Source organism: Castanea sativa, chromosome 5, assembly GCF_040712315.1.
Source record: "Castanea sativa cultivar Marrone di Chiusa Pesio chromosome 5, ASM4071231v1".
Lineage (NCBI taxonomy): Eukaryota > Viridiplantae > Streptophyta > Magnoliopsida > Fagales > Fagaceae > Castanea > Castanea sativa.
The window spans coordinates 3,750,911-3,895,089 of NC_134017.1; the positions used below are offsets into that span (position 1 = coordinate 3,750,911).

Consider the following 144,179-nt stretch of genomic DNA (forward strand, 5'->3'; position numbering starts at 1 on the left):
TAGAGGCAGGGCTACCCATCCTGCCTTGAGTTAGTAATGTGTTTTTAAAATGATAATTAATACAGTCGGGCCTTGCTAAGGACTGAAATAGAAGCTAGTGATGATACACAGGGACATTAGTCATGTAGTAAACTTTTTTTCTTTTATTATTATTATTATTATTTTTGGCCTATGGTTTTAGAGTATCACGCCCTCAAGGTGTTGCATTGCAATTTGCATAGGCACTCTCCTTATTGAGGAGTAATTATCGCTTGTTTTAGATACATGCAGCGAACTCTCTACCAACAAATAGGTCCCATAGCATGGGAGCCTCCTATTGTGAATGGCTGTTACATATACATATATGGGATTGAGGGCCATGTTCAATTGCTCTCAATAACTGAAATTGAGAGTTGAAAAAAGTAACTTTCAATCTCATTAAATAAAAATTAGAAGTAAATAATGAAAAGTTAAAAATGGAAGAAGTAAAAATATTTTGTGAAATGAATGAGAGCAATTGGATCAAGTACTGCAATACCCTAGATTGCTATATATGATATATTTGTATCTTAATCCACATATACGATACATCTGTAACAAGAGATAGCATCTCGTTGAGGAGAGATATAAGTATTATATGAACCAAATGGTTTAGTGGCTATCTTATAGAATAACATTGATGGGCCTAATTGGTAAATGAATTGATTAAATCATTCGCTTTAGGTTGCTCTAAGTTTTTTTATTTTTTATTTTTTTTGTTGGGGAGATTTCAACTTATGGTGTCAATTCATTATAATAGTTTTTTATCATCCGACCAAAATACCAATCGATATTCGGTTGCTCTAAGTTTAATGCATGAAGTTAGGATTTATATTCCATAAACTTCCAATTCATGTACGTATTGCAACATATATTTCAATGACAGAAAATGTTTGGTTTCAAATTTCAAATTCAAATATGCTTGCAGTTATTTTGGTCCAACCCATAATATGGTGATTAAAAAGATACTTCGAAGTGTGTAGTTTTAATTATATGAGTTTTTTAATGAACTAGTCGTGGACCCATGCATGGGAATAAATAATTATTTTTTAGTTTTAGTATTATATATAATTTGTTTTCTAAATTTTGTAAAATAATTTATCTCTCAAAAAATTAAAAAACTACTTTTCATTTATCTATCTCAAAAAATATATCATCATTTTATGGTTTGGATTTGTTTGATTGATATTATTCATTTTTTGGGCGGTTCATATTTTGCTAAATTATGTTATCTTGCATTATATTTTCCTAATTTTTTTCTTATACAACTAAATTATTTAAGTTTCAAATATATTATTCAAAATTTTTATTTTCCTAAAAGAGATTATCATATTTATAATTTTTCTTATTGTAAGGGTAGTTTCAAACTATTGATTGAGTATTGTTTACTAATATGGATACATGAGATTGGAACTGCATATTTCTTGGACATTCCTAAGAGACTATACCATATTATAAATTTAATATATAAAATATTATGTAGAAAAAAGTATACTTTATGTTTGAAATTGAATACTTCACCTATCAAAATGAAAGAAAATAATTTGTATAACAACGTAAAGAGAACATGATCTAACCAAAAAAAAAAAAAAAGACTGCATAGACTTTATTTATTAAGATTTAATTGCCTTTAACCGGATCTTTATATTGCATTTATTTGTTGTTACTATGCTTTTATTGAGCCTCCTCATCCTTTACATCATTAGTTACATTATTATTCTTTTTATTATTTATATTCTACTTTTAAAATTTTGACAATATTAATATATATATATATATATATATATATATATATATATATATATATATATATTGGCTTTGGCTTTAAATCAAACAAGCACATTGAACAATTTGAGCCAAAATCAAACAAGCACATTGAACAAGAAGCACAAATTTATCTTAGGCATTTTTAAGTTTACATATTCATATAATTTAATTTTGATGTTATAACTAAATAATAAATCAATGAAAAATTGAAATTAAAATATAGTCTATACATTTTCATCTTGGACAATTTTAATATTTGATAGACACATTTAGATACATAGCTAAGATTGTATTTTGATATAAATATAAAGGACAAAACTTAGGTACAGTACTTAAGGTGTTGTTCCTTAGGTTCCTCTCTTATGATTCAGTTATGTGACCACTTAATTAAAACATACATTTTCATTCCATGAGAAAAAATCTACATGATATAATCTTAAAAAGGGAACCTAAGAAACAGTACCTAAGTCTTGCTCAAATATAAAATCTCATTTCCAAAATACCTAAGTATTATGTCCAAAAAAAAAAAAAAAAATCAAACAAAAGCTATAAAAGAGAGAAAGAGAGAGACTTATGATGGAAGACTTGTGTTTGAGATGAGTTTGTAGCTAAAGAGCCGAAGTAAATAGTTTGAGAGTTTTGACTTTTAACAACGGACTAAAAGTCGGTATCTATTTTGTGGTTTACAGCTTGCTCTATATTTTGTGGCTTACAACCGAGTAAATGTTGCAGGTATATGTAAGTTTTTTATTTTTTGAGAAACTTGCTGGGTATATGTAAGTGGTTTCCAATTTCCAGTGCACTTTTAATACTTTTCTATATTATATTATATTTTTAAGGGCTATTTTATATCATATATATACATTGATCAATGTACAACTTCAGAAGCCACATAATAGGCACTTCTACTCCACATGTTTGCTTCATATATTTGTATTGATGATAGTGTATGGTTACTTAATTCAAGTAATTAAATGAAGTTTTTTTTTTATTTGATATTATTATTAATTTTTTGAATAGGGTTATTTGTTATATTTATATACTTGTGTGTGTGTATATATATATATATATATATATTTTAACTTAAAATTTTGTTCTATCTAGTTTAGTCTCCATAAATTTTTTTTTTTTTTTTTGACTCCGCCACTAGTTACAGGAAATCACATTATGTAGGTAAATTGGTATATACAATAAAGGAAAATATATTGTTAGCTCCTATGTAACACCATGCCCAAGTCCATGAAACTGGGAAGTGTTGTAACTTTGTTTTCCATGTTGTGAATGTGGTGTTATTTGGGTGAAAGAAATACTAATAATTTGGGGTGACCAGTGTAATGTATTCCTTGTATTATTGTTCCATCAGTTGAAAAGGTAGTCTTTTTTAGCTCCTTTTTCATCAACTTTAGGATTTAATCGAATTTTCAAGTTTCTATAGCAAGGTTTATGCTTTTACAAGCACCTGGGGCCAAAATTAAAGATAAAAATACTCAAGGATAGTGATCTTGAAGTTAATATTGATTCGCTTTTTATAGTGAGTCGGTTAATGAATTGATAAAATCATTTGTTTTGGGTTGATCTAAGATTGATGGGTCAAGTTGGAGTTTATATGTAACAGAATTCCACATCACATTTGTACGGCTACATATATTTGAATGATCCCTATGCAGGTACAATGATTTTAACTTGTTTAAATTTCTAACATAAAAGAAAAGATATTTGGGAATCAAAGATATAAAGAAGCAGTTTGTGAACAAGGAAAAAATCAATTCTCTAGCTAATAGTTTGCCTAGCTTGCTACTAAATGGTCCAATTAGGCCTCATTTTCGTTTGCACTTTCTATAACAGTCTTGGCAATCTTTGACGAAATAGTCAATTGTGTTGGTTTGGATAGTCCGGACATGCCGTCATAAGTACCTGTTTAAACTATACAATAAAAGACAAGAAAAGAGCCAAGGAAGTACTTAGCGTAAAGTATCACAGCCACAGGGATCCCAAGAATAACCCTTTTGATTAGTTTTGCTCAACTTAATTATGTTTCAATGGCTCCTAACTCTTTGAGTTTGCTTACCACATACTTCAACCTATGAGATCTAAACAAAAATGCCTCATTTTTTCAATACAAAATCCTAGTACTACATATTATATATGCAAATGGCATAAGAGGGATGTAATAGGCAATAGTGTGCTGTTAAAAAAAAGAGAGAAAAATCTACTAAGGAGTAAGGATGTCTCATTGTTTAAACAAGAATCATTACCTTTATCTAGCTCTAAACTTAGTTATTGTCACTTCATTTATAGAACAAGAAACTCCTGTGACTGAATCCAATTTTAGTATAGTAGGCATTAGTTATGGAGGGTATGTGACATATCGGATGGCTGAAATTTATCAAGATGAGATGGAGAAGGTTGGGATTATGAGCTCTGGTATGTGTTACACTGATGACCAAAAGGTGGAGCAGTTGAAGAAGATAGGAAGGAATGTGTTTGATCTTATAGTGCTAGAGAAAGCACAAGATATGAGGCTCTTCATGAACTTGTGTATATACAAGAATAGTCCATTTAAATTGATACCAAATTTTTTCCTGATGGGGTTTGTCCAAGTAAGTTTCTTAATTATTGCTTTAGGGGCTAATTTTTAGTTGGAGATTTGAGTTTCTCTCCTTAAATTAATTTCTTTTCAAGCACATATCATTATTCTAAACCCAATTTTTAAATAAGATTATAATTTATAAGAAATTAAGCACCGATATTATCACCAAAGCAATTTAGACTGAAAAGCATGGGAGATCATTTCAGCATATAGAATATTTAAAAGGATCCCAATTGCAACAATAAAAAGAAGATTTGGTTCCGTGAAATGCTGATCATTCCCACCTCATTTTTATTCTAGATTGATTCTCTCTGAAATTTCTCCCATCTGATACCAGATTTGTATGTTAAGCCACACCAAAATGCATATATTATTACCTCCTTTATGTATTTCACTTCCACCTCGTGAGCATATGTGCACTTTTGTATTTCTTTGTATTGTTAATTATTGTTTTGAGCAATGATTATATAATATTCCAACTCTAAATCTCGTGCTTTGTGGCAACACATTACACGCATTATTCTCTCATGCTTGGAATATATATTACACGCAGGATCTTGATGTTAATGAAAAAAGTGACATAGAGATACTACTCTTCTTACAACATAAGTTTACTCGATAGGCATTACAAAGTCCCGTATCAAATTTGAAATACAAAACACAATATTAATTAAGAAATTATTTATTATGTGCTTGATGCAGCATACCGGCACTAGTCAGATTCACTGTCACATTAATTGGTAAGATTTTGTAGTAGAAGTGAACATATCTTTAGCATATATATATATATATATATATATATATATATATTTTAATGAAAAGTGATTTTTCTGGTTTCTTTGACATTATACTCTCATTGAGTCATTGTAAACCTCCCAACCACTCTAGCCAATTTTCAATACCTCAATTTGATTTTTCATTCTTGTCACACTTGCTAATAGCCTAATACACTCCTAACACTCTACTTCCAGCTATGTGTGGTTCAATAAGCCAGGTGTAGTACTTATTTTTAGATACTATCGAAATTTCAATCAATAATGTCAATTTCATAATGATTATTCTTTATTATTAAGTCAAAGCTACAATAGATTGTTGAAAATTTATGCCTTAAGGGGTTCCCTCTTGTAGTTTTATAGTCTCATTTTTTCTAAGCATAATTACACTTTTGCACTATTCAGCAAAAACCAATTTTTTTTTTTGCACAACTTATTATATAATCAAACTAAGTTAATCCAAACACAAGAAAATGGGAAAAATGTACTGGAGCTTCTTGAACTGAAAAATCCACATGATCTACGGACCCCAGTGAATCTATCCATGCATAAGTACACTTTCTTCAAGTGAGCCTGTGATTTTCTACTCTGCCACTTTTTAATTTAATGTGAGTTAATTAGTAGGAATAAAATCATTTGTTTTGGGTCAAGTTGGAGTTTATATGTAACAGAATTTCACATTCGTACTGCTAAATATATTTGAATGATCCCTATGGAGGTACAATGATTTTAACTTATTTAAATTTCTAACATAAAAGAAGAGATATTTTTTTTTGAACTTACAAGAAAAGATATTTGGGAAGCAAAGATATAAAGAAGCAGTTTGTGAACAAGGAAAAATCAATTCTCCAGCTAATAGTTTGCCTAGCTTGCTACTTAATGGTCCAATTAGGCCTCAAATTTGTTTGCACTTGAGATAACATAACAGTCTCCGCAATCTTTGACGAAATTGTCAATTGTGTTGGTTTAGCTAATCCAGACATGCTGTCATAAGTACCTGTTTAAACTATACAATAAAAGACAAGAAAAGAGTCAAGGAAGCACTTAGCGTGAAGTATCACAACCACAGGGATCCCAAGTATAACCCTTTTGATTAGTTTTGCTCAACTTAATTATGTTTCAATGGCTCCTAACTCTCTGAGTTTGCTTATCACATACTTGAACCTATGAGATCTAACCAAAAATGCCTCATTTTTTCAATACAAAATCCTAGTACTACATATTATATATGCAAATGGCATAAGAGGGGTGTAATAGGCAATAGTGTGCTGTTAAAAAAGAGAGAGAAAAATCTACTAAGGATGTCTCATTGTTTAAACAAGAATCATTACCTTTATCTAGCTTCAGACTCAGTTATTGTCACTTCATTTATAGAACAAGAAACTCCTGTGACTGAGTCCAATTTTTTGGAAGGTCCTCTGAAAATGAAAGCAGGTTGTTTAGGAGAAGGAAGAGTTCTTTCACTACTTAGCATGAGATGAACTGCTAACATAGTTGGTCGATCTACTACTTCTTCTTGTACACATAACAACCCAACTTGAATGCATCTCAAGACTTCATCAAAAACACATGACTCCTTTATCGATGAATCAACTATATCCAAAGCTCTATCTTCTCTCCATAGTTCCCAGACCTGTGGTTGGTAGTATTATATAAAAAAAGTTGTACTGTAAATGCAAACGGTAAAAGATTGTTGTTTTCTGTTACTTACATGCCCTATTAAAGTTAGGGAAGGGTGCTGTTGATAAGAATCGCTATTCTTTTTGCCACTTACGATCTCCAATAAGATGACCCCTAAACTAAAGACATTTGATTTTGTTGAAAACTTTCCAAATACTGCATACTCTAGTGACATATAACCACTGTAGGTAACTAGTATCAAAAGTAATCTTAAAGTTTGAATAATGTTTTAATTTATTTGTATGCGTGCAATTCTAGTGTGTCTATGCTTATGCATGTTTTATACTTACTATGTTCCAACAATTCTAGTTGTCTTGTCTTGAGTTTGGCCCTCTTTGAATATACGAGCCATGCCAAAATCTGAAATCTTGGGATACATCTCAGCATCTAGCAGGACATTGCTGGTTTTAAGATCTCTATGGATAATCTTCAATCTTGAGTCTTGATGAAGATACAAAATCCCCCGAGCAATCCCAATAATGATTTCAAAGCGTTTACTCCAATTTAGGAATGAACTTCTTGTATGATCTACAATAAAATTTGTTCAAGTATATTCAAAATGTGATGTAATAGTGCTGAAATACGTGGTTTTAGGTACTTCAAATATATTCTTTTTTGCACATATATAATAAAGGCACATCATGAAGGTTATAGATTTTTAGAAAGAAGACATACCAAAAATAAAAGAGTCTAAACTTTTGTTGGGCATGTATTCATAAATAAGCATCTTTTCTCCCTCCTGAATGCAACAACCTAACAGTTTGACAAGATTCCTGTGTTGAAGTTTCGCAATCGACATAACTTCATTTTTGAATTCTTCTATTCCTTGTCTAGAACTCTTGGACAGCCTTTTTACAGCTATTTGTTGTCCATTAGATAATAGACCCTGAAATCATGACTCAAACTTAAGCTTACTCATGACCGTTATTTTAAAGCAACAAAGCTCTATCCGCTTCTTCAATAACTTTGGTCCTATCTTACAGTAATGGAATATAAAATGATAAAAAATTTGCAAGATATCAACAATGTCTATGAATTGTAATTGTACCTTATATACAGAGCCAAAACCACCTTGCCCAAGTTTGTTGGTAGGAGAAAAATTTTCTGTGGCAGCAACTATGCAGCTTAGATCAAAAATCAGTAAATCTGGATGTGTACCACTGTCCTTGAGCTCATTCCCCTCAAAAGAGCCTTTGGTACTCGTAATATGTAATGATTGATTGTGCACTTTTCTCTTCACTGTCCCTAAACATAATTGAGAGACATTGCTTAATATTACTTTGTAATTGAGCATCTATATAATATAGCTCACATCATGTGGACAAATCTAAATGACTCCTGATATATGGGACATTTTGTCATAGCTGAGCCAAACATATGTATATGAGAACAATACAATGCACAAGTGACTTTATTTACCTTTTTTCTTTTTCTTTTTCTTCTTCATTAGCCAAATATAGGCTAGAAATGATACAGGAAATATTGACACAGCAATAGACACTAATGCTAAAGCCAGCTTCCTCTTCTTGCTAAGTGAACCTTTGGATTTCCTTATATACTTAGCTGAAGGAAAAAAGAAAAGAAAAGAAAGAAAGTATGAAGAAAACATGATTCAGAAATTGAAAAAGAGAGAATGAAACTTATAAGAAAATGCAAGCAAGTGAAGAATGCTACCTAACTCAGTTGCATCTACACGAACATTTAGTTCTGACCCTTCATCTGTAAACTGTAAAGTGTCGATTAATTCACCATACCATGCCAAGCATCCGGTTCCCTTCCCATCAATATTCGTCCTGCTAAAAGCTGTGCAAGAACAATTCGTCAAGCATGCCTGCTCACACTCTGAGCTACTCATACTTGTGCCTATCAAAGCTCCATCAATTGATGAATCGGGAAGTTTCAAACGCTCCAATTTAACAAACCCTTCTCCATTTTTACACATGGACAACCCCGAGTTCTTCCTCACACAACCCTCAGAACCATCCCTGAAAATCCAATCCCTTGGAGACTTAGGCTCATACCCTGGCATACACATGCACTCAAACTTATTAATATTATCAGGATTGCATTTACTATACGGACCACATTGCCCATACTTGTCACACCGGTATTTAGGTACTGACCATTGTTCCTTCCACTGATGAACACCATCATCCCACATAAGATATCGAAGCAATCCAGTGTTGTCCAACACTACTCTTGTCATGATGGAAGGGTCATCATGAGAGTAGTAGGTAGACATTTCATCTTGGTTGTTAACAAAAAAAAACTTCAAACCTGATAAGCTTGTTTCAGTGAATACATTATTCCCTAGCGAATATCTCCAATATGGGGTTGAACCGTTGTACAAAAACGATTGTGGAGAGCCATTAGGATTCATCTTAAGGCTATAGTTTCCAGTTCCAGGGTCATCTTTTGACTTCCAAGATGTTAGGAACATGTTTATCCCAGTCATAAGATTCAAGCCAAACTTCATGTTTGGAAGCTGAGTATCTGTAGGATGGTCAAAGCTTTGCCACAACTCCTTTGTGTTATTGTCCTGGACTAACACCAAGTTTCCTGAATCATGAAGCTGAGCTACTGAGGAGGTTGTCACTTGGTCTTGGACAGAAACATTTGTAGACCAAAGTAGAGGGTTATTACTGTCATGGAGGACAAGATCTCCATGTTGGTTGATTGAGAGAACTCCAGAAGAATCAATAATAGGATGGTTCCTATTTGCAACCCACACAACAGTTTGTGGTGTCACTTTGACATACCAAATGCCAAGATACCTGTAGCTAGACTTGCCAGGGCTGAAGAAGCCTAAGGCAAACTTGTTGTGTTTAGAAATCAAAGATTGGCCATCCTTGATGGATTGGTTTGTTGCTAAGGTGTCAAGGGAAGTGCAAAATTTGAAGAAGAGAATGATTAGAATCAAAGACTCGATCATTTTATTTTCAGCACATCCTTGTTTGTGCAAATGGTTTGTTAACATGGAACATTTTTGATTTTTTGTGGTTGAGACCCTAAAAAAAAAAGGTTTGACTAAGGTTTGTGCACATGGACTGCTGAGAATTCTCTAGTCGTCAATTTTTCAGCGAAGACTTTTGTTGACTATCATAACTATTATTTAAAACATTTTGAATATCATTTCTTTTTAGTTTGGGTAAATTCCAGTAAACTTTTCAAAAATGACCATCTTGGTTCCTAATCTCAATTTGATCCCTAAACGCCGTTAGGGACCGTTACTTTACTCTCAGCCTTTCTTCCCTCTCAGAATGTTTATGTTCAATTCTAATATCTCTTAAGAGTCTTGAGTTCTATTCAAAGTGATTATACAAATATATGCACTTAGCCATATAAAACCTTAAACCCCCAAAAATTTCTGACCACAAAGCATACAAACATATCTATAATCATTCATACTCCAACAAAAACACTATATTAGACCAATTTTCAGACAAAATCCAAATCCAAAAAATACCCACAGATTCACAGATGATCATATCCAAACCTCACCTTTCAAACCCAAATCAAAAATCACCCCAAAAAAAAAAACCCAATCCCTAAACCAACCAAGACCTGAACCAACAAAGGAGGAGGAGAACGATCGGTGGCGTTGCCGGTGTGATTCGTTACCTGTGGTAGTTGCAGAGGTCGTGGGCCTCGTTCCCTTGACGTTTGGCACACAGACCTAGACTCAAACCCAAATCCAAACAGAAGCCTTCAGTGAGGAACCAGCAGCAGCGGTGGTGAGGAAAAGCTTGAAAATTCCTAGACAGCTGTTTTCATGGCACTGATTCGAAGAGAGAAAGAGAGCAAGATGATAGTTTTGCCGTTGTGGGTAAGAGAGAAGAGAGCGTATGAGAGGGAGAGAAGATAGAACGTCTGAGAGAGAGAATAGAAAGCGTTTGAGAAAGAGAGAAGACAAGGGTTTGAGAGGAGAAGCTGAGAATGAGTAACGGGCATAAAGCCGTTTAGGGTCCAATTATATTCAGGGACCAACTTGGTCATTTTGAAAAATTTTGGAGGTTGTTGGTATTAGCCCAGGTTAGTTTATTGAAATTTACTTGTAAGCTTCATTTGGATAGAATTTATTATTGGAAGTTGAAAATTAAAAACTGAAAATATTATAATAAAATAATTTTTAAATGTGTAAATAGTATTATGAAACTTATTTTTAATATTTTTTTAAATAAAGTGTTTGTGGGTCTCATGAATAGTGTGTAAACAGTAACTTTATCTCCCACACAATAATTCTATGTGCATGAACAGTACCAGTTACTGTTCACGCGCCAGAGGAAAAAAAAAACTAAAAACGCAAACTCAAAACGTAGACTTGTAACAGGTACTTTAGAGGGCGTTTGGATATGGCTGAAAACTCACGTGTCTGGCGTTTTAGCCTTTTTTTTTTTTTCAAGCCGTGATTGTTGACTTTTTCTATGAACAGTACCAGTGGTTTTAATTTTTTCATTTTCCTGAACACGCGTTTATCACTGTTCATTGGCCATAAACAGTGATTTTAGGCCAATGAACAGTGATTTTAGACGTGAACAGTAATTTTTCACAATTAAAAATTATTTTGCAACAATATTTTTTAATTTTCAGTTTCAGTTTTTAGCTGTATCTAAACAGACCCTAGTGCAACTTGATCTACTCGCTGATCAGCTCCTATAGCTGGATGCGTCAAACAGGTTGAAGATCGTGGCACACAATTGACACAAGTGCCTAGTTCAACAGACTATCGGTCTTCACTTTATTTGTATGGGGCCACAATGTTTTAGTAACGACAATCATGAGCAAACAAATCCAGACTTGGGGTTTTCACAGGTGGTTCTGTGAAAGCTCCATTCTTTCATTCTTTGGACCATTATATTCTGCTTCGGGCCACATCTTGAATGATGTTGCATAGATCACAATAGACCATTTTAAAAAATTGTAAAACATATTGAGCTTGTACCATTACTCAAAAGTGTTAATAGAGGCAGGGCTACCCATCCTGCCTTGAGTTAGTAATGTGTTTTTAAAATGATGATTGATACAGTCGGGCCTTGCTAAGGACTGAAAGAGAAGCTAGTGACGATACACAGGGACATTAGTCATGTAGTAAACTTTTTTTCTTTTATTATTATTTTTTTTTTGGCCTAAGGTTTTAGTTATATTCCATAAACTTCCAATTCATGTACGTATTGCAACATATATTTCAATGATAGAAAATGTTTGGTTTCAAATTTCAAATTCAAATATGCTTGTAGTTATTTTGGTCCAACCCATAATATGGTGATTAAAAAGATACCTCGAAGTGTGTAGTTTTAATTATATGAGTTTTTTAATGAACTAGTCGCGGACCCATGCGATACATGGGAATAAATAATTATTTTTTAGTTTTAGTATAATATATAATTTGTTCTCTAAATTTTGTAAAATAATTTATCTCTCAAAAAATTAAAAAATTACTTTTCATTTATCTATCTCAAAAAATATATCATCATTTTATGGTTTGGATTTGTTTGATTGATATTATTCATTTTTTGAGTGGTCCATATTTTGCTAAATTATGTTATCTTGCATTATATTTTCCTAATTTTTTTCTTATACTACTAAATTATTTAAGTTTCAAATATATTATTCAAAATTTTTATTTTCCTAAAAGAGATTATCATATTTATAATTTTTCCTATTATAAGGGTAGTTTCAAACTATTGATTGGGTATTGTTTACTAATATGGATACATGAGATTGGAACTGCATATTTCTTGGACATTCCTAAGAGACTATACCATATTATAAATTTAAGATTTAAAATATTATGTAGAAAAAAGTATACTATGTCTGAAATTGAATACTTCACCTATCAAAATGAAAGAAAATAATTTGTATAACAACGTAAAGAGAACATGATCTAACCAAAAAAAAAAAAAAAGATTGCATAGACTTTATTTATTAAGATTTAATTGCCTTTAACCGGATCTTTATATTGCATTTATTATTGTTCCTATGCTCTTATTGAGCCTCCTCATCCTTTACATCATTGGTTACATTATTATTCTTTTTATTATTTATATTTTACTTTTCAAATTTTGAAAATATTAATATATATATTGGCTTTGGCTTTAAACCAAACAAGCACATTGAACAATTTGAACCAGTAATAGCAACCAACCAATTGTCAGGGCTGGTTGAACAAGGAGCACGAATTTATCTTAGGCAGTTTTAAGTTTACGTATTCATATAATTTAATTTTGATGTTATAACTAAATAATAAATCAATGAAAAATTGAAATTAAAATATAGTCTATACATATTCATCTTGGGCAATTTTAATATTTGATAGACACATTCAGATACATAGCCAAGATTGTATTTTGATATAAATATAAAAGACAAAACTTAGGTACAGTACTTAAGGTGTTGTTCCTTAGGTTCCTTTCTTATGATTTAGTCATGTGACTACTTAATTAAAACATACATTTTCATTCCATGAGAAAAAATCCACATGATATAATCTTAAGAAAGGAACCTAAGGAACAGTACCTAAGTCTTACTCAAATATAAAATCTCATTTCCAAAATACCTAAGTATTATGTCAAAAAAAAATCAAACAAAAGCTATAAAAGAGAGATAGAGAGAAGACTTATGATGGAAGACTTGTGTTTGAGATGAGTTTGTAGCTAAAGAGCCGGAGTAAATAGTTTGAGAGTTTTGACTTTTAACAACTGACTAAAAGTCGGTAACTATTTTGTGGTTTACAGCTTGCTCTATATTTTGTGGCTTACAACCGAGTAAATGTTGCAGGTATATGTAAGTTTTTTATTTTTTGAGAAACCTGCTGGGTAGATGTAAGTGGTTTCCAATTTCCAGTGCACTTTTAATACTTTTCTATATTATATTATATTTTTAAGGGCTATTTTATATCATATATATACATTGATCAATATACAACTTCAGAAGCCACATAATAGGCACTTCTACTCCACATGTTTGCTTCATATATTTGTATTGATGATAGTGTATGGTTACTTAATTCAAGTAATTAAATGAAGTTTTTTTTTATTTGATATTATTATTAATTTTTTGAATAGGGTTATTTGTTATATTTATATACTTGTGTGTGTGTATATATATATATATATTTTTTTTTAACTTAAAATTTTGTTCTATCTAGTTTAGTCTCCATAAATTTTTTTTTTGACTCCGCCACTAGTTATAGGAAACTCACATTATGTAGGTAAATTGGTATATACAATAAAGGAAAATATAGTGTTAGCTCCTATGTAACACCATGCCCAAGTCCTTGAAACTGGGAAGCGTTGTAACTTTGTTTTCCATGTTGTGAATGTGGTGTTATTTGGGTGAAGGAAACACTAATAATTTGGGGTGATCAGTGTAATGTATTCCCTGTATTATTGTTCCATCAGTTGAAAATGTAGTCTTTTTTAGCTCCTTTTTCATCAACTTCAGGATTTAATCGAATTTTCAAGTTTCTATAGCAAGGTTTATGCTTTTACAGGCACCTGGGGCCAAAATTAAAGATAGAAATACTCAAGGACAGTGATCTTGAAGTTAATACTGATTTGCTTTTTATAGTGAGTCGGTTAATGAATTGATAAAATCAATTGTTTTGGGTTGATCTAAGATTGATGGGTCAAGTTGGAGTTTATATGTAATAGAATTCCACATCACATTTGTACTGCTACATATATTTGAATGATCCCTATGCAAGTACAATGATTTTAACTCATTGAAATTTGTAACATAAAAGAAAAGATATTTGGGAAGCAAAGATATAAAGAAGCAGTTTGTGAACAAGGAAAAATCAATTCTCTAGCTAATAGTTTGCCTAGCTTGCTACTAAATGGTCCAATTTGGCCTCATCTTCGTTTGCACTTTATATAACAGTCTTGGCAATCTTTGACGAAATAGTCAATTGTGTTGGTTTGGATAGTCCACACATGCTGTCATAAGTACCTGTTTAAACTATACAATAAAAGACAAGAAAAGAGCCAAGGAAGCACTTAGCGTAAAGTATCACAGCCACAAGGATCCCAAGAATAACCTTTTTGATTAGTTTTGCTCAACTTAATTATGTTTCAATGGCTCCTAACTCTCTGAGTTTGCTTACCACATACTTGAACCTATGAGATCTAAACAAAAATGGCTCATTTTTTCAATACAAAATCCTAGTACTACATATTATATATGCAAATGGCATAAGAGGGATGTAATAGGCAATAGTGTGCTGTTAAAAAAAAAGAGAGAAAAATCTACTAAGGAGTAAGGATGTCTCATTGTTTAAACAAGAATCATTACCTTTATCTAGCTCTAAACTTAGTTATTGTCACTTCATTTATAGAACAAGAAACTCCTGTGACTGAATCCAATTTTAGTATAGTAGGCATTAGTTATGGAGGGTATGTGACATATTGGATGGCTGAAATTTATCAAGATGAGGTGGAGAAGGTTGGGATTATGAGCTCTGGTATGTGTTACACTGATGACCAAAAGGAGGAGCAGTTGAAGAAGATAGGAAGGAATGTGTTTGATCTTATAGTGCCAGAGAAAGCACAAGATATGAGGCTCTTCATGAACTTGTCTATATACAAGAATAGTCCATTCAAATTGATACCAAATTTTTTCCTGATGGGGTTTGTCCAAGTAAGTTTCTTAATTATTGCTTTAGGGGCTAATTTTTAGTTGGAGATTTGAGTTTCTCTCCTTAAATTAATTTCTTTTCAAGCACATATCATTATTCTAAACCCAATTTTTAAATAAGATTATAATTTATTAGAAATTAAGCACCGATATTATCACCAAAGCAATTTAGACTGAAAAGCATGGGACTACATGCTCAATACATGTGATGGCTTTTAAAGGAACAAAAATTTCTCCAATTGTTCTTCTTTGATAAGTTATTTCTGATTAGATTGGAGATCATTTCAGCATATAGAATATTTAAAAGGATCCCAATTGCAACAATAAAAAGAAGATTTGGTTCCATGAAATGCTGATCATTCCCACCTCATTTTTATTCTAGATGATTCTCTCTGAAATTTCTCCCATCTGATACCAGATTTGTATGTTAAGCTACACCAAAATGCATATATTTTTACCTCCTTTATGTATTTCACTTCCACCTCGTGAGCATATGTGCACTTTTGTATTTCTTTTTATTGTTAATTATTGTTTTGAGCAATGATTATATGATATATTAATATTCCAACTCTGAATCTCGTGCTTTGTGGCAACACATTACACGCATTATTCTCTCATGCTTGGAATATATATTACACGCAGGATCTTGATGTTAATGAAAAAAGTGACATAGAGATACTACTCTTCTTACAACATAAGTTTACTCGATAGTCATTACAAAGTCGTGTGTCAAATTTGAAATACAAAACACAATATTAATTAAGAAATTATTTATTATGTGCTTGATGCAGCATACCGGCACTAATCAGATTCACTATCACATTAATTTGTGAGATTTTTGTAGTAGAAGTGAACATATCTTTAGCATATATTTTTTTTTATAATGAAAAGTGATTTTTCTTGTTTCTTTGACATTATACTCTCATTGAGTCATTGTAAACCTCCCAACCACTCTAGCCAATTTTCAATACCTCAATTTGATTTTTCATTCTTGTCACACTTGCTGATAGCCTGATACACTCCTAACACTCTACTTCCAGCTATGTGTGGTTCAATAAGCCAGGTGTAGTATTTATTTTTAGATACTATCGAAATTTCAATCAATTACGTCAGTTTCATAATGATTGTTCTTTATTATTAGGTCAAAGCTACAATAGATTGTTGAAAATTTATGCCTTAAGGGGTTCCCTCTTGTAGTTTTATAGTCTCATTTTTTCTAAGCATAATTACACTTTTGCACTATTTAGCAAAAACCAATTTTTTTTTTGCACAACTTATTATATAATCAAACTAAGTTAATCCAAACACAAGAAAATGGGAAAAATGTACTGGGGCTTCTTGAACTGAAAAATCCACATGATCTACGGACCCCAGTGAATCTATCCATGCACAAGTACACTTTCTTCAAGTGAGCCTGTGATTTTCTACTCTGCAACTTTTTAATTTAATGTGAGTTAATTAGTAGGAATAACTTTTATTACAATCCTAAAAACAAACTGGTATATGTATATGTTTGGTGTTTCTGTTTTGTTCTTTTCTTTCTTTTTGGGACGGGAATTAAAATCAATAAATAGAATGCACTCTGAGTTGTGAAATTGAATTAGTTTAGTGGCGTTGAATTTGTCAAACATATAACAATTATTCCTCATATTTTATAGTGGTCTGTCATCTGTGTGTTGTTTTATCAGACAATATGTAAGAAGAATAGGAAGGAGAAATTAGAGCTGGCAGAGCACATGCTATCTCAAAAGGCAGATCCAAACCTTCCCATTCTAACTAAGGTAAACTCGGCTTTAATCTTATTTATTTACATATATAATCATTTTTTTCCTTGGTTACTTGGTCATATTTAATGCTTTAATCACTTCCACTGATTCTGCATATGTTCTGTTTATTTCATTGTTGATCTTATGGGCCAAATGTACATAAAAGTATCAAAGCAAAGGCATCTCATCAACTCACTATTATAGCCTCTTAAAATTAAATGTTAATGTCATACACATGTTACTTGCATATCTTTTATGCTCTTGAAGCATTTTCTTTTTCTCTATATGCTTTGAATATTTGCCATAGATTAACTTTGTTTTCTAAACCCCAATGAATTGGCCTAATGGTTTCCAAACCTCATGTGATTTATGAGGTCCTGGATTGAAGTCTCTTAGCAAGCACTGAAAATAAAAAATCTCTGATTATGAGGCCTCACATAGATACAGTCAAAGCAAACTTACAAAATGTAGGTAACTTAGTATATTCAAAGGGACATAAAATTTTAGCTTCTATGTAACACCATGCATGAGTCCATGAAGCTAAGGAAGAATTGCAACTTTGTTTTCCATGTTCATGTGCTGTTATTTGGGTGAAGAAAACGCTGCTAATTTGGGGTGAGAAGGATAATATCTTTCCAGTATTCCTGGCCCATCAATTGCAAAGGTAATATTTTTTCCTCCTTTTATCAACTTCAGAATTTAAGCTCAATTTTCAAGTTACATGGTTTATGCTTTTACAGGCACTTGGGACCAGAATCAAGGTTAGCAGTACTCAAGGACAGTGGTCATGCAGTTAATATTGATTCGCCTAATATGGTGAATGAATTGATAAAATCATTTGTTTTGGGTTGATCTAAGTGTGATGTGCCAACTTAGAGTTTATATGTGAGAGAATTCCATTTCAAGTTTGTACTGCAACTTATATTTGAATGGTCCACATGGAGTTACCATGATTTTAACTTGTGCAAGTTCGCTATATAAAAGAAAAGACACAGGAAGCAAAGATACAAAGAAGTGGGATATTATTTATAATTTATGCAGTTTGTGACCAAGAAAAAATCAATTATATGGCTAAAAGTTTGCCTAGCTTGCAACTTAATGGTCCAATTAGTCCTCACTTTCATTTACACATGATATAACAGTCTTGGACATCTTTATCGATTATAGCCAATTTTGTTGGTTTAGCTAGTCTAGATATGCTGTGATAAGTACCAATTTAAAGTATACAGTTAAAGACGAGAAGAGTCAAGGAAACACTTGATGTAAAATATCACAGCCATAGGGATCCCAAGTATAACCCTTTTGATTAGTTTTGTTCAACTTAATTATGTTTCAATGGTTCCTAACTCTCTGAGTTTGCTTACCACATATTTGAACCTATGATATCTAAACAAAAATGGCTCATTTTTTCAATACAAAATCCTAGTATTACATATTATATATGCAAATGGCATACCTCAGAGGGGTGTAATAGGCAATAGTGTGCTGTTAAAAAAAAGAGAGAAATATCTACTAAGGATGTCTCATTGTTTAAACTAGAATCATTACCTTTATCTAGCTTCAAACATGGTTATTGTCACTTCATTTATAGTACAAGAAGCTCCTCTTGTGACTGAATCCAATTTTTCAAAAGGTCTTCTAAAAATGAAAGCAGGTTGTTTAGGAAAAGAAAAGGGCTCTTTCACTACTCAGCATGAGATGAACTGCCAACATAGTTGGTCGATCCACTACTTCTTCTTGTACACATAACAGCCCAACTTGAATGCATCTCAAGACTTCATCGGAAACACATGACTCCTTTATTGATGAATCAAATACATCCAAAGCTCTATCTTCTCTCCATAGTTCCTAGACCTGTGTGGTTGGTCGCATTATCTATAAAAAGTTGTACTGTAAATGAAAATGGTAAAAGATTGTTGTTTTTTGTTACTTACATGCCCTATTAACGTTAGGGAAGGATGCTCTTGATAAGAATCACTATTCTTCTTACCACTTACTATCTCCAATAAGATGACACCAAAACTAAAGACATTTGATTTTATTGAAAACTTTCCAAATATTGCATACTCTGGTGACATATAACCACTGCAGGTAAACATTATCCAAGGTAATCTTAAAGTTTTCATAATGCTTTAATTTCTTTGTATATGTGCAGGCGTGCAAGTCTAGTGTGTGTGTGTGTCTACATTTATGAATGTTTTATACTTACTATGTTCCGACAACTTTGGTTGTCTTGTCTTGAGTTTGGCCCTCTTTGAATATACGGGCCATGCCGAAATCTGAAATCTCGGGATTCATCTCAGCATCTAGTAGGACATTGTTGGCTTTAAGATCCCTATGGATAATCTTCAATCTTGAGTCTTGGTGAAGATACAAAATCCCCCGAGCAATCCCAATAATGATTTCAAAGCGTTTACTCCAATCTAAGAATGAACTTCTTGTATGATCTGCAATAAAAGTTTTCTCAAGTATACTCAAATTGTGATGTTGAAATATGTGGTTCTAGGTACTTCAAGTATATTCTTTTTTGCACATATGTAATAAAAGCACATAATATATGAAGGCCATAGATTTTAAGAAAGAATACATACCAAAAATAAAAGAGTCTAAACTTTTGTTGGGCATGTATTCATAAATAAACATCTTTTCTTCCTCCTGAATGCAACAACCTAACAGTTTGACAAGATTCCTGTGTTGAAGTTTCACAATCAACATAACTTCATATTTGAATTCTTCCATTCCTTGTCCAGAACTCTTGGAAAGCCTTTTTACAGCAATTTGTTGTCCATTTGATAATTGGCCCTGAAATCATGACCCAAACTTAAGCTTACTCATGACTATTATTTTAAAGCAACAAAGCTCTATCTGCTTCTATAATAGAGAATGGACAACATTGATCCCTGCTGTGCGCTCTGTAAGAATGACATTGAATCGAGTGCTCATATCTTTTTCCTCTGTTCTGTGGTAAGAGCAATCAGGCACTCTGCTTGCTGGGGTTTTAGAGCTGAAGAAGCTAATCTCAACGACCCCAAAGACATCATCAAGCTTATCTTGGAGCCCCCTAAATCCACCTGCCCTTCAAATGAGCTCTGGTTTGTATCTCTGAACATGGCAGTCACTTTAGATGAGATTTAGCGGTTAAGAAATCATGTTCTATTTAATGGAGGAGAGATCCATTTCCAGACACCCTTACAGAACATCCTCTCTAGAGGCCTTGAGCTATATCAAGAATCTTTGCTCCGAAGGCCTCTCCACACTCTCCTCAGCCTGTCCCAACCTGGTCCCCTTCCCCCCCTGAATTGGATCAAAATTAATTCTGATGCAGCGCTGAACTCCACAACAAATTTGGCAGCTGTAGCTTGAGATCATAGATGTGATGTTGTTAAAGTCTGGTCCAAACATGTCAAAGTTTGTTCGCCTCTCCAAGCTGAAGCTTCAGCCATTCTCTGCGCAGTGGAGCTTGCAATCAAAGAGCAGTGGAACCTCGTCTGTTTTGATGGAGATACCAAGGCCTGTTTTGACCCTTTATCCTCCCCTGATCTTTCCCCTGTCTGGACTATTAATACCATCATCAGTGATATCCATAATCTTGCTCGTTCCTTTTCTTGTTGCAATTTCGTTTGGGTCAGGAGAAGTTGTAATGCAGCAGCTCATGCTACTGCCAAGTTTGCTTCACTTTCTAGTCCTTTTTTGTATTTTAATAAGGGTAATCTTCCTGAAGTCATCGAGTCTGTTTGTAAAAATGATTACCCTGATTGTTCTGTTTCTTGAGTTTCAATATCATTGCAGATTATAAAAAAAAAAAAAAAAAAACTTTGGTCCTACCTTACAGTAATAGAATATAAAACAGATAAAAATGTGCAAGATATCCACAATGTCTATGAATTGTAATTGTACCTTAAATACAGGGCCAAAACCACCTTGCCCAAGTTTGTTGGTAGGAGAAAAATTTTCTGTGGCAGCAACTATGCAGCTTAGATCGCAAATCAGTAAATCCGGATGTGTACCACTGTTCTTGAGCTCATTCCCCTCAGAAGAGCCTTCAGCACTTGCAAAATTTAATGATTGATTGTGCACTGTTCTCTTCACTGTCCCTAAACATAATTGAGAGACATTGCTTAATACAACTTTGTAATTGAGCCTCTATATAATATAGCTCACATCATGTGGAGGACTAATCTAAATGACTCCTGATATATGAAACATTTTGTCATAGCTGAGCCGAACACATGTATATGTGAACAATACAATGCACAAGTGATTTTTATATTTTTATTTGCCTTTTGTTTTTTTCTTCTTCATTAGCCAAATATAGGCTAGTAAGGATACCAGAAACATTGGCACAGTAATAGACATTAATGCTATAGCCAGCTTCCTCTTCTTGCTAAGAGAACCTTTGGATTTCCTTGTATACTTAGCTGAAGGAAAAAAAAAAGTTAGAAAAAGAAGAAAAGAAAGAAAGAATGAAGAAACATGATTCAGAAATTGAAAAAGAGAGAATGAAACTTTCAAGAAAATGCAAGCAAGTGAAGAATGCTACCTAACTCAGTTGCATCCACACGAACATTTAGTTCCGACCCTTCATCTGTAAACTGTAAAATGTCCATTAATCCACCATACCATGCCAAGCATCCAGTTCCCTTCCCATCAATATTCATGCTGGTAAAAGCTGTGTAAGAGCAATTCGTCAAGCATGCCTTCTTGCACTCTGAGCTACTCATACTCATGCCTATCCAGGCTGCATCAAATGATGAATCGGGAAGGTTCAAACGCTCCAATTTAACAAACCCTTCTCCATTTTTACACATAGACAACCCCGAGTTCTTCCTCACACAACCCTCAGAACCATCTCTGAGATACCAATCCCTTGGAGACTTAGGCTAATACCCTGGCAGACACATGCACTCAAACATATTAATATTATCAGGATTGCATTTACTATACGAACCACATTGCCCATACTTGTCACACAGGTATTTAGGTGTTGCCCATTGTTCCTTCCACTGATGAACACCATCATCCCACATAAGTTTCTGAAGCAATCTAGTGTTGTCCAACACTACTCTTGTCATGATGGAAGGATCATCAACAAAGTAGGTGCAAGATATCTCATCTTGATTGTTAACAAAATTGGACTTTTCAACTGATGAGGCTGTTGCATTGGACACATTATACCATGGCCAAGGAGGAGTTCTCCAATATGGGGTTGAACCGTTGTACAAAAACACTTGTGGAGAGCCATTAGGATTCATCTTATAGCTATAGATTCCAGTTCCAGGGTCATCTTTTGACTTCCAAGATGTTAGGAACATGTTAATCCCAGTTCTAAGATACAAGCCAAGCTTCATGTTTGGAAGCAAAGTATCTGTCGGATGGTCAAAGCTTTGCCACAACACCTTTTTGTTATTGTCCTGGACTAATACCAAGTTTCCTGAATCATGAAGCTGAGCTACCGAGGCAGTTGTTACTTGGTCTTGGACAGAAACATTTGTAGACCAAAGTAGACGGTTATTACTGTCATGGAGGACAAGATCTCCATATTGGTTGATTGAGAGAACTCTAGAGGAATCATTAAGAGGATCGTTCCTATTTGCAATCCACACAACAGTTTGTTGTGTCACTTTGACATACCAAATGCCAAGATACTTGTGGCTAGAGTTGCCAGGGCTGAAGAAGCCTAAGGCATAATTGTTGTCTTTGGAAATCAAAGATTGGCCATCCTTGATGGATTGGTTTGTTGTTAAGTTGTCAAGGGAAGTGCAAAATTTGAAGAAGAGAATGATTAGAATCAAAGACTTGATCATTTTTTTTAGCACATCCTTTGTTTGTGCAAATGGCCTTTAAAATCAAACAAATTATTATTATTATTATTTTATTTTAGTGGTTGAGACCAAAAATAAAAAAGGGTTAGATTAACGATTGTGCGTGTGGACTGAGAATTCTCTAGGAATTAGGACCATAACAATGATTGCTTTAGAGCACTCAGTGGGTGCATAATAAAAAAAGTTGTAAAATTTATACAATATTGCTCAAAACTCACTGGCATCAGATTGTGCATCGCTGTGTAAATATGTAAGCTACCTACAGTAACATGTAAACGCTATAGCTTGTATTTTAATTTTTTATCATATTTTCTCTCCCCTCTCTCATCATATTCTTTCTCTTCTTCCTCTAACTCTATTCTCACTAGCTCCTCTTGAATCCCAACATCTCTACAAATTCATCAAAATCATCCTAAATTTAGATCTAATCTCACTAAACCCATATCTTAACGTGTCTAGTGGCAATTGGTCGCTGGACACAAGCTATTCTCTTACAAAATTGGTCATTTGAAAGTTCCTTTCTTTGGATCCATAAAGAAGTTATGAAGTCCGAACCATCATGTTCTGCTTTGGCCCATATCTTAAATCGGCCAAATTTGCCATCTAACATCATTTTTGAAACATATTCGGTTAATTAGAATCGTTTTTAAACTTATTAGCAAACTAAAATTTTGAGTGTTTTAGACTCGAGTTTATTGTAGCAACTGGAGTTTCATATGCTTGTAAAATTGATGTGGAAAATTATCCACGTGGAAATCGAGTCTCCAAAGAAACAATGCAACATTAACAAAAACAAGGAAGCACCAAACCAACCTAGAGAGATCATCAATAACAGAAACACAAAGCAAGAGATTAGAAACAAAAACCACGAAAATAGAAACATGAAGTAACAAACCCAGAGAGATAAAAAAAAGAAAAAAGAAAAAAAGAAACATGAAGCAACAAACCCAGAGAGATAAAAAATAAAACAAAAACCACAATGAAGGCAACCTCAAACCTCCCTTACCCAAACCCCATGAACCCAGATCTCCCTAACCCAAACCCCTCAGCTTAGATTGAACCCAAGCGGTGAAGCTCTAGTTGAAAGTTTTCCTCTAATTCCTTCATTGTTTTTCCTTCTTCTTCTTTGAATTGAATAAATCAGATTTGTTATTTGTGTAAATCAGGAACTCGAGTTCACATGGATTTTAATCTATCTCAGCTCTGCCAGCACATGGAACTCGAGTTGCTACAGTGAACTCAAGTCTAAGAGACTCGAGATGTTAGTTTGCTAGTAAGTTTGGAAATGATGCTAACTAAAAAATATGTTTGAAGATGGGTGTTATATGGAAAATTTGGCCTCCTAAACGATGTTGCACAGATCACAACAAATCATGTTAACAATGGTAAAAAATAAGTTATAAAACATATTGTGTTTGCAGTAACATTTCTCAAAAGGAGTTATAAAAGTAGGGCTACCCATCCTACCGTGAGTTGGTAATGTGTTGTTAATATGGTGATTGATTTTGGGCTAGCATTAGCTAATTCAATCAGGCCTTGCTAAGGATTGAAAGAGAAGCCAGTGGTGAGACACCGCCATACTGGGAAATTAATTATGTAGTATTCTTTTGTTCTTCTTCTTTCTGCTAAAGTTCTTAGGGTATCATGTTCTCAAGATGTTGTACAGGCAGGTACTCTCCTTGCTGAGGAGGAATAATTATCACTTGTTTTGGGTACATGCTCTCTTACACTTAATGGGTCCTAAAGATGTGTGAGAGCCACCTATTGTGATAGAGTGCTATAGGTATGGGGATTAAGATGGTATTGCATTATGTGAAATTCCTCTCAATTGTAGAAATTGAGAATTGAAAAATTAAAAAAAAAAGACAACTTTCAATCTTAACTGTGAGGGACGAAGTCTAAATGTAGTAAATGTACCATAGCCTAACTGGTCCATCAGGGCCAAGTACAAAAGAAGGCCCAAACCCAGCATAGTGGGCCCAAATCAAGGTGGGTTCTAGGAGCACCTCCAGAGCATGAATTATGAGAGAAGAAGGACAAGGTCATCACAAAATTTCGAGGAGTACCATTTTAAAAAGGGGGAGGGGGGGGGGGGGAGAAGCCTCTCCACTGAAGATTGCTTGAGGAGCGTTCTACCTTTGGACAATGAGTTGTCTCTCTTCGTACAAACACACCTACCTCCAAGAGCATAAGTAGGGGCAACAAAGGACCAGGGGAACAAACTAGAAGGAGAAAAACCTCGGAGGGACAACCATCACCTTTGTATTAAATGCGCCCTAACTACTAGTAGTGTCACATTTATGGCTAAATGACACACTAAAATGGTGTCAAACAACCAGCCTTCAATCCATCTTTACCTCAAAAGAAGGGGGAAAGGAAGGATGTGACAAGTATTTTTACCAGATCCATGCCTACCCTACAAGTGGACAATAGGGAAGGGACCTTCATGAGTATAAATAGGAATAGACCCCCTGTGCACTGGGGATCATGAAAAATTGTGTTTGAGAGAAAGAAAAGAGTCAAGTAGTGCAATAGAGTCTTTGTGATTCTACAACCCTATTGAGTACACTCCTTGGGTATGTTGAGGACCTTTTATATGGTATAAAAGTAGTTTTGTTCATTTCCTTCTGTCAAAGTCTCTTGCTGTAATTCATTTGAGATTCCTTGTACATTCGTGAGTTAGTTCTTAATCCACCTCTACAAATTAATTGATTCGATTTAAGCCTTAATCCATAGAGAAATGGGTTTTACCTATACATCAACCATTGAATAAAAATAGTTTGAAGAATTAAAAAACTTTTATGAGATGATCGAGAGCAAATGCATTAGGTGCAATATCCTAGGTCGCTATATATAATACGTTTTTATCAAAATCCACATATATGATATAATTGTAACAGGAGATAACATCTTGTTGTGGAGAGACATATGTACCATATGAACCAAACAGTTCTATGGTTGTAATGTAGTAAACATTGATGGGCCTAATTGGTGAATGAACTGATAAAATCATTTGCTGTAGATTGCTATAAGTTTGATGCATGAAGTTAGGATTCATATTCCATATTCTTCCAATTCATGTATGCAACATATATTTGAATTACAGAAAAAAAATTGGCTTCAAACATGTTTGGAATTATCTTGCTCTAATCTATGATGTGGTGATTAAATAAATTATTCATTTTTGTTAGAAGATTATTTTAATGAGTCATGTGATTTGTTTAAATAATGCACAAAGATAGTCCTATTAATCGCCATGTAATGACTTAGAAAATATAAATCCAAACATGTTTGAATGTTTGAAGCCAAAATAATTACATAAAGTTGACCCATTTTATTTATTTATTGATAGATACAATAGAATTCAACCTATGACATCGGTTCCATAATAATTACTCTTTTATTATAAATTTTTTTGACTCGGCCGAGTTGAACTGGCGGACGATTCAGGTAAAGACCACTCTTTATTATAATTTATTAGGCCAATAAACCAATTAATTTTTGGTATAGGTGAGCCTCAAACCCTATATCTCTCATTTGACAAGAAAAGATTTTACCAGTTGAGTTAACTAGAACCTACATTTGACCCAATTTATAAAGACCTGGGAATAAGTGTTACCTAATTGAGTCAAGCATTAAAATAATAAGTTGCAATACCCTCATATGCTTGAGTGTCTAAATTATTATTATTATTTTTCTATTTCTTAAAAAATAGTTTAGATGCCCGAGTTTAGATGTACAATAAGGTGAACATACTATTTTAGTAGCAATAAATTTGGTACATGTTATTTATAACTTGTACAAATTTGGTTCCTACCGTCAAGTCACCAACGGAAATTGACTACAAGTGAAGATAACAGGGACTAAATTAATTGCTACCAAAACGTAGGGATCAAATTGAGAGTAATTCCAAAATATAAGGATTAAAATGATATTTTTGCCAAAGTAAACCATATGGGATTTGAGTTCCATCCACTCTAGGGTGAAAGTTAGGGGAAATTTGGCATGTAACATGATTTTTGAAACATATTTGTTAGTCAACATGTTTTCAAAATTTATTAGCAAACTAGCATCTCAAGCCTTAGAGGCTTGAGTTCAATGATAAAAAAGAGGACAGTTCGGTTGAACTCAAAGTTTTAAATTTGAATCCTTAAAAAAACAAAGATAGTTTTCAGGATGTTATTGATTAGTATTAAAGAGTACAAGTCTTCACATGTTGAGTCCAGTTGGGTTGTGGCACAACCTATCACTTGACTTAACCACGTTAGGCGAGGGATGAAGGAACCTCTATCGACATGAGGAGATCTCAAGATCTTCACTAGATCTTAGCGGAGAAATCAATGAACCTGAACAATGCACTTTACTTTATATATATATATATATATATATATATATATATATATATATATATATATATATATTAATTTTTTGGTTTTCACGTCTCATGTGAATGTGATCCATAAGGTCTTAGATTTAAGTCTCTTTTAGTGAATGCTACCCAAAAAAAATCTCTGACTATGAGGCCTCACATAGACTTAGTTACAGACAACTCACATTATGCAAGTAAATTGGTATATAACAAGGATAATAAAATGTTAGCTCCTATGTAACACCATGCACAAGTTTATGAAACTGGGGAAGCGTTGTAACTTTGTTCTCCATGTTGTGAATGTGGTGTTTTTTGAGTGAAGGAAACACTAAAAATTTGGGGTGACAAGGATAATGTATTCCCAGTATTCTTGTTCCATCAGTTGAAAAGGTAGTCTTTTTTAGCTCATTTTTTATCAACTTCAGGATTTAATCCAATTTTCAAGTTGCTATAGCAAGGTTTATGCTTTTATTGGCACTTGGGACCAAAATCAAAGATAGAAATACTCAAGGACAGTGATCTTGTAGTTAATACTTAATATTGATTCGCTTATTACAGTGAGTAGGTTAATGAATTGATAAAATCATTTGTTTGGGTTAATCTAAGTTTGATGGGTCAAGTTGGAGTTTATATGTGACAGAATTCCACTTATATTTGAATGATCCCTATTGAGGTACAATGATTTTAACTTGTTTAAATTTCTTTCATTAAAGAAAAGACATTTAGGAAGCAAAGATACAAAGAAACAGTTTGTGAACAAGGAAAAATCAATTCTCTAGCTAATAGTTTGCCTAGCTTGCTGCTTAATGGTCCAATTAAGCCTCATTTTTGTTTGCACTTGACATAACAGTCTCGGTCATCTTTGACGATATAGGCAATTGTGTTGGTTTAGCTACTCCAGACATGCTGTCATAAGTACCTGTTTAAAATATACAATAAAAGACATGATAAGAGTCAAGGAAGCACTTAGTGTAAAGTATCATAGCCATAGGGATCCCAAGTATAATCCTATTGATTAGTTTTGTTCAACTTAATTATGTCTCAATGGTTCCTAACTCTGAGTTTTCCTACCACATACTTGAATCTATGAGATCTAAACAAAAATGCCTCATTTTTCAATAAAAAATCCTAGTACAAAATATTATATATGCAAATGGCATAACTTAGGGGTGCAATAAAATTAGCAATAGGTGTGCTATTAAAACAAAGAGAGAGAAATCTACTAAGGATGTGTCACTATTTAAACTAGAATCTTTACCTTTATCTAGCTTCAAACTTAGTTATTGTCACTTCATTTATAGAACAAGAAGCTCCTCTTATGACTAAGTCCAATTTTAGGTCTTCTAAAAATGAAAGCAGGTTTTTTAGGAAAAGGAAGAGTTCTTTCACTACTCAGCATGAGATGGACTACCAACATAGTTGGTCGATCCACTACTTCTTCTTGTACACATAACAACCCAACTTGAATGCATCTCAAGACTTCATTGGAAACACATGACTCCTTTATCGATGAATCAACTATATCCAAAGCTATATCTTCTCTTCGTAGTTCCCAAACCTGTGTGGTTTGTAGCATTATCTATAAAGAGCTGTATTGTGAATGCAAATGGTAAAAGATTATAGCTTTCTATTACTTACACGCCCTATCAAAGTTAGGGAAGGATGCTCTTGATAAGAATCACTATTCTTCTTGCCACTTACAATCTCCAATAATATGACACCAAAACTAAAGACATTTGATTTTGTTAAGAACTCTCCAAATATTGCATACTTTGGTGACATATAACCATTGAAGATAAACAATATCAAAGGTAATCTTAACATTTGCATAATGCTTTATAACTTTGTATGTGTTCAAGCATGTGAGTCTAAGTGTGTGTGTGTGTAAGTTTGCACGTGTGCTATATTTACTACGTTACGACAACTTTGGTTGTCTTATCATGAGTTTGGTCCTCTTTGAATATACGAGCCATATCAAAATCTGAAATCTTGGGATTCATCTTGGCATCTAGTAGGAAGTTGCTGGTTTTAAGATCCCTATGGATAATTTTCAGTCTTGAGTCTTGATGAAGGTACAGAATTCCCCGAGGAATCCCAAGGATGATTTCAAAGCATTTCTTCCAATCTAGGAATGAGCTTCTTGTATGATCTACAATAAAAGCTCGCTCAAGTAAACTAAATGTGATGTAATAGTGTTGAAATATGTGGTTTTTACCTTCTAGAAACTTCAAATATAATTTTTTTTTTCTTTTGCACATATATAACAAAAGGATATAAGAGCACTTGCAGCAGTGGAGCTAAATGGCTATATAGCTATTTTAACACCACCAAAACACAAAAAATCCTCTTGCAGCATTGGAGGTATAGCTAAAATTTTTAGCTTAATTGCTACAGTGCTCATGTATCTATACATGAGCACTGTAGCTGAGAGCTAAAAGAAAAAATTAATTTTTTATTCGACTCCCAATTAAAATAATAGAGGCAAATTATTTGTTTTCAATTCTTTTATTCACGCCTCTCTCTCTCTCTCTCTCTCTCACAGTCACTCTCGTCTCTTCTCCATCTGAAGCTCTCAAGCTCACTCTCTCAAGCTCACAGCCACCGGCCCTTTTCATCTTCAACATCACCGACCCACCAGCTGAGACCTATCGCCGATCAACTCTCTCAAAACTCTCTCAAGCTCACCGCCACCGGCCCTTGTCATCTTCAACGTCACCGACCCACTAGTTGAGACCCACCGCCGATCAACCCTCTTAACCTTAGACCCACGCTGTCTCAAGCTCTCAAACTCTCTCAACGTCACCGACCCACTCTCTCAAACTCTCACCTCTTTTTCACCACCGTCCCAAGCTGCCGGTCAGGTCAGACCCACCTCTCTATTTCACTTCAGGTCAGTTGTTCTTTCAGTTTATTATTTTAGATGCAATAATTTTTTTGTTGTTCATCTTGTTTGTGTTGTGATGATTGTGTTTGAATACAATTGTTGTTGTTGGCAGTTTGGAAATTTTCTCTGTGTAGGGAACTTTGCATTTCTTTTTTTGGCTTTTGATTCAAAGCATCCATGAATGGACAAAATGAATTTGTCTTGGAATGTATTGAGATTTTTCTATTTGCAGGAATTTGGGAATTTTATGTGCAGGGAACTTTACATTTTTTTTTGGCTTTTGATTCAGTCCCTCTATCAATGGACAGAGTGTATTTGTATTGGAATGTATTGGGATTTTTCTGTTTGCAGGAATTTGGGAATTTTCTGTGTGTAGGGAACTTTACATTTTTTTTGGGTCTAATTTTATGGAGTTGGTGGCGGCGGCGGTGGTGGAAGAATCAGTGGTGGCGGTGGCGGTGGGTGGCGGTAGCGATTGTGGTGGCTATGGAAGAGTTAGCGGCAATGGCGGCGGTTGCGGGCGGTTGCGGTTGTTGTTTATTGTAATGAATATATTATTTTATTATAGTGGATATATTATTTTATTGTAGTGGATATATTATTTTATTGTAGTGGATATATTATTTTATTGTGATGCTTATATTATTTTATTGTGTTAAAAGTTAAAATAGATCCGCAGCATGTTTTGTAAAGTGACTAGGTAAAATAGATAAAGTAACTTTTTATGGAGCTAAAAAGTTAAATTTTTAGCTCCATTGCTATGGATGCTCTAAAACATGAAGGCCATAGATCTTTATATAGAAGACATACCAAAAATAAAAGAGTCTAAACTTTTGTTGGGCATGTATTCATAAATGAGTATCCTTTCTTCCTCTTGAACGTAATAACCAAACAGTTTGACAAGATTCTTGTGTTGAAGTTTTGCATGTATTCATAAATGAGTATCGTTTCTTCCTCTTGAACGCAACAACCTAACAGTTTGACAAGATTCTTGTGTTGAAGTTTTGCAATCAACATAACTTCATTTTTGAATTCTTCTATTCCTTGTCTAGAACTCTTGGACAGCCTTTTTACAGCTATATGTTGTCCATTAGATAATTGGCCCTGCAATCATGACCCAAACTTAAGCTTACTCATGAATATTATTTTAAAGCAACAAAGCGCTATCGGTTTCTTCAAAAACTTTGGCCATAGCTTATAGTAATGGAATTTGAATCAGATAAAAATGCGCAAGATAACAACAATGTCAATGAATTGTAATTGTACCTTAAATTCAGAGCCAAAACCTCCTTGCCCAAGTTTGTTGGTAGGAGAGAAATTTTCAGTGGCAGCAACTATGCAGCTTAGATCGAAAATCGGTAAATTCGGACGTGTACCACTGTCCTCGAGCTCATGCCCCTCGAAAGAGCCTTTGGTACTCGCAAAATTTAATGATTGATTGTAAACTTCTCTCTTCACTGTCCCAAAAAATATTTGAGAGATATTGCTTAATATAACTTTTTAATTCAGGATCTATATGATATAGTTCACATCATGTGGAGGACTAATCTAAATGACCCCTGATATATGAGACGTTTTGTCATAGCTGAGCCGAACACATGTATTTGTGAAGAATACAACGCACAAGTGACTTTATTTACCTTTTGTTTTCTTCTTCTTCGCTAGCCAAATATAGGCTAGTAAGGATACCAGAAACATTGGCACAACAATAGACACTAATGCAATAGCCAGCTTCCTCTTCTTGCTAAGAGAACGTTTGGATTTGCTTATATACTTAGCTGAAGGGAAAAAAAAAAGTAAAAAAAAAAAAAAAAAGAGAGAAGGAAAGTATGAAGAAAACATGATTCAGAAATTGAAAAAGAGAGAATGAAACTTATAAGAAAATGCAAGCAAGTGAAGAATGCTACCTAACTCAGTTGCATCCACACGAACATTTAGTTCCGACCCTTCATCTGTAAACTGTAAAATGTCCATTAATATAACATACCATGCCAAGCATCCGGTTCCCTTCCCATCAATGTTCATGCTGGTAAAAGCAGCGCAAGAGCAATTCGTCTAGCATGCCTGCTCGCACTCTGAGCTACTCATACTCGTGCCTATCAAAGCTACATCAATTGATGAATCGGGAAGTTTCAAATGCTCCAATTTAACAATCCCTTCTCCATTTTTACACATGGACAACCCGGAGTTCTTCCTCACACAACCCTCAGAACCATCTCTGAGATACCAATCCCTTGGAGACTTAGGCTCATACCCTGGCAGACACATGCACTCAAACTTATTCATATTATCAGGATTGCATTTACTATTCGGACCACATTGCCCATACTTGTCACACCGGTATTTAGGTGCTGACCATTGTTCCTTCCACTGATGAACACCATCATCCCACGTAAGAAACTGAACCAATCCAGTGTTGTCCAACACTACTCTTGTCATGATGGAAGGGTCATCATCAGAGTAGTAGAAAGATATTTCATCTTGGTTGTTAACAAAAAAAGACTTTTGACCTGATAAGCTTGTTACAGTGAATACATTATTCCCTGGCGAAAAAGGATTTCTCAAATATGGGGTTGAACCGTTGTACGAAAACACTTGTGGAGAGCCATTAAGATTCATCTTATGGCTATAGTTTCCAGTTCCAGGATCATCTTTTGACTTCCAAGATGTTAGGAACGTGTTTATCCTAGTCTTAAGATTCAAGCCAAGCTTCATCTTTGGAAGCAAAGTATCTGTAGGATGGTCAAAGCTCTGCCACAGCACATTTTTGTTATTGTCCTGGACTAATACCAAGTTTCCTGAATCAAGAAGCTAAGCTTCCGAGGAGGTTGTCACTTGGTCTTGGATAGAAATATTTGTAGACCAAAGTGGAAGGCTATTACTGTCATGGAGGACAAGGTCTCCATCTTGGTTGATTGAGAGAACTCCAGAGGAATCATTAATGGGGTCGTTCCTATTTGCAACCCACACATTGTTTTTGGTGTCGCTTTGACATACCAAATACCAATATACTTGAAGCTAGAGTTGCCAGGGCTGAAGAAGCCTAAGGCAAAATTGTTGCGTTTGGAAATCAAAGATTGGCCATCTTTGATGGATTGGTTTGTTGTTAAGGTGTCAAGGGACGTGCAAAATTTGAAGAAGAGAACGATTAGAATCAAAGACTTGAACATGTTTTTTTTCAGCACATCCTTGTTTGTGCAAAAGGTTTCTTAACATGGAACATTTTTTATTTTTTATTTTATTTTTTGTGGTTGAGACCCCCAAAAAAAAGGTTTGACTAAGGATTGTGCATATGGATTGAGAATTCTCTGGTCGCCATTTCTTTTTAGCGTGCGTTTGCGTAGGGGCAAGTGTGCTTTTGGGTGTGTTTGCGTTGTTGGTTGGTTCTCATACCACTATTTATGACTTAGCCAAACTTATTGAGACGCAAATTTCTAGGTAAATTTAGGTCTTCAAATACTTTTTATACATTTAAAAATTATTTTGTTATAGTATTTTTAGTAATAAGTTTTCAGTTTTCAGCAAATTAGTGGTATTCAAATAGACCCTTAGTATACGTTTGCGTTTTTGGTTGGGTCTCACGGCACTATTCATGACCCAATCAAACTCAGCAAAACACAAATTTCTAGGTAAATTTGAGTCCCACAGTACTATTCACACATTTAAAAATTATTTTGCTACATTGTTTTCAATAATAAATTTTTAATTTTCAGTAAATAAACGATATCCAAACAGACTTTTAGTTTTACTTTTAGTGCAACTTGATGAACTCACTGATCAGCTCCTACAGCTGGATGCATCAAACAGGTTGAATATTGTGGCACAAAAGGGCCTAGTTCAACAGACCATCGGTCTTGGCTTTATTTGTATGGGGCACAATGTTTTACTAACAACGGTCGTGTTAGGAAATCAAAGATTGGCCATCCTTAATAGTTTGGTTTGTTGTTAATGTGTCAAGGGAAGTGCAAAATTTGAAGAAGAGAATGATTAGAATTTAGAATCAAAGATTTAATCATTTTTTTTCCAGGAAATCCTAGTTTGTGCAAATGGTCTTAAAACTCAAAAAAATTATTATTTTTAATTTTTAATTTTTGTGGTTGAGACCAAAAAAAAAAAAACTAAAGGTTGTGCGTGTGGACTGAGAATTCTTTAGGAATTGGGAGTCAATTTTTCAGCGAAGGCTTTTGATGACTAAAACAATGATCTAGATCAGATTTTCGTAAAAGAAGAAACTGCAATTTTTTTCCCTATCCTTTCATTTTTCTTTTGCTCCAAATGTGATGAATAAATTAAAGTCTTAGGGCAAAGTAGAATTCAACTTAAGCAATCTATATGTTAAACTCTAGAGTCTATACTTTATTTTTCAGTTTTAGTTGTCTTTGTGATTCTCAAAAAAAAAAAAAAAAGCTTCAGATGTCTTTGTGACATCTCTCACTCAATCTTTTTCTCTCCGGAATTATCTAGAGCTTCCCTGCATAGTTTAATCTCAGCCACAAAGTTTTAACTTGTCTAGAATGTTGGTGAAAGAGATATTTTTACTATTAGTCAAAGACAATAAAAGAATGTGCTAGAGAATTCAAAGTCGGTGAGTTAACTGACTTTAAGCATGCATAAATATGTAGAATTCGTTAAGGGCCAATTACACCAATAATAATGTGACTTAAATAAGCGCCCTCTCAACATGTTTAATATAAACGCATGTCAATAAAAAAAAAAAAAAAAACCATAACATAAAAACAAAAAAGAATCTTATAGAGTTGAAAAAAAAATTACATCTCAGCAAAGAAGCAATTAACACTTAAATTTCTGAAATTCTAAACTTTGTTTTATCAACATAGTACAGCTTAAAACAATGAACCATAGAATAATGGAGAACTTTGTTCTCTTTTTGTTTTAATAGTAGAAAAGGGAACGGAATAGCATAGTAGCAGAATTAAAACCTTCTAGGTTGTGTTCCTTGCAATCCTCCAAAACCAAAGGAAACCCACAAAAAAAAAAAAAAAAAAAAAATCAAGCAATAGTGAACTAATCGAAATAAAAGAAAAATTAGAAAAATCCATATGGAAAAAGACAGAAAAAAAACAAGGATTTACCGAGATTCAAAGTTAGGAATTGAGGCAACGCGGTAATGGCAGAGTTTACAAACAAATAGAGAGACAAACAGATATAATTTGGGAAAAAAAAGAATTTTGAAAAGAATTGGGAGAATCACCTGACATGATAAACCAATCAAAATGTCATCCTGATTATATGGGTTAGTTGACAATTGAAGATTTGGGTGATTTTCTAAGGTGAGGTTAGATGGTAAGAAAAAAATTGTGCATGAAGATATCAGTTGTAATTCCACCATCATTGATTTAGCTCTTAGATTTTCTTAGAAATTCCACCATCATTGATTTATGTAAGGAATTACAATGTTCTTCATTGTGGTGGGGGAACATCTTTGACTTACCTCTTAAATTGTTGTTGTAATTCTTAGATATACTGAATTACAACAACGATGAAGTTGAATTATAACAACAATATACTGCATCTCCCCACCACATTGTTGAATTTCTTCATAAAGTTAAGACAACTTTATTTCTTCATCGTTGTCCCTTCCCATGGTTTTCCAGATAGAGAGAAAGGTAAGAGATAAAGAAAAAGCGTTTATCGGGGAGGGAAAGAGAGGGCATACTATCGGGTATAAGCAACTAAAATTTTAAGAAATTTTTTTTTTTATTTTTTTTCATTTAGCCTTAATTTTTTTTTTTACTGTAAAGATAGAAATATATTAATCAAAAGGAAAACAAAAGAAAACAAGGAGGCTTGGCCCAGGAGCTTTTCAACCAAAGAAACGGCCCAGAGCTAAACCATGGGCCCATAACTCCAGGACCTGCTAAGACTTAAAGACAAAAAACAAGGCCATGTATATTACACAATGGCCATGCATACAACGTAAAAATATAAATCATCCTCCTCGGGGGAGAGTCTTTGCAAGTCTCTGGTAGTCTTCCAGTAAGGATTCTGCCTGCTTAAAAATCTCGCACGGGTGGGTTTGAACAATTTTGTTAGTGGTGATGTTTGCAAAACAATATAAAAAAATAACATCTCAAGTTTTTAAGACTCGAGTTTCATGATAGAACTTGAGTCTTAAATGCTCGAATTCCTGAGTCGGCAAACAAAAATTATCTATGTAGAACTTGAGTTTATAATACTCGAGTTCCACCATTCCAGATCGTCCTCCTTCTTCCTCCGCACTTCTTCTTTCTCATCTGCTTCTACAGATTTTTCCTCTATTCTTCGTCTTCCTTCTCTGCTTCTTTGGATTTGCGTTCTCCAGATCTCTATTTTTCTTCTTTAGATCTGCGCTTTCTAGATCATGTTCTCTATTGTTCTTCTTCCTCCCGTTCTAGTTCTTCTTCCTTCAGACTTGGTTCTTCAGTTCTGGTTCTTCTTCTTCCTCTTCGTTCTTCAGATACTTCTATAGAACTCGAGTGTGAGAAACTCAAGTTCTGTGTGGATAAATTGTTCCACCTTAGCACTAGAACTTGAGTCCAAATTGTTCCACTTCACAGACTCAAGATGTTAGTTTCCTAAATGGTTTCAAAACTATGTTTACTAACAAAATAGTCTCTAAAAATTATGCTAGTTGGCAAATATCTCCAAAATTTTAACTTAACTAAAAAAAGAAAGTATTGAGGTGTAAAATTGTGGGAGGTTCAAAGCCGACGTGACAAGTTTTCATGAATTCAAAAAAAAGAAAAAAGTCAAAAGCTTTAGTTATATAGTATTTATAGATTACTCAAAAGGAGTTATTGAATTAGGGTTACCCATCCTGCCTTAAGTTGGTTATTTATTGTTAAAATGATGATTAATCTTGGGCTAGCATTAGCCAGGTCTTGCAAAGCATTGAAATAGAAGTTAGTGGTGAGATATTGCCGCACTGGGACATTAGTCATGTAGTATACTTTTGTTCTTGTTCTTGTTCTTTTTTTTTTTTCTTTTTTCTTTTTTTTTTATTTAAGTTTTTAAGGTATCATGCACTCAAGGTGTTCTACAGGCACTCTCCTTGCTAAGGAGGAATAATTATCACTTGTTTTTGATACATGCTCTCTTACACTAAATGGGTCCCAAAGTTGTGTGAGAGCCGCCCATTGTGAAAGGCTACTAAATATATGGGGATTGAGAGGGTATTTACTATGTGCAATTGCTCTCAATGGTAGAAATCGAGAGTTGTAAAAAGTATTCTTCAATCTCAACTGTGAGGGGCAAAGTCCATATCCTACATAGTGGGCCCAAAATAAGGTGGGTTCTAGCAGCACCTCTGAAGCATGAATTATGAGGGAAAATGGACAATGTCATCACAAAATTCCGAGGAGTACGATTTAAGAAAGAGGAGGGGGTGGGGGTGGGGGGGAGAAACCTCTTCTTGGAAGATTGCCCAAGGAGTGTTCTACCTTCAGACAACTAGTTGTCTCACCTTTTACGAACCCACCTAGCTCTCAAAGCATAAGTAGGGGGCAACAAAGGATTAGAGAATAGACCAAAATGAGGAAAACCTCAGAGAAGATAGCCATCACTTCTGCATTAAATGCACCTAACAACTAGCAGTGGTGCATTTATAGCTAAATGACACACTAGAATAGTGTCAAACAACCTACCTTTCACCTATCTTTACCTCAAAAGAAGGGGGAAAGGAAGGATTGGACAAGTATCTTCACCAAGTCCATGCCCACCCTGCAAGTGGATGGTGGGGGAGGGAACCTTCATGAGTATAAATAGGAACGAATCCCCCGTGCATTGGGGATCCAAAAAAATTGTGTTTAAGGGAAAGAAAAAGAGTCAAGTAATGAAATAGTCATTGTAAATTTATATCCTTATTGAGTACACTGCTCCTTAGGCAAGACCTTTTATGTGGTATAAAAGCAGTTTGAGATTCCTTATACATTTGTGAGTTAGTTCTTAATTCACCTCTACAAATTAATTGATTCGGTTTAAGCCCTATTCCATTGAGAAACTGTTTTTATCCATACATCAACCATTGAATACAAATTGTCAGAAGAAGTAAAAAAAATTATGAGATGAACAAGAGCAATTACATCAAGTTAAATATCCTAGGTTGCTATATATAATGTCTGTATCTCAATCCACATATATGATATATTTGTAACAGGAGATAGCATCTCATTGAGGAGAGGCGTATGTACCATATGTACCAAACAGTTCAATGGTTGTCATATTGTAAACATTGACGGGCCTAATTGGTGAATGAGTTGATAAAATCATTTGTTGTAGGTTGCTATAAATTTGATGTATGAAGTTAGGATTTATATTCCATATACTTCCAATTATAACATATATTTGAATTACAAAAAAAAAAAAAAAAAAAAAAAAAAAATTGACCCCAAACCTGTTTGGATTTATCTTGCTCCAACCCATGATGTAGTGATTTAAAAAATCATTCATTTTAGTTAGATGACTATTTTAATGAGTCATGTGATTTTTTTAAATAATGCACGAAGTCTTATCAATCACCACGTAATGACTTGGAAAAGATAGATCCAAACATGTTTGAATGTTTGAATCCAAACTTGTTCTTTGAATGACCCGTGGTGGTAATATGGTTTTAATTTTTCAAGTTTGGGTTGTAGGAAAAGACATTAGGCCTGGTTTGAAGGAGACCTGAAGAAAAGAATAAGATGACATTAGGCAGCAACGACACTAAGAAGTGGGATATTTTAATGTACTGGGAACTTGGTGCATTTTTTGAATTAGAAAAAAATCACGGCCTGACTAATGGTTCAGTTATGCTTCATTTTAGAATATTATACTCAGTGTTTTGTTGTTGTTGTTGTTAATAAATAATTCAATAGTTACAATAGGGATGGAGCTAGCATTTTGAACCGTGGATGCCTTAGAAATATAAAAAAAAAAAAAAAAAGTCAATTAGTTGAGTTACAAAACTTCTAGCCAATTGTATTATTGAAGCCAAAATAAAGTAAAAATAAAAATAAAGTATAAGATTAGGTGAAGTTAGTTTATGTTAATGACATGCTAAAAAAATTACATAGAGTTGACCTATTTTATTTATTTGTTGATAGATACAAAAGAATTCAACTTGACGTTGGTTCTATAATGATTGCTATTTATTATCATTTATCAAGCCAATACACCAATTAATTTTTGGTGTAGCCGAGGTTCGAACCTTAAATCTCTCATTTGACAAGAAAATTTTTTATTAGTTGAGTTAACTGAATCCCACATTTGGCCCAATTTATAAAGACCATCAATGGGAATAAGTATTACCTAATTGAGTCAAGCATTAAAATAATAAGTTGCAATTACCTCAAATGCTTGAGTGTTTAAATTATTATTATTATTATTATTATTCTTTAAAAAATAGTTTAGATGCATGAGTTTAGATATACATTAAGGTGAAAATACCATTTTGGTTCCTAATTCATTTTGGTAGCAATCAATTTAGTACATTTTATTTTTAACTTACAAGAATTTGGTTCCTACTATCAAGTCACTAACAGAAATTGACTACAAATGAAAATAACATGAACTAAATTGATTGCTACCAAAATGAATAGATCAAATTGATAATAACTCCAAAATCTAAGGACTTTGCCAAAGTAAGCAGTATGACATTTAAGTTCCGTTCACTCCAGGGTCAAAGTTGTCTTGTGTGCTCAATAGGAGGAATTTGAACCACATTTATATCAAAATTTATCCCATCGTTTGAATGTCTTGGTTCGGGTATGTATGGAAGCCTAAAATTGGATGTGATGTACCAAATGATAAGAATGCCTCTGAGATTCAATCATAAACCACTTTGCCTCGGTTGGATTGTTTTTTATACGGATTTAGTTAGCTTGATTATTGATCCATTAGCCAAATTGAATCTTGGGGACCTTATCCTTCTATAACAGTGACTGTTGATGTCATCTGGAGATTTGAAAAATTAGTGTTGTTTGGCTAACATGGATTAAGTTTTTCATTTATTCCCTAATGGTTTGGTTGAACTGCTAAGAGACTTGTATCTCAACTAAGACCTCATAGTATTCTAACAAAGAGGTCTAGGTTCCAATCCCCCACCCCCATCATCCCCCACCCCCCTAAAAAAGAGAGGATAGTTTGGTTGAACTCAAAGTTTTAAATTTGAATCATCAAAAATACAAAGATAGTTCTTAGGATGTTATTGATTAGTATTAATGAGTATGAGCGTTCACATGTTGAGTCAAATTGGGTTGTGGGGGATGAAGGAACCCTCTATCAACATGAGGAGATGTCAAGATCTTCCCTTGATCTTAGAAGAGATATCAATAAACCTGAACAATTCACTTTACTTTTTATTTTTATTATTTGGTTTTCACGTCTCATGTGATTTAAAAGGTGTTGGATGGAATGGAATGAAATGCATTAATCAAGGGAATAGAATGGAATGAAATGTATTAAGCAAGGGAAATGAATGAGATGAAATTTTTTTTGACAAGTGAATCGCTCATTCATTAATATGTAATCGATCATGATGCAAAGCATCTACAGCTGGTGTGGGCTCATTTTCCATCCAATGTAGATCGTCCACTATATTCCTAGCAAATCTAGCTAAAGAATGAGCCACCATGTTTCCTTCCCTTTTTACACAACTAAAAGCAACAAATTGCCTACCTGAAATATAATGTCTAATGTCATCCACTATATGACCATACAAGGAATTATTTATTGTAGAACTTGCTATAGCTCTCATGATATTTGAATTATCTCCCTCAATCACCATATTTGAGAACTCGGCTTCCATAGAAAATTCCAAAGCTTTACGACATCCCAATGCTTTTGCTTCGTCGCTGTTGTGCACATATTCTCCCTTAGCCGACATACCGGCCATCACCTCACCTGCAGAATTTCTAATTATCGCACCAACACCAGAGCATTTTAAGTCCGAGAAGACTGCTGCATCAAAATTCAATTTATAGGCATCCTGCGAAGGGGGCTGCCAATAGCTGCTACTTCTTGGTGCTGCATTGGACAACACCATATTTGCTTGAGCTTTCTTGTATTCTTCCAACAGTTTAGTTGCTTTATTGTTCAACTACCGCGGGTCCTTCATTTGTCCTCCATGCACAACCACCTTCCTCTCATTCCATATGAGCCAAGCTTGAACAAGGAAGAGCTCCATCTCTGTTGTAGTAACTTGTCCTCCAAAATTTCAAAGAGCTGCAAAAAATCAAATTGGTTAGTTTGAAGCTTCTGCAACACGTTGAGACTCCCTACCCAAACATCTTGGGTTGCTCCACATCCCTATATGGCATGAACAGCATCCTCGGGTTCACTCTTATAGCAGTGGCATAAATTTTCTGGAACAATTTTGTGCTTTGCTAAATTCACTCGTGTGGGAAGGATATCATGGCAAGCCCTCCAGCCAATTTTTTTTTTTTATTTTCCCAGGTATCTTTAGCTTCCATAAAGTTCTCCACATCTACTGCCTTCCACTCCTATTTGATGATTTGACCCAATTATTTTTCCTTAGAACTTGTCTTGCTAAATGGTACCCAGACCGAACAGTATACTGTCCTCTCTTGTTATGCAGCCATAACATTGAATCCTCCACAACCCTTCGGCTCAAGGGAATTCTGCAAATAGCCTTAGCCTCATCTCGGTTGAATTTTGCCATAATGATGTCTCTTCTCCACCTGTGAAGGTCCCAGTCAATAATATCCAATACTCTCCAGCCCTCCTCAATATCATGCACCGGATGTAGAATTTTATTAGAAGGGTAGTTTGGAATCCACTTATCTTTGGTGACCTCAATGGACTCTCCGTTCCCTACTCTCCAACAGCACCCACTCTTCAAAACTGGTAAGGCTGTCATCATACTTTTCCAAACAAAAGAGCTGTTAGGTGAGTCAATTTCATGAAGAAAATTGCACTGAGGGAAATATCTAACCTTGAAACATTTAAATAGTAGAGACTCATGATTTTTCAGCAACTTCCAACCTTGCTTGGCTAACATAGCAAGATTAAAATACCTCAAATCTCTAAAACTCATTCCCCCTTCCTTCTTTGGTTGAGTTAAACTATCCCAACTCTTCCAATGAATCTTCTTTTCATTGCCTACTTGCCCCCACCGAAATTTAGCACACAAGGAATTTTGTTCATCACACAATTTCACTGGTAATTGAAACACTCCCATGGTATAAGTGGGGATAGCTTGGGCAATTGCCTTGATAAGCACTTCCTTCCCCAATCCTGCAATTTTTTCCAAACTCTATCCTTCAAAAAAGAATAAGTTTGGTATTTTGCTAAACCCACCAATGTTGGTAGACCCAAATAAGACTCAAAGCGCTTCGCCTCTTTCACTCCCAAAAGTGACACAATCTCATCTCTTTGGCTGCCTTGGGCATTGCTACTAAAGTATACCGATGAGTTCTCCATATTGATACACTGGCCTGAAGCATTAGCATAAGTTTGTAGCACTTCATTAATCACCTCCACCTCCCCAGTATTAGCTCGACAAAAGAGAAAGGAATCATCTCCAAACATTAAATTTGATATTTTTGGCGCCCCTCTACAAATAAATACACCCTTAATCTGCCTATCCATCTTAGCCATGGATAGTAATGAAGTAAAACCCTCAGCACATAGTAGGAACAAGTATGGTGATAATATATCACCCTAACGAATTCCCCTAGAAGGGTTGATATTGCCATACGGCTTCCCATTGATGAGAATGGAAAAAGAAGGTGCGGTGATACAAACCATCACCCAATTAATCCAAGTTACTGGAAAACCCAACTTTACCATAATACCCTACAAGAAATGCCACTTAACTCGGAAATATGCCTTACTAATGTCAAGCTTCAATGCAAAAGATCCTTTTTTGCCTTTTTTCAGAGAGTGCATGGTATGTAAAGTTTCATAGGCCACCAATACATTGTCTGTGATGAGTCTTCCTGGGACAAAAGCATTTTGTGTAGGGGTTATAATACTTGGGAGGATATGTTTCAACCTGTTAGTCAAAACTTTGGAAATAATCTTGTAAATAACATTACATAAGCTAATAGGATGGAAATCAAACATTTTCACAGGTGACTTTATTTTGGGGATCAACACAATATGGGTATGATTTATAGTAGGAACCATGATACCAAAATTAAAATAATCCAACACAGCATTAACTACACTATCACCCATTACATGCCAAAATTTTTGGAAAAAAAGTGCATTCATACCATCAGGTCCAGGTGCCTTGGTTGGTCCCATTTGGAACAATGCAACCTTCATCTCTTCAGCAGTAAAATCACTAGTCAAAGTCTGTTGCATTTCTGGGGTCAGCTTGTGGGGCACAATATTGAGATAGTCATCAGTCTGAGTACAGGTACCTCCATTGAACAAGTTATTAAAGTAATCAGCCGCCATGTTAGCTATTTCTTCCTCCTCCTCCAACCATGCACCAACAAAGTTCTTTATTCCTTGTATATGATTTCTCCTTCTACGTTGTGAGGCCTTTGAGTGGAAAAATTTTGTGTTCTTGTCTCCATGTTTCAGCCAAGCCACTCTAAATCTCTGTGCCCAAAAAATCTCCTGTTTTAGTAATAAATCATCCAATGTCTTGCTTACTCCCAAATATTAAGCTCTCGACACTTCAGTAGTCTCCTCCATATTCAACACTTCTAATCTTTTTGGAAGCTGTTTTATCTCATCTGTATTCGGATATGTTTTAGCTGAACCCCAAGCCCTTAACACCTCACTACATGTCTTTATTTTATGTTGAATCATCTCCAACCCTTGACCTTCAATCTCACCAGTAACCCATGCATTCGACACTACCTCTTCACATTCCTTCCAAAGCAACCAATTTTCCTTAAACTTGATCCTTTTCTACCCTTCCTCGACTTCAGGTGCTCTATTTGAAGAACAATAGGAAGATGATCAGACTCATGAGGGGGAAGATAAGTTACAGAACTTAACTGGAACTTGTCACGCCAATCCTTCATTGCAACAGCTTTGTCTAGCCTGAGTTTTGTGTTTGCATCCCCCAGTCTATTATTGTTTGAAGTATATGGATAGCCTTTAAACCCCAAATCCTCCTACTGGCAATGCTCCAAGGCAGCCCCAAAAGAATCAATTTGGCTCATTTGAGGTGGTCTTTTATTGAGCTTTTCTATAAATTGAATTATTGCATTGAAGTCATTGATGCATATCCAAGGTCCCCCCACAAGAGTTTTAAGGTGCTCTAATAATTCCTAGGACTTATATCGCATATTCACTTTTGGCCAACCATAGAAACATGTCAGCCACCATCCATCTTCTTCCGTCACTTTCACTAGGATATGATTAGCTGTGAAATTAATCAAATCTATCACTACCCCTTCCTTCCAAATTAAAGCCAACCCGCCATCCATATCAGGTTTTTTGACAATGATTTTATTCGGGTAAGGCAACTCACCATACAACCTATTAAACCCTTCTTTGTCCAATCTTGTTTCCATCAAACACATAGTGGGAGCTTGTTCCCTCACAATTTTGCGAAGGCTTCGACCTGTTCAAGGGTTCCCAAGCCCTTAGCAGTTTCAGCTTAAGAGTTTCGTTGCTCTCGGCAAGGGTGACCATCCACCCTCATCGATACATCTGTAGAATTTGAAGATAATTTCTCACACTTCACTTTCTGGCCTTCCACCTCTACACGTGAAAGGGATAAGTTAGAATTCAGCTCACTAACTCTTTTCCCTAGTATTGGACCCTCCAATGCTTTAGTGAAACTTCCTAGCCCATAGTCCATCTGCATAATTCTAGTCCAAGTAAATTTTTTTTTAGGTCCAGGATGACCACTCAGTCCAGCTACGTGTTCTGCTTATGTCATCTCAGAATTTGATTCTAAGTTGCCCACTTCTGTAACTACAGCAGTATCTTCTAATCCTTTTTCCTCGTGACACATCATCTGATTACTCGGTTCTATCTCAAAATTTGACTTTAAATTGCCTGCTTCCGTAACTACAACAGTAGGAGTAGATTTCCATTTATCCTCAGCCTCTATAGATATCGTATTGTCATCAACATATTCAACTTCTTTTTTCTAGTACACATCATCTGACTACTCAGTTCTATCCTTTGATTCTCAGCCTGATCATCACGCTGAAAGAAATCCTCTCCCATATTTTCAAGCATCCATGCATCAGCCTCCTTTTCTGTCGCTTCCTTCTATGGTGGTTATCTTTGTCGTCCTCCTGCAACCTTTAACCAGTCTCCATATTGGTACTCTATTTACACTCCATTTTTCTCCACAGCATAGTGACTAGAGCAATAGCGTAAATCATGTCCAAGCAGGCCACAATAATGACAGAATATAGGTAACCTCTCATACTTAAATGTCAACCATGTGCACACACCATCAGAGTCTGCAACAAAACCTCCACTCCTCAGAGGCTTCGAGATAGGCAATGCAACCCAGACCCTTATAAAAAAATTATGCATGTCTTCTCTTCGACGCCTTTCAACATCTTCCACAATACCCAGCCTATTCCTGACTTTAGTCGCTACTTTAGAAGAAAGCATATCAAACAGAGCTCCCCAAATCTGAACCCACAGAGAAGCACACTCTAATTTCACATTACTTGCAGTCATCCCCTTATGCCATCTCTTGAGCATCAGTAATTGATTATCAAAGCACCATGGTCCCCTTTTCAATACATGACTAAGATCAAAATCCTTCTGAAACTTGAAATGAAATAGATTCGTTCCCATCTCTATAGTCTGCAAATCGGACTGCAACCCCCATACTCTTCTCATCGTAGACAATGCAGCCCTTTTATTAAAAGCCTTGCAAGTCAAAAATTTGCCAATTAAACTTAGATTACAACTCTCGATCTTAGGCAACCTGGCCTCCTCAGGTATCGTAATAGTTTCTTCCTCCTTCGTAGTAAGTTTCATGTTCCCCAAACTATTAATCACATCCTCCTCCATAATAACAGAATGGACGATCTCCGCCAAAAGAGATAGAAAAAAATCAGACCCTTAAGGTTTCACCTAAGGGAGGGATATACTCGCTTAGAAACGAGAGAGAAAACTCCTACTTGAGGAGAGAAAATTTACACCGTATCGTGTATTGAAAGATACAGAAACACTTAATAAAATTTATATGAATGGGATGAAATTAAGTAACCTTGTTTGGATATTTTAAAATAAAGGAATGGAAAAGAATGAAAATGAATGGAATGTAAGCAACCTTGTTTGGGAGTAACATAGAGGAAAAATAATGGAATTATTTTATGACAATATTACTATTAGACTCCTATTTTAAAATAAAATAAAATAAAAGGTTAAATATATAAGGGTATTTTGAGATTTTTAATAAAAAATTCATTAAGTCCTCGTTTGGGAGGAAGGAAGGGAATGGAATGGAAATGACTGAAAAGAATAATTTTAGAATATTCTTCCATTTCCTTGGGATTTTTAATGGAGGGAATGAAAAGTTCATTCATTTGTTTGAGAGTTTAAGTGAGAGGAAATGGAATGAGTAGGAGGGAACACTCATTCTTCTTTATTCTCTTAAAACCTTAAATTTTCATTCCCCTTGAAATTGAAAGGAATTGGAGGGAATGAAATTAGATTTAATGAATTTTTTACTAAAACTCCCAAAATACCCCTGTATATTCAACCTTTTATTTTAAAATAAGGGTTTAATAGTAATATTGTCATAAAATGATTTCATTCATTTCCGTCTATGTTATTCCCAAACGAAATTACTTACATTCCATTAATTTTCATTCTTTTCCATTTCTTTATTTAAAACATCCAAATAAGATTACTTAATTCCATTCCATTCATTTTTTTTCCATTCCTTTCCTTACTTAAATACATTCCATTCTTTTCCATTCCTTTATGATTATTCCATTCCATTCCCTTATGAACTCTCAAATGAAGCCTAAATTTAATTTCATTCATTTACATTCCATTCCCTCCCCCTAACTGAGGGCTAACTGAACATTGAAAAAAAACTTTGCCTATGAGGTCTCACGTAGACTCAATCACAGATAATGGCGGAGCTAAAGGGGGAACCACCCCTAGCTCTTTGGGATTCTTATTTACAGTGCTATTATTATTATTATAGATTATCATAAAACTACTTGCATATATACTTAGTAGGCCACCTTGGATTTTGAAGAAAATTTTATTCTCTTGATTTGGGCCTAGAATTTTAATTCAGAACAACCCAAAAACAATATGATACTAGAAACCCAAAAAATAATCTAGCCCGTTGCTCATAACCCCTCCAAATAAATATAAACAACAAAACAACTTTCACAAAACCCAAATCAACAATATTATTTGAACAAAAAATCCTTTATAAATTTGGACTTTGGAGTACTCTTATAAATACAAAAACAAAAACAAAAACAAAGAAAATAACAGCTCTATGGTTTAGTAAGTCATAGCTTGCAATGGTATAACTCTCTCTTTCAATTTCTCTTCTTTCTCTTTTTCTTTGTGTTTGTGTATGAGATGAGTTTGTAGCCAAAGAGCCAGAGTAAACAGTTTGAGAGTTTTGACTTTTGACAATTGACTAAAAGCTAGTAACTATTTTATGGCTTACATCTTGCCCTCTATTTTGTGGTTTACAATCGAGTAAATGTTGCAGGGTGTGGGGGCTCTTTTTTATTGTTGGACCTTAACCCCTTTTGCTGCACTATGGCCTGTTAGTCTAAGGTAAGAGAGTTAGGACTGGCCTTGCTAAGACTATGCTTCAGGCTAGCTTGTGCACACCTTGTGATCAGATGCATTCTGACATGAGTGCTGTGGGCTGGACATAAGGTGTGGTCACAGCAGGAGTGATTGTTACAAGTATTACGGAAGGAATACACTACAGTAGGATAACTATAATAATAAAATGTGCTCAATAAAGCTTGTATTCTGACGTGAGTGCTGTGGGCTGGACACAAGGTGTGGTCACAGCAGGAGTGACTGTTACAAGTATTACGGAAGGAATACACTACAGCAGGATAACTATAATAATAAAATGTGCTAAATAAAGCTAACATCGTGAATAAAGTTAACAAGGTTATAGCAGAATAATTCAACAAGCAGAAATAACACTACATCAGAAAAAAGTAGATAACTTGGTAACTTCTATTCAAGCAGTAGGAAGATCGCTTCAGTAAGCATGATGAAAATAACTTGTCTGTTGGATTATGGGCTAAGTTGTTCAATAGAAACGAACTCAAGAAGGGAACCAATCTCCAACACGGGTGACCTTAACAAAGATTTCTGCCATAGAAATTACTCATTCTGGAGAAAGGGCCTAAGTGGTTTAATCTTCGATTCACAACCTTTAGAGAGTGGGCATGTCAAGAGGGAGAGAAAAGGAGGTCAATCAATGCATGCCTCTATTCCTACCACACTACTTTCTTTTTCATTTTACTTGGTTTTTTTTATTTTTATTTTTTATCTTTTCTTTTTCTCTCCGTGTTTTCTCCTCCTTATTCTTTCCTACCTCTTGCTTCCTCTTCTCTTTTAGTGTTCATGGCTACCCCCTTTATACCGTTTGCCATTATAGAATTTACCCCTTTTGTCCCTCAACCATTTTTGGTTTCTTGTGGGTGTGGACACAAGGGGTCTTGGAGTCATCACCTAGTTTTTTTGCAATGGTTTAGGAACCATATATATAGCGCCCTTTCGAAGAAGGAGCTTTGATCTTACTACTAGAGTATAGATTCGGCGTTTAGGTGTACTCTTGGGAAGGTGTTAGGCACCTAAGATCGCCCAACCCTAAGGTTGATCTCTCATCATTGTGTCTTATACCTTAACCTTGTTAAAAACATGTTCACTACTTGTTTTCTAACTCACACACACGCTAACATGCATCTAGCATGCAACATGGCATCATTCATCCCAAAACAAAATACTCATCTATCCATAAAGCAAAAAGAAGCCAAACCACACACATATACAAACCCTAACATTCATCTAGCATGTGAAAAACATATCATACTTCTGAAGGCAGGGGAGCAGCCCAAACATGGTAACAAGCATAAACATCAATATGGCAACAAGCAAATCATGTCATAGATTAACAGCAAGGCATCAATTCATACATATATATCAAGGGAGGATTAAATAACCAATATGTATGTTCATGTGAAAGCATGACTTACCTCACTTACCTTTCAGCAACACAGCACATATGTGAATGAATGGCATGGTATTTAAACAAGACATGAACATAAAACCCTAATCTAAGCATGTTAAAGACAAACAAGCATATAAGATAGAGACTCTGATAAGTATAAACATAAGAAAAGGGTTTAAATAGAAGTAAAACATGTGAAACAAGCAAACCAAATAACGTAAGAAATCTGAATTATGGTTTCTAGGCAAGTACCTGCATACGCAGGATTTAACCTACGTACGCATGCTTATGACATGCATGCGTGGGACTTGTTCAAAATCCTAACCCAAAAACCCAAAATAGAAAACAGAGCACAAACAAAAAAAATCCTAATTCTAACAACTGTGCATGCTCAGAGCAACAAATAAGCATAAAAAAAGCTAAACAAACATGTAAAAACATAAACTAAGCAAAGAAACAAGATTAAAACACAAAATAAAAAGAAAAAAAGAAAAGAAAGGGTTGAAGCTTGATACCTCAAAAAGGAGTTCCCAAGCTTTGATTTTGACCGTTTCCTTCAATCAAATCTATCATAAGTCATTAAACAAGCGATTAGTAATCTTAAACTAAAAGGATTGGGGCCAAAAGAGGTCCCAATCAAATAAATTTGACTTGAGGGTATTTTGTGAAAAACTCTCTTTTGATTTACTATTTTCTAGTGAATCTTAGGTTTTTCTCGTGAGATTTCTGTGTTTTGAAAATGTACCATGTAAGGTTTTTAATAGTGAAAAAATTGTGGTTTGGAATGGCGCCTAGACAATGTGAGATTCATTCCAAACCTCAGCCATTATTGCAGAAAACTTGCATTTTTCATGCTTCTGAAACCCTAGTTGCGTATGTAGGAATGTAATTGTGTATGCATGCTTTGGCCTACATACATAGGGCACTGCCCATGTACGTGGGCCGAGGGCCTCTTTGGTCATTTTATTTTCAAAATATATTTTTGCTCATTTAAAAGGTTATATTTTCTATTTTAACACTTCTCAAGTCAATTTGATATTTGATTAGTATCTAAACTGACCTTAGGCCTTAGAGTTTGAGCATCATTAGGGAATGTGGGCCTAAGTCGTAAGGAGTACAATGTGCAGTATTTACAGTGGGCATCTCTCTAAGACTACCCACTAAGCTGGTTATCCAGTCACTACCTCTACCCAGAGTGTGTTGGTTGCACCACTCTCTATTTCTAGACAAAATTACTTGTCTTGTTTCTTACCTTTCTTTGTTACTGTTTTTACCTTAATGGATAAGGATTAAGTTACCTCAACACCTACTTCTATGGCATGCATTAAGTGGTCCCAACTCACACTTACTTCTTTTGGGTGAAATGCTATCCCAACAAGACATTCCCCCAAAGAAGCTTAGGCGGGAACCCTAGAATAGACCCCCCCTTTCTCCCCATTGCCAAACCACACCCTCTGAATATCTTGACCCATGCCCACCTCCTATGTATTGGTTAGGTACAAGTAGGTGGTGCCTTGATCCTTTGTGTGAGTTTCGCTTCGTTTGTGTTTGTCTCCTTCTGCCCTTTACGCCATTTCTACTGCTCTTGCATTGTCTCATTCTTCTGTGTGCACTGGTTTGTGCTTATACATTGTGGGGTGAAGGATATGTGGGCTTTTGGGCCTATGTTTTCTTTCTGTTATCCTTTCCTGGGTTGGGTATTGTATAGGCGAAGGCCTTTGTCTCCATAGCCTACTAGGCCCACGTTTTTGTCTCTCTTCTTCATAGTTATGGGCCTTTTAGCCATTAATCTTGCCATACTGCTTCATTGTGTTTGCTACCTCTTTGTTTGGGGCTCCTTAACTGCCTTGCCTTGCTTTTACTTCTTATAACCTCCGTGGGCTTACTAGCTAATGTTCTTGCCGTCTTAGCCCATTGAGCTATTAATTCTCTCCTTTGGGCTTCCTCTGCTCATTTACTACATCTTTACCTCTTATCACTCTTATGGGCTTGTTGGTCATTATTCCTACCATGTTAGCCCATTAATTTTACCACTTTATTCCTTGGGCTTCTTTGGCTCATTTACTTCTTCTTTACCTCTCATTATCCTAAAGAGGCTTAGGCGGAAACCCTAGAATATACCCCCCTTTTTTTCCCACCGTCAAACCACACCCTCTGAATATCTTGACCCATCGCCCACCTCCAATGTATTGGCTAGGTACAAGTAGGTGGTGCCATGGTTCTCTAAGCGAGTTCCACTTCGTTTGTGTTTGTCTCCTTTTGCCCTTCACGCCATTTCTGCTACTCTTGCGTTGTCTCATTTTGCTGTGTGTACTAGTTTGTGCTTATCCATTGTGGCGTGAAGGATGTGTGGGCTTTTGGGCCTATGTTTTCTTCCTTTGATCCCTTCTTGGGTTGGGTATTGTCTAGGCAAAGGCCTTTGTCTCCATAGCCTACTAGGCCCACGTTTTTGTCTCTCTTCTTCATGGTCGTGGGCCGTTTAGCCATTAATCTTGCCATGCTGCTTCATTGTGTTTGCTGCTTCTTTATTTAGGCCTCCCTAACTGGCTTGTCTTGCTTTTACTTCTTATTACCTTTGTGGGCTTACTAGCTGGTGTTCCTGCCGTGTTAGCCCATTGACCCATTAATTCTCTCATTTGGGCTTCTTCGGCTCATTTACTATATTTTTACCTTTTATCACTTTTATGAGCTTGTTGGCTATTGTTCCAACCATGTTAGCCCATTGAGTTTACCACTTTATTCCTTGGGCCTCTTTAGCCAATTTACTTCTTCTTTACCTCTCATTGTCCCCATGTGCTTACCACTTCATTCCTTCGGCTTCCTCAGCCCACTTACTACTTTCTTTTACCTCTTGTTACTTTTATGGGCTTGCTGGCCATCATTCCTGCCATGTCAGTCTACTAGGCTTATTACCTCTTTTTTTTTTTACCATTTTGCCCATCGTCTTCCTTTCATTTCCCTTATTGTTGGGCTTCTTTTGCTATTGGGCCTCTTATCAATAATGGGCATCAACACAGAGTATAAGTTTTTATTTTATTTTTTATTTTTTGAGAAACCTAGGTATATGTAAGTGGTTTCCAATTTCCAATACACTTTTAATACTTTTCTTTATTATATTATTATTTTAAGGGCTGTTTTATATCATATATTTACATTGATCTATGTAAAACTTCAGGAGCCACATAATAGGCACTTCTACTCCACATGTTTGCTTCATATATTTGTATTGATGATAGTTAATGGTTACTTAATTCAAGTAATTAAATTAAGTTTTTTTATTTGATATTATTATTAATTTTTTGAATAGGGTTATTTGTTATATTTATATACTTGTGTTCGATAAATAAATAAATAAATAAATATATATATATATATGTGTGTGTGTGTATATATATATTCTAACTTAAAATTTTGTTCTATCTAGTTTAGCCTTCATAAAAAAAAATTCTGAATCTACCATTGGTCACAGGCAACTCACATTATGTAGGTAAATTGGTATATATGAAGGAAAATATAATGTTCGCTCCTATGCAACATCATACCCGAGTCCATGAAACTGGGGAAGCGCTGTAACTTTGTCTACCATGTTGTGAATGTGGTGTTATTTGAGTGAAGGAAACACTAATAATTCGGGGTGACCAGTAGTATTCCCTGTCATGCCCCAAACCCAAAAGAGTCCAAAGTATGAAAAATACATCCCAAAGGTACTTGTAGATTTTTCCTTTTTGGCAAATCAAACTATAGGAGATCTTTATTTATTTATTTTTTTTCCACAGATAAAAATATATGAACATACTAAAATCTCTACATTACAAGTCAGAGCTTTATAACATATTTATGAATAATAACTAAAAATCATGTCCCTCCACATAATACATGAATATATTACAAAACTCCAATTGGATTACACAAAATCACAATCTTATCAAGAATAAGGACCTCAACATTGAGTCTAGGCCTACCATGCTAAAGGCTAACAAACCTCAAGCGACTAACCTCCAATACAATTAATTAAGGTCTCGTTGCACATAGCAAGATCGAGTCATCAACCATTTACAACAAAAGTCTCCAAATTTAATATAGCACTCCAATCATCACCAATGACGTAAGCTTTATACCCAAGGTATAACTAATTAATCTGAAAAAATGTTAGAGGGTGAGATGAGTCAAAACCCAGTAAGTAGCATAATTCATAGGGGTGGGGAAAATGCAAGTTTCATGATGATGAACAATTACAAAGCATGGTTTAATTTGGAAAATTTCTAACTGAATACTGCAAGATCATTTTCAATAATAATATGACAAGAATGAAAAATAATGAACACAAAGTTTCGAAAAATAATACCATGAAACTATACACTAATTTGTGAGCACTAACTATATAATTTCCAAAGCCATAAAATCTAATATACGATAAGTTATCACAAATATACCACACTACCAAATAGACAAGTTAGGGATCCATCCATTCATAACTAACATGATATTGTTCCCTCTAATATGCAGTCTCTTGGCCCTATTGGCAACAGCCTCACCCAAAACCTCAAGGTTTTTCTCTCCCCCCATAAGCAGGGAGAACGCGTCACATAGGACCTCTTTTACATGTGGTCTTTTGGCCCCATGGGTAGCAGTCTCACCCATACACAATCAAGGAACCTCTCTCCCCCATGGGCAATAGGGAAGAACGTGTCATCTAAAGTGAAAGGGCATTAACATGGATCTAATTCCGTTGTCACAAAGACTACGAAAACCAAATCGGGTGATCACCGAAAAATCACACATGACATAGTGTTAAAACCACATAAAGCTCACATGTTACATTACTTTCAAATACATAGTTTATATCTAGATAATTTCAGAAAAATCTTAAATAATTTAACTTCTACAAAGTTCGTAAAGTTTTCAACTTCATTCTTGTCAAGAGATTTTTTATCAATTTCCCACATAACAAAACAAAATAAGCATCTTTAAATTTTCTAACATACCATAAAATCACTGATTTCCTTATCAAAGATCAAATAAAAAATGCTCATATTTTCCATGTCAACAATTCATGCATTTCCCCAAATGCAATATCAAATATGATACACTTTTCATACATAATAATATATGATAGGGTCACAACACAAGACTTTAAAAAAAACATATATTCATATATAATTTTGCAAAATGTGTTTGGCCCGAAGGAGATTAACTTTCCAACACAAAGAGCTCAATTTTCCAAGCGCCAAAGGAGATTAACTAAAACCTAAACAATATCAAGCAAACCTATCATAATAAGCGTAAAGCTTGAAATTGTATTTAGTTACAAATTACGAATTGCCAAATAAGCATTTAATTAGGCAAGCCTAGCACTTAATCTCAAAAACAATGTATTCCACTATGAATCAATTTGAAGCCTACGATTCCCCTGAGAATGGATCTCTCTTTTGGGCAAAAAGGCTTTGAAAAAGGATTCGCTTATTCGGGGGTGGGTGAAAGCGCTTGTGGGACCATTTGACATTCATAGCCTTTCAATCTTCTCAACAATTAAGTTACAAGGTATAGACTCCCATAATACTCATAATGATTGAAGGTATTATATCTAACATCAAAACCTCAACAATTTATAAGTATTTCCCACAATATTTACACCACATCAACAAGAGACCAATGATACCAAAATTCATAATATTCTCCAAAACAAACAATTTGAATCTTTGACTAGCTCCAAATAATCAATAAAAATTATATTCACTATTTATTTCACATTAAAAAGCCAAAACTCTCAAATCTTTACCACTTAGATAGTCACCATGGTAAAAACTATAAACCCACTCATCAAATAAATCCACCAAGACAAAGCCCATACATATAAACACATAAATATCATTTCCAAGACTTACAAATCACGAGTATCATTATCAAAATCAAAGCTTAGATAAAAATATAACCTCAACCAAAATATAAAACTCACAAAAAAGATTAGAAATTTTTATCTCAAATAAAAAGGATGAAGATGCTTAGAGGTTTCTAAAGATTTTTCGGTGATATTGCTGAAAAAATGATGGTGAGATGGTGGTTTGGAGTGGAACCTGGTGGGAGAGTGGGAAATGAGTGTAGGTGTTTAAGTGAAGAGAAGAGATAGAAAATGAAAAGAAGAGAGATGGCCCGCCAAAAGAGAGAAGAGATGGTGTGAAAAAGAGTGGTGGGAAGTGGTGGATAGGTGGGGGGCACATGTGAATGCAAATTAAAATCTGACCATGCCCCTTATTTTTTTTTTCTTAAAGCTTAGACGTTACATTCCCAATATTATTGTTCCATCAGATGAAAACTTGAAAAGGTAATCTTTTTTAGCTCCTTTTTTATCAACTTCAGGATTTAATCGAATTTTCAAGTTACTATAGCAAGGTTTATGCTTTTACAGCCACCTGGACCAAAATTAAAGATAGATATACTCAAGGACAGTGATCTTGAAGTTAATATTGATTCGCTTTTTATAGTGAGTCGGTTAATGAATTGATAAAATCATTTGTTTTGGGTTGATCTAAGATTGATGGGTCAAGTTGGAGTTTATATGTAACAGAATTTCACATTCGTACTGCTACATATATTTGAATGATCCCTATGGAGGTACAATGATTTTAACTTGTTTAAATTTCTAATATAAAAGAAGAGATTTTTTTTTTTTGAACTTGCAAGAAAAGATATTTGGGAAGCAAAGATATAAAGAAGCACTTTGTGAACAAGAAAAAATCAATTCTCCAGCTAATAGTTTGCCTAGCTTGCTACTTAATGGTCCAATTAGGCCTCAAATTCGTTTGCACTTGATATAACATAACAGTCTCCGCAATCTTTGACGAAATCGTCAATTGTGTTGGTTTAGCTAGTCCAGACATGCTGTCATAAGTACCTGTTTAAACTATACAATAAAAGACAAGAAAAGAGTCAAGGAAGCACTTAGCGTGAAGTATCACAGCCACAGGGATCCCAAGTATAATCGTTTTGATTAGTTTTGCTCAACTTAATTATGTTTCAATGGCTCCTAACTCTCTGAGTTTGCTTACCACATACTTGAACCTATGAGATCTAAACAAAAATGCCTCATTTTTTCAATACAAAATCCTAGTACTACATATTATATATGCAAATGGCATAAGAGGGGTGTAATAGGCAATAGTGTGCTGTTAAGAAAGAGAGAGAAAAATCTACTAAGGATGTCTCATTGTTTAAACAAGAATCATTACCTTTATCTAGCTTCAGACTCAGTTATTGTCACTTCATTTATAGAACAAGAAACTCCTGTGACTGAGTCCAATTTTTTGGAAGGTCCTCTGAAAATGAAAGCAGGTTGTTTAGGAGAAGGAAGAGTTCTTTCACTACTCAGCATGAGATGAACTGCTAACATAGTTGGTCGATCTACTACTTCTTCTTGTACACATAACAACCCAACTTGAATGCATCTCAAGACTTCATCAAAAACACATGACTCCTTTATCGATGAATCAACTATATCCAAAGCTCTATCTTCTCTCCATAGTTCCCAGACCTGTGGTTGGTAGTATTATATAAAAAAAGTTGTACTGTACATGCAAACGGTAAAAGATTGTTGTTTTCTGTTACTTACATGCCCTATTAAAGTTACGGAAGGGTGCTCCTGATAAGAATCACTATTCTTTTTGCCACTTACGATCTCCAATAAGATGACCCCTAAACTAAAGACATCTGATTTTGTTGAAAACTTTCCAAATACTGCATACTCTGGTGACATATAACCACTGTAGGTAACCAGTATCAAAAGTAATCTTAAAGTTTGAATAATGTTTTAACTTATTTGTATGCGTGCAATTCCAGTGTGTGTCTATGCTTATGCATATTTTATACTTACTATGTTCCGACAACTCTGGCTGTCTTGTCTTGAGTTTGGCCCTCTTTGAATATACGAGCCATGCCAAAATCTGAAATCTTGGGAGTCATCTCAGCATCTAGCAGGACATTGCTGGTTTTAAGATCTCTATGGATAATCTTCAATCTTGAGTCTTGATGAAGATACAAAATCCCCCGAGCAATCCCAATAATGATTTCAAAGCGTTTACTCCAATTTAGGAATGAACTTCTTGTATGATCTACAATAAAATTTGTTCAAGTATACTCAAAATGTGATGTAATAGTGCTGAAATACATGGTTTTAGGTACTTCAAATATATTCTTTTTTGCACATATATAATAAAGGCACATCATGAAGGTTATAGATTTTTAGAAAGAAGACATACCAAAAATAAAAGAGTCTAAACTTTTGTTGGGCATGTATTCATAAATAAGCATCTTTTCTTCCTCCTGAATGCAACAACCTAACAGTTTGACAAGATTCCTGTGTTGAAGTTTCGCAATCAACATAACTTCATTTTTGAATTCTTCTATTCCTTGTCTAGAACTCTTGGACAGCCTTTTTACAGCTATTTGTTGTCCATTAGATAATAGACCCTGAAATCATGACTCAAACTTAAGCTTACTCATGACCGTTATTTTAAAGCAACAAAGCTCTATCCGCTTCTTCAATAACTTTGGTCCTATCTTACAGTAATGGAATATAAAATGATAAAAAATTTGAAAGATATCAACAATGTCTATGAATTGTAATTGTACCTTATATACAGAGCCAAAACCACCTTGCCCAAGTTTGTTGGTAGGAGAAAAATTTTCTGTGGCAGCAACTATGCAGCTTAGATCGAAAATCAGTAAATCTCGATGTGTACCACTATCCTTGAGCTCATTCCCCTCAAAAGAGCTGTTGGTACTCGTAATATGTAATGATTGATTGTGCACTTTTCTCTTCACTGTCCCTAAACATAATTGAGAGACATTGCTTAATATTACTTTGTAATTGAGCATCTATATAATATAGCTCACATCATGTGGACTAATCTAAATGACTCCTGATATATGGGACATTTTGTCATAGCTGAGCCGAACATATGTATATGAGAACAATACAATGCACAAGTGACTTTATTTACCTTTTTTCTTTTTCTTTTTATTTTTCTTCTTCATTAGCCAAATATAGGCTAGAAAGGATACAGGAAACATTGACACAGCAATAGACACTAATACTAAAGCCAGCTTCCTCTTCTTGCTAAGTGAACCTTTGGATTTCCTTATATACTTAGCTGAAGGAAAAAAGAAAAGAAAAGAAAGAAAGTATGAAGAAAACATGATTCAGAAATTGAAAAAGAGAGAATGAAAATTATAAGAAAATGCAAGCAAGTGAAGAATGCTACCTAACTCAGTTGCATCTACACGAACATTTAGTTCTGACCCTTCATCTGTAAACTGTAAAGTGTCGATTAATTCACCATACCATGCGAAGCATCTGGTTCCCTTCCCATCAATATTCGTGCTGCTAAAAGCTGTGCAAGAACAATTTGTCAAGCATGCCTGCTCACACTTTGAGCTACTCATACTTGTGCCTATCAAAGCTCCATCAATTGATGAATCGGGAAGTTTCAAACGCTCCAATTTAACAAACCCTTCTCCATTTTTACACATGGACAACCCCGAGTTCTTCCTCACACAACCCTCAGAACCATCCCTAAAAATCCAATCCCTTGGAGACTTAGGCTCATACCCTGGCAGACACATGCACTCAAACTTATTAATATTATCAGGATTGCATTTACTATACGGACCACATTGCCCATACTTGTCACACCGGTATTTAGGTGCTGACCATTGTTCCTTCCACTGATGAACACCATCATCCGACATAAGATCCCGAAGCAATCCAGTGTTGTCCAACACTACTATTGACATGATGGAAGGGTCATCATTAGAGTAGTAGGCAGATATTTCATCTTGGTTGTTAACAAAAAAGAACTGTTTATATGATAAGCTTATTGCAGCGAATACATTATTCCCTGGCGAATAAGGAGTTCTCCAATATGGGGTTGAACCCTTGTACAAAAACACTTGTGGAGAGCCATTAGGATTTATCTTAAGGCTATAGTTTCCAGTTCCAGGGTCATCTTTTGACTTCCAAGATGTTAGGAATATGTGAATCCCAGTTTGAAGATTCAAACCAAGCTTCATGTTTGGAAGCTGAGTATCTGTAGGATAGTCAAAGCTTTGCCACACATGTTCGTTATTGTCCTGGACTAATACCAAGTTTCCTGAATCAAGAAGCTGAGCTACCGAGGAGGTTGTCACTTGGTCTTGGACAGAAACATTTGTAGACCAAAGTAGAAGGTTATTACTGTCATGGAGGACAAGATCTCCATATTGGTTGATTGAGAGAACTCCAGAAGAATCAATAATAGGATGGTTCCTATTTGCAACCCACACAACAGTTTGTGTTGTCATTTTGACATACCAAATGCCAAGATACCTGTAGCTTGAGTTGCCAGGGCTGAAGAAGCCCAAGGCAAAATAGTTGTGTTTGGAAATCAAAGATTGGCCATCCTTGATGGATTGGTTTGTTGTTAAGGTGTCAAGGGAAGTGCAAAATTTGAAGAAGAGAATGATTAGAATCAAAGACTTGAACATTTTTTTTTTCAGCACATCCTTGTTTGTGCAAATGGTTTCTGAACATGGAACATTTTTTATTTTTATTTTTTGTGGTTGAGACCCCAAGAAAAAAAGGTTTGACTAAGGATTGCGCATATGGACTGAGAGTTCTCCAGTTGTCAATTTTTCAGCGAAGGCTTTTGATGACTATCATTACTGTCATTTAATACATTTTGAATATCATTTATTTTAAGTTTTACTTTTAGTGCAACTTGATGTACTCGCTGATCAGCTCCTATAGCTGGATGCGTCAAACAGGTTGAATATTGTGGCACACTAGCCTAGTTCAACAGACTATCGGTCTTGGCTTTATTTGTATGGGGCCACAATGTTTTAGTAACAACGGTCATGAGCAAACAAAACCTGCAGACTTGGGGTTTTTACAGGACCATTGAATATTGTGGCACACAAGAGCCTAGTTCAACAGACAATCGGTCTAGGCTTTATTTGTATGGGGCCACAATGTTTTAGTAACAACGGTCATGAGCAAGCAAAACCAGACTTGGGGTTTTCACGGGTGGTCCTGTGAAAGTTCCGTTATTTGGACCATCATATTCTACTTTGAACCACATCTTAAATGATGTTGCATAGATCACAATAGTCCATATCAACAATTGTGAAAAAATTGTAAAACATATTGAGTTTGTACCATTACTCAAAAGTGTTATGGAGGCAGGGCTACCCATCCTGCCTTGAGTTAGTAATGTGTTTTTAAAATGATGATTGATACAGTTGGGCCTTGCTAAGGACTGAAATAGAAGCTAGTGGTGATACACAGGGACATTAGTCATGTAGTAAACTTTTTTTCTTTTATTTTTTTTGGCCTAAGGTTTTAGAGTATCACACCCTCAAGTTGTTGCATTGCAATTTGCATAGGCACTCACCTTATTGAGAAGGAGTAATTATCACTTGTTTTAGATACACGCAGCAAGCTCTCTTCCAACAAATGGGTCCCATAGATCATGGGAGCCTCCTATTGTGAATGGCCATTACATATGTGGGATTGAGCGCCATGTTCAATTGCTCTCAATAACTAAAATTGAGAGTTGAAAAAAGCAACTTTCAATCCCATTGAATATAAATTAGAAGTAAATAACGAAAAGTTAAAAATTGAAGAAGTAAAAATATTTTGTGAGATAAATGAGAGCAATTGGATCAAGTGCAATACCCTAGATTGCTATATATGATATATTTGTATCTCAATCCACATATATGATACATTTGTAACAATAGATAGCATCTTGTTGAGGAGAGGCATAAGTACTATATGAACCAAATGGTTTAGTGGCTATCTTGTAGAATAACATTGATGGGCCTAATTGGTAAATGAATTGATAAAATCATTTGCTTTAGGTTGCTCTTAAGTTTTTTTTTTTTTGGAGAGATTTCAACCTATGGCGGCTATTTCTGATGATAGTTTTTTATCATCCGACCAAAATACCAATCGGTTTTTGGTTGCTCTAAGTTTAATGCGTGAAGTTAGGATTTATATTCCATAGACTTCCAATACATGTATGAAAAAAACTGCAACATATATTTGAATGACAGAAAAGGTTTGGTTTCAAAATTTCAAATTCAAATATGCTTGCAGTTATTTTGCTCCAACCCATAATATGGTGATTAAAAGATACTGCGAAGTGTGTAGTTTTAATTATATGACTTTTTTAATGAACTAGTTGCAGACCCATGCAATACGTGAGAATAAATAATTATTTTTTAGAAACCGTATAATATATAATTTGCTCTCTAAATTTTGTGGAAAATAATTTATCTCCCAAAAAATTAAAATTATTTTTCATTTATCTATCTCACAAAATAAATCATCATTTTATGGTTTGAATTTGTTTGATTGATATTATTAATTTTTTAGGCGGTCTATATTTTGCTAAATTATGTTATCTTGCATTATATTTTCCTAATTTTTTTCCTATACAACTAAATTATTTAAGTTTCAAATATATTATTCAAAATTTTCATTCTCCTAAAAGAGATTATCATATTTATAATTTTTCTTATTGTAAGGGTAGTTTCAAACTATTGATTGGGTATTGTTTACTAATATGGATACATGAGATTGGAACTGCATATTTCCCAGATATTTCTAAGAGACCATATTGTAAATTTAATATTTAAAATAATATGTAGAAAAAAAGTATACTTTATGTCTAAAATTGAACACTTCACCTATCAAAATGAAAGAAAATAATTTGTATAACAACGTAAAGAGAACATGATCTAACCAACAAAAAAAAAAAAAGACTACATAGACATTATTTATTAAGATTTAATTGCCTTTAATACGATCTTTATATTGCATTTATTGTTATTATGCTTTTGTTGAGCCTCCTCATCCTCCACATCACTGGCTACATTATTATTCTTTTTATTATTTACTTTCTACTTTTAAAATCTTGACAAAATATATATATATATATATATATATATATATATATATATATATATATATATATATATATATATATATATATAGGCTTTAAACCAAACAAGCACATAGAAGAACGATTTGAACCAGTAACAGCAACCAACCAATTGTCAGGGCTGGCCGAACAAGGAGCACAAATTTATCTTAGGCAGTTTTAAGTTTACATATTCATATAATTTAATTTTGATGTTATAACTAAACAATAAATCAATGAAAAATTAAAAAAAAATATAGCCTATAAATATTCATCTTGGGTAATTTTAATAGTTGATAGACACATTCAAATACATAACCAAGATTGTATTTTGATATAAATATAAACTCTTATTTCCAAAATAACTAAGTATCATGTCAAAAAAAAAATCAAACAAAAGCTGTGAGAGAGAGAGAGACTTGTGATGGAAAACTAAAAAAAAAAAAAAAAAAACCATTGCCAAGTCATATTGACCCAAAATAGTATTATAAAAAAAATGATTTATCAACTAAAGTACAGTTGCAAAAAAGAATAAGTAATATATATAAAGAGAGAGAGAGAGAGAGAGAGAGAGAGAGATCACATTTTTCGGGAGAAATAGAAAATAAAATGAGAAGAAGAAGCATCAGAATAAAAAATACAGTCATGATTAGTCAAATACCAAATTATCCAAGCTATGCCATATAATAGAATAACTTTATATTCTTGTAAATTATCTTTATATGTAATATGATAACATTTAACAACCATAAAAAAGAAAAAGAAAAAAAGATAATAACTTAAAAACATAAAAGCAAATTGCATCAACCCAAAGTAGAATTCTAAAGAACATATAAATTTATCAATCTAAAGTAGAGATACAAAAAACAAAAAATTCACACAAAATAAAACATGAAAGAGAGAGTAATAACCTTTTTCACATGGGAAAATATGTATAGAATGGAAGAGAGAATGACATATTTATAGTAATAGAATGAGGCTAAGTAGAACCAAAATAAAAAGAAGAAGAAGAAAAGAATTTGAAGTAAAAATAAAAATAAAAAGAAGAGAAAAGGGATAGATGAAGAGTGACATTAAGATTGAAAGTTGTGGAGAGATGAAAATATAAAAGGGACATTATGGTTGGAAATAGGTAGATAATGTGGTTGCTAATGTTGCTCACTAGAAGAATAGCAACAATAAATGGTACGCTTAAACTTTTAGATACATACATATATATATATATATAATATATATATATATATATATATATATAGATATAGATTATGTGACTTGTTTAAATGATACACATATATAGTTTTATAAATCGTCTTATAATAAGTTGAAAAAAATAGCTATAAACATATTTGGAGCTAACTTTTGCTCTTTGAATGACCCCACGAAGGTAATATGATTTTAATATTTCAACTTTTGGGTTGCAGGAAAAGACATTATACCTAGTTTGAAGAAGACCTGGGAAAAAAAAAAAACAAAAAAAAACATAAAAACAAGAAGAAGAAGACACTAGGCAGCAAAAACATTAAGAAGTGAGATATTTTTATGTACTTGGAACTTGGTGGATTTTTTTATTTTTTTTTGAATTAATAAGAAATCAATTAGCATGAATAATAGTTTCCCTAGCTAGTTTGCAACTTAATGGTCCAGTTATGCCTCATTTTAGTGTGTGTTTTTGAATTCTAGATGTCTTAGAAACACCATAATGTGCCTACCAATTGAATTACAAGACTCTTAGTTAAGTGTGTTGTCTAAGCCAAATAAAAAAAAGGTAATTTTAGTTTATGTTAATGGCATGCTAAAAAATCACAGAGTTGACCCATTTGATTTATTTTTGACAAATATGATTGAATTTAACCTATGAAGTTTGCTTCACAATGACTGCTTTTCATTGTCATTAATCAGGCCAAGAAACCAATTGATTTTTCGGTGTAGTCGGAGGTTTGAACCTTAAATCTTTTATTCGACAACAAGAGATTTTATCAGCTGAGCTAACTAGAACCCACAGATAAGTAGATAACCCAGTTTATATAGACGTTCAATGGGGATAAGTGTTACCTAATTGAGTCAGCATTAAAACAACTAGTCGTAGACCCACACGTTGCGTGAGAATAAATAATTATTTTATATTGTAATATAATGTATAATTTTTTCTCTTAAATTTTTTGAAGATAATTTATTCTCCCTAAAAATGAAAAATTTTTCTATTCAATCCAATTAGGTCTACTTCGGTCCAATTTGTTCCACTTGATCCCATTTGGTCCACTCGGTCAATTTTGGTCCCCCTTTGGACCATTTTAGACTAATTAGGCCTTAAATTGATTCTTTTTGTAGGTTTTCTTATCAAGTTTAGCTCAAAAATTCATTTTTCTTCATTTTTGGGTGAAAAGTATGAAATTTTATTATATTTGGACTAAACTCTTTAATTTTGAGTTAAAAAAATACAAAGAAAATACTAAAATAAACATTAGAAATATGAGCCCTAAAAATGCAATAAAAATGATAAATATTCAAAAGTCTTATTCGGTTCACATTGGTTCTATTCGGTCCATTCTGTCCTCTTCGGTCCAATTTGGTCATATGCGGTCCTATTTAATCCATTCTGTCCACTAAAGCTCTATTTGGTCCAATTAGGTCCATTCGGTCTTATTTAGTTCAATTCTGTCCATTCAGTCCACATTGGTTCTATTTGGTCCAATTGGTCGTATTCAGTCCATTCTGTCCACTTTGATCCACTTCAGTCGTATTTGGGGCCATTCGGTCAACTTTCATCCTATTCGGTCAATTTTGTTCACTTCAGTTTTATTCGGTCCATTTTGCCTACTTTAGTCCTATTTAGTTCACATTGCTTATATCCGGTCCACTTTGGTCTAGTCTGTCTTATTTGCTCCACTTCGGTCTAGTATGCCTACTTCGGACCTATTCGGTCAAATTTGGTCATGTTCGGTCCATTATGTTGACTTCGGTCCTAATCGGTCCATTTGGTCCACCTTGTTTCTATTCTGTCATATTCTGTCCATTTGGTCCACTTTGTTCCATTTGGTCATATTCCGTCAATTTAGGTCACTTCGATTCATTTTGGTCCACTTCGATATATTTTTGTGCACTTACATAATGGGAAAGAACATGTTTGGTTGAAAGCACCTAATATAAATCCAAATTTATTAAAAAATATATATAAATCTCAAATATCTAAAATATTAAGTATAATATTTATTGTTATTGCATTTTTGTTGAGCCATATTAATGTAGTATTTTAGTTCACTTCGGTATAGCTAAATTTAAGTAAATGTCTTTTTAAACTTAAATGCTATAAATAGACAAATGTAGGTGGTTATTCATTTGTTTTAATGTTATTACTTTTAAATTAATTGCATGAAGTATACATTTAAGAAAAATAAATATATATATACATATATGAATGTATGTATAATTGATGAAGTTCAGATCAACTTATGGCTCAAGCATAAAGACTTATCACCCTAACTATTTTTCTTTAAGAAAACAAGAAATTGATACTCATTATTTAAAATAAGAATTAATCTTACATATAGTTTTTTTAATGTACAGTACATTAGGTTCTCTAATTAAATTCAAGCACATAGATGCATTGAATTTAATTGTCCTTAGAAAAGAAAAGTTATGGCAATACTTCATTAGTTAATGTCATAATGTGTTATTAGGGTCATATTTTTGTATGTTGGCAAATTCGAGTCAGAATGCACTTTTTATGTATTTGAGTCTTAGTAGATAGTTTCTAGAAGATATTCAAGAAAGACTACTAGAAGATATGATCAAACTACCCAAAGTTTTTCTCATTTTAGTGATGCATCTACTGTCTTGATAGATAGCTTGACACCAATTGATCTATTGAGGTAACTTATACCATGATACTAGCTTGATACTAGCTAACCGATTGAGCTTTTAGAATTTGGAATTCTTAGTTTTGTTTATGATGATGTGACAATCTTGGGATTTGTGTAACCATGTATCAAGACTACTTAAATTGGGATTTGTTGAGGCAATTTTAACCATCATAACTTTTTTTTTTATTTTTTAGTGTAAAAATGTGACATCTCATATCTCCTTGACTATCGTTTGAGGAAAGAAATTATTCAAGTAACTAAGAATATAATTAAATATCAATATATTATCTAAATAGATATAAGAAAATCGCAAAATTTGAATAGAGATTGTTTAGATATGTTAAGTAGTCTCATGAGTTCATCACAATTAATATGATTTTGAGGATGTGATATTCATAACAATAATGAAAAATAGAGAAGAGAGATTTAAATTTAAATAATAAACTAAAAAAATAGTATATCAATAAAGAGTTACAATAAAAAAAAAGTGTTCCACTTTGTTTTTGTCATTCACATTCTCTAGTCATAATAAAACCCACATTGTTTGTAGGTTTCAGTGAGCTAAACTTATAAAGTCTTTAATGGTTGAATAAAAGATCTATAATTTAATTTTCGCTAAAAATCGATTAGTATTTTTGTCTGATAATAAAAAGTTATTATCAAAAGTACGCTCCATTTGTTTAAACTATCTCAAAAAAAAAAAAAAAAAAAAAAAAAAACCCACATTCCTCGTTCTAATTGGCCAAACACGCCCTCCCCCATTCTCCACAATCACTGTACTTTCCCCCTTCCCCACTTTCTCTTCACTCTCCAAAACCTCTCTCTCTCTCTCTCTCTCTCTGTTTTTCTCACATACACATAACCGAATGTGACTACCCCTAACGAACCGCCAAATGTCTTCACCCGAACAAGCCCTAGCCTCTCTCCTCTCCCAACTCGCGCTCTCCTTCGATGGCGCCGTCTTGGGCATAGCCTTAGCCTACGCCGCCGTGCGCTCCCTCCTCAAATTCTCCGCCACCTCCTCCTCCCTCAACAAAATCCTCAAAGCTCCCTCCGTCGTCCACGTGTCCGACCTCCGCTCCATCCTCGCCGTCCACGACGACCGAGACTCCTCCTCCTCCTCCCAGCCGTCCGATCATCATCATCATCATCAGAAACTCGTCGTCCTACGTGGCACCGTCGAGGCCAAATCGGCCGTCGATTCTAGTTGGAAAACCTTCAAGCCTAATGTCCTCTTATCTCAAGAGTCCGGTGACAAAGCCGTCATCGTTCAACGAACTCAAACGGTGCGTTTTACTTTCTAATTATTTATTTATTTATCTTCTAGAAGCTTCTGTTTGATTCATAGTCTGTTTGGTTAGTGAGAAAATAGAAGAAAGCAAAGGAAAACGAACTTTTTTTTTTTTTTTTTGGTTTTATTATTGTTATCAATAATTAATTAGTGTTTCTGTTTCTGAAATTTGTGTTTGCTTGCTGAGAAAGTCAATATTCGTGTTTGGGACCTTAGAGTGTTTAGTTTGTTTTACTTTTTTTTAATAAGTAATTAACTTTATTGATATGAAGAATTTACTTCATGTTCATGATGATGAATACAGAGAAACTCAAATTATACAATGAATCAAACGGAAAAGCTCATACAAGTATGAAATTCAAGAATGGAATTACAATGTGTAAAAACCCCTAAGCCCTATTATAAAAAGAAAATGTATAAATTTTTCTATGAAGTTTGCTTAAGATAACATTAGATTCTGAAGATAATAAATTAGGAATTTAGGAAAAGCCAGTTTAGAAGTAGACTAACTTAGTCAAGAAGATAGGGAGAAGAATAGTCAAAAAAGGGAGAGGAAGGATTGGAGGAAGAGTAATGGTAGTGGGGAATAATGTGGAAAGGAAGAACTAAAAAAATGAAGGGGAATAGTGGGAAACAGGTGGCTGATGCGGCACAAGAGGAGCTTAGCTATATTAATTTAGAATCCTCCATTATTATATGTTGAATTGATGTTCTTTTTAGTTATGCTCTTGGGCATGAACATAAGGTCTTGGATTACTCTGCAATTGGTTCTTGTGGGTGGCGTCAGGTTGCCCGTAGTTTTTACCGGTTAGAGGCAAATGGGCTCTTCTATTAAAAAAAAAATGTTCTGTTTGGTTAGTGAGAGAGCAAAGGAAAATAAACATATTGGAAGAGATATAGTGTTTGTTTGGCACCACCTTATAAGCCAACTTTTTGATTTTTTAGCTTCTATGTATAGCTTTTTAAAACTTCACTTTTTCTAAGTAAAAGTAATCAAGTATACTTTAGCATACTTTTAGCAAAAAGCTAAATAAGTTGTTCTCAAAAGGATACATAGAATGGTAATCTGAAACTATGCTAGAATTTAATGTAACAAAGTACACTAGTGCAAGGTCTTAAACAGATATCAGAAACATAATCATTACACACTATAGGATTGAATAGAGTTCTATACTTTTGAACTTGCTTCATCAACTCCACCTCTATCATCAAACATTGTGGAATTGAGAATCTTTGCTTTCACTTGGAACCTTTTAGATGAATAGCAAGCCAAGACACCACCTAATCCCTGCTGCAATGTCTCTGTCACAAGTAAACATTTTGAGAAGCAGGTGCTTCCAAACTCTTCTTGTAGGTTTCTATTTTGTTCCTTCTGAATTCACACAGGACAAAACTTATGTACAGTACCTTAGGTGCTGTTCCTTAGATTTCCCTCTTAAGATTCTACCATGTGACCACTTAACTAAAAAATACACGTTTATCTTATGAGAAAAAAATTCACATGGCAGAATCTTAAGAGGAGAATTTAAGGAACAACACCTAAGTACTATACCTAAGTCTTGCCCTTCTCACTATAATTTACAACCCTACCTCCTCATTCTATCCTCTTTTTCTTGGCTTATTCTGCTTTAAAAATGAAACTGAGTAAAAGAACAGCTCTACCCACTAAAAAGTGAGGCTTTATGAAGCTGTACATAAGCTTCTGGTGAAATAAGCTGAGATTTTAAGTGAACAAAATTACTAGTTGCCAATCTGTCTTCTATAGCCAATTAATGATAATGGCACGTTTTAAAACCAAATTGGTTAACCAAAATTCTTTTTTGATAAGTAAAATCTGGGTAACCAAATTATACTCCATAAACTAAAAACAGGCTTCTTCTTGCTCCTAATTGCATCTTGAGTGGCAGAACGAAAGCTAAACATCCCCACCTACAGAAGGTAGCCAACAACACACTTTGTCAGCACGTTGACTTGTTGGAACTTCAAACAACCTACTTTGGATTAGGATAATCTTCACTGAAGTTGTTGGAGGTTAAGAGCAATGCCCATTGGAATTGTGTTTCTTTTTTGATTTCTTTAAAACTCTTTATTAAAATCTTGAATTTATTAATGATCTATTTGGTTGGTGAGAAAATGGTGGAAAGCAGAGGAAAACAAAGATTTTGGGAGAGAGATTGACTTGTGATTTGAGACTGTGTTAGATGAAAAGGAAATTCCTTTTTTTTTTTTTTTTCCCTTATTTAATTATTTTTATAAAAATTCAAAAATTGTATTAATAATTAGTGCTTCTGTTTCTAAAACTTAACGTGATGCATGTTTGATTGCTAAGAAAGTGTGGCAATATGAAAGGAAACAATTTGATTCAAATGAATTTGTGTTAGGGAGCTCAGAGAGCTGTGTTTTCCTACTTCAGCCTTTTGTGGAATTATTGTTAATATTTTTAAAATTATTAATACTCTGCTTGGTTACTGAGAATGTGGAGAAAAGCAGAGGAAAAGAAACATATTGGGAGAGATATTGTATGGTAGTTTGAAACTATGTTAGATAAAAAGGAACGTTGCTAGTTCTGTTTTACTGCAAATTAATGTGAAAAGAAATGAAAATAAGGGTATCAACATCATCAAGGTATTATCTTCTGTTGCTTATACTTTTCAATTTTTTTGAAAAAATGTAGATTGCCTAAGGTGATTAGCTTTTCTACTTATACTTTGAAAGCAATGTGTTTTTGTGTTCTCCATGATAAGAAATGTCTGTCGGCTGTTTAAAAGAGTAAAAGCTTTGCGTTTTTTATTTTTTTATTTTAATGTTTGTGTCCATTGTCTATAGTTTTGGTACACTAATATTAGCTGGGTTGTGAAAGTACTTTTGTATTGATTATGTGATTTTACTGTATGTGATGAAGTGTTTATACAACGAATGGAAGGGCTTTTTTGGATGGACGTCTGATTTACGTGCAATATTTGCTAGATCCCGGAGAGAACAAGAATCAACCTCAATAAGAGTGGTAAATTCGTAGCTCATCATTTTGTTTATTTTTATTTTTATATGTAACAAAATTTATTGATGAAATAATAGCCCAAGTACACGGGGAATATACATGGGAACAGGAAAATAAACCTTTGAGAGTACCAAGATCAATCAAGTCTAATAATGAACACAGAGAAGAAGAGCCTAAAGCTGGCATCCAATCATAAAAAATTTTAAAGAGAAAAAGCTTAAGATCTAAATTCATATCTCATCTTTGTTAGTTCATGAAAATGTATCATTTTACTATTGAAACTTTGACGTGCATAAAGGCATAGTAGTGTTGAACTGTTTGTTTAATAGCAATTAACTGTTAATTTACTGGTTGTACAATACTTTGTTACAAATGTATGTTTTAAGTTTCCACACACACACACACACACACACACACACACACACACACATATATATAAGGCTTCTAGGTATTTATTTATATTAAATGTATGTGTTATTAATGGGAATGCTATTTCCAAAAACTGATTGGTTGTGATGTAACCCATTTGAATATACTGTTATACTGTTGCAAGATGATCTTTAGGTGTTGGTTTGATATTAGAGATGATTTGTAGTCAGCTAGGTTATCTAATTGGATTGGCCAAGCACTAGAATAGGATCTGCAAGCTTATTCAGGGAATCAGCGCTAGCCTAAGACCCTCAAGAAGGCTTGGCTGGCCAATCCTAGTGGTTTGGAAAAGCCAACTAGCCTCGGATGAAGTTGTTATTTTATTTTGTTTATTTTTGGACGTTGGTGTGTTTTTACATGGTAGTTTCCTGTAATTTCCAAATATATGGGCTTGGCATAACCTCCCATGGCTTTTCTCTAATGTGCATGTATCTGGAGAGGAATTTGCTTTGTTATGGTTGGTTGAATAAAACTTATGGCCTTTCATCTGTTATTCTTTTGCATTTGTGATAATGAAGCCTTGCCTCTTTTATTTGTTTCCTTTTGCAGGTTCCTTTTGTTCTGGTTGATGGTGGTCGGTGGCCACATTCTGATTTTGTTGTTGTGAATATGGATGGCTCAAACCATCCCCTCCCTCTAACAACAGTTTTTCATCAACTGCAGCCTATTACTGCTTCTCCATATACATTCCTTCAGGCACTTTTTGGCCATGAATATCCTGTGAGTTTGGTAAATCAAAATCTAATATTTCTTCACTTGTGCACAATAAAATTGAGTTTATGTTGTATTGAAAAATCAATTTTGGTCTTTCATTTTGCACTTCCATCTATTTTGGGCTTTTGTGATATTGTCATTTTTATTGCAAATGTTTTGACACCATTACCTGTTACTTTTTGGAAGGTTGGTCTGCTTGACGAAGAGAAAATCCTTCCATTAGGAAAGGATATTACTGCTGTTGGCATGTGCAGTTTTAAAAATGGAATTCCTGAGATCAAGTCATGCAAGGATCTTCCTTACTTTTTGTAAGTGAATCATTCTTGAATGAGCTCTGTTGGGTTTTGTGGTTGGGCAAGGAAATCTAGGTGACAATAATGTGATTTTTTTTAGTGCTTCATCTAGGAGTTCTAATAAAATTAAATGAGTTGAATCCAGTTACCTGTTAATTTGAAGGTGGTAAATGAGGATGATGCGTGGTCTGTGAAAATGTCAACTAATCAGTTGGCTATTACCTTGGTTTTAGAACAGGAAACCACTTTGGATACCATTCTTATATGTGTTTTCCATATCTTTAACCACTTTCAGTTTTGAATTTTGTTTTTGTATCAACTGTTCAAGTGATTTGTAGGCATTTTTATACCTGTTCTTTGAGGCGCTGCTTTAAGTGGACTAATTGGTGTCACAATGGTCTTTTGCAGATCTGACTTGACCAAGGATCAGATGATTGTAGATCTTGCCTTCAGGAGTAAAATACTTTTGTGGGTTGGTGTTGCTTTTGGTTCCCTATCAATTGGTATACTTGGCTACGCATTTATGAGGTATGATAGTTTTAGCATGCTATAGTTTTTATTTTTATTTTAAATTAATTAATTAATTAATTATTTATTTATTTTTATGATAAGTGACAAAAATTTTATTCAAAAAAGAAGCAAACCCAAGTACACTAGGAATGTACTATGGGGGCAATACAATCTAGATACCAAAATACAAAGGTCATGCTTTTGATATCTTCTTTCCTGGCTAAAGTTCATTCTTGTCTATCTTCTTGATAAGCCCCTAAAATATACATATCATCGTTCTATTTTACATAGATTTAACGACATTCAAACTAGCATGAAACAGAATCAATACATTTTTCTTTTTCTATGTAATCCAAATGTCTTATCCCTCTTAAGAAGAGCTGTAAATCAGGGATCTTGATCCTCTCCATTTCTCTTTGAAATGGAGTGTCCGTTTTATGGACAAGATCTTTCTGAAATAAATCAAGGGTGTAGGCCATGCCACCTCATTTAAAAGCCAACATTTTAACCCGACAACTTAATTCTAGCAACTTTTAACCATTTAAAAAAAACAAAATAAAAAAAATACGTTTTAAATTAACTCTGCTCTGGGAGGGGAGAGACAAGGTCACAAAGGTATCTAACTCAAATAAAAACAACCAGAGATCTTCATTTCTTTTGGCTCCTATCTGATGCCCAGTCCGTAAGGGTTGGAGGATACCTGCTTGTTCTCCATAAATTTATACAAAATACACATGCCCATTTATTGCATTTTTTATCCCAAGCTTAGAGGGTGATTCTTGAAGTGAAAGTTAGTCGGAATTCATATGAGGGTTGGAGTTATTCATGTGGCTGAAGCTCCACTTGAGAGGAAAATCTTGTTCTGCTACTGCTTTGTTCAATGCATGTTGAAAGTTGTCACCATAAACAACAATGGATTGGTAAAGGGCCTTCAATTATTTAATTTGTGCTACTGCTATCAAATATCAATAATGATCCAAAGATTCTTTCTTTTCCTATAATGAATGGTAAGTCTAATGGGTTCTGAGAGCAATCGTGAAGCCCCTAAGAATTAGAAACAAATTTTTTACCGAATCACCGTTTTGCTTCCCACAGTGATTTATTAGGACCAAGAGAGCAGTTATCTGTTTCTTGTGCTATTGGAAAATAGAAGATTCAGAACTCAGAAGGGTAGAGGAACCAAAAAAAAGGGAAAAAGAAAAAGACCAATCTCATATGCAATCAAACCCAGATTTTCCCGGAAACTTAAAATAAAAACCTTTTTCAGGGAAAGAAGCACATATGCTAAGCTTCAAAGAGCAGCCGCCGCCCTACCATCATCAACAGTCTACCACAGCCACCACCAGCCTCTGCCGATGCCTCTGCCTTCGTTGCTTCCACCCCATATGAACTGGACATCAGATAGTAGCCCAAAGAGATGGAGATCTGAGATCTCGCTGATTTTATTTTAGTTAGACACCCTTGTCTTTTCCCCTCTATCTGGCTGAGGTTTATTTTCTGATAAGTACCCTCTTCTGGCAGAGTTAACAGAGGCTTATATATATGTATAAACGTTAGTTTACTTAACACAGTTAAAGTTGCTCTAGTTAAGTTGTTGGGTTGAGATGTTGGCTTTTAATTGAGGTGGCATGGCCTACTCCCTTGATTTATTTCAGAAAGATCCTGTCCATAAAATGGACAATCTCCATTTCAAAGAGAAATGGAGAGGATTCAGATCTGTAATCAGACTAATGCCTTGTTCAGTTGGTTGTTTCATTCCCGAATGAGAAACAAGGTTAACTATAGAAAGAAAGCATTGATCTGATCATAATCAAAAGTAATTTTTTTTCAATACATGGTTTATAATTGTCTTCAGGAATTGGAATAGATGGAAAGAGTGGAGGCAAAATAGACAGCTCCAGCAACAAAGCCAGGCTGCTAATCCCGATGCTGACACTCAGATTGCATCAGAGGAGGAGACAGGAGATGTTCCAGACGGAGAGTTGTGTGTGATCTGTCTGATGAGGAGAAGGCGATCTGCATTCATTCCATGTGGGCACCTAGTGTGTTGCCAACTGTGTGCTATCTCAGTTGAACGTGAATCCTCACCTAAGTGCCCTGTTTGTAGGCAGGAAATACGGAACTCAGTGAGGATATATGATTCCTGAGGAAAAGAGTTACTGTTTCTTGAATTAGCACACTGTGATGAGGAGATTGTGGAGAGTCACTGTATTTGTCAAAGTGACATGTAATGATTGGTCTCTTTGTTTATGAGGCTAATAGTTCTAAAGGGGTACAGTTAACTTTATTTTTTGGGGTGAAAGTTAGGTTTATAGGAGCATCTAATGTGAATATACCTAGCAAAGTGATGCATATTGCTTTAATTGATTATCAAGACTTGACTTATAAAAAATTCAAATTCTATAACAGGTTGGGAGTTGTAAATTTAATTTCTTTCCTCCTTTCTCTGCAACTTGAAAACTGACTAGAATTATAAAGAATGCTGTTAAAGTGTTGTTTAATATAATTTGTGTGCGATTGGGTCATTGGTTTGATGGAAGAAGCGAATTTGATGAAATCTGGCTTTAAATATCGGTCTAGGGGTATTTCACTGGCCTTTCAAGTGGTCCAAGCCTCATCTTTCAAGCTCTGTGCTCTATAATGGGCATTCTGAATGGCTTTTCAAGCGGTCCAACTGGTTCTAGCGATAGTAATCAAGCTGTATGACCTGAGCAGGTACCATTGGGCCCCTGTAATATACTAATTGTCTACTTTGTATACAGGAAAATGAAAAAAGAAATACTTAAATATGTCAAAAGTTCTAGGGCAAATATGTTATTCTCACTCATTTGTTTTGGTGGAATGGTTGGTGTTACAATTTACAATGGCTGGAGAACACAATGTATACAGGAAAATGAAAAAGAAACACTTAAATATATGTCAAAAAGTTCTATGGCAAATGTGTTATTCTCATTCATTTGTTTTGGTGGGATGGTTGGTATTACAACTAACTTGAGATTTATTTTTTATTACTTAGATTTTAATTTATTTGCTGGCACTTTCACTTATGTGTCATGCTCACCATAATGCACTTAGAAATTCAGCATTTTATTGCAAGTTGGATTCGGGCAGAGGAAAGGTGAAAGCTCAACCCTTAAATTAAAGACATAAAGTAGAGCGCATGCCTTCAGGTACTGAACCTTATTATGCTCGTTCAGAGTACGTACTTAATTCTTAAGCCGAAAGGTCTGGATTCTCAAAAAAAAAGAAAAGAGTACGTACTTCTTGATGGGAATTACAATTTTTATTGAAGAAAAAAGATGGACAACAATTTAAGTACTAAAATTACAGAAGTCAAGGAGTTCTTTCAGAATTCATCTTTTCTGTGTCCTCAAAAGATTTGAACAAGAATATTGCGAGGATAATTTTTTCAGCTAAGTAGCTGCAAAACAAATAAAGCATATTGCAAGAGGCAAAGACTGCCTAATCAGCCTTTTCACATGCTTATATATCTATTTAGCTTAATAATCTTAAAAGTTTACATGGAATATCAGAAAAGAGCAAAATAGAAACCTGTAACTGTTTTAACTGTCAATGTCTTTTGTGTCCGACTTCCACAAAGAACAAAAAAAAACTGGCTGCCCTTTCCACCATAATCCAACACAAGCATCTCTCTCTTCAACTCTCATCTCCCAATTACTATCATACTTCCTCAACAAAGCTCTACCTCCATCAATAGCATCCTCTCTGAAAGCCTCTCCAACAAACCCAACTCCTCTCATTCTCTCACACCACTTCTCGTTCCCTTCATTCATCACTCCCTTGTTGGACAATGCCTTAGCCGCCTCGCCTTCCATCAATTTCCTCTTGTCACATTCTCTCCCCTTGAAAGCTGAGCTCGTTGAGTCCAAAAACCTCCACAAAAACTCCACTCATCGTGGGAACCCCTTTGCAAAATCCCCACAATTGTTGCAGCTGCATTCCATGTTGTTTACACTTAGGATCACACCTTTCGGCTCCATACTCCTTAGCACTCTCAAGAACTCGATTCTTTCATCTGGGTCATTGTGATCCAATCCATGAAGCCTAAACTGTGCGCAAATTATTAAGGTCTCATCAAAGACCGTGTTTATGACTTGCGAATTTAGATATTGGAATGGATAGTCGTCGAGCCGGTTGATCTGCAAGTTAACATTCATGAGCTTGGCAAAATTGAGAAGCCTAGTGGAGATGTTGTCACCTGGAGGTCCTATTGTAAATGACATCTCTTTGTTTTGATCATTTTCAGTAGTTTGTGCTATGATTGTGATACGGACTAATGGAGGTGGCCCTCCTGGCCTGCGACTCAAAGCCTCAAGCAGTATTGGCCATTGAACACCATGTGAGACCCCAATATCAAGAATGTGAAGATTGCCCGAGCGGTTAGGCTCTTGAGCTAGGATTTGGAGGATAGAAGCATTTGCTATGTTGTTAGGAAAGGCGAACCAAGGACTTACCTCATTGAATTTGAGCAACGGTTGTTGGAAGATACGTGAATCTGTGGAAGCAAAAGTAAGAACTATTGGGTCTATTGATGATGTACTACTAGAGGAGGAAGCGGCAGAAGATGGAAAGGAGGATATGTGTTTTGTCATCGCTTCAAAGCCATGCCAAGCGAGGCAGTAATTGGCATCACCCTTTGCATCACGGAGCTCCTTGAGGACATAGAGAAGGTGTTGAATTCGTGACAGGTCGTTCTTTGTGATGGCTTCGGCGCAAGGATTAAGGAGCTGTTCAGCCCATCTGCCTTCCTTCTTGTTGTTGTTGTAACCGTTATGACAGTTATTTCCTGTAGACTTATTAGAACTTCTCTTGTTTCCAACTGATTTCTTGACTGTCACAACTTCTTGATCAACTGCAGCTGCTGCATCTCCACTCTCTGCCTGCAGGGAGATCCTACGGTTGTGATTCTTCCGCTGATGATTTGAAGATGGTTTGGGAAGTGGGTCAGAGGCAGTTTTCTTTTCTTTGATGAATCAGATGGTGATGGATGATTGGTGATACTTGCATAATCACTTTGTGTGGAAGTGGTGATATTGGCAGTGTCGTTGGTGAGATAGGTGAGGGTAGAATTAGTGTCAATTAGAGCTTGGCTCATGTTTTGGCTTTCATCCCACCATCCTGAATTGTAAGAATCATCCATGAAAGCTGGAAAGATTGTACCTGTATTGAGCCAATCCATGATTTGATCTGAGGTGGGGTGGTTTGGTTCTGGTTCTCCTATTGTCATAGTGTTTGACAAAAAAAGAGAATGTTTTTAAGTGAAGGAAGAGAGAGAAAAGATGCTTTTGTTTTGTTTTTTTTGAGGTTTGTTCTTTTTTATGTAGTACAGTTTGATCATTGACCACATTGAAGGGGATTGATAGAGGCTTCAGATTTAAGAATAAAAAAAAAATGAACGAGGTAGTGATGCACTTAGAAAGCGACAATGTAGAGCATCTTCCAAACTGTTCGGGCTATTTTAAGCTCTAAGGGAAAGCAATAAGTAATGTCTCTTCTGTATTTTGAGTAGTTAGATTATTCTTTTGTGTGTCATGGTGGTTAAAAATTTGCAAATAAAGATGGAAGATAGGACGTTCTTTCCTGTTTCATTATTTTATTTTTAAAAACAAGAAGTTGGTACCACTTTGGGCACTTGGAAAGAGTACTATGAGTCCCTGCTTAAAATATACATGGGTTTTCTCTCAGGATCAAATACTCTTTTTTTATTTTTATTTTTTATTATAATTTATTTATATATTTTAAAATTGATCATCAACTCTTCGAAAACTGAATCATTGAGTTTTATTTTCTTGATTGTTGTTAATTTATAATTAAACAAGTTCTAGTTTTAGAAATTTTATCTGGATTTTGGATTCTTGTTTGGGGGTAAGTAACATGTAATTAATCTGTCTGTCGCAAGTTTTAATATTCATTGTTTTTCATCAGTTTTCATGTGGATAATATGTACTGCGATATGCTATTTTTTATTACCCCCCCCAAAAAAGGTGCTATTATCTCTCTATCTTTAGTAAAGTTAGTTAAAAAAATGCTATGGGATTGAACCAGCAGTAAGCTTACCTAATACATATTTATTCTGGGGAGGTGATGTTTAATCCAAGATTCATTGGAAATCAACAAATTTCTAGGGCTGTGTATTTAGCCATTTACAAACCAATCTAATCCAACTGGATGTCTCAAATTGATTTTTTGAGTGGTTGGGTAACTTGGGTTGAAGAGAAGTACCGTAGGTTGGGTTGGATTTGAGATTTATCATCTTGTGGAGGTCAGTGAAAATTCTGATTTAGACCCCAAATTTAAGCAGTGGAGTAAAAAATTACTGGATTGATTTTCAGATAAGTACAAAGTTAAAAATTTGATAGATTGCATAATCATAGTAAGTCTCACCAAAATCAAAATACTATATATTAAAAAAAAAAAGCAATATAAAGCACATGGTGATGAAGTGAAAAACTTTTGAAAACTCTTCAAATGAAAAACCATTTTAGGGTATCCAACCCCATAGAAAATTTACTAAAGAATGAACAATTACAATAGTCTAGACTTTTAGAACCTTTGTAAAATATACTCTTTAGTATTTACCTTAGTAAATATCTCATTCACCTCTCTCCAATTCTATAATCTTTCCATGAACAAACATGTTCATAACAATTGGAACTTTGGTACTCCAAAGAACTCTTTTATATATATAAAAGCAGAGACCTAATATGAGAGAACATTAAATTTCTTATATATGTGACACATACCTTAAGATTCTCTTTATTTAGGCTACCACATGACAAAATTTCTTTTTTATCCAAGTTATAGTTTATTGATATAGCTAATGGAATAAATATACATATTGATTGTCTATAGTTATGTACTAATTATTTATATGAAAGGAATTTTATGTGCTTATTTTTATATATTTTATATAAGAAATTATTTTTAATTGGAATAATAATACTAATAATATAAAGTGCATTTGTTGAAGGATATTTTAATCACATAAAAACATGACCCTTACAAAAATAAATATTTGTGAATTCAATAAAATTCATTTCAATTCTTTAGATTTCCTAACTCATTTCAATGACATGTAATGTAAATAAATAATATATATATATGGAAAAAATATCTTAGCATTTATTCTATGTAATTAAAAAAAGTACTAATATGATGGATACATTTATTTTTTATATTTATTATTTTAAGCAATACATTAATTATTTAAATATAATGAAATTTTGATGTCATTTTCTAAGATTTATATAAGAAAAAATTGATTTGAAATATGGTATTTTTACTCAAATTTAGTTGCTTTTGCAACAATTGAAACAAAGTCTAACAAAAGAAAGAAAAAATTTCATAACACACAATGAAGAATGTAAAAAATATAATTGAAGGATATTTGCAATTTCATTTTATCAAAATGATATTAACATTGTTGACTAGGCAAGAAATACGCCTAGCTATATTAATTAACATATCATGCAATTTTTAAATTTTCAAACACATATAATATGATCAAATCACTAACTACTTTTAATGTCTTTCTATTTTATTTTGTCAGTATAAAATAGAACACTAAAGATTACATTACAAGAAAAATTATTAAAAATATTGGAGAAAATTAATAACTAGTAAGTGATATTAGTATCAATAAAATTCAAAATGCATTGCACACTGTGCAAAAATTTAGTATAAAGCAAATTGATTTGATACGGCGAAGGAAGAGTTCTAGGAAAAACAAGATTACATACCAAAAAGTTTAAGAATTCTGGATAAATATGGTTATGGAGTTGAGTATTGGATCACAGTTTCTGTATCATACTTAATGGTGTTGTTTGTGATTAAGGTGTTAGTAGGAATTTATTTTGTCATTATATGTTATTATGATGTTCTCTATATATCACTTTTGTTTATAAAGTTTGTTTAGAGAACTTTCTAAAAGTGAACTTGTAAGCGCACAATTGCACTGGACCCAAAGACAATCATGGGCTCGTGCCCAATGAGCCTTAAACAATGAAATTTATAGAGTGTGGATTCGAAATCTAGTTAGGGGTACTAGAAACTTAATAGACAGGCTAAGGTGTAAAAACACTTGCGAATAGTAAATGATTATTGCAAAGGAGCTTCCTCGGACATAAGCCGAGGACAGTTTCTGTATTATTTCTCTTTTTTTTCTTGAAGGTTACAATTCTTAGTTCCTTTTGATCACTAATCCCCCCTTTCTCTTTGGCCTTCTCCCTCCTTAAATACTTCTTCTCTTAGTGCTTTATCCACGTGTTGCACAAATCTTATCCCCCTCCTCTGACACCACCTTCTTTAAGTGTTTAAATAGTAACTAAAAGTTTTAGTTCTACTGTTCAGGGGTCACTTCCCCATTAATGCGGCCAGGGAGGTAGGTGCAGCATCTTTAATGTGGAGGTGACAGCCTTTTCCCAAGATATTTCTCTAACATCGGTGCATCTAGAGGGTACAGGGATCCCCTTCTTAACCAATAGTCTTTCCGGAACTCTGCCTTGATCTTTTTAGCGAATCTCCAAGTCCTCCCGGGTCTATCCGAGGAGAGATTTATCCTCAGATGCATCCTCGGACCCTCGGCGTATGGGCCGATTTTCAGTCCTAACGGCCTTTTAATCAAGAACGAATTGGTCCTTCTTGTCAGAGCTCAAAGGCCCAAATACTTACTCGGGTTCTTTTACTCCCCATAAAGTTTGTTTAGAGAACTTTCTAAAAGTGAACTAATGTAGATTGGAGAATGAATTGAAGCTAATGCAAACATATGACCAAAAGTTTGTTTTTGTTAAACCTATATGTTTTACATATATTTAATAAAACAAAGGATCATCAGCATCGTTAAGATCTGATAGGATTGTTAAATAGTCATATAACATAAGTGCAAGATAGCATATGCACCTTAAAGTTTGTTCTCTACAACCCATTTGTTTGGTTAATTGGTTTAGCCTTATTTTATGAGATTCCAAAAATTTTAATACTAGGATTTGTGGTAAGTTTCAATTTTAAGTGGAAATTGAGTTTAATCTTGATGTAAAATATGCAGTCTTGCATGATCAATTTCCTTTGTAGTTATTGTTGCATGCATATGTTGCACATTTTATATGACTTAGATTCAAGAATTGTGTGTCATTTCTTACTTTGGTGAATCTCTATTGAGCAAATTTAACATTTTGAGGATTTTACATTCATTCAAAAAGATGAATGTATCATTGAAGTGAATATTATGTTCTTCTAGTGCCTTTCAAAGAGTATAGATAAGTTATTTTAACTTTATTACTTTTAGATGAATTGCACGAGACTAATTAATAATCTTTCTCTAATTGTATTTCTTACACAATTATATATGAATAAAGTGTATTTTTTTAAATGGCATTGTGAGATTAAGTTTGTAATTTTGAATTTAATTTTTTTTCCTGTTCATTTTCAAGTTGATGTCTCTTCATGCAAAATAGATTTTTAAATTTTATTAATCTAACCCGTGCATTGCACTGATTAGCGATTAGTATTAACAAATACATCCACCAAGTTGGGTCATTGCACTTGTGAGGACACACCATATTATGGTGTGATCACCCATCTTAATCGTACACTAAAATTACTACCAATGAACTCACTAAATGAGGTTTATGAATTTTTTTTTTTTTTTTTTTATAGTTTGGATGAACAACACTCCAGGAAAATGTCATGGCTAAAGCCTCATAGAGAAGAATGTTTAGAAACTCTCGAGGGTGGTCTACTAAGTAATGATTTTTATTTTTATGTTTATTTAGTTTGGATGAACAACACTCCAGGAAAATGTCATGGCTAAAGCTTGATAGAGAAGAATGTTTAGAAACTCTCGAGGGTGGTCTACTAAGTACTAACAGTTTACACTCAAGGAAGCAAAAGTTTATCAATAAGCTTAAACCAATAGGCCTCCCAAAGAAAATCATGCTAAACTAATCTAATTTAGTTGAATTTATGCTGTGCGTCAAATTTATTTTAATCAGTATTAGATAATATTAAAAATTTAGTATTAGATAAAAATGATGGAAATGTTTTATTTATTCAAATAAATTAGTTTTGATTATGATGAGTTATGGGTAGTTTCATTAATAGATAAAATTAGTATTTATGTTAATCTTTTTGTAATTTTTTCTTGTATAAATTCAAATACTGAAAATGAATCAATAAAACTTAGAAATAAAATTTTAAGTAATTAGACGTTTATACATTTAGCCAAAAAACATTAACATTGTTCATAGCATTTATTTATTTGTAGCAGGGGCTCTTGGTTCGTGATAGACAATGTGGGCATGTAAGATATACATCATCTACAGAAAAAGAGAGTTTAAAATGAATGATTGTGTGGTAGTAATATTTTTTCAGTTTAGATGGAGATGAATTCTAAATGCAGATCTGGTCTCCTCCTCCTTTGGGTCTTTAAAATTTACAAAATCATAGATGCATGCAATGCAAATATACACCAATTGATTTGATCTATTTGTGATAAAATTAAGTATATATGTTAAGATTATGCTATTACTTGAACAACTTGGACTTTAATTAAAAAAGGAAAAGTTAAGAAACCAAGAACAATAGATTAATAAGTTTCTTGATATTTAGTTTTCCAAAAATTGGCGATCTATAATGTTTGCATTTTGAATTTCTCAACTCCAAATATTTTGCTTGTTCATGGCCTTCAGTTGTTATTTGTATAATATAAACCTAAATGGTCAAGCTCATTACTTAAAAAGTGTAAATGCACTTTTAGTCCCTATATTTTGTACTTTTTTCATTTTAGTCCCTACATTTTAATTTTACCACTTTTAATCCCTAAACCAATTATCACCTGACATTTAGGTCATTTCCGTAAGTCAACGACGGAAATAGTTGACGTGGCTGACGGTGAAATAAAAAAAATAATATAATCACACATTAATTAATTAAATTAAAAACAAATATTAAAAAAAATTAAAAAAAGAAAAGAAAAAAAGAAAACTTGAGAAGAACATGAAGAAAACAAGAACTCCAACCCAAATCAAAGAACTCAACAACACAAACCTAAACACAGAACTTTCTTTCCAGCCGAACCCAAACCTAGAAATTTTCTCTCTACCTAAACATAAAAAAATACAGCCACCACCTCCACTGATCAAACCCAGCCAACAAACATAAACACAAACCTAACCAATAAACTTAAACACAAACCCATAAATTTTCTTTCCACCCGAACCCAAACCCAGAAATTTTCTTTCTGCCCAAATACAGAAAAATCCAGCCACCACCTCCACTGATCAAACAACCACTACCCACCATCACAGCCGCCACAACCCACTATCCTAACTGCCACAACCAAACCCAACTCAATCTCAACCCCAGCCATCCCGATCTCTACCCACCCCAGCCGACTCATAACCCAGCCACCCCAACCTAACCTCAAACCCAGCCACCCCGACTCAAGCCACCCCAGTCGGTCTCAATCCACTCACCCCAGCTTGACCTAAACCCAACCCGACTTCTACCCACCCCAGCCGGCTCACATCCCACTCACCTAACCCAACCTCAAACCCACCCAACCCAACCTCAAACCCACCCATCCCGAACTCAACCCCAAGCACCCTGACTCAAGCCACCCCATCGGTTTCAACCCACCCACCCCAGACCAACCTAAATTCACCCCACCTCGATCTCAACCCATCCACCCAAACCACCACCCACCACAACCACCACGAGCCACTACACCACTAGTTACCACGAGAGAGAGAGAGAGAGAGAGAGAGAGAGAATGAGAAAAGTTGATAGAAAGTGAGAGACATGGATGAGAGAGAGAGAGGGAGAAGAAAAACTAATTTAACAAAGTGAGATGGAAGAGAAAATAATTTGAACCCAGTTTGTGATCTCTTCCCACAGAGAGAGAAAGTCAAGATACTTTTTAGATTTTAATCTTAGTGATTTTTGGTTTTATTTCTGTTTTTATTTAATAAAAATTAATAAATTAAATTTATATGCTGACGTGGCATTATATTCTATGCGATTATATTATTTTTTATTCCACCATCAGCCACATCAGCTATTTTCATCGGTTGATTGATGGAAAAGACCTAAATGTTAGGTGTTAATTGGTTTAGGAATTAAAAATGGTAAAATTAAAATGTAGAGACTAAAATGGAAAAAGTACAAAGTGTAGGGATTAAAATTTAAAAGTGCATTTACGCCTACTTAAAATTAGGTCTCAGATTCATTACATGAAATTAGAAGCTTTTGTTTCTCAAAAAAAAAAAAAAAAAAAATAGAAGCTTTTTAATGTAGTACCTATAAAAATGTATACTCATAGCATTTCAATTTTCATCAATCTTGTATTCCAAAAATAAGGCTGCACTGAATAGGCGGCAATCTAACAGAGGCAAATGTATTGCAATCTACACTTACAATCGAGTTCAAAATTAGAATCACATATATTACAACACTTGCAATTCATGTTGATATAAGAGTCTTAGGATGCTCAGAGATTATAATACCATAACCTATAAACAAAAAAATTATATCTCTCATAATTTGAAATAAAACAAAAAATTAAGTAAATAAGAAAAGGGTATGAAGAAAAGAAATTGCTGCATAATTCTTAACCGTTTTTTATGCTATAATTTAATGAATTCAAATTTCAGGTGCAAACAAGAACTAAATCTAATAAAAATCTACCAAACAAGGAAAAAAAAATTCTAACAAAAAAAAAAATCAACAAAACAAAACCCAAGAAATTAAAATTAAGAACAAAAATTCCAATGATTTGCCTTTCCACCTACAAACCCATAAAAAGAAAAGCTAAAGAAAAATCCATTAATTTTTTTATTACACAAATCGAAATTGAAATCAATCAATGACAAATGAAATCTAGAACTAAAACCAAGAGAGAGTTAAAAACAAAAACCTAAATTTGAACTTGATAAACATAGAGTGAAATGATTGGAAACTCTTTGCCAGGATTGCTCATTCAAGAAGGGTAAAGAAATTGAAGAGACCAAAAATACTCTCTACTTTATAACTTGATTGAAAAATTAACGAAAACCAAATGAACAACACAAATAGCCAAACCATAAACCAAATCCAATATAATAACCTTAATCAAAATCAAATGTAACCCAAATGCCTAAATTGAACCTATACTACCAAACACCCAAACATAAATCATAGTTATCACGTAATTTTAAAAATAAAATAAAGAAAACCTTTACCTATAATGGTTCCAGCTGCGTGACGGTGGTGGATGCCCTGAGATTTATCTCTCTTTCAATCTCTATTATTCTTCGTCTACGGTCTTAGATTTTTTTCTCTCCCTATTCCCCACTCCGTGCATTCTCTTTTACTGTTCTGCCTAGGTTTTGGGCCTGCAAAATTGTGTTTTGAAACTTTTTTATTTTTAATGTCCAATCAAAGTAGTGTTTACCGTTCTGCCTCTTTCTTTGTTTCTTTCTCCGTGTCCTAGGCCTCATCGCCTCTCTCTATTTCTATCTTTGTGTACATCTTATTTTAATTTTTTATTTATTTATAATGAGAGGCTTTTAAATGTTGTTGTAGCATTGCCAAACAACATAATTGATTGCTTTTTAACTTATATGTGGCAGAATTTTAGATGAGCATTTTTCCTACTTGATAACACCTCCTTAATTGCAGGAAAAGACTTTTGCTATTATATATAGTATATGATATGATATTGATTTGTTGAAATATTTTTCCTCAACCTGCCCAATCTTACCTACTCACAATCCTACTACAAGATGGAAGCAAAGTATCAAGCAAGTGCGCATCTGCATGGTGAGTTGGTGACCATGACCAAAATCGAGATGGCGTGGTCTACTTTTGTGGCAATGACGCGACTGTTCCATGATAGTGCCTCATGTCTTTTGATGGCAGTTCCAAGCTGTTGTTTTTCTTCTCTGGTAATAATATTTTTACTAAGTATATAATAAAAGGGTTTATGTGAATATTTAGCTAGAGCATGTTTATTGGGAACAGAAAGTAATGACATACTCCGTATTTTGTAATGTTTCATTTATGTGATTCTATCTTATCTTTATTATGAAGATAACAAATAAGTCTTATCTTTTTTTAAGAAGACTGACATTAAAAATCAGTGGTTTGATTGAAGGAGGAAGTTTGGGAATGACTAATGCATCTAATCTTTGTTGTGTTTATTCTTTTTACAAAGTTTTCTTTTTTGTTTGGGAAGTGATGGAACTACATATTTGGCTAACTTCAGATGATAAGATGATCTAGTTGAAAATATTCATTTGCTCCTTTAATGAATTGATTATTATTCTTATCATTCATTTTTGCAAATCCAATTCCATTTCATTTCAGAAAGAACTTAGGTATGAAATAGTCAAAACATCTATTTATCTAGATAGGAGCAATAACTAGAACCACAAAGCTGCTTATTATTCTAGAAGATACGTCAGAGTCCACCACTGAGAGAGACAGAAACATTCTCCGAAAAGACTTAAAATACAAATAACAACAAAGGAACCAACATGTGGGAGAACTTCTTATCAACCAAGTCTCCCAATTTATTCAATTAATCTGCACTAGCACACCACTTATAGAACGCAAGAATTGAAACAAAGTGACATTTGAAAGAAAAACGAGTACCCTCATGGTGATCCAAATAGAAGAATGACAATCATCCACCAACAACTCTCTTGCTTTCGTCCAATGCCACATGAACACTAAGGGACAGATGATAATGAAATCTGTTACAAGTCGCAGTGTTAAAAATTTCAGTATTTGTTTGAACTTTGAAGGAAGGCTACATCAGAAGAAACAGAGAACTGAAAAGAAAGACATACCTAGAATGCAATAATGCCAGAGTTTTGTTCCACTCAACTCGGACTACCAGTTGACTTTGTGATCCTGGGAGGGTGAGCATACCAAATTTCTAACCTCTTTTTCTCTATATCTGTGGTGAAATTTGATGACATCTTTGTCAATTTCAATTCTTGGAGACTCGTTAAGTGCTTAAAACCAGTGTAGACCTTCAAATTTTCGCAGCGCCTGATCTCTAGCTCCCTCAGTTTTTGCATTGCTTCTTTCTCCACCTTCAGCTCTTCTAGCTCCTTTAGATTCCAAAGTTTCAAAACTTGAAGTTGGGAAAAGCCCTGGCAAACCATCCGTTTTCCTTTATAAGAGTCAAAAGTAGAAACAGAGTGATTTAAGACTGTTGAGCTTTCCTAATGTTGGCATTGGGTCATCCTCAAGCCCCGAGGCAGACAACGTAAGGTCAGACAAAGTGTCTGGAAATAGATCTTTGATGGAAGGAATCTTTAGCTTTCCAAACAAATATAGTCTGGAGAGCTTTTTAAGGCCTGACAAATTATCCAAGCGAAGATCCTGAGCATCACCGTTCTCGTCAACTGATCTCAATCTCAAAGATTCGAGGGAATTCAGACCTTTCACCCAATTTGCCAATTCGTGTTGCTGTGACAACTCTAGCTCGAATGCCAGTCCTAGTTTTTTAAGCTTGTTCAGCTTGTTCAGCCCATTCTTTATATCACTTGCATTATCCAAGAACAAACCCCTTAATATTTGTAGATCCTTTAGGGAACTGCTCCTTGGTTGAGATACGAATTTAGTTCGATGACTCTCGTTCAAGTATAGGCGTTCAAGTTTCTGCAATTTCCATATGGACTTAGGTAGAGTTGTGACATAAGTATGCTTCACATCCAGAGTTTGAAGGTTCACTAGGTTGCCTATGGATGGTGGGATTTCCTCCAGGTAAGTCCACCTTAAGCCTAAATACATGAGATGACCTAATTTTCCTAAGGTTTTGGGCAATTGAGGCCTGAATACATGTTCAAGATCAAGAACTTCTAAACTTTGGAAACAACCACTTGCAATGCCCTTTTGAAGAAACTTCCCTATGTCTTCTCCAGGTATATTTCCTTCTCGAGTATCAAATGAGAGATAGGAGATTAAAGCTTTGTACGTTTGCTGATTTGTTGGTGATAAAGTACCGTTACCATGAATATCATTGAAACAATCAGACTTGTTGTCAAGAAGATCAGCAAGATGATTCTCTGGCCTCTTACTTTCAGAGAAGTTGAATTCTCTGATAGCACTGGGCAGGCGATATTTCTTTGTTTTTCCTTTAATATTCATTTCAACAGCTTGAATTAAGTTGAGGTCAATCAACTGTTTTAAATCATCCATTGCAACGGACAAAGCGACCAATCTCCTTGCAGGAATTTCACACTCTCCAGGAAAGAGATTGAAGAAAGGAAAAACTTTTTTCCAATAATCAGGCCTATCAGGAATTCCTACTCCCTGGATATGATCAAGCCATGGTTTCTGAGGCGGATTGATGCACTTCAGCCATTCTGACAACTTTGTATCCTTCACATCTTTCCCGGACATAAGATACCCAAATTGCAAAATTTGAAGTGGCAAGCCCACACATCTTCCAACAGTTTCTTCAGCTAGTTTTTTTACATCATTAGTAGCAGACCCAAAATCATCCACCATCTGGATAAACAATCTCCAGCTCTCTTCTTTGGTTCGTAACCTAAGATGATGAAGTTCGATACTCTGATCAACTTCCTTAGGTACACAGCTGTCACGTGTGGTGAGCAAAATTCAACCCCCATCAGTCCCTGCTGGGAATGCTTCTATTAGAGTTTTCCAGACATTTTCATTTTCTGCTGTGAAGTTGTCGAGAACCACAAGGTACCTCTTATTCTGCAAAAATATCACGTACCTTTTTAAAAATAAAACTATCACGTGATTCAACCAAAAAGAAAGTACAACGAATGTACTGTAAATAACACAACACTAGCCAAAAAAAAAAAAAACACAGTAAAACAAAAAAACTTCATCAAAATAAAATTGTTACGTATGATTTAGTGTTTCATTCAAAACAGAAAGCACACCAAATGTACTGTAAGTCTGTAACTATCACAATACAGTCAATAACTAGCAGAAAACATCCCAACTCTTAACAAGATAAAATAAATAAAAAAATAAAAAAACATAAAATGAACCTTAAATTACGTACCTTTATTTCACAGTCTCCTCCTCCATTCTCTTCCTTCTGTGATCCATTAGGTTCTGAGTCTGATACCTTCTTTGCTAGATTTTTAAAAACGTCATCATAGTCGTTGGCCTTTTGATCAGTTAGAGTCACCCAAGCACGAGCCGGAAAATGATCCACAATATCACTGTGCTCATATATATTCTTCGCCAGGGTGGTCTTACCGATACCCTTCATCCCCACAATGCAAACGAAATGTTTAGCATTTTGTCCAGATTTCTTTAGTTTTGAGACCACTTCCTGTATGTCATCATCCAATCCGACTGCTCTCATCTCTTCCCCAATTTCAAAGCTATATGCTTCCGTAGTTTTTGCAAGAATATCCAAAGCGCCGTCGATTTGTTGCAACTTCTCGCGAAGTGTCTTCTTAGGGTTTCTCCAATGTTTAAAAAAGTAACTCAGCTCAGTTGAATTCTTTTTATATTTTTTTAAATAATACTCTGTATCTTCAGTCAATTTCTTCATTTGCTTCAACCTTTCCTCTGTTGAACTGGTTATGCCTTCTATAGATTTTGCTTCTTCAAATTTTCCATGGACCTCCTTAAACTTGTTGCATAAATCTTTGAGGATTTTTTTTTCAGAATCTTCGAGCTCATACTTTGTGAGCTTGTTTACATAAGACTCAACATGGAAGCCATCGTCGGAGGTCTTCAATTTGGATGCCTGCCGTTGCGGGGTTCCAGAGTCGGATTTTGATGGCTCTGTTTCTCTTCTGATGAATGGTCTGATAGATTGAAAACCGAACCTCACCTTTCTTTCGAGGAATATATCGAACCCTGTGTTGATACGCTTCATCTCGTCCTCGAGCCCCATCCCTTGTGGATTTCTGGTTATCAAAGTTTTGATAGTTTCTTTATCAGAAACTATCTCATTTGCTTCCTCCAGCCAAGCCTTTTCCGTTTGAGTTTTGAGACCAAACCTTTGTAAATCAGTCAGGAAAGCACGGATTAGTGCCAGATGCATTTTGGATTTCTGTATTTCAGCTCTAACAGAAAACCTTCTGTCTTCTCTTTTCACATCAGGAATGAGTTCGTCTACTTCTTTCACATCATCAACGAGACGAGCAATGAGATCTTTGCCTTCTTTGTGCGCATCATCAGCGCTGTGTTCATCATCAATTGGTCTGATCTGCAACTTTCTGATCTTAGACTTTAAATTCTCCAGTGTTTTGTAGATGTCTCTAGCCTCCGTCTTCTTTTCACCAAGGAGTTGATCTATTTCTTTCTTGAAGTCACGAATAGCGATTCTAGACATGCTTTTAGAAGTTTTATCAGTGTCTTCAAGATTTAAAGAGAGACGCTCTAACTTTGTGCTTTTCTTATACCATTCTTCCTCAGTTGGTTTTAGTCGTGCTGTCATTCCCTGGTTGGGTTCTTCGGTTCGCCAGAAATTATAGACTTCCTTATCCATTTCAGAATCGGACTTCGAAACGCTTTCCACGTCTTTTTGAAGAAGCCTCAGCAACTTCCATTCATTTTTAATCCACTTGTACTCGTTGTCATCAACGTGGTCTATCACGTACATACCGCAGAACATGATTAGGACGAAGACAGTGATGATGATAACCATTTGGATAATGAAACGAAAAATGGCATCACACAGGAAATGATAGAAATTATAGAGAACGGTAGTAGATGAAGTTGCCATCGTGGTTGTATTATTTTGAAAAGTGATCAGTCAGTATTTGAGAGGTTGAATATATCCTTGAAATGAAGCTTTGGTGTACAAACTGTTTTAGGAGAATCCGGTAACGGAGGAATTCAGAAGCTGAAATGCATTTTTGGAATTGTCACATCTAGCGAGTGATTTAATTAGCTTGATAGTAGGCAATGGGAAAGGACTTCTCTTTTACTTTTCTTAATTTAACCATGTGGGATCAGCTTTCACAATAAATAAATAGACAAGGTAGAAAGTTAAAAATTGAAGCCAACTCAGTTATTAAATTAAAAAAATTTAACCTTTAAATTTTTTTTTCTTTAGGCAAACTACAAATTTAGTCTCTAAGTTTTAAGTTGTGTGTTAATTTGGTTTCTAATCTTTAGAATGTGTCCATTTAATCTTAAATTTTTTATATTATGTCAAAATAATCTTACTTAAGCTGCTACGTTCGCTAAGTATTAACACGTTATTATAGACTTTAAAAATAATAAAGCCCAGCCCAGTCGAATTAAACCAAGTGCCAATTGTTGTTTCACAACATTCTTAATAAAAATAAAAAATTGTTCCACAATTTCAACAAATCCGAACCCAAAGAACTAATCCAATTCACTAATTTTAATAAATCCAATCCTTATAATAATTCATCCCATTCACAACAACAGGATCAAAGAAGCGGTGATAGTCAGAAGGATGATAATATATGAAATTTAAATACTTTGGCTCTGTTTTTCTGGGTCTGCTCTGTTTTTTTCGATTTGCTCTCATGATGAGTCAGATGTTTTCTTGTAATTAGATATATGTGGATGTGGTTGTGTCATCCTTCGTCCTATATGTATACGTTTCTTTCTTTGTTATGAATACAATTTCTACTTTTGGCAACAAAAAAAAAAAAAGCTCAATTTCCTCAGGCTTTCAATTTTCAAGAGCCAGTAAAGTTGTGCACAAATCGTTTCTTTCTTTCCCATTTTCTTGTTTGTTTGGTCACGACAAAAAAGAAAAACTAAGATGAATTTGAGAATTGAGAAACAAAGTGGGAAAAAGATGATCTTACAAAGATATCAAAGGAGGGGGAGATGAGGAAGAGGAATTACATTGTTCTATACTAAGTGTTTGTTTGAAAATAATTTATTTAGCTGAAATTAAAATTTTTTTGCTGAAAGGACTGTTGATAAATGTAAAAGTTAGCTGAAATAGTACAGTGGCATAGAAGTTACACAAGCACTACTCCACAGGCAAGTCCTTGGCATCTTTTGAATATTTGATCAATGATATAAAAGTGTGGCATAGGAGTTACACAAGCACTACTTTAGTCACATCCAATTTACAAACAATAGTGTGGTTCGTGGGATTTAGATCAAGTGCAATACCCCACATGCATTAGCTTTAAAGGGTTGAGATTGAGGGTAAAAAAGAAGAAGAAAAAAATCAATCTCAACTCTTGTATAAAAAAAATTTCCAAAAAAAAAGGTGGAAAGTTAAAAACTCTAGACAGTAAAACTATCTTGAGGATTATACTTTCTATCTTTTAAAAAAATTTATAAAAGAAAAATAATGTTAATTTCTAAAGAGTTATCCACTAGATTATCCTTTAGTACTCGATTTAAATGGATAATAAATTGTGTAATACCTATTAAACTCATCTATTAAATAGTGAGGTATACCTATTTATTATTAGGTGTGTTTGAGGGAATTAATAGGATTGAATATGTTTTTTCCTTCTATGGTATGTGCAGTGTAACATTATAGACTTCAATCTTTAAAGCACCAGCCAACATGATAAATAAGATACAAGCCAACAGGTTTTTCAATCCAAAAAAAAAAAAAAAAACCCAATAGATTCTTTTAAAAAATAAAGGTAAAAAGGCCGCGCTAAAGCATAAACAGAACAGAGTACAAGCACAAGATTTGGCAACTAAAATCTTAACAGTCCCATCACAAATGCATCCATAGTCAATTATTCTTAGCAAACAAAGGAGAGTTTTGTTCAAGCCCCCTTTTTATTTTTGCATTAAAAACCACACAATCACTGCACACTCAACTTAACCTTTGCATAGCCCTGTGAAATTTGAAACTGTTCAGTTAAACCAAAATGAGCCATAAGAAGCCAGACATGAGTGACCAACTCTCCACCTCGCCTAAGCTGCTGAGCATGATCCCTCCATTGACACTGACATGCAGCATAAGATAGCATTTCCACCCAGACTTGTCCAACCAATTTCCACATTTCTTGTTTTCCAAAATCGTTTTTCAGGGATTGCAAAGAATGAGCCAGCCTACAAGCATCAAATAGCACTGACTTGCTTCTATCTCCTTTTACTTTATATGGTAGAATTTTAGTTTTCACTTCTTTTAACTTTAAGCAAGCTTGGGTTCCATTCGTTATGGATTTCCTTTCCTTGAAAAATCCAAGGGCCTCAGCACATGTGTCTCTGACCCTGGTCTCCCCAATCCCATTGGGCAGTATAAAGGGGCACATAACAAGAAGATACATCATATAGTCTGATAACAACTTGCTCACCTTACAATATAGATCACAAACAGATAACGCATCTTCTTTCTGTTCCCAATGATAGCAGAGATCTGTTGCAACGTGCCAAAGAACAATGCTTTGATCAAATTCTTCCGTAACACTCCATATGAGTAACTCAAGATTTTCGACCCTGATTTTGCCAAGTACATTTGCAGTTTCAATTACCGCGCCACCCCTATAAGCACAAATTTTCTTGAGAGTTCTTTGATCTGAACGATAATCACGTATTTTGTTTTTAAGCTCCTCAAAAATCAAGGTTTTCAAATCTGGAGGAACTTCCACTGAAATCTTGTACCAATACTTGTCCAAAAATTTTGAAATCCACAAGACCGTCTGGTTAAATCTCCTCTTGGCAGGCTTGTCTTTAAGGCAGTACTGTATTAGGTTGTGTTGTCCCATGGCATTAGACCATCTCTTTTTTCTAGACCCCGAAATCAATGAGATGACAGGATACAAAATATCCCCCAAATTCCCATGCTTACTCAGCCATAGTGTTGTCCAGTCTGAGCAAACTAGTACTACTGCTGCATAAATCTCTAGCAAAATAGCTCCAACTAGTAGCACGTAAGTAATAGCTACATCCACCCTTGAGTAGATATGCTTCTCGAGCTTATAGAAAGCCACAAATACAGCAAAAGTGCTAATAGAAGTGATCAAACGAAGAATAACACCCTTAAGAGAATGAACTAGAACTGCCTTTGTATAGAACACATCATACATGAATCCAAGCTCCACCTCAACCACTTTGAAAGCTTCCTCAGAATCTTTCTCGATAAAGTATCGACTCTTATGGATATCATGAAAGCTTAGGATGAGATTTGCAGGCAGCTTTTTGAAAATTTCAAAGAACATGTAGGCCTTGCTTAGAAGGGCTGCATCTGGAATTCTGCTATTAGTTTCTACATCAGCATAGGAATAATTCTCTTCTCTGCCAGCTTCAGGGTTGTTTTCTGGAAAAACGTCGAACCCCTCCTTTTCCTTTGACTTATACTCCTCCATTAATCTCGCATAATCGGGACCCGGATCAGGAGGAGAAAGCATGGAGTCTCTAAAATGCTCACTGCTCGCAGACATCAGAACCCATGTCCTTTCTCCATACTTGATGGTTCCTGCAATAAATATTGGAATTGCCATGACATAAAGTGAATTCGTACTTGTCCAAGTTGTAACGAAAACATAGATAGCTCCTCCCACCTGGACAAGTAGCCCAAGCAAGTGCCTTAGCCACAACTCATTGTCTTCCAAGGAGTAGGCAGTAATAGTATCAGGGCCACCAAGGTGCAGAAGAAGAAATGGTGCCCAAAAAACTGTTATAACATAATTTGGGTCTACAAAACGACCTTCAGATTCACCTTGGTTGCTGGAAAGCACACCAAGTGAAGCTGTTGCAATTGTATCTGCCCACAAGTAAGCAAGCCACAGAACGACTCTGATCCAGTTATTTCTTGAGCGCTTTCTACGTTCGCTAATCACCATGAGAATGCATTGCAAGCAAAAACTAAATATAACCATACTTCGGAGCTCCCACTTGCTCCAAAGCGTTCTCACACTTTCGGGGAGAATTTCAATTGCCTTTCTCTTCCTTGAGAAGAACATACCGGCTAGAACTGACAAATGTAAATGCAAAAGCATTAGAACATCTAAAACAAATATTGAGCTATAGGCCATTCAATAGTAAAGAAAAGAAGCCATAAATGAATTAGTGATCTACTGATCTTACTTGGAACAAGCATCATCTTTCTTTTCCAAGACTTGACGGGTGCTTATCACGATCAAGACTTGCAGGAGCAGGATCTGCTTGTGCTGGTTCCACTTTTCACCAGTGGCAAGAAGGAAAGCAAAACAAAATGACAGGCGTTCCAAAAAAAGGTAAGAGGAAGAGTATATAAAATATTAATTAAAATAACAAAAATATACACTTTATCACTGGAGTTTGGTCCAAAATATATATATATTTTTTAAATTAGTTTTTTTTTTTTTTTCCTTTTAATTCTTGTTAGGGCCTTTTAATGTGGCTTTTGAGAGGGTCAAGTTTAACTTGACATGAGCCAAAAAAGAAAAAAGAAAATGAATGGTTGTCGATACACTTTGAAGCTTGTTTAACATTAAAGGAAAATCGATAAAGTAACACGTACTCACAAGTATTAGTGAAGCCAGTAGTAGAGCTAGAAAATCTTTTCAAGGCGGCCACTACATATATACATTAAAAAAAAAAATTAAATCCAAAGAATAACTGAATAATACACACACATATAATATTTATTTATTGATTATAGTTATACACGGAATTTTTGTGATTTTGATTTAACATTTGATATATATTTTCTTACGTAAACAAAAAGATTTAGATCAAATAAATCTTTACATCATTGCCAAAACAAATAATAATATAAAAGTCTAGACATGTCTGAAATTATACAAGTCAATTTAATAAAAGTAAAATATAATTAAATTATGTATGAAATATATAGAATATACTTTAATTTAGTGAGCTATATATGATATTAGAGTAATTAAAGGGAATAAAAATCGCATTAGTTAAATATATAAATGCATTACATGTTTTAATAACAAATTATAAGTCCAATGGTAAGATTTCAATAAAAAGTAATGCAAGTTTAGCCACCAAAGGGAAATAATAGTGAGCAGAAGTGGAATGTGATAATTATACATAGTTTTAGCAATAGACTTCAGTTAGGTCCAACGCATCCAATGCGCTTTACTCGTTGAGATGATAACATGTGGCCAAGAGTGGACCCCTACTTCTTACTAGATATGTAATTAATTTGTAATGGGTTATAATTTAGATTTTTTGTTTTGCAATTTATGCAAGTTAATATATTAGAATTAAACATCTTTACCAAATTATTTATGTTAAATGAATATTTCATTCTCAGCTGTATTATAGAAAACAAATTGAGTTTATTTAAGCATAAAAAAATTAAAAAAGAATTTCATAATCATATTGAAGGCAACAATATTATTATTATTGGAAAAGATGAGTTCTATTGTAATTGGGTTTGTTTGTATATATATATATAAAGCGGCAGATATTTCAATTAAAAGGAAAATTAGAGGATATACAATGGGTGAGCAATGGTGGAAGGCCAGCCATCCAAGTCTCTGCAATGTTTGAGTTTTTTTTTTTTTTTTTTTTTTTTTTGAGAAAGAAATTGATGGATTTTATTAATGTAATTCAACTACATCAAATTGTAAAATTGAAACAATATGTGATGGGACATTTTTTATCCATACTTGAAAATTTGGTATGCATAATTCATTTTTAGCCAGACTATGAGCCACCCTATTGCCATTTCTTTTAACGTGAGAATACAACAATTTTACAAAATTGTTAGAAAACATTTTCACATCTTCAATCAATAAACCCGTTGGTGATAAGCTACACTCCTCTGACTTTAAAGCTTGAATCAGTCCAAGAGAATCACCTTCAAGGATAGCACTACGAAATCCCAACTCAAACGCAAAAGACAAAGCCTTGAGGGCTGCCAGCGCCTCAATCACTTCAGCCTTGTATGCTTGAGGGAATTTTTTGTGAGCAAGAAGCCAAAACAGCTCCATTACTATCCTTTGTCACCACTACAATACCGGACATATTTGATGCACTAAATACAGCATCATCAAAATTTATTTTCACCAACTCAGCTTGCGAGCATCTCCACCACGTCCCTCCACTGCCACTGTTTATTACGTGAACATTTGGAACCTACGATTTCGCTCAGTACTGTGCCAACATTTCCTTTTCCTGTTCTGCCACTTGATGAAACGAATCAGCTTGTAAGTTTAGTTGGGTTTTATTTCTTTGATTCCACACCATCCAAGCCGAGTATGCACGTGTTGGTTGATTGACCTCTGAATGGACACAAATCGGGCTTGGCATTGATGGTGGAGCGGAATTAAGTGGACCTGGATCCGTTTTTCTTTGTGGATCATTAATTGCATTAACCCACTAAATAGGGTTTTCTGGAATCACGACAACACCCTTTGAAAACAGAGAATTGCTTTCACTTTCTGTCCGTTGGCCAGCTGTATTGGGTAATAACTCACTCCGTGATCCTTGCAAGGAATCTGGCATGACCTGCACCTCATTAATATCCCTTAATTGCGCTTTTATTGGACCCTCCTTCAGCGGCGGCTTCCCTAAGCCTTGTTCCGTTTGGGCAGCTTCGGTACCTTGAACATATGGATTCAGATGAACATCAGAAAAATCTGGTTTGTGTGATTACGTTGATGGCCTTGCTTTCGACTTGTAAAAGCCAAAGATCAAGATAACTAATTTGCATGAAGTAGAAACTGTAACCCGAATAAACAGAAAAGTGTTTCCCCAACCCTGCAACAAAAAAACCCCCACAACCTCCACGAATACTCTTAATGTCCCTAGAGAGACAAAAGGACAACCCCAAAACAAAACACTCATTCGTGTAGAAGGGACAAACAACTTCTACTGCTGAAGACAAGGAGGGAAATCCCCCTTTTCTTAACAACAAAGAGACAAGGAGGAATATCCCCTCCATTTTCAGGCTCTTTTCACCTAGGACACCATAGTTTATCACTTTTTAAATGTTTGAGTTATAAGTATAATTTGCAAGAGACATATCAACATGACGAGTCTTTTGGCTAAATATTGTAAAACTTAGAATTTATTGGCTTTATGTATACCGAGCAAAGTTTTTTAGCTAAATGAGAAGATATGCAAATTTTGGTGTTGGTATTGCCGAAATACAAGTAAAAGAAGAGAGAGAAACTAATGAGTCTAAATTTTGATATTTCGATATTTATATTGCCTAAATTCAAGAAAAAAGAGGAGAGAGAAAGTGACAAAAATTCTCATAAATTTGGTTCTGTTTAGGGGTGTCTAAACCCGACCCAGACTCGCCGGACCGACCAACCGGCCCGATCCCCACCCGATTTCAGCCCGAACCAATGCTCCCGTCAGTTGGTGACGGGTTTCCTCGCCCAAGACTTAATGCCGACGGCTCGAGTGATGGGTTTTCTTCTCCAAAACCTAAGCCACCCGACCCGATCGATGTTATATAAAAATCCAGCCAACTCCGCTAAGATCAAGCTCAGATTCAAGGAGATTCGTCAAGATCTCGACCATATTTGGTGAGATCCGACGAGATTCAAGGAGATCCAAGCTGATTCAAGCGAGATTCAAGGAGATCCAAGCTAATTTCGGCAAGATTCAAAGGAGATCCAAGTTGATTCCTACGAGATTCAAGGAAATCCAAGCTAATTTTGGCGAGATTTGAGGAGATCCAAGCTGATTTTGGCAATTTTTTATGCAGATGTGTGAGTTTTTGTAGATTTCGGCAAATTTTTTGAAGATTTCGGCGACGTTTACTGGATCCAGCGACTCTCCAGCAAGTCGGCCCGAACCGAACACCACCCAAACCCAAAACCGACTGGACCAATTGATGTTGGCAGTCGGTTTCAGGTCCCTTCGCCTTCCACCTAACGCCAGCGGGTTGGGTCCAAAACCGACTCGATCCGACTCGTGGACAACCCTAGTTCTATTTAGTTTTGTTCTGTTAGTTTCTTCATGGTTTGTTTTTATTTTGAAAGAAGATAAGCTACTAGGGAGATCAAACCAATGAGGCTATTCCACCTAAGAACCAACCACTAGATTGCTATGCGAAGTGTTCAATGCATATGGAAAATAAAATAATTTATTCGAGGGTTATATGTGTTATTTTTTTCGACTTGGGTTCCATGTAAAGTATTTATTCCCCTGATATATTTTTAATGGAATTGAAGTCCAATTGCTTAAATTGAAATTATTTTTCTTGAGGTCACTTTTCAATTGGATGAGAGCAATAAGGAGTTATGCTTCTTCCTTTTTGGATTGTTTAGTTTTGTATAATTTGAAATAATTATATTACTAGATTGAAACTGATTTTTTATTTTTTGAAGCTTAATCATTTACATTCATCATAATTCAAAATTTCTACATTTTTCAATTACAAAAATACCTAGAGTGTGATGAGATTTAGGCATTTGTGGGGTGAACTAATTTTTTCACATAATTCTCATCACACTCTAGTTATTTTTGTAATTGAAAAATGTAGAAATTTCAAATTATATTGAATGTAAATCATTAGCCTTCAGAAAAAAAAAAAAAATAGAAGGGCCTCTGAGTACACACGTGATAAGTATTAATAATCCCAACCATACAAAACTTGATAATATCACTGTAAAAATACCTAGAGATGTGATAAAAAAATTATTTCACCCACAAACACATTTTACTCATTATATATATATATATATATATATATATATATATATATATATATATATATATTATGATTACAAAATGTAGTAATCTCTTAAAAAAAATAGAAAGCCTCTGAGAAGTATGTGATAATTACGGAATACTAGCCTTTGAGCACGCACTTGTGTGCATGCTTAGAGGTTTTTCTTTTTCCTTTTCTTTTTTGGTAAATTTTAATAATTTAAATCTATTATAATTTGCAATAACTACATCTTTCAATCACAAAAATACCTAGGGGTATGATAAAAATATTATTTCAAACTCGGCCCGAACCTAACCCGTTGCCATTCCTAATGTTGGGCAGCCACATTTAATGTTGAAGGAACATATATTCTCAAGATGAAATTGATAATCTCTTAACGGAGATATAAAAAATTCCCTTGAGATAAGTTTAATAAGTTTGGTTATTTAGAGTGTTAGACCTAACCACTTTAATAAGAAGTTACTAAAGTATATATTTATGAAATTAGATTTCATAAATATATGATGAATAACTTAAAAGATTAAACCGAGTATTCAACGATTAAGATATAGTAATCTTCAAAGTGGCAGTCAACATCTATGACTTTGTATTATTACGAATATTTTAATGAAGGAGTTGAATATATATTAAAGTCTTGAAATATAATTTATTAATAAGGCCTAGAGTGCAATTATATTTATATAGTAGTATTAAATATAATTAATGGTAATTTTGAACTTGTCAAGAGTTGATAGAAAGGCCCAAAACCAAAACTCATTAGAGCTAGTGTCTTATTTGTCCCTTTTGGTCCCACTCCAAGCCACATACTAAAGCCCAATTGGAATAGTCCAAAAGGCTAGCCTAATTAGACAATCAGTTATATATATGGAGAGAAACATACATAATTTTGTAATGTATGAAAATGATGTGTACGTGAGAGTAAGCCACTCTCTTATTCTCCCTTGAACACATACATATAAACTGATTGAGAAACCACACTTCTTGGGCATAAGTGGAATTAGAGTGAAGATTAAAAGTGTTCCCAAGTACTTCTAATTTTTGATTTTAAATTTCATCACACAAAGGTATGCTCTCTTGTTCTTAAATTCTAAAATTTACATAGTACATATTATCAATTGCGAATGAAGTTGATTCGTTAATTTTCCACTTTGTATGTTTTGTATGCAATACAAACTATGTTTTTCCTACAGTTTAGTAGTTGATTAACATGTTTAAGATTTAGTTCTCTTTAAAATTTCAAGATCTACAATTAATTACTATTTTTTTTAAAAAGAACAATAAAAAATTGATCTGTATTTTCATTAAATACAGATCTGAAATTTTTTCTAAATAAAAACTGATTTGTTTTTTCATGAAATACATATCTGAAATTTTTTCTGCATACAAAACTTATCTGTATTTTTATTAAATATAGATTTGAATCTTTTTATAGTAAAAAAAATGTTTTTCTTCAATGTAAAATATCACCAATTTTTGTGTTTCTTCTTAAATAAAAACTGCAAATTTTGAATCCTTAAAGGATGAATTAATCTTGAATTTGGGAACTTTAATATGTCATGTATTATTTAAATGAGTATATAAATGGTCATTTAGAGTCTAGAAGACCGAATTATGTCTGGGCAGAATGAGTGCCTAACACCTTCTCATTCTTTATCCCAACTCCCAAGTCTAGATTTTGATTTGAAGCATTAGTGTGTTATCCTTTTTTTTTTTTTTTTTTTTTTAGATTGTAATCTAGAAAACAAAGCCTTGTAATTTTCCACCTAAGAACCAATAAAAGCCGTCGGAGTCTTGTGACTTTAGATCTCACTCCTGATATATCAAAGCAACCTACACCTCATGTTCAGGTCCATTATTCTCTCAGGTGTAGTTTGCTTTGATAGAAGTCGTGAGATTTATTATTCATTTGACAGTCATTAGGAGAATAATAAATCTCACAGCGGTTCAGTTCAATATGTCTTAACTTTTAAAACATATCAACTAGAAGTCTCCACTTCTATGATCAAGACAAATCATTTTAGTTGATATGTTATAGTCTTCGCAGATAAAATGCTCAATTTCATCACCGACTACGAACCAAAATTCTGAATTTACAAAAAACTTGTGATCTATATCTTCTGTGACTAAATCACATACTATGCATCTCATGAAATATATGATAATGTCCAAATATTCATCAGACTACGAACCAAAATTTTGAGTTTACAAAGAACTTGTGATCTATATCTTCTGTGACTAAATCACATACTATGTATCTCATGGACTATATGATAATGTCCAAATATTCATGTTACCATTATTTTAGATAATAAGAAAACAACTTTATTAATCATAACATTGAACCATACATAATGTCATACAATAGAATTTAAGGGCACTAATCCTAACATCCGCATCCGAGCCTATACATATCATTGCTCCCTTAGGTGCCACCTTCCTTAGGCAAAGTGTTGCTCAGTTAAAAGCAAGCTCTAAACGCCCTCGTGTCGAGTCTTCTATATGTGATGCATCTCGAGCTCCTTCTCTCAATGATCCTTCTGTTGAGGCCTATGTAAACCCCATAGCTTTCGTGGATCCTCCACCATCTACATCTAGTGACTCTTCCTTGTGTGCTATGTTGGATACGGTTCTCCCCATTCAATCGGTGCATGTATAGCTTTTATTGGATGTACTCAATGAGGTTGCGCCCTTATGAGCAAATTTGGCGGTTGCTAGAGGTTCTACTCTACTAGCTTCACCCTCTAATGAGTCTTGATTACCCTTTGGCAATACGTCACAAAAAGGGGGAGTACATGGAGATAGGGGGAGATTGTTTTTGGATATATAGATTGTACTTAGGAGACACATGTTATGTATTTTTTGGCTTTGATGTATTTATTTTTCTTATGGGTTGTATATGTTAGGGGAAGACATTGTTGTTTTTGCTTTTATGCTTTTTTACATTTCTTGTTTCACATATGGTACATTGATTTTGATTTATATTATGAGGTTATTCATGGTATATGTCTTTTTATTTTATGTTCTGTGAAATCAAGAAGTTTATTATGGTTTACTTGTATTTTTCATACATACGTTTATGTGTTTGTTGAGTGTTTTAGGAATTTACAGGTTAATTCAGTCGTGACTGCTGTCTACTTTTGCAACTGATAGATAGTGGTTAGGTTGAATTATAATTGTGCTGTTTTTACTTTGAGCATTTTACTTTTTATAATGTGTTTTGTCACGGATTTTCAAATGAGGAGTTTGCTAGGTTCTAAGACTTTGGAAACTAATGTATTAGAACTTCAATACGTATTATGTTGGCAAATCATGATCAAAACATAGAGTCTAGGTTTAGGCTTACTCAAAGTATTATTTAATGTAAAATTGGAATCGAGTGATTGCAGGATTTATTGGACAAAATCTGCAAGGCTCGATCAATAAAAAATTAGACTTTATCAATCGAAATTCATGCAGATTTAATTTTCTATAAAAATTCCAATTTAGCCCAAGCCCATATGACGTGTAGGGTTAAGTGTTTTACTTCAAGTATAAAAGGAGAAACCCTAGCTACGTTTTAAAAGTCTTTGAAGAGTTGTGTGTTGAATCTTCTGTGATCTGAGAGATGTTTACCTTCATACACACACATAGAGTTGTCAAGATCAAGATTCGTGTCAAGAACTTGATGATCTCTTCAGTTGTTGCATAAAGAACTTTAAAGAAGATTTGAAACCTTTGAGTGGAGTCTCAAAATCACAAGTAGGAGAACTTGTGGTTGCTATGGATCAAAAAAAGAAGTAGTCAGTAGACTCGGAGTTGTCACATGATCGTGATAGTAAGTTTTCTATTCGAGGTAGCAATAGAATGTTAGTGGTTTAAATTCTATTGTAAAAACTTTAATTCTTTCATAGTTGATTTATTTTTACTTTGAGAATAGTTAGGTTAAGTTCTCCCTAGGATTTTTACTGGTTAAGTTTTCCTGAGTCATCACATCGTGGAGTTCTTTATATTTCCGTATTATTTGCATGATATGATATTATTGTGTTAACCTAGAACTGAATAATTTATCTAAGTAATCACTTGACTAAATAACTAGATTAAACAACTTGTGTTAAGGGGTCTAAAAATGTACACATTCAATTTTGGTCCATTTCATTTTGAATAATTCTAGAGGCAAACTATTTTCTATACCTAAATCCACGTCCTAGTTAAGTGTCAACTTGTCATTACTACATAAGTGAATACAACATGCTCAAGTACCTATGATTGACCCACACAAAAATATGAAATCCAATTACGTGTTGATACATAAGTCGAGTGTCGAATTGGAGTGTGAAAATAGTGTGCATGTAGGACTACTTCAGTTAACATGGGTGAAATGAAACAAGCAATATCACAAATTATGAAACTCCGATAAATATGATATTCAGATTAGAACTTCATGATCATGAACTTAATTCATCTAAAAATGACAAATGCCAAAGCCTCAGTGGACGCTTCTTATATGTTAAATATTAATTAGATGTGTTTATTAGCTAGTAATCGTGTGTTAGATATTTTTTTTAAAATAATAATAATAATCATGTAATATATTTTTAATATATAGCTATAAAATGTTGATTTTTTAAAGGATTTTAAAAAATGTTTACGGAGGCTCAATGTGAGTGATTATATATATATATATATATATATATATATATATATATATATATATATATATATATATATTTATATATATAATTTTCTGAATTCAGCAATGTCAATTGGAAAGATTCGAGCCTCACGAGATGAACTTATTTAAATTTTTTAAAATAAGTTTTCCACACAGTAGATTTTATTATTATGTTAAATTGTAGTGGTGTTTTTAATATATTATATTTTGTTGTTTACATGCTTAATTTTTTTTTTTTTTTATATTACAAATTTATAACTTCATTTCAACTTAATCTATTTTTTTTTTTGGTTATATAAAACTCAAATTTTTTACGGTCATACCCCAACTATATTATTAAAAAAAATGTCAAATACCTTTTTTTTTTTTTTTTTAATTCACGTCACTTTAAAGAGAATGAGATTATCTCATGGACTAGTCTCTTTTCTAATTGAATTTCGCAATGACACTGTCTAAATCAAGCAATTATATATATACTAGCATCATCATATGTGCGCGTGATGGTTTTTTTTTTCTAGTGTCATAATTTATTGGATATAAGTTTGTCTTGAAAATATGAATTAGTAGAAGAGTGTCCTATTTTGTAGACATTTTAAGTGGAGTTTAAGATATATTTTTACTAAGTTGTCCTCAAGTTTTTTTATTTATTTATTTTTTATATTAAACATAAGGATCAAGAGTATTTCTAAACAATATAAAAGTCCAGTCCAAAAAGGGGAATTCTCATATATATATATATATATATTAGTGTCCGAGGCTCCAAGCACGCACTCATGCATGTGCTCAGATGCTCTTTTATTTTTTTAATAAACGTTAATAATTTACATCTATTATAATTTGAGGTCATTACATTTTTCAATTACAAAAATACTTAGGGGTGTGATGAGTGTTATGTATTTTAGATGAAATAATTTTTTCATCACACCCCTAGGTAGTTTTGTAATTGGAAAATGTAATAATCACAAATTATAATGGATGCAAATTATTAATCTTTACCAAGAAAATAGAAGAACCTCTAATTAAAATATATGTAACTTAAAAATTATAATTTTAAAATATAGATTAGAATGACAATGTAGAAAAATAGCTTTGCAAATGGTTATTGTAGGGGTATTGGGCTCAGTAATTTATGAAGGACGGCCCAACGAGGTCTTTTGGGCTAGAAACCCAAATCCGAAAACATCAAAATGATCGTGGAGTATTTAAGTGTCCCATACTGTCCGAGGAGTAGATTTGTCCTCGGAATGTTAAGCCGAGGATACACAGTATACGTGGAGGACAGTAGAAAGAGCGGTGGAATGTCTAAAGTAAAGCTGCTACCACCGCCCATATATTAAAGACTCTGTAATTGATACGCTGACAGTATAGATGGAAGGATGGGACTTGAGCATAGAGCTTGGAACTTGGTCCCAAAATCCCAGCGGGCTTTAGGGAAGAATGGATGGGACAAGTATCCAAAAATCAGGGTTGCAACCATGAAGTGGAAGATGATGAAGAGAAGAGGAGGAGTATAAATAGGAGGGAAGGCATACGAAGAAAGAGGAGGACTTTTGGAGTAGAAGAGATAGAGTCAATAGTAAATGATAATCAACACTTGTATCCAAACTTGAGAAATATTATTATAAACCATCCTCGGAAACAATCCGAGGACGATTTCTCAGTCTTACTCTTTGCAAACGATTCTTTGTTTTGTTCCATTGGGCCCAAAGCCCGTTCTTTTTGTGATTGTCTAAACCATCCTTGAAATCTAAATTACAAACCCATCATCTACAAATTCATTGTGAAGAAAGGCCTTTCAAGCCCATTTTCCTCCCAGTCGTGGTTTGGGAATTTGAATTGTGTCCTTACAGTTATCTATTGGAAATCCTAAGGGATGCAAATTAAATCACAAATAGCAACTTTCCCCATGGTCACTAAGGGATGCAAATCCTATGAGCATTCATAGCAAAGCTTCTATAAATTTTATCTTTTAACATCTCAAAAACCTATTTTATCTATTTTAACACTTCACTTTACAATACACCTAACATCAAAGATTATATTTTTTTTACCACTTCAGTTAAATATACTCTCTATTATTATTATTTTTTATTCTTATTCTCTCCTCTTTCTTTATCTTCTTCTCCACTTGCATCTCTTTCTCTTCCTGCTGCCCACCCACTGCCACCAACCACCACTGCCGGTTAAAAAAAAACAATCAACCACAACCCACAACTAGCAACCACCACCACCACCACTAGAAAAAAAAAAAAAAACCCATAAAACTTCAACAAAAACAAGAACCCACAACCTGCAATTCACTTCCAGCCACCACCAGTATCACCTCCATCAAAAAAACAAAAACAAAAACCCCACAAAACCCATCACCACACCCACAATCGACCACAAAACCCACCTTGCTCTTCCACCACCATCAAAAAAAAGCTAGCCACATTCCTCTTCCATCACCATCAGCCACCTTGCTCTTCTACCACCATCAGAAAACCCAAACCCTTGTCACAAGCACAAGCACAACCACCACCATCTTCAACAACCCACTGCAAACCCATTAAAATCCACACAAACACCACTCAATCACTGCCACAACCCCAACATACCCAAAATGAAAATGACAGTGCAGACAAAACCCACAACCATACAACCCACCAAAGCAAGAAATCTCACTTACATTACCCCATACTGATGCCGTCGGCAACGACAAAACCCAATCTAGCCACCACAAGTGAAGGCGGCAGCGATGGAGCCATGAAGAAGAGATGGCCTTGAAGCTTTGGGAGTTTGGTTTCAGAGGGAGAAGAAATGCCTTGGGTGAGAGGGAGAGATGGGGATTTTTGGCTGGAGGTGTTGGAAACAAAGAGAAGAAATTAATCAATTAAATAAAAGAGAAAAAAGGTAGATAAAGTGAAAAGGCAATAAAATAATATTTTTTATATATAACATCTAGCTATAGTGAGCTGTCAGAAATGGCAACTCACTGTAGCTAGATGTTAAAAATAAATAGGTATGGCATCTTTGATGTAGTAGAGATTTTAGTGTTTGTGGTGTTAAAATGACTTTTAACACCTTTAATGTGAATACTCTAAGATGATTGTTGTTTGTTAAAACTTTGAAAATAATTCAATAACCTACAACAAAAATTAATTATTCAATAACTGAAAATATACTTACATTTGTTTATAGTAAAAATAAAAAGAAGGAAAAGACAACAATTATGAAAATTTTCAATGCACAATTAACAATAATACTTTGGAAAGTAACTCATTATCTCAAGTCTCAACCAAAGAAAAAAAATGAAACCTAGGAACTCATATGGTCTATATCAAGGGAGTCAATCTTGTACTGGAGACTATACCGGTTTGACCAGTGGAACGAGTACTGATCAATACCAGTGTACCGTTTCAGGTTTACGGTTATTTTTTATATTTATAAATATATATATATATATATATATATATATATGTGTGTGTGTGTGTGTGTGTGTGTGTGTGTGTGTGTGTGTGTGTGTATTATAATAAATATAAAATTTTACTATAAAACATTACCTTAATTCAGAACAAATTATTCATGGTTTTAAACTTTAGTATCCATTAAAAGAAAAAAAAACACAATATAAAAAATAGAAAGCTTAATTGTTCATTGCATTCTAAGAAAATATGTTATACTAATAAATTCATGCAAATAAGTTACCATTTGCCCTTACAAAATTAAAAAATTATAAAACTAAAAAAAAATAAAAATAAAAAACTTTTTTCTGTACCAGCCAGTACTGCCCGAAACCGGCCAGTATGACCGGTATTTAAACCAGTATGAAACGTTGGTGTTTCGATACCGGCACGGCTAGTACGGGTACAATATCGACTACATTGGTCTATATAGATTCAATACTTCAATTCAACACATAAAATAAGCAACAATGGTAATTGACAATTATCATTGGTATACTTAGGCATTCCAAGCATTAGTGGTTGATGCAAATGTGTTGCAAACAAATTGGCTGAAATCACAAACATGAATTCTGCTTGATGCAAATGTGTTGCAAACAAATATTAATGATAATTACGGAAAAAAAAAACCTCTTTATACATTGAACCATGATCACAAAGTATTCGGAGTGGACCTTGATTTCTCTAGCACAACAAATCCATAGTAGTCACATAAGAGGAAATCAAGACTAAATGTGGTGGCTCAACATTTAAGAGATCCTGTATTAGAGAAGTTAGCAAATTAAGTTTTTCTAAATTGGAATTAAAAATTACAGGAAAAACATTAGTAAACACATAAAGTACAATATTGCAAATAGAACTCAATTTAGAAGTTGCTTTTGGATCACTTAACAATTTTCCAAAAAGAATAACTTGCCTTGATTCACTTTATCAACCATATCTTCAGCTAAATAACTTACTTAAATCTATGTTATCACCCACCTAACCTGACATTCTAAATCCATCATTAACAGAATTATAGATTGGCCAATTAACTGCAAAGGGGGAGGTTTCTCAACCAAAAAAAAAACTGCAATGGGAGAGAGATTATTATAAGACACTATCTACGTGTTGGCCCTCTTTCTAAAATGGGATGCTCAATTTATTTGTAATCCTCATTTTCATTGAACATATATCATAATTTTCTCAAACACCAAGAAATGCAATGATTTGTAAACATGAATTGACTATGGAATTGTACTGATTCATTTATAATTATTTTCAGCCTTCTCAAAGTTTCCAATATACATTCTCGATGGAAAAATAGTGCACTTACTAATATGTCATTTGTAATCTGTCAATATGATTGTTGTAAGTGCACAAGTGCACCTGGCCCCAAGAACAGTTATGGGCCCAGGCCCAATGAGCCTTAAACAATATGAATTTGTAGAGTGTGGGCTTGAAACCCAGGTTAGAAGTGTGTGGGGATTAAATGACAAACTAAAGATTGCAAATACTTGGAAACAACAAGGAATATTGTAAATCGGCCTACTCGGATGTAAGCCGAGAGCTGTTCTTATATTATATCTTTTTCTTAGTCTTTTTTCTTTTTAGGTTACAAAAAGTCCGTCCCTGTTTCTATTCTAGGTTCCTCTTTAAATACTTCTCTTTTTAATACTTTATACACGTCTTGCCCCAACTCCTCCCTTAGCCTAGATATTTCTTTTTTTAGTGCCTTTGAACAGTAACTAGAAGTTTCCCGTCCACTGTTCAAGTGTCACTTCCCCATTAATGCGGCCAGGGTGGTAGGTGCAGGGTCTTTAATGTGGAGGTAGCAGCCTTTATCTTTGACATTTTTCCAACATCGGTGCTTCTAGGACATTCAAGGGTTCACCCCCTTTAACCATTGGTCTTGTTCGTGTCCTTTCCTAACTTTTACCATGAAGTCCCGGGTTCTTCGATGTCAGTCCGAAGGGAAAAATCATCATCGGCTGGATCCTCGGACCCTCGGCATATGGGCCGACCCGTAGTACTATCAAGTCCTAAACCCAAGAGCAGGTCGGCCTTCCTTAGCATGACCAATCGGCCCATATTCCCTTCAAGGTCTTTTTACTCCCCACAATAGCCCCTCAAAACTCTAATTTTCGACATCCGAGGAGAAAAATAGGGTTTTGATCTAACGAGGATCCACCCCCACCACTTTATAAGTGATGGCACGTGTGGAAATCGTTTCACGTTCCAGAAGATGCCACTTGGCGGCTTCATTTTCAAAAACGCGCGCATTTATTACTGTAAGTTACTCTTTGTCTCCCATGTTCAACGGTGAGATGGGCATCCAACGGTCCTCGTTACTCCACGAAATTTTAGGCGGGACAAATATAATTTCGAGGCCGCCTTTTCGCACGTCGTGACGCTTCGGGAACCTGCACCTTCATTTAAGTCATCATGGATCAATCCCATCAAAACACCAACAATCATTCTTTACCAGCAGAAAACCGTGGAAACCTGTACCTTCAACTTTGTAAGTTCTTGCTCTCTCTATTCTTAACCTTTTCTCCTCGGATACAATCCTCGGCTGTTTTCGTAAACATTCTCCCCTTTAGAGTTTAGCCTTTCGTTCTTTTCTAATGGGTAGGTTTAAGTGTCTAGTTGATACCGCCGCTGGGATGGAAGGCTTTAGGGCCAAATACCGTATTCCCAGCGATGTAGGACTAAAATATTGCCCGGCAGAAGCCGTGGCCGGTTCTAGGAAAGAGGGAGAGGTTATCATCCCAATGATAGCCTTCATAGAGGGTGGGATGACCCTCCCAATGAGACCTGTAACTAGGGAGTACCTTCGCAGCCACCGGTTGTGTCCCGATCAGTGCCTCCCAAACGTTTTTAGAGTTTTGGGTAGTGTAGATGCTCTAAACGAGCAGATGGGTTTAAACCTCACATGGCACGATGTCGTGTTCCTATATGAGTCTCATAAACTTTCTAAGGTAGGTTACTACATTAAGTCTCGGTCCAGCACCGTTAGGCTAATCTCCTGTCTGCCCAAATCCAACAAAGGCATGAAGGACGACTACTTGATCGTGTCTGGGAACTGGCACAATGGCCTCCACTGCCCAGTTGAGTGGGGGGACCCAGGTGCGATGCCGTAGGATTAATCTCCCCACAACACAACTTCTTCTAGCACACACAGAAATACGTATTCATACTTACTTAAACTTGTTAAATATCTGTGTGAATCTGACCTGGTTTGTTTGTTTTGATGTCTTTTTTGCAGATAAGCAACACGTGCGTCCTCGTCTGAGTCACTGTAACGTCGCGGATCTAAAGCGAGTACTTCACTCCGAGGTGTTCGTCAGCGAGGACCTACAACTTAGAGCCGCCCATCTGATTTTAGGATACGATCCCATCTCCTCAGACTTCCAAGAAATAGAAAACGCCATAATCACGGGTGACCGGAGACGAAGAAAAATAAACATAGCCCGGCCCAACTTTTTAGACGACCGCGACCTCCCGGACACTCCTAACACTGTCTTGTACAACCAGCCTATAGCAGCAATTCCCCTTGCTGTGCACTCACAAGCAACTGTCATTCCAGAAGAGCAGGTGTCTTCTTCGCACACACTTGACGACGAGATAGATCAATTCCATCTCGAAGACGCCGAGAGACCTCGTGGGAACCAGTTTGTGGTACTTTCCGACGAGGACGAAGGAGCCACCGAGGCCTCTGGAATTGCAGGGTTTGTGGTTGCCCTACCCGAGGACGAATCTGAAGAAGACATGGGAAGAATGCAGGGTCTCCTCACCAACAGAGCTGCCAAGGTTGTAGAGAAAAAGACGGGGACGTCCCAAGTTCCCCCAGCTTTACCACCTCCCCCTCCTCCAGCTGAGCCAAAACTTCCAGCCGAGGATCCAATGAAGAAGAGGAAGGGGGATAACGAGGGGACGATTAATAAAGACCCCAAGAAACCACGACAACAACTCCCACCGGCCCAGCAGCAGAAGGTGGACAAGGGCAAAAGTAGGGCTCGCTCGGTTGAAATCGGGGAATTCAGGGACGAGGCTGAAGTGCGCCGAGCACCGACCACCTGGTCCCCTGATCTAAGATTGGACGGCGCACCCATCTCCTGCCAGTCCAGTATAAGGGCGGTTCAACAAGGCCATGCCCACCACTTGGCCGAGGTTTTGGAACGCCCTCTCCTGCTGCCCAAGGACATGGAGACCTTGGAAAAAATGGGCCAGCCACAACTATTCCTCTCACTAAAAAAAGACTTAGCGCTGGTAAGTTTTTCCCTTTTTTAGGAAGATTCCACTTTTAACAATATTTATAAGTAAGTTTGTTTTTTTTTACTATTCCTAACTCCATCATACTTTGTTACAGGCTATTCAGGAGGTCTTTGTAGCTGAGAAGTTTATTGAAGACACTCGGAAAATAGCCAGAACTGAGCTCGAAATCAGGTTGGAGACTGAGAAGTCCTTGGGTACAGCCCTTGCTGAGAACGAGAAGCTGACCTCGGAGGTGGCGGATCTGAGGAGAGAGAAAAATGGGGTCGAGTCAAACTTGAAGACTATGCAGACCTAGATAGAAGGACAGCGCAAGCTCCTTCGTGAAAGAGATGAAGAGCTCTCCCAAGCTCAAAGGGAGTGCTCGGATCTGAAGAAGGAACTGGCGTTGATGAAAAAAGAAGCCAGCTCCTTCCAACTCTCTCTCCAAGCTGCCAAGCAGGCAAGTTTCGATGAAGGGGTAGCAACCACAGAGGAGCAGCTGACAGAGGAGTTCGCGGCTTTATGCCGCGAATACTGTCAAAAAGTATGGGGGGAAGCTTTAAACGTAGCAGGAGTTCCCCAATCTTCGGATCTGAGGAAGTCCGAGAACGTTTGGCTTCCCCTAGAAATACAGGAGATTGAAGAGGCTCCTGCTGCTACTCCTACCCCCGAGACAACTCTTCCTGCTCTACCTCCAGTGGTCCCACAGCAAGTTCCTGATCCTACAGAACCTTCTGGTTCCAACAAAGAGAAGGAAGGAGGAGGAGATGCAGAGAAGGACTTGAGCTAGACAGTGGAACCCAATGTCCTTCCAATGAAGACAGCAGATAAAGGAAAGCAAGTGCTGACTCCTTTTGAGCTGGAGTTGAGAAAGACCGAGGGTACCAGTACCTCTCAGCAAGAGCCTCCTCCAAAACCTTAGGACTTATCTTTAGGACTTCTCTTTTTCCATGTTTGAATTATATATGTAATGTATATTTGACTAATTAATGAAGAACAATTTCATTTTGCTTTTCACTTGGGTTGTATCTGTTTTTACTTTATGCTTTTTGTTCTTATTACAGAAGTTTCTCAGAGTAAACAACTCTAACATCAAGGATTGCACAATCATAACTTTCACATAATCACACGCATATTATTAAAGATTTAATAAAAGGTGACATGGTTAATATATTTAAACAATGCCTTGATTAAAAAGAAGAGAGGACTTCATATAACGAGTAAACCCTTATAATGCATAACACTGTTTCTAGTAGGATGTACGATCCGAGGACCATTCCTTACACAAAATTGCTTAACACTCAAAGATATGAAACTTAAGATCCGAATTTAATAAACAGTAACACATTAACATCCAGACATAATAAGGAAACAACCGTGATTAAAGTTGTGGTCCGAAGATAAGACTTAACCAATTTTCCGTTTGATTCTTCAAAATTATAACTTCAAATGTTAATTTTTCCCAAAGTAGGAGATCAAAGGACCCAACATAACTAAGGTTCTGTTTAACAAATGACAAGACATCAATTTCCATAAGGTTTATGGTCCGAGGACTGCACTTAACCAAGTTTCTGTTTGATTCTTAAAAATGATAACTTCAAATGTTAATTTTCCCAAAGTAGGAGGTCCGAAGACCCGGCATAACTAAGGTTCTGTTTAACAAATGACAAAACATCAATTTCCACAAGGTTTGTGGTCCGAGGACTGCACTTAACCAAGTTTCTGTTTGATTCTTAAAAAATGATAACTTCAAATGTTAATTTTCCCAAAGTAGGAGGTCCGAAGACCCGGCATAACTAAGGTTCTGTTTAACAAATGACAAGACATCAATTTCCACAAGGTTTGTGGTCCGAGGACTGCACTTAACCAAGTTTCTGTTTGATTCTTAAAAATGATAACTTCAAATGTTAATTTTCCCAAAGTAGGAGGTCCGAAGACCCGGCATAACTCAGGTTCTGTTTAACAAATGACAAGACATCAATTTCCACAAGGTTTGTGGTCCGAGGACTGCACTTAACCAAGTTTCTGTTTGATTCTTAAAAAATGATAACTTCAAATGTTAATTTTCCCAAAGTAGGAGGTCCGAAGACCCGGCATAACTAAGGTTCTGTTTAACAAATGACAAGACATCAATTTCCACAAGGTTTGTGGTCCGAGGACTGCACTTAACCAAGTTTGTTTGATTCTTAAAAATGATAACTTCAAATGTTAATTTTCCCAAAGTAGGAGGTCCGAAGACCCGACATAACTAAGGTTCTGTTTAACAGATGACAAGACATCAATTTCCACAAGGTTGGTGGTTCGAGGACTGCACTTAACCAAGTTTCTGTTTGATTCTTAAAAAATGATAACTTCAAATGTTAATTTTCCCAAAGTAGGAGGTCCGAAGACCCGACATAACTAAGGTTCTGTTTAACAGATGACAAGACATCAATTTCCACAAGGTTGGTGGTCCGAGGACTGCACTTAACCAAGTTTCTGTTTGATTCTTAAAAATGATAACTTCAAATGTTAATTTTCCCAAAGTAGGAGGTCCGAAGACCCGGCATAACTAAGGTTCTGTTTAACAAATGACAAGACATCAATTTCCACAAGGTTTATGGTCCGAGGACTGCACTTAACCAAGTTTCTGTTTGATTCTTAAAAATGATAACTTCAAATGTTAATTTTCCCAAAGTAGGAGGTCCGAAGACCCGGCATAACTAAGGTTCTGTTTAACAAATGACAAGACATCAATTTCCACAAGGTTTGTGGTCCGAGGACTGCACTTAACCAAGTTTCTGTTTGATTCTTAAAAATGATAACTGCGAGCGTCAGAGCTACTCATGACTTTGAAAAATATTAATTGACAAAAGCTCATTTTCATTAATAATAATACCTTCTAAGATTATTTACATTCCATGGACGTGGTACAATTCGTTCGTCTAGGTCAGCTAGCCTATACGACCCTATGCCTGCTATTGAAACAATGCGATAGGGGCCTTCCCAGTTAGGTCCTAGCTTACCCTAAGCTGGGTTCTTAGAAGTGCCTACAACTTTCCTTAATACAAGATCACCAGGCGCAAGTGGCCTTAGCTTCACGTGGGCATCATATCCTCGTTTGAGCTTCTGCTGATAATAAGCCATTTGGACCATAGCTGCCTCACGCCGTTCCTCAAGTAAATCAAGATCTTTCTCTAGAAGTCCCTTGTTATTCTCTAGGCTAAAAGAACTTGTCTTTAGAGTAGGAAAACCAGATTCCAATGGTATCACCGCCTCGGCTCCATAAGTCATAGAGAATGGCGTTTCTCCAGTGGACCTGCGCGGAGTGGTCCGATACGTCCACAGGACATGAGGGAGCTCTTCTACCCATTTGTCATTCGCATCATCCAACCTCTTTTTGAGCCCGTTGACTATGACCTTGTTAACGGCCTCGGCCTGCCCATTTCCTCGAGGATAAGCTGGGGTAGAATATCTATTTGTGATACCCATGTCACCACAATATTGCCTAAAGGCGTTGCTGTCAAATTGAACACCATTGTCTAAGATAAGTGTGTGCGGTATACCAAATCTAGTAACAATATTCTTCCATATAAATTTCTTGGAATCAACATCTCGGATATTGGCTAAGGGCTCAGCTTCAACCCATTTAGTGAAGTAGTCTATTTCCACGAGCAGCCATCTTTTGTTGCCAGCAGCTCTCAGAAATGGCCCTACAATATCCAAGCCCCATTGTGCGAAAGGCCAAGGGCTGGAGAGAGGGTTAAGAACCCCTCCAGGTTGGTGGATATTAGGGGCGAACCTCTGACATTGATCACATTTTCTGGCATAGTCCTGAGCCTCCCTCTGCATATTGGGCCACCAATAACCCTGAGTCAGGGCTCTATGGGCTAAGGACCTTCCCCCAGTGTGGCTCCCACAAATTCCCTCATGCAATTCCTCCAGTAATGCTTCTGTTGATTCAGGGTGTACACACAACAAGTACGGTCCTGAAAAGGATCGTTTGTATAGCTTCTGCTCCTCGGACAACCAGAAACGCGGCGCCTTTCGACGTACCTTTTCTGCTTCAACCTTGTCTTCGGGAAGAATGTCATTTTTAAGAAAAGATATGATCGAATCCATCCAACTAGGACCAGGCCTTATTAGATGGATGCGAGGCGCGTTAGCAGTTACAAGAGAAGGTTCTACCAGATCCTCAACGAGAATAACCCTTGGTAGATCTTGAGCCGAGGATGTTGCCAACGTAGCCAAAGAATCTGCATGAGTGTTTCCACTCCTAGAGACGTGAGCTAAGGCAAAGGAGTCGAATTCAGCCTGCTGACGCTTGACCTGGGCCAAATATTCCTGCATTCTGGGGTCTCTAGCCTCCATGGTCCCCATGACTTGGCCGACCACTAACTGAGAGTCCGAGAACACATGGATTTCCTTGTCACCCATCTTATGTACCATTTGCATGCCTACCAAGACTGTTTCATACTCGGCCTCATTATTAGTAGCCAAGAAGGCCAATCTCAAAGATTTTTCGAAGACAATTCCTTCAGGGGACATTAGAACAAGTCCAACACCAGACCCTTTTTGATTAGCAGCCCCATCCACATAAACTCTCCAAGCCGAGGGCGATACGGCTGTAATCACACCAACTGATTTTTCACCCATGTGTGCTTCTTTTAAAGTTTCTTCTAACAATGGTTCAGTAAACTCTGCCACCAAATCAGCGAGGACCTGTCCCTTTACCGAAGTGCGAGGCTTGTATTTAACATCAAATGCTCCCAAAATGGTTCCCCATTTTGCCACCCTGCCAAAATAATCAGCGCTACGCAACACAGCCCTAAGAGGCAACTGGGTCAAAACAACCACAGTATGAGATTGGAAATAATGAGGAAGTTTGCGCGTGGCGTGGACTACAGCCAAAAGCACTTTTTCCAAGGGCAGATAGCGCACCTCGGCCTCATTCAAGGACTTACTAACGTAGTAGATCGGTCTCTGCATTCCGTTTTCACTCCTTATGAGGAATAAGCTCACCGCGTGAATGGCCACGGCCAGATAAGCGAATAAAACCTCGTCCACCTCAGGACGAGATAAAATGGGTGGCCGAGAAAGATATTGCTTAAGCTGTTGGAAAGCTAACTCGCAGTCCTCGATCCATTGAAACCCTTTCCACTTGTTTAACAACTGAAATAAAGGACGGCACCGGTCAGCTGACCGAGAAATAAATCTATTCAACGCAGCAATCATTCCAGTCAATTTCTGAATCTCTTTTGGGTTCCTAGGCGGCTGCAAATTCTGAATAGCCTTAACCTGCCCTGGGTTTATCTCTATGCCCCTATGAGTAATCATATATCCCAAGAACTTTCCAGATCCCACGCCAAAAGAACACTTGGAGGCGTTAAGGCGCAACTTATACTTCCTTAGCATCTGGAAGGTGTCGGCCAAATCTGTCATGTGCGAAGGTACTGTCTTACTCTTTACCACCATATCATCCACGTATACTTCTATGGTTTTTCCCAGTTGCTGTTCAAACATTCGGGTCATCATTCTTTGGTAAGTAGCCCCAACATTTTTTAACCCAAATGGCATGACCTTATAATGATAATTCCTGGTTGGAGTAATAAAAGCAGTCTTCTCCTGATCCTCTAACGCCAAAGGAATTTGGTGGTAACCCTGGAAGGCGTCCAAGAAACTCATCCGAGGATGTCCGACAGTAGCATCTACCAGTTGATCAATCCGTGGCATTGGGAACAAATCTTTAGGACAGGCCTTGTTCAGATCAGTAAAGTCTACACATACTCTCCACTTGCCGTTCTTCTTTTTAACAACAACAGTGTGAGCCAACCATTCAGGGTAGAAAACTTCTTTGATAGCCCCCGCCCTTTTGAGTTTAAGAACCTCTTCCTTCACAGCCTCAGAATGTTCTCGAGAAGATCGCCGAGGTGGCTGCCTCCTCGGAACAACGGCAGGATTGACATTTAAATGATGACAAATAAAGTTCGGATCTACGCCTAGAGCCTCATAGGGGTCCCACGCAAAGACATCTAAATTATCCTTCAGAAATTTCAACAACTCCATCTTCTCTTGGTGTGGCAAACGTATGCCAACTTGGAAGAACCTCTCTGGATCATCTGTTATTACAAACTTCTCTAACTCCTCACAAACAGCCTCGTCTCCTGTCATCGCTCCAGGTGCTTCCGGAGCTGTTAATTGCTATGACTCCTGGATGGGCAAGGTTGATGACTCAATTTCTGACTGACGAAGCACCGCAGCAGATATGCATTGCCTAGCCACTACCTGGCTGCCGAGGATTTCCTCAACATGCTCCCCCGAAGGGAATTTCACCTTAACATGTAAGGTAGAGGAGACAGCTCCCAAAGCGTGCAGCCATGGCCTGGCGAGGATAGCTGTATATGGAGAGTACGCGTCAACCACAATGAAATCTACCTCAACCGTTTCTGTGCCGGATTGAACGGGTAAACGGATCTGTCCCTTCGGCACAACGGCTCTCCCTTCAAAGCTTATAAGAGGTGAGTCATAAGGAGTTAAATCTTCCAACTCCAATCTTAGCCCTTTAAATAGATCAGGGTACATGATATCTGCACCGCTGCCCTGATCTATCATCACCCTTCTCACATCATAGTTCCCTATCCTGAGGGTAACCACAAGAGCATCGTCATGGGGCTGGATAGTCCCTACTTTATCCTCCTCGGAGAAACCCAAGACAGGTAAAGTGCCCTTTAATCTCTTCGGCCTGCTACCCACATCCTCGGCCTGCGGATGGGAAACCGCCATCACCCTAGTGGGACCTGAGCCGGTCCTTCCAAGTGCAGCGAAGATAACATTAATTGTTCCCAATGCTGGCCGAGATGAACTGTTCCTCTGGTTGTTTGAACCAACTTGACTGACCTGCCCAGTGGGCTGACACAAGTGCTGCTTTAACTTTCCCTCACCGACGAGATGCTCTAAATGGTTCCATAGGGTCCGACAGTTCTCGGTAGTGTGGCCCACATCCTGATGGTACTGACAGAAAAGGTTTTGATTTCTTCTCGCAGGGTCCCCTGCCATCTTGCCGGGCCATCTGAAGAAGGGCTCTTTACGAACTTTTTCTAATAATTGATGCACTTGCTCTCGGAACACAGTATTTACAGCCTGAGGTGCTGCCGAGCCGGATTGTCCGAAGTAATCCCTCCTCGGCTTATTGTTGTGATATCTGTCCGACCTGAAATCCCTTCTCTCTTGTGGGATAACCTTCTCCTTTCCTTTCCCCTGCTGCTGGTCTTCCTCTACCCTTTTGTATTCATCAATACGATCCATAAGACGGCGTACGCTGCGGACGGGCTTTTTCGTCAAAGACTTTCTTAGGTCGTGATCAGTAGGGAGACCCACCTTAAAGGTATTAAGCGCCACCTCATCAAAGTCGCCGTCTATTTCATTAAACATCTCCCAGTATCGGTCAGAGTATGCTTTCAGTGTCTCCCCTTCCTTCATGGCCATGGATAGCAACGAGTCCAATGGCCGAGGGACTCTGCTACACGTAATGAACCGTGAAGCGAATGCCCTAGTTAACTCCCCAAATGAGCCTACAGATCCCGATTTGAGACCGTTAAACCATCTCATAGCCACATGTCCCAAGCTGGAGGGGAAGACTTTACACATCAGAGTCTCGTTGTGAGAGTGCACTGCCATCCTTTGGTTGAAGTGACTCACGTGCTCCACCGGATCAGTCCGGCCATTATAGATGGTAAATGTGGGCTGGGTGAACCTCCTGGGAAGCCTCCCCCTCTCAATCCTCGGTGAAAACGGAGATTTAGAGAGTTGGTGCAACGCCCTACTCATGGTATCGTTGCCTAAGCCCCTAGAACGAAACTTCTTACGTCTGCGGGTTGGCTGGTCGTCCTCCTCACTGGAGGATGTTGCGCTGGTGGGGGAACATGACCTTGAACTGTAGCCAACTCCCCTATCCTTCTCTGAGGAAGAACTAGACGAGGACGGGGAAACCTTACGTTTAGCACGGCGTAACTTCCTCTTTAAACGATTGATTTCCTTCTGCATGGATTTAGAACCCTCATCGTGGGTAGTGCTACCCCCTCCATGAGTATGGCTAGCCCCTGGGTATTCTGTGTGGACGCTTCCCTCACGATCCCTACGATGTTCAAGACGTTCAAAATGATCTTCCGGTTGTGATCCTTATGACTCTGCATGGTGAGAGCCTAAGCCTGCCATAATATCCCTACCTCTTCTAGACTAGATTCCCACAGACGGCGCCAATTGTAAGTGCACAAGTGCACCTGGCCCCAAGAACAGTTATGGGCCCAGGCCCAATGAGCCTTAAACAATATGAATTTGTAGAGTGTGGGCTTGAAACCCAGGTTAGAAGTGTGTGGGGATTAAATGACAAACTAAGGATTGCGAATACTTGGAAACAACAAGGAATATTGTAAATAGGCCTCCTCGGATGTAAGCCGAGAGCTGTTCTTATATTATATCTTTCTCCTTGTCTTTTTTCTTTTTAGGTTACAAAAAGTCCATCCTCGTTTCTGTTCTAGGTTCCTCCTTAAATACTTCTCTTTTTAATACTTTATACACGTGTTGCCCCAACTCCTCCCTTAGCCTAGATATTTCTTTTCTTAGTGCCTTTGAACAGTAACTAGAAGTTTCCCGTCCACTGTTCAAGTGTCACTTCCCCATTAATGCGGCCAGGGTGGTAGGTACAGGGTCTTTAATGTGGAGGTAGCAGCCTTTATCTTTGACATTTTTCCAACATCGGTGCTTCTAGGACATTCAAGGGTTCACCCCCTTTAACCATTGGTCTTGTTCGTGTCCTTTCCTAACTTTTACCATGAAGTCCCGGGTTCTTCGATGTCATTCCGAAGGGAAAAATCATCCTCGGCTGGACCCTCGGACCCTCGGCGTATGGGCCGACCCGTAGTACTATCAAGTCCTAAACCCAAGAGCAGGTCGGCCTTCCTTAGCATGACCAATCGGCCCATATTCCCTTCAAGGTCTTTTTACTCCCCACAATTGTCATCTCAAAATTTTAAAATATACACCCAAAGAAGTCATACCTCGAAAATGTACATTTCTGAACCTTCAATCCAAGTGACGCAAATGCATCAACAATTATTTAAGATATAATCCAATAATTAGCATGCATTCATATATATGAAAGCTATGAATAAGTGCTTTACTGAAATAGCAAACTATCAATATCACATCCAATATTGTTTATTTGCAAGAAGACAAATAGTTTAATAACAAAATAAATAAATAGTAAAATCTATATATGGGAGAGTTAGAATTTTAATTATACTTAGAATGTGCAATAATATAAGTATCCAATAGTATTGTTGTCACGCCCCACCCCTATGTGCACGATATTGTCCTCTTTGGGAGTGACACGATCCTCAATGTGTACAAGGCCTTTTCCCACGAGGCTTGGTGTCATGTGGGAAGAACAAAATCTTGAGGGACGAGGCTTCGTGTCACTCTCAAAGAGGACAATCGTGCACATAGAGGCGGGGCATGACAATGGTACTTAAATGTGAAAATTTCCTAGTCACTATCCATTTGTATGAGAGGAGGTAGAGTCCATTGTCAAAAGTGTAGAAAAATATGACGATCTAAATTTCTAATCTCTTCCACTCATTTATCCTGTTAACCAATTAGAAATAAAATTAAATAAAATACATTGCATGAGCAGCATCAGACATGCGTCACTTCCAATGGTTTATCATCTAATTTGAAGATTTAATTGAAATAAACATAAAAGCAACACAGAGCAAGAGTAATAGCAAAACCAAAAACCAAACTCAACATACCATATCGTCTTCCTAACAGTTTGATGATTCTAGAGCAAACCCATTAAGGAAAAAAAAAAAAAAAAACCATGGCCTCTCTCCAATTAATCTATCTTAATCCTTGAAACTTGATCTGTCCCAATGTGCCATTTGTTGGCTTGCAAAAAAGAGAGAACACAAAAAAAGAGCAAAAACTAAAGTGTTACACTGGGCAAGATTTAGTGGAGCTGTCATCTAAGGCTAACAAGCAAAATGTTGGTCTAAATAATTCTTATCAAATTGCTTAGGTAATGTTTGGATTCAGAGGTTTGCATCCATATTTGCTGAAAACACGTTTCAGTTTTTTTTTTTCCTTGGACAGCACCTCTTGCACGGTTCATTGTCCATGAATAGTGCAAGAGGCTTGTGAACAGTGCACTGTTCACGCCATTTTTTCTAAGCCGTGATTTTTGACTTTTCTGCACACTAGTGGGTCCCGTGCATTGTTCACGGGACCCACAAATCTTACTTTTCAGCAACTTTTTCATTAAAAATAGGTATGACGGTACTATTCACACATTTAAAAATTATTTCGCTATAGTATTTTTAGTTTTCAGTTGTATTCAAACGTGGTCTTAATTACAAAAGGAAACATAACCATGTAATTAGTTTGGGAAGTGATTATAAGTTGACTTTTAGTTTATTCTATGTATTATATGCAAGTATTACATTACTTTTTGTCTAAGTTTTATTTCAAAATTTTATTTTTTGGGTTTTTAAAAGAGTAATGTTACAGTTACAAACTATTTTACAATATTTTTACAAAATGCTTATGCGGCCAACTTCTTAGTAGTTTTCATTGAGACCTACTATTAATATCATTTTTTCATTTACCAATAATTACTCACCACATCAACAGTTTATTAAATTTTTTATAAAATAATTTGTATAATAAATTTTTTTATCTCATATTATGCAAATAAATTAAAAAAAAAGAAAAAAAAAAGAAAAAAAAAGAGGCAATCTCATTTATGACAATACCCCACTAGTGGGTAATAATAACTAATTCGTGGTTATTTGGGTAAAGCTATATCTGACAAAGTTATTTCCCCCAACAACACCAAAAAGACAGCTTGAGCACATGGAACTTTTAATTTTTGGCTGATTTGAAAGGATTGACACCACGTGAAACACTATGCAAGTACCCACATTTCTCATAAAATTTTGTACCCTTCTTAACTTTTCAACGCTTCTCAAAAAATAAAACTTTTTAACATTAACATTTAATACTTCTTTCCAATTTTTTTTATTTAACGGTTAAGATTTAATTTTTTTTTTCTTTTTAATTCTCAATTTCAACTATTGATTATAATTGCAAAGCAGTACCTTAACCTCAATCAGATCAGAAGTTTTTCACTGGGTGATGTTATGATAACTACGATATACTTGGAAAAATGGGCAAATGCCCATTTTGCGCAAAATATACAGCGTTCTGTCTCATTTTTAAACTAATTAGGAAAATACTCCTCTTTTGTAACTCGATTTTCTAAAAATCAAGTTTCAACTTAAAACTCGATTTTTGGAAAATCAAGTTATAACAAACTGAAAATTAAAAAAAAAAAATTGCTGGAACTGGAGCTCCATGAACTCGAGTTCCATGCAATTTTTTAAACCCCTATAATCATGTTTTAAAACATACAAGTTTTTTCTTAAGTTTGATTGCTCCATAGTGGCATTTTAACATGCAAGTTTTTTTAGTTTTTTTCTTAAGTCTGATCGCTCCATAGGGAGCCCTATATTGGCATTTTAACATGCAAGTTTTTTCTTAAGTCTGATTGCTCCATGGGGAGCCCTATAATGGCGATTTAAACACCTATAATGATGTTTTTTTATGAAATTCGAGCTCTCTAAACTCGAGTTCCATGCAATTTTTTATTTTTTATTTTTTTTTAAGTTTTACCTATAGTTATGTTTCATGGAGGCCTATAGTGGCGTTTTTTTTTTATGGAACTCGAACTTGAGCTCCATGCATTTTTTTTTTTTTTAAGTTTGATCGTCCCATACTCGATTTCCTACAAATCGAGTTTTACATTAAAACTCGATTTTTTCAAAATCGAGTTACAAAATAGAGATATTTTTCTAATTAGTTTGAGAAAGGGGGCAGAATGCTGTATATTTTGCGTGAAATGAGCCTTTGCCCAGCCCCCCCCCCCCCCCCCCCCAATATACTTTCATAATGCAACTATATTTTTTTATTATTATACAATAATACAACTAATCCAGTTTACCAAAAACAAAACAAAAATGGAACTGATTTAGGCTTACGCGACTAAATGGTGAACACTTTCACTTTTCACTACTTGATTGTTAACTCAGAAAATGAGAAGGCCCACAGTTTGACACGAAACATATTACTATCTTTACAAGAAAGATTTGTTTGTTCCGCGCGCGCATCACGAGTTTGTGCCTTCTTTAGTATGACAACGCCGTTCATAACTGTTAGAACTTTTGGAATCCTCACCCACAAAAGAGTACTGATTTATTCTTATGAAGATTCAAGAAAAGCAATTAATCATTCTTAAATATCATTAATGATATATTGACGCGTTATGTGTCACCAAATCTGCACAATCTCTTGAATTGAGATGAGGTACAAATCATAACGGATCATACCAGCAATTGTAATGGAATGTAAAATGCCATGTTTCTCTGACTCTAAGGGAGGGGTCCTTGGCTCTTTGTTTCTTAGGCAGTAGAAGTGATTGTCCCTTCTTCTAAGGTAGTGGGGTTCCCTAGGGTAACTAGTTTTACCGGTAGGGCTAGTGGGTTGTATATTTCTTTTGGGGTTCGGGAAACACTAGAGGAAGTATGGAGAATATGATGAAACATTGGCATAATTTGTCTCTCAATGATAGGGAAGGAGGCAAACTATCATTGAAGAAGGATCGAGCCACTCAAGAGTTTACTCTCGTGGCAAAATTTCTAACAAAACGTGTGTTGAACACTGAGGCTAGTGTGAGGACCTTCAGCCCTTTGTGGCAAGCCAAAAATGGTTTTTTTTTTTTTGATGGGCCAAAAATGGTTTTAAAGTTCGAGATGCAGGCGAACATACAATGCTATTTGTGTTTGATAATGCAAAAGAAGTGAACAAAATTTTGTTGAGTGAACCCTGGACTTTTGAGAGGCATTTAGTAATCCTCCAACGGTTAGAGAGCTCCACCTTGGTGCATGTGTTGAGGCTTGATTTAGTGTCAATATGGGTCCAGGTGCACCATATTCCAGTGAGCTATCTCAACAGGGCTGTGGTTGAGGATTTGTGTGAAGTAGGGATGACAATTTTTTCTCGCCCTGCTTGACCCACTACAAAAAACGCGAGCTATAGCCGCGTTTTTTGGCCGCGTTTATAAAAAAAAGCAGCTATAGCTGATCTATAGCCGCGTTTAAAAACGCGGCTATAGGTCCCCCTCTAGCTGCGTTTTCAAACGCAGCTCCAGCCGAATAATTTTTTTTTAAAGTGGGGCCGGTGCTGCGGTTGGCAACGCAGCCAGAGGGGGACCTATAGCCACGTTTTTAAAAACGCGGCTATAGGTCCCCCTCTGGCCCAACTGAATGAATTTTTTTTAAAAGAGAGGCTTGGAGCTGTGCTTAAAAAAGCAACCATAGGGGGACCTATAGCCGCGTTTTTAAAAACGCGGCTATAGGTCCCCCTTAGCCGAATAAATTTTCTTAAAATAAAGATGTGTAGTTCGCAGCAGAGGGGGGCCTATAGCCGCGTTTTCCAAAAACGCGGCTATAGGTCCCCCTCTGGCTGTGTTTTCAGAAACGTGGCTCACAAAAAAAAAAAAAAAAAAAAACTTCCCATGTGCCCCCCTTTCCCACCTACAGCCTCACCTACCCCCACTTTCAATATAAGTTCTTCTATTTTTTTTTTTTTTTTTTGTTTCTTTCTTCATTCTTCGCTCTTAAGCTTCAGGTTCTCTCTTTCCTTTTTTTTTTTTTTTCTTTCCTTCTTCACTAAGTCTTCAGGTTTTTTTTTTTTTTCCTTTTCTTTCTTCCTTCTTCACTAACTCTTCAGGTTCTTCTTCCTTTTTTTTTTTTTTTTTTCCTTTTTCTTTCTTCCTTCATTTTTCCAACGTAGCTCTTTTTTTTTTTTTTCTTTGTTTCTTTGAAGTTCCTACATCTTTTTTTTTTTTTTTTTGCTCCTTTCTTTTGCAAGTCACGACATTTTTTTTTCCTTCTTCACTCCAACACAACTCTTTTTTGTTTTTTTTTTCTTTGTTTCCAGCTACTTCTTCTTTTTTTCTTCATCTCAGTCACTGATTTTTCTATAGATCTAGTTTTTTTTTTTTGTTATTTTATGTTTAGTTAGTAAGAAAATGGAGAAAATGCTAAAAATTTTGAATTTGTGCTATTGTGTCCCTGATATTGTGTTTATGTTTAAATGGGTTTGTGTTTCTGAGCTTGTACTTGAATAGTTTTAGTGTTAGATTTGGGTTGGCTTTGTTGAAGGAGAGGATATTCATGGGTTTGTGTTCTTATATTTTGGAGCAAATTGTGGTTGTATTGTTAGTATGTTGTGTTTGATTTTGAATTTTTTGGGTGTGTTTATATTGTGAGTATGTTGTGTTTGATTTTGAAATTTTTGGGTTTGTATTTAATTTTGAATTTTCTGGGTTTCCGTTTAATTTTGAATTTTATTTTTGGTTTGAATTTTGAATTTCTTGGAGAAAAAAAACACCCAGAAATTTTTTTTTTTGTTTTTAAAAAAACCTATAGCCGCGTTTTTCAAAAACGCGGCTATAAGTCTCAGACTATAGCCGTGGTTAAACAACGCGGCTTTAGATCCAATCTTTAGCCGCGGTTGTAAAAACGCGGCTATAGACCCACAGGGGCTGTTGCTGCGCCGCTTAGGCCGCGTTTACAAACGCGGCTCTAGAAAACGCGGCTATAGGCTATAGCCGCGTTTTTGGGGTCTATAGCCGCGTTTTTGAAACGCGGCTTTAGACCCCGTTTTTTGTAGTGACCCGCCTCTCCCCGCTTCGCCCCGTGCGGGTTTTCCCCGCCACGCAAAGGTGATGGGGCGAGGATGGGTTTACACTTTTTAGACCCGCCCTGCCCCGCCCCGCGTCATCCCTGCGTTAATAAGGATTAAGTTGTAATTTTTTCATACTCTAAAATCCTACTATTTAAACAAAAATATCATCAGCTTATTTTATTCTACCTAACATGGTTTTACCTCTCTTTTCATTCATGATTCATATGTCTTTCTCAACTTACTTTTCATCATTAACATAATATGAGATTTTTGTCATACTATGCGAATTTTGTTGTGACATTGTGTTGTTGAATATTTAGATAATATTATTTAGTTTTTGCTAAAAATTAGTTTGATTTGATAGGATAAATTTATTTATAATTTCAAGCATATTTTTAATATTGAAATCTGTCAGTTTATTTGAAAAAATGGTAATAGTTATAGGGAAAATTAACAAGAAATAAAGTTTTACGATGTAGGCCAGGGTTTCGCGGGTCTTCGCGGGGCCTTAAGGGGCGGAGATGGGGCAAGAAAAATCTATACTGGAAAGGGACGAAGATCGCATCCTTCGGCCCTACCCTGCCCCGCCCCATTGCCATCCCTAGTGTGAAGCAATCAGTGTTATGGATAGAAGTGCAAAAGATACTGAAGTAGATAAGGCAGTTTCTTTCGAGTTTGTGTGCGTGTTAATATTTCGTTGCCTCTATATTGGGGTCGAGTGTTATCGTTGGGAGGATGGCGAAGAATGTTGGGTGTCATTCAAATATGAACGTCTTCCCAATATATGCTACTGGTACAGATGTCTGGATCACTCTGGTAGGGACTGTGAGAAGTGGATTGAAAGTGATGGAACCTTAGATAGTAGGGAGAGGGAGTGTGGACCTTGGATTCGGGTAGTACCAAATCAAGCAAGGCGTAAACTAATGGTGGTGGTTCCTAGTTTCTATGAGGCTAGGAAGAAGGGTGGTATTAAGTCCAATACTCCGGCAACCGAATACAAAAACTGGTGTGGAAAGAGTACAGGGTTCAGGCCAACCATGCCAACACAACGACGGAGAAAGATGCAATTAATTCTGAGCAGGTAACCACATAAATAATTAATGCATCTGAGAATTCCATGCTAGAAACGGTAGAAAGGTTAACTGAGAGTAATAGCAGGAATAATGGAGAGAATAATTGTGAAAATTATGGAGATCTTTATGGAAATAATGGTGATCCGTTTAAGGACCAAATTCTAGAGATTGATAGAGAATTAAATAGTGTTGATATATCTGAAAAAATTGAAAGGGTTGAGGCGGCTAAAAATAAGGAGGTACACATGGAAAGCCCTAACTTTGATGCATCAAATAAGCTACCCATAACTTTTGAGAATTTCAGGAGGCAAGTGTTGGTCACGTGGAGTTATTAAGTTCTATGTCTGCTGAACCTAACAAAGAAAGTGAACCCAATGCTCAGGGAGGGGTTTCTAGCCATGAGGGTAAGGAAGGTCGGGCAAAACATAGAACTTGGACACGAGTAGCTCGCTTTGCTAAGAAAGATGATGATTGGGCTAAGGCAAAAGCAGCTGGTGCTTCTAAACACTCATTCATGGAGATTGATGATTGTGACTTACCAAACAAAAGGAGATTGGTTGCTCATGACAATCAGAAAAAACTTTCAATGGTGGATGCTACTTGCTAGCCCTGCCACAAGCAATGAATCTCTTATGTTGAAATTATCGAAGGCTTGGGAACCAATCGACAGAGCAAGAGCTTGAGCTTAGGGATATTATCCGAGCACAAGATCCCTCGTATGGTTAAAGTGTGTAGAGATACGAGAGGAGGGGGGATAGTAATTTTTTGGAGAAAGGAAGTGGATTTTTCTCTAGGCACCTTCTCCCCAAATCACATTGATGCTGTTTTGAATAAGGGTAAGGAGGATGAATGGAGATTCACGGGGTTCTATGGAGAATCAGAGACTAGTAATCATCACCTATCGTGGGCTTGCCTAAGAAGACTAAGGGGCAGAAATTCAATTCCATGGCTTTGTGTAGGTGATTTTAACGAGATTACACGGAGTCCCGAGAAGCTAGGAGGGAGGCAAAGACCAGCTAGAAAGATGGAAGATTTTAGAGATGTTTTGGATGAATGTGGATTTCGGGACCTTGGTTTTATGGGAGGAAAACTTACATGGTGTAATGGACACCCGAATGGTTTTACAATTTGGGAGAGGCTGGATAGAGTGGTTGCTACAATGAAATGGCTAGATAAATTTCCTGCAACTAAGGTAATTAACCTGGAGTATGGTTCATCTGATCATAAACCAATTCTTATTTTCCTTAATGGTATTCCTATACTTCGAAAAAAGCCGTGGCATTTTCAGCATATGTGGTTGGAAGGAAAGGGTTGTAGAGATATGGTAGAATCAGCTTGGCTTTTCAATGCACCCAATCAAGCAATGACTAGGGTGGGGGGAAAGATAAGCCATTTTCAAGCACAGCTTAAGTGGTGGAGTCAGCTTGAAATTGGGAATATTACTTGATTATTGAAGGAAAAAAAAAGAGTTGTTAAGAAAGGTGGAAGGTGAGGCAATAAGAGGGAGGTCTATAAACCGGGTGACAAGGCTGAAAAGAGAAATAAATGATTTGTAATCAAAAGAAGAAAAGATGTGGAAACAAAGATCTAGAGCATTGTGGTTGCATGAAGGTGATAGAAATACCTGATATTTCCATAGTAGAGCCACTCACAAGTATCCCCAAAACAGAATTGAGGAATTGGAAAATCATATGGGTGAGAGGTGTGTGGATGAGAATGGCATAGAAAATATTTTGGTGGATTTTTACCAAAATATATTCACTTCATCCTCACCCAATCGGGTTGAGGAAGCCCTAAAAGCTACTCCACGGGTGGTAATAGAGGAGATGAACCATGAGTTTGTTGCTCCTTTTGGGAGAGCCGAAGTTGACATTGCCTTAAATCAGATGGACCCTCTGAAATCTCCAGGACCCAATAGGATGCCTCCATTGTTTTTTTAAAAAATTTTGGCTGGTCATTGGTGATGAAGTGGCTGAAGCTGTTCTCACATGCCTTAACACAGGTTCAATCCCACCTTCAATTAATCAAACTTTTCTCACTCTTATCCCAAAGGTCAAAAGCTCGGTAAAAGTTTCTGAATATCGCCCAATTGCACTTTGTAATATTCTTTATAAGCTTATTTATAAAGTTTTAGCAAATAGACTTAAGAATATTTTACCTAGCATTATTTTTGAATCTCAAAGTGCCTTTCAGTCTAGCAAAGCAATCTCTGATAATATTTTGGTTGCTTTTGAGACCTTACACCATATGAAAAATTAAAAATCCAAAAAAAAAGGGTTTTATGGTTATGAAGTTAGATATGAGTAAGGTGTATGACCGGGTGGAGTAGAGTTATTTGGGGAAGCTTGTGGAGAAATTGGGTTTTTGTGATAGGTGGGTGTCTCTTGTTCTTGAGTGTATTACCACGGTATTCTATTTGATTTTTGGTGAATGGAGAGCCTAAGGGAGATATTAGGCCATCATGGGGTTTAAGGCAAGGAGACCCTTTGTCTCCATACCTTTTTTTATTGTGCTCAAAAGGTTTGAATTGGATGTTGCAGCAGGCAACCTCCAATGACAATATAATGGGATTCTCCTTATGCAAAAGGGGACCAAAAATCTCACTTATTTTTTTGTAGATAACAGCCTTTTATTTTGTAGAGCATCTATGACAGATTTACAAGCAATCCAATATATTCTGTCTTTGTATGAACAAACTTTAAGTCAAAATCTAAATCGTGAGAAGACAACCATCTTTTTTAGCAAGGCAGTGAATGAAGACACAAAGGTCTTAGGCCAGGTTTGGATAGCACATTCACGTTCACGTTTGTAAGGTTTGCGTGTTTTCAGTTTTTTTTTTTAAGACCAGTGCCTGGTGCACTGTTCATGGGACATGAACAGTGCACCAAGGCATATGAACAGTAAAAAAAGAGTGAACAATAATTTTTTACACATCTAAAAATTATTTTGCTACAGTGTTTTTCAGTTTTTAGTTATTAGCTGTATCCAAACAAAGCTTTAATCTCAGATGTTTTACAAGTACTAGAGGTGAAAGAGTATGAGAATTACCTTGGCTTGCCAGTGGTGGTGGGAAGGAATAGGAAAGCAAGTCTCAATTACATTAAAGAAAGAGTTGGAGCAAACTTCAAGGGTGGAAAGAGAAGCTATTGTCCCAAGCGGGTAAAGAGATCCTACTCAAAGCGGTGGTGCAAGCAATTCCTACATTTGTAATGAGTAGCTTCAAATTACCGGTGGGCCTTTGTCATGAAATTGAGGCTTTAATCCAAAAATTCTTTTGGAGGAAAAAGGGTGAGCAATGAAAAATTCATTGGAAAAAATGGGTGGTTCTTTGTAAGCCTAAATTAGAAGGTGGGTTAGGTTTCAAGGACTTGGAAAAATTCAATGATGCAATGTTGGCAAAACAAGTGTGGAGACTATTGAAGGACCAATCCTCTTTCCTTTATCAAGTCTTTAAAGTGAAGTACTTTCCTAAGGGGTCCATTTTTGAAGCCTCAATAGCCATTGGTTCTTATGCTTGGTAGAGTACTCTCAAGTCGAGGAAGGTGATTTTGATGGGTATGAGGTGGAGAATAGGAGATGGGAAGAGTATAGATATGTACGGGGACAATTGGCTGCCAGGGAAGGGGTCTGCCAGGGTTGTTTCTCCACATGTAATGGCATTAGAAGGAGCTCAGGTTGCTGCACTCATAAATCCAAACACTCGTACTTGGAATATTAATCTGCTAAACCAGCATTTTTTGAGCTTTAAGGCAAACTGAATCAAAGCAATACCATTGTGCTGGACAGACCAGAGAGACCGCTTCATTTGGCCAGACAATCACAATGGGGAGTATACGCTTAAGGCAGGGTACCAGAAGTTGTGTCAGGAAGCCAACTCCAGTGCTGCATCAAGTTCAGAGTCATCACACCAATCGGCTTTCTGGAAACGTATTTGGAAGCTCCACATTCCAAATAAAATAAATTTTTTTCTTTGGAGAGTTTGCTCCAATGTTTTTACCCATAAAGGTTAATCTAAGGAAAAGAATATTTCTTGATGATACGAAGTGTAGTGCCTGCCTCCTGGACTAGGAAACAACGCTTCATACCATCTGGAGTTGCAAGATACTTAACAGCATTAGGGCCCCCTGTTTTAGCTGGGTTCGAACAGCACCTTTAAGACACGCAAGAACTAATTAACTTGGTCGGACAGAGGGAAAAGAGTTTAGAGTTGTTTGGGGTGGTGGCTTGGTTTATTTGGAACCAAAGAAACAAGCTAAAATTGAATGAGAAAGGCTTGCCGAGTGAAAGTTTTTTTGAAGCAGCTAAAGTGTACCTCTCGAACTTTCAATCAAAATTCCAGATGACCAAAGTGCAACAACCAAAGGGAAGTATAAAATGGCGACCTCCAAGGGATGGAATGTATAAAACAAATTATGATGGCACAGTCTTTGCCGAGTCGGAGGAAGCAGGGATAGGAGTTATAATTAGAGATGTTAAGGGGCTTGTGATTGCTACCTTAGTTGAGAAAATTCCTTACTTGAGTTTTGTGGAGGTGCTGGAAGCATTAGTTGCAAGAAGGGCAGCAAAATTTGTTGTGGAATTGGGCTTATCTACTTCTGAATTTGAAGGTGAATCCAAGGTGGTTTGGAAGGCTTTGAGGACAGCGGATGGGGCTCATTCATCAATTGGGGGAAATTATCAAAGACACAATGTCTATTGTAGGTTCGCTTAGAACTTTTTCTTTCTCTCATACTAGGTGGCAGGGCAATTGTGCAGCCCATGCTTTAGCCAAGAGAGCAATTGTTTCTTTTCCTTTATTAGTCTAAATGGAGCATGTTCCAACAGACATTAGTCATGTTGTTATTTCTGATTTTCTAGCAACTTAATAAGAATACTCAGTACTGGCTCTCAAAAAAAAAAAAAAAAAAAAAAAGATGAGGTGCAATACTATTGATACAATTAACCTACTTTTTTCTAACAAAAATTTTCACATTTTTATCTTCTTTTAATAAATTTAATTTAATTGTTATAATTGAAAGTTGTTTTTCTCAACCTTCAATATTCTTAGTTAGGTATTGCACCTAGTCTCAATTCATAATTTCTTATTTTTGGAAACCTCCCTTAAATACTAGGAAAAAGAAGAGTAATTACAGTATCACATAAAATGTCATAATTTTTATCACAACTATTTTACTTGATAACTGTAATTGATTGCTTGTTACTTTTATATGAAGTCACCATTTTTTCTCATCCACTCACAGTTTACATGTAGACAGTTGTGACAAAAATTGTGGTTTAATTTCTAATCCTAAAATTTTGGGGGGAAAAGGGCCTCAGCCGGCCATGATGCTAGGATAGTAGCCCTTTTACTAACTTTTACAAAGAAGAGAGCTCTTTTGTCAAAATACATTATGGTAGACTAGAGTTTTGTTCCTAATTGTAAAGTTGTGCTTCTCTTGCAATTATAATGATGTGAAAAGATAACCAAAGTCCTAAGAACATTAGTTTAGAAACTATTTTTAAAAACATTCTATGGGAAAAAGATAAAATAATTAATTTTTTACGGCTTTTTATATTTTTCATAAAAGAGATGTCAAAACTTTCTTAAAATAGTTCATTAATTTTTGTCTTAAGGGCATTCGTTTTATGTTTTATTTTTATACAAGATAGAATTTTAACTCTAGGCTAATTTAAGTTTATGTGTGTGTGAAACTCCTTTCTGGAGATTTGAACTCGGCCTTTGCCCCCCACACCCCACACCCCGCAAGCACTTATACTTGTGGAGTGACCAACGCACCAAGAATATGCGGTGGTTTAAGGGCACTCGTTAACATGACTTTTATATGATTTAGATCTGCCACTTTTTTTCGATGGTACTTCAGAATTGCATCAAATAAATGGAGGTGGGTTTAGACTTTAGTTGGGTATGTGTTTTAAAAGTAATACCAGAAAAATATTGATAGTAAGCTGTAAGAACATGAGGGTTACACATGAGAGTCCATAGAGAATATATTAAGGGCTACATTTTTTATTATATGAGAGTATAGTACAAATATTTCGTTACAATGAACCCAACATAGGTATATATAGTAAGCTAAACATTATGATTAATAGACTTCAAATACAAATAGTAAACTTGACTTGTACACGGTAGGATTTGGCTTGAGCCTGTGTGGGCTAATATGTATGTGAATCAACCTCAAAAACTATTGAGGAATTGCATCTAATTCTAGTCATGACTTAATTAATTAGTAGGAAAACTTTAAGCAAATCTGTGTTACGAACTCATGGCACAACTTCACAGGCATTTGCAATCAAGTATATATATTCAACAAATTCGGTAATCCCAGAAAGTTAATTTTTAACTGCATATGCAAAGTGATTTTCTGTTGTTAAACCAAAGTCTAAATCGAACAGCATCTGGTTTGTTACAACTTAAAATGGCTGATAGTCTATGCTATACATGTTAAATGATTAATTGTTTCATAAATGAAGTTTTTTTTTTTTTTTTGGTAACCTCATAAATAACGTTTTTCTCCGTATATGAGGTTGATATAATATTTTTAATTGTATTATCTAACATTTCAAACGTATATATAATGTGAACCAGACTAAAAACAACAGACCATCACCAAAAGCTATATTTTTTAAGAAAAAGAGAAGAAACGAACAAGAAAATACTGCTGATCTAGATAAAATTTCCAATTTGCTTAATTACAAAAGGAAACGTAGGACATAGCACAAGCACAAAGACAAAATGGACTTTATGGACCAATTTGTTTGTTACATTAGTTGGTATTGGCCTATTGGCATTAGTACTGATTATCTTCAAAATTTTGTAAAATGGATGAATTTGCTTTCCAATAATCATGGAACTCTAGTTCATTCATCCATGGGCTCGTTCGCTACAAAATGAGTGAAATTTACAGTAACTTTCTAATAAGCTTCAGGGAACCAGCTTAATAATCATTAAAAGGCCTTCCAAGACCGGGCTTAAATGTGTGGCTTCACCATATATCGTTAGAAAAACTTTCATGGCCTTCTTAGAGACTTTTTTTTTTTTTTTTTGGCTAGTAATACGAAAATTATTGAGGAAAAGACCCGAGGCCACATCCCCTACCTGCAAAACAACAGCAGGGAGAGAGGAGATGACGATTGCACCAGGACAATTATAAAAGATCGGGGCTCAAGTAGCAATGAAATGGGTTAAACTGTTGGAAGATCTAATAACATTAATGTCATTGACGATATTTGATATCGCCCAATGAGGTGCAATGGCAGAGTTCTGAATGGGGTCAATAACATTGAGAACTTGTCTCTGCATTAACGACGCTAGAAAATGTAGGTGGGTTTGTAAGGAATGAATCCCCAAAGATCAATTGTTTCAAAATAATGATTCTTTTTCTTCTTCTTCTTTTCTCATTTTTTATTTTATTTTATTATATTTTAGCACAATAAAATGATGTTAGGTGATCTGACTTTTACTTTTTTGTGTGTATGTATATATTTCACCCCAATTTTGTGTTTTTTGTTGTTGTTGTTGTTGTTGTTTTTTTTTTTTTTTGAGGAAAACCTTCTATACAAATCAACATTTTGTAGACAAATCAGTAAGGTTGAATAAGTACCATTTTTCTCTCTTTTCATTTTTTAATATAAAAAAAAAAGTCGCATTACATATAGAAAAGTAAAAGTCAGGTCACCTAACATCATTTTATTGTCATGACATCTATTTTCTATACCAAATAAAAAAAAAACCTACATAGTTGTATTTCCCAATTCCCCCCCCCCCCCCCCCCCCCCAATTTTGTGTCTAAAACTTTTTATTTTTTTGAAAACCTTCTTGGACAAGATACTTTCAGAGTAAATAGTCTATTCATTGGTGAGTAATTGGCTTTTTATTATAGAAATGAAGATCCATTCACCGACTTAATGGCCTTTGCTTTTAAATAATAGAGAGATTTTTGGCAAGGAAGTGTGTTCTTTCTAACGGAGCTTTGAGCTTCAATTCCTTGTGTAGAGGGTGTTTTAGTCATATGACATTTGTTAGGCTTTGTTATATTTTAGTGGAGATAAGTCAGACCGGTTACAAAGATTGGCCAACTGAGGGTTTGAATCTCCTTAAAGAGAGCGAATATTACGCCTCCGTCCAAATTGTTTTGTGTATCTCTCCCAAATAAATAATATTTAGAAATATTTTATTCAATAAAAGACTTGGGGGTGTGCATGGATCAAGTTAAATTGAATTAGATTTAAGGTATTTCCAATCAAGCCCAACTTCATGAAATTGAAAATTTTGAAAACAAACCCAACCAATGGTAGCCGTAAAAATAGCTAATTTAATTATGACAAAGTTAAATACACCAAGCTATTTATAACAATTCTCCACTGGTTGGTGATAATAACTAATTCTAGAAATATATACAATAATATGATGCTAACCTATAGCTAGAATCTCCTCTCCCATAAATGTCAAGTACTTTGTGGATGTCCCAATTAAACTACAGGAATCTTAGCATGATAAAGTCATTTCCTCCTACAGTACCAAACTGATAGCTGGCGCACATGCAACTTTAATTTTTATAAATTTATTGTGTAGTTCGGGAGTCGTGCTCCCTCCTTTACATGAAATTTGACAAAACTGAAATTCCTAGGTCATCGTTGATGATGCTATTATAACTAGTCAAACTTTCAAAATGCAGCCAATCTAGTGTATCAAAACAAAATAAATGCAACTAATTAAAGCTTCGTCATAAAAAGACAAGGCAAGCTGGACCACTCAACTACTTTTTTTATTATTATTATTTATGAATCGAACACTTCCACTTTTCACTACTTGATTGATTGATCATTAAATGTTAACACCTACATTCTTACAAAACATGTTACAACCATAATTTGTTATTGTCTTCTTTAGAGAAAAGGAGTTTAGTATAAAATGATATCACATTAGCAGTATTAAAATTTAATAAGAGTGAGAGGTATTAACAAAAAATTACTAAATTATTAACAAATAAAAAATGTGTTAGTAGATAATTATTTTTACATATATATTTTTCATTTATTAAATTTTAATATAAACTACGTAATATCATTTGATATAAAATACTTTCTCCTATATCAAGTATTGTTCATAAAGTTAGCAGTACGGTAGATTAGACTCTTGAAATCCATACAATAGTGTACTGATTCTTCTGAAGATTAAAGAAAATTAATTAGATTGGGACTAGGTTATTGACCTCTTGTGTCACCAAATCCACACTCTCTTATCTTTCCAAGCTTCTCTCAAATATCATTCTTCTTCATTACACATGCTAGTCTCAGCTATACATGCTAAATGAATAATTGTTTTATGAATAAAGTTCTCTACCAAATTGAGTTGAAATAATACCTTTAATTTTATCGTCTAGCATTCCGAATCACCATAGAATCATATATACACCTTAGTTTATTTAAATGATTTAATGAGCTATTTATGCAAATTATGTGATTTTTTCAAATAGGTTATGTTACTAAACATATTTGTAAAAATTTATCTGAGTCAATACGCAGTGGTCTGTAAAAACATTCCTTTAAATTAGTTTATAAGAAAACTCTATTCTTGTATTATTATTTATGAAAAATATGTGGTATATATAATGAAAAAAGTTACAACAACAGACCATAACCAAAAGCTACAGTTTTTTATTTTAAAAAGAGAGAGAGAGAGAGAAGAAGAAGAAGAAGAAACTAATCATGTTACACTGAATAGGATTTGGGGGATCTGTCTCCTATCAAGCAAAATCTGCTAGTCTGGACTCTGGATATATATATATTTTTTTTCTATTTGCTTAATTAGAGAAGGAAACATGGCAATGGCACATATGGTAAGGAAGTAGCAATATTTGGAGTCTAGCATGGCTCAGAATCCCATATGAAACAGCTAATTTCACTAAAATTGGCCCACTTTGTTTTTCAATAACCGAATCATCTCAGTACATTTTAATGCTTGGTCGCTCATGTTAGAATTTTTGTTTTGTTTTATTCCATTTTTTTTTTTTTTTACTTGTCATTAAAAAACTCACGTGAAAAATGAGATGAGTGCGCATGCTCATTTTCATTTGGTGTTGTGAGTTTTTTTTTTTTTTTTTTGGTCCAATGAAAACGAGAATCTGCACTCATCTTTTCATTTCTAGACTTGAGGGGGCTTATGAGTTACCATTACCAAGACTTAGTTATAGAAGCTGCTTGTGTTGGTTTCACTTCTGATTAATGGCCGGAAGGAATACATATGAGATGAACATTTGTAAAAAATGGGAACCTGGAAGAATTAAAAAAGAAGTTGAAGTACAGATCTTGGCCTAATACTTATGAAGATCCAAGAATTCGATAAAGATAATATAGGAGCTAGGTTTCTTTATTAAGGTTTTAAAAGTATGAGCTTGACACTAAAGAGAATAAAATTACAGTGAATGATACCATGTTTCTCACTTACTACTAAAAAAAGAGAAAAAGAATGATACTATGAAATCATATGGCTGCTTGAGCTATTTCAAGAGAGGAAAAACAAAACCCATAAGAGCAGACTGAGACTGGGACACTCTCATATGTGTTACCAATTTTGTCCGATCTTTCACCATATCCTCACTCTTTCATCTTTGAAAACCACTCTCAAATCAAATATCAATTCTTCAATTACACAGAATGGGGGACAAGCCAGCCAGATAGTCTTGATATTTGAAAAAGAGATCAACTTTCTCCCAATTATAAATGATGTTGCCGTAGGATTTTTGTCGAATTGCAAAAAGAACAATTGTGGTGGTCTCACAATTAAATGGTTTATGTCGGCCACATTTATTCACTCTTTTATCTTTGAAAGCCACTCTCAAATCAAATGTCAATTCTTCAATGGATTTTTGTAATGGCACACAATACTTTTTCATTTTTGATAAAAAATTTCTCAAAAATTAAAAAAGTATTGACAATTTTTTCAAATCTTAGTAAAATATTTTTAAAAATAAAAAACTTAACGCGCGCCTATGAACACACATTAACCGGACAGTCTTGATATTTGAAAAAGCAATCAACTCTCTCCCAATTATATATGATGTTACAGTAGGATTTTTGTCGAAATGCAAAAAGAGCAATTGTGGTGGTCTCACAATTATATGGTTCATGTCGGCCACTTTCATTTAGTTAGTGGTATAGTTACAGAGTATACACTATCCATGAACATGAGGTAAGGAAGTAGTGATATTTGGAGTCTTGCATGGCTCAGAATCCCATAGGAAACAGCTAATTTCACTAAAATAGGCCCACTTTGTTTTTCAATAACCGAATCATCTCAGTACATTTTAATGCTTGGTCGCTCAAGTTAAAATTTTAGATTTGTTTTATTTTTATTTATTTTCATTAAAAAAATCACGTGAAAAGAGAGATGAGTGCAGATACTCATTTTAATTTGGTGTTGTGAGTTTTTTTTTTTTTTTTTGGTTAAATGAAAATGAGTATCTGCACTCATCTTTTCATTTCTAGACTTGAGGGGGCTTATGAGTTACCATTACCAAGACTTAGTTATGAAAGCTGCTTGTGTTGGTTTCTCTTCTCATTAATGGCCGGAAGGAATACATAATAGATGAGCATTTGTAAGAAATGGGAACCTGGAAGAATTGAAAAAAAAATTAAAAAAGAAGCAGAAGTACAGAACTTGGCCTAATACTTATGAAGATCCAAGAATTCAATATAGATAATATATGAGCTAGGTTTGGTTATTAAGGTTTTATAAGTGAGAGCTTGACAGTAAATAGAATACAATTACAATGAATGATACCATGTTTATTACTAACTATTAAAAAAGAAAAGAAAAAAAGAATGATACTCTGAAATCATATGGCTGCTTGAGCTGTTTCAAGAGAGGAAAGACAAAACCCATAAGAGCAGACTGAGACTGGGACACTCTCATATATGTAACCAATTTTGTCGGATCTTTCACCATATCCTCACTCTTTCATATTTGAAAACCACTCTCAAATCAATTGTCAATTCTTCAATTACAGAGATTGGGAGACAAGGTTGCCAGATGGTCTTAATATTTGAAAAAGCGATCAACTTTCTCCCAATTATATGTGATGTAACCACAGGATTTTTATCGAATTGCAAAAAGAGCAATTCTGGTGGTCTCAGAATTATATGCTTTATGTCGGCCACTTTTATTCACTCTTTTATCTTTGAAAGCCACTCTTAAATCAAATGTCAATTCCTCAATGGATTTTTTTAGTGACACATAATAATTTTCATTTTTGAAAAAAAAAATTCTCAAATATTAAAAAAGTATTGTCAGTTTTTTCAAATCTCAATAAAATATTTTGAAAAATAGAAAGCTTAGCGTGTGAATTGTTACTAATTCTAATTCGAATCCACGATTGTAATAACCTTTTATTTGCTAGTAACAACAAATAATAACTTGTTACTTAAGATTTATTGTAAAAGTGTTATTAAAATGTTATGAAAATAAAATTTTTCTTAATTTTGGGCAAATCTGAAATTTTTCACTTGTCATTAATTGATGATCTTATAATTATCATAACAATGTCATGCTTTCAAAAAATGCAACTAATTTAGTTTAGGTTTTATCAAAAGGCAAAGCTTAAGTAGAGTACTTAGGTTAGTCATGTAGTTGTACTTAACAAAAAATACACTTTCATCCTATAAGTTAAAAGCCACATGGCTAAATCTTAAGAGGGGAACAACAAAGTGCTATACTTAAGTTTTGTTCCTTATCAAAAACGAAAAACAATCCAACTATTTTAAGTTTTGTTTAAAGGGTCTTGTTAACGGGTGTCCATAAGTCATTGGTTAATAGATTATTTTAGAAAACAATTTACACCATTTTCCTGAGAAATACAAAAGGCTACCAAATTTTTTTTTTTTTTCTTTTTCTATAAAAAGTTTCATAAATTTTTCCTAAACTAATGCTCTCCTTTCACTTTTCCCTTGCAAAAAAAAGACAAAACACGCTTGAACACTTCCACTTTTTACTACTTGATTGTTCATAAAATGTTAAGGCCTACATTATGACATGAATCATTTTACAAGCATATTTGCTCCTTGTGTGCATCACGAGTATGTCTTTTTTTAGTATAACAAGTAAAAGTTGACTAATTCCCTAAAAGCATTTGTTGGAACATATTTTTAGTAATATTTTACGAAAGATGAAAAAAATAACTAATTTTTTTGACAATTTTTTTATTTTTTCATAAAAGTAATATCAAAATTTTTAAATAATAGTCAATTAACTAATTTCCTAAGAGTATTTGTTAATGGATGAAAGAAAATTAGGATCTAGGGAGATTTTTTTTCTTTTGAGGATTAAGGGAGATAAGACTTTTGGAATCCTTACAAAAGTGTATTGTTTCCCCTGAAGATTCAAGAAAAGCAATTAATTAGGTGTAAATACATGGTGTGTGTGAACTTACGTTTGTGAAAACACACAATGTGTATAACAGCTACCGCCCATTAGTTAGATTGAGAGACTAGGATATCAACCTCTTGTGTCACTAGACCCTTTTGAATATATATAACTGTAAGTTTTTAAAAAAATCTTTTCTCTTCTCCCCGTGTGTGTGTTAAAAATATTTAGTGTTTTTCATAAATAAATAAAAAAAAAAAAAAAAAAAACCTCTTCTGTCACCCAATCCACTGACTCTCTTATCAATTACACACATGCTGGGGATAAGGCAGCGGGCCAGACATGATGCTAGGACCGCTTACCAACTTTATTGATGAAGAGAGGAACAGTTGGCCGGGTTTAGGCTTTAGCAACCAAAAAAAGAAAAAGAAAAAACAAAACAAAAAATGTGGCAAAGTGTGACATATCTAGAATAGCAACTCAAATCATCACATAATGTAGTGGAAGAACTTTTAGCAACTGATAGTCTCAAGCTATACATATTAAATGAATAACTTTTTTTTTTTAATTATATACCAGGACTAATTTTTTTAATTATGAATAAAATTTTCCTCTTCAGGTTGAAATCATGTCTTTAATTTTATTTATCTAACATTTCAAATCTCCACCTTATTTTATTGATAAATGAGCCATATAGGCAAATTATATGACTATCAAATAGGTTATATTACTAAAACAAATGTGAATATTTATTTGAGTAAACGCACAATGGTCAAAATTGCCAATAAGTCTATCGCCCAAACCCGCAGTCTTTTGTGAAAGGCGAGGAGTCAAAATCTTGCAAAATGAAAGATACTTTTAGAGTGCACTAGAGTAGTGCTGGCCTAAGAATATCCAAAGGTTAAGTTAGAAACTCATGGTAATCTCAAGGAACTCTAAAAAAAGAGTTTTAGAATTTTGTTTTTTATGCACCTCGATATTGTGGTGTCTTGGTGTTTATATAGGGGGTCTGTGGATGACCACCTTAGTTGAATTGTAGGGGCTTGAGGTTATCCCTCAGCTAACTTGTACGAGTTGGGAACTATCCCATAACTGATTTGTAGGAGATGGGAGTTAACCCTTTGCCGGCAGTTGTGTGAATGTAGGAGAGTCTTAGGTGGTGCGAGCATTGTAATGTAGGCTCAGTAAACCAATCTTCGATCATCCGTCCATGAGGGTGACAAATGGGTGTCAAAGTCAGACTTGTAAGTGTTTATTCGTTCGTTTATGTGCGTGCCGAGCATTTTGTTAGAATGGTCATGATAATTTGCATTTGTTACATTAAGTCTTCCATTTCGGAAGCTATAGCATTTTATGACAAAAAGAGCAAAAACTAAAGTGTTACACTGAGCAAGATTTAGTGGAGCTGTCATCTAAGGCTAACAAGCAAAATGCTGGTCTGAATAAGTCTTATCAAATTGCTTAGGTAACGTTTGGATTCAGAGGTTTGCGTCCATGATTGCTGAAAACACGTTTCTTTTTTTTTTTTTCTCTTGGACCGCGCCTCTTGCACGGTTCATTGTCCATGAACAGTGCAAGAGGCTTGTGAACAGTGCACTGTTCATGCCTTTTTTTTTAAGCTGTGATTTTTTACTTTTCTGCACACTAGTGGGTCCCATGCACTGTTCACGGGACCTACAAATCTTACTTTTCAACAACCTTTTCATTAAAAATAGGTATGATGGTACTATTCACACATTTAAAAATTATTTCGCTATAATGTTTTCAGTTGTGTCCAAACGTGGTCTTAATTACAAAAGGAAACATAACCAAGTAATTAGTTTGGGAAGTGATTATAAGTTGACTTTTAGTTTATTTTATGTATTATATGCAAGTATTACATTACTTTTTGTCTAAGTTTTATTTCAAAATTTTATTTTTTAGGTTTTTAAAAGAGTAATGTTACAGTTACAAACTATTTTACAACATTTTTACAAAGTGTTCATGTAGCCAACTTCTTAGTGGTTTTCATCTAAGCTTACTATTAATATCATTTTTTCATTTACTAATAATTACTTACCACATCAACAGTTTATTAAATTTTTTATAAAATAATTTGTATAATAAATTAATTTTTTAATCTTTTTTTTAATCTCAAATTATGCAAATAAATTACAAAAAAAAAAAGAAAAAAAAAAAGGCAATCTCATTTATGAAAATACCCCACTAGTGGGTAATAATAACTAATTCGTGGTTATTTGGGTAAAGCTATTTATGACAAAGTTATTTCCCCCAACAACACCAAAAAGACAGCTTGAGCACATGGAACTTTTAATTTTTGGCTGATTTGAAAGGATTGAGACCACGTGAAACACTATGCAAGTACCCACATTTCTCATAAAATTTTGTACCCTTCTTAACTTTTCAACGCTTCTCAAAAAATAAAACTTTTTAACATTAACATTTAATACTTCTTTCTAATTTTTTTTTATTTAACGGTTAAGATTTAAAGTTTTTTTTTTTTTTTAATTCTCAATTTCAACGATTGATTATAATTGCAATGCAGTACCTTAACCTCAATCCGATCAGAAGTTCTTCACTAGGTGATGTTATGATAACTACGGTATACTTGGGAAAATGG

The 144,179-nt window shown here is 35.2% G+C and overlaps 9 protein-coding genes and 3 pseudogenes across 16 annotated transcripts; 2 read left to right on the top strand and 10 right to left on the bottom strand.

The window, feature by feature from the left end:
• Nucleotides 1–5,811: 5,811 nt before the first annotated feature.
• On the bottom strand, nucleotides 5,812–10,795 carry LOC142635995 (G-type lectin S-receptor-like serine/threonine-protein kinase At1g11410). Of its 5 annotated transcripts, XM_075810050.1 has the most exons (9): nucleotides 10,450–10,795; nucleotides 8,503–9,387; nucleotides 8,248–8,391; nucleotides 7,877–8,073; nucleotides 7,504–7,714; nucleotides 7,119–7,356; nucleotides 6,860–7,010; nucleotides 6,480–6,781; nucleotides 5,812–6,154 (listed from the first exon to the last, which is right to left on the bottom strand). In XM_075810050.1, exons 2-8 carry the CDS (start codon nucleotides 9,302–9,304, stop codon nucleotides 6,482–6,484), a joined length of 2,043 nt encoding a protein of 680 aa, XP_075666165.1. In that variant the 5' UTR covers nucleotides 9,305–9,387; nucleotides 10,450–10,795; the 3' UTR covers nucleotides 5,812–6,154; nucleotides 6,480–6,481. The 5 variants fall into 5 exon arrangements, 4 of the variants coding, with proteins under 4 accessions (XP_075666165.1, XP_075666162.1, XP_075666163.1 ...); XM_075810047.1 differs by lacking the exon at nucleotides 10,450–10,795 and having other exon boundaries at nucleotides 8,503–10,443; XR_012844232.1 differs by lacking the exons at nucleotides 5,812–6,154; nucleotides 10,450–10,795 and having other exon boundaries at nucleotides 6,644–6,781; nucleotides 6,860–7,020; nucleotides 8,503–10,443.
• Nucleotides 10,796–15,237: 4,442 nt separating this feature from the next.
• On the top strand, nucleotides 15,238–18,080 carry LOC142634561 (uncharacterized). Its single transcript, XM_075808861.1, has 4 exons — nucleotides 15,238–15,465; nucleotides 17,151–17,243; nucleotides 17,825–17,892; nucleotides 17,969–18,080. Exons 1-4 carry the CDS (start codon nucleotides 15,238–15,240, stop codon nucleotides 18,078–18,080), a joined length of 501 nt encoding a protein of 166 aa, XP_075664976.1.
• Nucleotides 18,081–18,578: 498 nt separating this feature from the next.
• LOC142633387 (G-type lectin S-receptor-like serine/threonine-protein kinase RKS1) lies at nucleotides 18,579–23,032 on the bottom strand (annotated as a pseudogene).
• A 5,647-nt stretch (nucleotides 23,033–28,679) lies between these two features.
• Nucleotides 28,680–33,473, bottom strand: LOC142633896 (G-type lectin S-receptor-like serine/threonine-protein kinase RKS1; annotated as a pseudogene).
• A 7,319-nt stretch (nucleotides 33,474–40,792) lies between these two features.
• Nucleotides 40,793–41,326, bottom strand: LOC142634562 (uncharacterized). The gene has a single exon (XM_075808863.1). It carries the CDS (start codon nucleotides 41,324–41,326, stop codon nucleotides 40,793–40,795), a length of 534 nt encoding a protein of 177 aa, XP_075664978.1.
• Nucleotides 41,327–45,552: 4,226 nt separating this feature from the next.
• On the bottom strand, nucleotides 45,553–46,251 carry LOC142634563 (uncharacterized protein At4g02000-like). Its single transcript, XM_075808864.1, has one exon. It carries the CDS (start codon nucleotides 46,249–46,251, stop codon nucleotides 45,553–45,555), a length of 699 nt encoding a protein of 232 aa, XP_075664979.1.
• A 6,970-nt stretch (nucleotides 46,252–53,221) lies between these two features.
• Nucleotides 53,222–59,996, bottom strand: LOC142635996 (G-type lectin S-receptor-like serine/threonine-protein kinase RKS1). 2 transcript variants are annotated; one of them, XM_075810053.1, is made up of 8 exons: nucleotides 58,672–59,990; nucleotides 58,411–58,560; nucleotides 58,040–58,236; nucleotides 57,667–57,877; nucleotides 57,282–57,519; nucleotides 57,021–57,171; nucleotides 56,641–56,942; nucleotides 53,222–53,552 (listed from the first exon to the last, which is right to left on the bottom strand). In XM_075810053.1, the coding sequence occupies exons 1-7, from the start codon at nucleotides 59,930–59,932 to the stop codon at nucleotides 56,643–56,645; spliced, it is 2,508 nt and encodes an 835-aa protein (XP_075666168.1). In that variant the 5' UTR covers nucleotides 59,933–59,990; the 3' UTR covers nucleotides 53,222–53,552; nucleotides 56,641–56,642. The 2 variants fall into 2 exon arrangements, with proteins under 2 accessions (XP_075666168.1, XP_075666167.1); XM_075810052.1 differs by lacking the exon at nucleotides 53,222–53,552 and adding an exon at nucleotides 56,114–56,315 and having other exon boundaries at nucleotides 58,672–59,996.
• Nucleotides 59,997–66,994: 6,998 nt separating this feature from the next.
• Nucleotides 66,995–74,871, top strand: LOC142633576 (E3 ubiquitin-protein ligase SPL2-like). 3 transcript variants are annotated; one of them, XM_075807819.1, is made up of 6 exons: nucleotides 66,995–67,516; nucleotides 70,424–70,525; nucleotides 71,498–71,668; nucleotides 71,849–71,970; nucleotides 72,364–72,483; nucleotides 74,321–74,871. In XM_075807819.1, exons 1-6 carry the CDS (start codon nucleotides 67,124–67,126, stop codon nucleotides 74,610–74,612), a joined length of 1,200 nt encoding a protein of 399 aa, XP_075663934.1. In that variant the 5' UTR covers nucleotides 66,995–67,123; the 3' UTR covers nucleotides 74,613–74,871. The 3 variants fall into 3 exon arrangements, with proteins under 3 accessions (XP_075663934.1, XP_075663935.1, XP_075663933.1); XM_075807820.1 differs by having other exon boundaries at nucleotides 67,021–67,516; nucleotides 71,498–71,677; nucleotides 74,333–74,871; XM_075807818.1 differs by having other exon boundaries at nucleotides 67,023–67,516; nucleotides 71,498–71,677.
• Nucleotides 74,872–75,902: 1,031 nt separating this feature from the next.
• LOC142633608 (protein NODULATION SIGNALING PATHWAY 1-like) lies at nucleotides 75,903–77,713 on the bottom strand (annotated as a pseudogene).
• Nucleotides 77,714–86,795: 9,082 nt separating this feature from the next.
• LOC142636802 (uncharacterized) lies at nucleotides 86,796–91,335 on the bottom strand. The gene is made up of 3 exons (XM_075811105.1): nucleotides 89,513–91,335; nucleotides 87,312–89,196; nucleotides 86,796–87,215 (listed from the first exon to the last, which is right to left on the bottom strand). The coding sequence occupies exons 1-2, from the start codon at nucleotides 91,193–91,195 to the stop codon at nucleotides 89,095–89,097; spliced, it is 1,785 nt and encodes a 594-aa protein (XP_075667220.1). The 5' UTR covers nucleotides 91,196–91,335; the 3' UTR covers nucleotides 86,796–87,215; nucleotides 87,312–89,094.
• LOC142634564 (disease resistance protein RPM1-like) lies at nucleotides 87,652–88,983 on the bottom strand. Its single transcript, XM_075808865.1, has one exon. It carries the CDS (start codon nucleotides 88,981–88,983, stop codon nucleotides 87,652–87,654), a length of 1,332 nt encoding a protein of 443 aa, XP_075664980.1.
• Nucleotides 91,336–92,962: 1,627 nt separating the features above from the next.
• On the bottom strand, nucleotides 92,963–95,652 carry LOC142636875 (uncharacterized). The gene is made up of 2 exons (XM_075811163.1): nucleotides 95,458–95,652; nucleotides 92,963–95,344 (listed from the first exon to the last, which is right to left on the bottom strand). The coding sequence occupies exons 1-2, from the start codon at nucleotides 95,471–95,473 to the stop codon at nucleotides 93,231–93,233; spliced, it is 2,130 nt and encodes a 709-aa protein (XP_075667278.1). The 5' UTR covers nucleotides 95,474–95,652; the 3' UTR covers nucleotides 92,963–93,230.
• Nucleotides 95,653–144,179: the final 48,527 nt, after the last annotated feature.

Bases quoted from the DNA above. Each gene is read 5' to 3' on its own strand.
- LOC142634563 (XM_075808864.1), bottom strand. From the start codon at position 46,251: ATGGAGGAGGATGTGATTAATAGTTTGGGGAACATGAAACTTACTACG.
- LOC142633576 (XM_075807818.1), top strand. From the start codon at position 67,124: ATGTCTTCACCCGAACAAGCCCTAGCCTCTCTCCTCTCCCAACTCGCG. The intron at 70,526-71,497 runs GTAAATTCGTAG...TTCCTTTTGCAG, and splicing joins AATCAACCTCAATAAGAGTG to GTTCCTTTTGTTCTGGTTGA. The intron at 71,971-72,363 runs GTAAGTGAATCA...GGTCTTTTGCAG, and splicing joins AAGGATCTTCCTTACTTTTT to ATCTGACTTGACCAAGGATC.
- LOC142636802 (XM_075811105.1), bottom strand. From the start codon at position 91,195: ATGGCAACTTCATCTACTACCGTTCTCTATAATTTCTATCATTTCCTG. The intron at 89,197-89,512 runs GTACGTAATTTA...ATATTTTTGCAG, and splicing joins GAGGAGACTGTGAAATAAAG to AATAAGAGGTACCTTGTGGT.
- LOC142634562 (XM_075808863.1), bottom strand. From the start codon at position 41,326: ATGGTGTTGTCCAATGCAGCACCAAGAAGTAGCAGCTATTGGCAGCCC.
- LOC142634561 (XM_075808861.1), top strand. From the start codon at position 15,238: ATGGCTGAAATTTATCAAGATGAGGTGGAGAAGGTTGGGATTATGAGC. The intron at 15,466-17,150 runs GTAAGTTTCTTA...TTGTTTTATCAG, and splicing joins TCCTGATGGGGTTTGTCCAA to ACAATATGTAAGAAGAATAG. The intron at 17,893-17,968 runs GTAATATTTTTT...ATGCTTTTACAG, and splicing joins CTGGCCCATCAATTGCAAAG to GCACTTGGGACCAGAATCAA.
- LOC142635996 (XM_075810053.1), bottom strand. From the start codon at position 59,932: ATGTTCAAGTCTTTGATTCTAATCATTCTCTTCTTCAAATTTTGCACT. The intron at 58,237-58,410 runs GTAAATAAAGTC...AATTATGTTTAG, and splicing joins TAAAAAGAAAAAGAAAAAAG to GGACAGTGAAGAGAAAAGTG. The intron at 56,943-57,020 runs GTAAGTAACAGA...TACCAACCACAG, and splicing joins CCGTAACTTTAATAGGGCAT to GTCTGGGAACTATGGAGAGA.
- LOC142634564 (XM_075808865.1), bottom strand. From the start codon at position 88,983: ATGGTGGATGATTTTGGGTCTGCTACTAATGATGTAAAAAAACTAGCT.
- LOC142635995 (XM_075810047.1), bottom strand. From the start codon at position 9,805: ATGTTAACAAACCATTTGCACAAACAAGGATGTGCTGAAAATAAAATG. The intron at 8,392-8,502 runs GTAGCATTCTTC...TTTTTCCTTCAG, and splicing joins TGTAGATGCAACTGAGTTAG to CTAAGTATATAAGGAAATCC. The intron at 8,074-8,247 runs GTAAATAAAGTC...AATTATGTTTAG, and splicing joins GAAAAAGAAAAAGAAAAAAG to GGACAGTGAAGAGAAAAGTG.